Genomic DNA, 114351 nt, shown 5'->3' on the forward strand with positions numbered 1-114351 from the left:
TATATATATATATATATATATATATATAAGCCACATTTAATTTAATGCATCTTTTGACCCATTTACTTTTACTTTTTCCTTTTTAAGATATTTCGATTGCATTAATTGATCTTTAGTTATTTATATTATATATCTCTTTCCAATCAATTATTTGTGGTTTTGTTATTGGTCAATTCTTGTGTTCTATTTATGTATTGCATTTAATTATATGAGTCAATGAAAATAAAACTAAAATAAAAATGTGATTCTAATTATTGTCCCCAATCTTGCTTGTTCAATTTCGTCGTTTTTGTTGTTTCATATTAAACTAAACTCAAGAACAGCATTTAAGAATGCATACTCATCAACACACTTTAATTTCTAAGGCTCAATTGCCATATTAATCTCTATACATTCTTTAATCTTAATTAGTTTAATGTTTATGTTTCTATATTTTACAGAACTTTAATTAACATGATTATAACTTATCAAAAATAGCTTCTGTATTATTGAAAAGAAACAAAAAATGCTACCCTTGAAGATGTGGGGAACAAACTTCATTTTCATTTTAAGATATTTTGTTTTAATCACACTTAGAATTTAAAAATCACATTAATTAAAAAACAAATTAGGCCTAAAACCTAAAGTAATTATTTCTATATATACCCTTCCAAGTCTTTCTAAGTGGAATCCTGATCTAAATTAATAATTTCACTTTTGTACAATTTGCTTCTTCTACTTTTAAGATGCAGGAACAAATTCATGTTAAGATATTTTGGATCATTTTTGTCATTAAAATTTTAAAAAGTAATTCATTTTGATTCATATAATGAAGTAAAAATAAAACTAGTGGACCAACAAAAATCATTTTTAAAAATTCAAAAACCAAAATGAACCAAATTGAAAGTATAGAGACCAAAATGAACATTTATTTGGTCTTTATATTTAACAATTTGTAACGATTGATTATGTTAGGTAAAAACTATTATTAAGATTTAATAAAAGCTTTGGTATATTTCTAAATTATAAAAACTGACACTTTAATTTATTTTGAATAGATTTCTTTTTACGAAAAACATTCATTAAATTATCGTACAATATCAAAGTTTTAGGTTACAAATTTGAAAATATAGGAACTAATAAAATTTAAACATTAATTTATTGATACTTCTACAAGAGTTTAATAATTAGGGACTAAACACATTTTTAATTAATTGCTACGAGGACTAGAATATGGATGTGAACCAAAATGTGATAGTATCAATTACTTCAAGAAACTATATAGTTTAACCCAATTATATATATACATCATGTGTCCAAACCCCAATAATTAACTCAACTTCCACTATCCATGAGAGCCAATATATTTACCCCAATCCAATTGATTGAGTGTGGGCAATGTTTTTCTTTATAGGTATAGGTTATTATTGAACTTTGGTTATTGATTATGAAATAATTGCCTAAATCTCATCATTTCAAATTTTGTAACTCAAGTGATTACTTATTTGTTGCTATTATTTAATTAGGAATTAACTCAAGTGATTATATATGCAAAGGAAAATATAGCATGGCGTTGAGCATAAAAATATGTATCCGAAGTGTCATTAGCAAATAAATAGAAAATAATAATATAAAGTTAGAGATTTCGAATAAATATTGTCTTCTTCCCTTATTTCATGGCTAATTAAGAAAAAATAGTGTTAGGCCATGAATGGGGAGGAGCAAGACTCATGAAGAAAACAAAGACAATGGAAACTATATATATATTATAACACATTTTCTCAACTTTCATATTTTATAGGATAAAAAAAGCTTAATTTATGTAGTCAATTAAGTGCCCTTTTAAAAATATATGGTAAAAGTGGACATTTTGTAACTATTTTATAAGATATGGTTTTTTCTTTTCTTACAAGTCTTTATTGGATTTAGTCTATTAAGGAAATGCAACAAACTAAGCATTATTTGCAACGTCCCAAAGTTGCATCTCTTCAAGAGACGACATTCAAGTGACGACGTAATAATACCATTTTATTGTAGTTGTTATTCTGCCTAACCTATATTTGTTGCATTTTTTAAAGAGAAACAACCTAATAAAACAATATACGTAATTTGACCATTTAACTCCAATTTTAATCTTTGCTATTGTCCTAGCTAGCTTCCACCTATCGACATTTTCAATTTGCCTCACTCTTTCAAAAAGATATTGTTATGAGTAGTTTATTTATTGATGTAATTTTTGTTGAGTTTGACAAGATGTGGATTGTCCCACCTCGGTTATTTTGTAGGAAGGTAGGAACGTGGGCAACTCTAAGATTATAAAAGGAGCTCACGTTTCTTGTCTACAAATATCTCAGTTAGAAGCAAGTTTTAGGGTGCGCCTTTTATTCTCTAGTTAAAGAGGGGGTAAAAGGTAAGAGTGATGAAAAGCTTTGAGAGATTGTTTTTGTAACTGGGATCAAAAAAGATAAATTTATTCTTTGTGATTATATTGTAGCAATTTTTCACATAGTGAATTTTTAATTGTTATGTTATTTTTCGGTTTATTCAACTGTAATATTTTGTTTGATATCTTTTTCATTTTGGGATTGCTACTCATTTTTTTTCCAACGAGTGCTATTTTTCTTTATGGATTAGATTATTTAAAGAAAATTAAAAAACTCATTTAGGGTTGTAAAAATTGTTTATTGTGCAAGAAAAGTGGTTTGTTTTTTTAAAAAATACAATAGGTCAATAGGTGCATCCGGACATCTCCACAAAGTGGACATCCCCTTAGCACCATCAACATCCACACTTCATTAATATGAGAAAATTAAGGTAATAAAAGAGAAGCAAAGAACGTTGGAGAAACAAAAGTTCAAAAGGCTAGAGTAAAGCCCTGAACAATACAAAACACTAGAAAGCATTTAGATTAATAGTAACTAGCACCATAGCTTGAGAACAACAACGATCTACTTGCCAAAAAACCCGAAAGCACACAAATATACTCCCAGAGATCAATGATATATTTGTTCTTTTCTTTGAATATACGATTGTTTCTCTCCAACCAAACAGACCATAACACGAATGAAATGGTGTTGAATTTGATGATGCCTTTTTTGTTTTTCAATTTAGGACCAAAGGGAAGAAACACCTTGGTGTTGATAAGTCCACCTAAGAAAAATTTCAAGCTTGGCCTATAGCACCTTGATTGTTGTATAACTTATCAAAATGTGATCAAGGTCTTCAGAGCTTCTCGGTGGCATAAATAACACCAATTTGGGTTTTGATGAAAAGCCTGGACTTTTCTCTGTAGAACGTCAGTTGTATTTATGCATATGTGAATGAGAGACCAAATGAAGAATATACATTTATTGGTTATCTTAGATTTTCAGAGTTGTTTAAAATACCAACTTTGATATTTGTTACATTTCTCGTATTAATGCTAAGGATAGTTTTTTTAACCGAAGCTATGAAGATGTTGTCATTTTTATTCAATTTCCAAGTGGAAAGATTATACCCTCTGTTTTCATTAGGGTGGATAAGAGTTAGTTTAATATCCTCCCACTATTGTATTTTCAAGTTGCGTAAAGGACTTCTAGGATGAAAGTCCCAGTTCGAGGTGATAGAGTTCCAAACATCTTTCACAAAACCATTAGTAGAAAGAGCAAATAATCTTGGTCTGTAAGATGATAAAGGAGTAACCTCACTCCAACTTCCTTTCCAAAATGAAGAGCGTGCAGATGGACGATTGTCAAAGTTTGGGCATGGTGGAGGGCCGTCAGACACTTGAGCGTCGTTGGCGACCGTATGGAATTTTTGGTGAAGTGTCGTCTCGAGTTTTCGGTGAAGTACCGTGAGCTTTGGTGAAGTGCGCGAAGAAGATGAAGAAATCGCGTGGAATGGGAGAAAGGATGAGGAAAAAAATTAGGGGGGAAAATTAGGGATTTTTAGAAATTGGGGAATAAAGGGAATTATTTTTTTCTGTGGGGGAGGGGAAAGAGGGAAAAAAAAAAATTTAATTCGGAGAAAAATTGAAAATTAAAAAAAAAATTATTTTTAAAAATGGAGAAAAAATATATTACTTGACATTTAAAAAATGTTAATTAATTAAAATTAATCTTGATGTTTTTAATTGGTCAAGTATTTAAAACAAAACATAACAAATTATGCATTTTTGTTACTTTTGGTGATTCTTGACGTTTTTTTTTTCTACTTAACAGTTTTAAGATTATCAAGATTGTAGACGTCAAGTATTGTCAATTTTGAAGTAGTGTATCTACGAGTTTTAGAACATAAAACCCAACGTTGCATGCATATGATGACTTATCTGGATGGAGTACAAATAAACATTTCATTAGTGCAATAAGTGTGAGCTCCTTAAACACGAGAGTATTTCATGGTGTAAGTAGAATGTTAGCTTTTATTCACTTCTAGGATTGAAACTTCCATATATTATAATTTAAACAGTAAATTTAAAGTTGGATTTATTTATTGATTGTTATTATTAGCGTAATTAAATTATTTTTAAAAAATACTATTCTCCATATTCTTTTCTTACGTGTATTTCTGTTTAGTTATACTTAGGTAAGGTTTGTACTCATTCTGTTAATTAAATTCTCAACAAAGTAGAGATTCATTCCATAAAAAGAACCGTTATAATATATAATATATAGTTTTAAGTAAAGAAGAAAAGAAAAGAAACAATGTTATTACTTGATTGACAAGAGGAGTTTGGCGATATAGGACACAAGTTGATGCATACATGTGTCTACGGACTTAGTTTGCTACCAAACTTTATTAAATTCAAAGAAAAAGGACTTCCATTCTACCTTTCAATAGCTACGTACTCTTTATGATATTACCATGCAATAATATGTTTGACATTTTGGCTCAATGTTATACTATTTTTATTTATAAACTTCTTGTTTCTCTTTTAGTTGTATTGTTTGTGGCATTATTAAGTGAATAACATTAATAAAAAAACATTATTCAACGAAAAAAAATATTTAAATTGGGTAAAAAAGCTACTTTCTACCGAATTTAACAAATGTAATATATTTGTGAGTTCAAATCTTGTCTACTATAATTATTTTTACGAAATAGTTTTTATTTCAAATATAAATAGATTTTATTCCAAATATCAATAATTTTCTTTCCTCATATATCAATATTTCAAAATAGATTTTATTCAAAACATCAATAATTTTATTTTCTCAAATATCAACAATTTTCTATCTTCAAATATCAAATTTCTTTCTAAATTTCATTAATTTTCTAAAATAAAGATATCAAATTTCTTTCTAAATTTCAATTATTTCCTAAAAGGAAGATAATTTTAATTTTTGTTCCTAAATTTCAATGGCTCCCTAAAAGAAAAGAAAGATAACTTGATTTCCTAAAAAGAGATAATTTTTTTAAAAAGAGAGAAAAATTTATCTAAGATAAAACCTCGCTTGTTTCCTAACTCTCATTTGTTATCTAACATTTTTTTTAAAAGAAAATGCAACAAAGTCGGTGATTCAAACTTTCACTCTCTCAATTATATTCTATGAAAAATGTATTATTCTTTCTTCTTTTCTTTTCTTTTTTTGGTGCAAATTTTAAAGTCACATATTTACATCACAGAAAATCATCTGAAAATTATCGGTCTTTCTTTATTGTTACAAACGTAGTGAATTTTATTGGAGCATTAGTGAAACATCGAAATAATTTTTAGTGTGTTTATTATATAGTCCCCGGTACTCCCCTATGTCAAATTTCTAGATCCGCCACAATCTACAAGAGAGGAAATGGATCACAGAGAGTTTAACTTTACACTAATTTTATGGCATGTGGTCTAAATCTATTAATTCAAGCAATCTATGGAACTAGATAAATGGAGAATTGATTGAGTTATATATAAATAGTAATGCAAGGAGTTGTAGTATAGCAATGCTTGAGTTATATAAATATAGTAGTTAAGGATCCATTTCATTATATAACCATTCAATTTTTGTTTTTTTCTTTCTTTAAGATTTATTTCCATCGTAGGTTTCTACACTTATTTATTCAAATTTATATTAAAATTTTAAAAATCAAGCCAAACCTTGTTGTTTTTTAAAATTAAACAAACAAACAAAAATATAGTTTTTTTCTAAAAATATGTTTCTGTTTTTTTAGAATTTGATTAGAGATTTAAGTTTTTATTTTCTTAATAAATGTGAAAATCATAATTAGAAAATTGTAAGGAAACCAACCTAAATTTCCAAAAAAAATAATTGTTAACAAACAGATCTAAAGAGTAGGCCCTTATTTTATCCTTTGCTTTCTAACAATATTTTTAAAATTTAAGGAAAAATTTACAAATTGAAAATAGTAGATGAGATCCAATAGTTATCATAGAGTAGTCCAAATAATTATTTAGCCTTTTCAAACAACATGACATTATAATATTATCACTTTGTTTAGTACACATACCATATGACCAAATTTACCAAACACATCAATTGATTTCTCATAACCCAACCCATCTATCCTCATGAGTGATGGTTTTATTTAATTTTCTTGACTCATTTTTTTAAGTACTTTGTTAGGATATTTGACTTACAATTTCTTTATTTCTACTGTGAGAGTTCCTTATTCTCTTGAGAGATTCGTGGAGATTTAGTCTTTTTCAGGCATATGGTGATTTAGCTGTTTCATTGGATTTTATATGTGATTAAACATGTGGTGTCTTCATTTATGTATAACTTACGAATCCTTTCTTGATGTGTCGAGGATATTAAAGCTTGTGTCTTGTCATGTGTGGTGTCTCTAGTCGAATAGTTGGTGTGTGCTTTTGCAAGAAGTATCTTAGTATTTTTGTTGTGTAGTTGTATCACAAGTTATAGACTATGTGGACTACATAAGAACACGAAAATTACTAGAAGTTGGGGAGCCTGACTGACTAATAAATTCAGGAGAATCACACCTAAGAGGAACCTATTGTTCTATGTATTGTAGTGCACAGTCAAGGAGTAATTAATTCAGGAAAGTTTTCTTAATAATTCTTGGTTGACTCAATCGTCTTTAAACAAAATATCTAGAGGATGTTATTGTTGATAAACTTTGTACTTATAAACTATTCTGAATTTAATATATGATTTCCTAACTAGGACTAAAAGTTTTTGAGATGCAAGTAAACATTCTGCATCAAACTAGGTTACCAAATTGACTGTATTTTTTTATTCTCCCCTTATTGTTACTTATGCCATGCTATTATTAGCATTAGTAAGATGTAGGTACCCTAATTAATCTTGTAATTGTTTTTTCATATTCGTCATTAATTAACACATGTTAGGCCCATTGGATTTAATATCGACAATTTCACAATCATATATGAATATTTTGTGCTCAACAAATATAATATCATATATATAGTTGTAGACAAATGGTTGAGGGCTCTTTTAAACTCTAACTAGTGGTATTGAAAGAATATTATTGATGAATTTAAAAGTAAATAAATGGATTAAGTTTTGAGAAGTATTTTACACAAAATAGTATGTTTTATTTGAGTGAGGGATCATTTGGGACAAATAAGCCACATCAAATGAGGTATGACACAAAGATCTTACTACGGAAGGGACAATGCAATCAAACCTTCCTTTTATTCAATCAACTAATTACCACATGATAACATTGGATCATAACCACCCTTTAGTTATGCTTTTAGGTTTTTGTTTTCCTTTTAACAAAAAAAAAACTGTATGTTTATTTTTTCACTAAAACTACTTTTTTACTTCCAAAACATGGCACTAATTTTTTAAAACACTTTTAAAATGTATACAACCAAAATAAAGAAATCAACAGCTACAACTAGTGTTTTATATGCATAATAATAATTTTTAAATCAAATAATTAAAACCAACAAAAGTTGGTGATTTTAGTTAAATGGTAATGACATGACATTCATTCTTAGAGGTTGTACATTCAACTTCCTGAGTCGTACTTAATCGTTGTTATACTAGAAAATAGTGATAGATTTAACATGATATGGCACAGAACAAGAGAAGAATAATGTAGTATTTTGAAAACATAAAGAAATAGATGTGAATAAAAATTAAATTTGAGGAAAGGGAATACCTTATAGCATCTCTAACTAATGTGAAGTTGATCCCATGAGTTGTGTTCTTTAGTGGTTGGATTAAAGTTGTAGAACAAAAAAATTTTGAGTTTACATGACCTACATTTGGTTTGCTTACTTCAGCCTTTTGGACAAAATAGCTTTCATTTTGAAAATGACTACGAAAGCTTAACTTAAGACTAAAAATCAGCATCCTTTTCTCTATTTTATTTGGTTTCAGTTTTTGTTTAAGACCCTCCTAAATGAATTTCCAAAAAAAGTTAATAAATAAAAACTATACAAAAACCTTACTAACCTTAATTAAAATGTTTTAGGATCTTGAATGTATGACATTTCATGATAGTATTTCTTTGGGTTCACCCTTTTAGATTAAATCATTTTTTTTAGATCGGATGGTCGTTTGAGTGTTATGAGCGCTCTAATACCAAATTATATAAACATGAGACTATTTCATATATCTCAAAACCAATTGAACAATGGAAGAAGAAATTAGTCTTTCTACTTTGGGGTCCTCAACATCCTCTCCTAAAATGATATCTCTTTGAGTTTATTAGTTTTGGGTCGGGTTCTAATTTTAAATTCGTTTCAAACCGCATACCTATTTGAAGTTTTATGGTATCATTGAATCAAATCCAACATGCTTATCTATTTAAGATGGAATTCTCAACAACACGTCAGATTTTCATTTCACCATTTCTGTGATCAAATTCTTTATGAAACTTAAATAAGCATTCAATACAAGGACAGTGAACTTAAATAGCCTCACCTTGAAGGAACATGTTGAGAAGACGGAAGAAGCAACTCGAGTATATATAGACTATTTCTTTTGTTGCCAATTAATTAATTTTGAGACAATTTCCATTTTTGTATAACAGTAATTACGACGACGGTCCAACACTTCAAATTTGTTTGACAGCTAAATACTTTTAGATGGCCATGCACAATTTTTTATACTTAATTACAGTGTGTGTCTAAGTTGTCCTACACTCTCACTTGTATGCAATATATATATATAAAGCTTTTTGAGGGAATAAACTAAAGTACATATATTAAATAAATATAAAGAAGAAAAATGGAAAAAAATAGATTGAGAAAAAGTCAAAGAGACCCATCTCCCATTTTATATTTTATATTCACAAGACAACTTGGAATACAATTCTTCTCCTATTGGACTCCACATTAATGCAACCTCTGCATGGCTAATTAATCATCTCAATAAAGTTTTTTTCTTTTTCTTTCGAATATATATTACTTGCTTCTTTATTTTTATTTTCAAATTATATTAACAATATAGTTCTCTTATAAAATTTCTTTATTTTTGTTTGCTACTTTCCATCCACGTTTAAGAAACAAAATTCACATATACCAAAAGAAAATAATTTCAAATATAGAAAAATAGGATGAATAAATACCTACTAAATTTATCATGATTTATCTAGAAAATTTTACTTGCTAAACCAATTCCTAAATTTTAAAATTTTAGTTTTTCTTTTTTAAAAAAGATAATGATGTCATTGTAAAAAATTGAGAATGTATAAATTATATGTTTAGTTGATGATAATCTTAATCTTACAGTATTAAGTAATTAATTCCTTGTCTTGTGTTTTTGTTTTGTTTATCTTCAGATCAGATTCTATTGCTCAACACATGTGACCATGTTTTGGTCTTACACACACAATACTTTTACCAAATTAATTAATTATAAACTTTCATGATTGTTGTTTAATTATTGTTTCGTCTTCCTACTGATTTTGCTTCTTCTTTTTTATTATTTCTTTTATGTATTTAATATTGGTTCTACTGCATATATTTGTATTTTCGAAGGGAAATGTGATGTAAATTTCCTATTAAACTGAGAAAAATGGACAATGTTATGTCATCTAAAACAAGAAAAGAGAGAAAATAGGGTTTGAGATAATTTGTTTTTGAAGAATATTTCCTCTCGTTTTCCACGAATATTGGGATGCCTAAAGATTACATATATACACTTATAATCCCTTGATTCGAGGGATAAAATAAATGAATAAAGAATAAAGAAAATACATTTGAATTGTGTGAGGACAGATGGCAATTTTCAATTGGCACAACCTTGCTTTAAATAATTTACCCATTGAATCATCTTCCACCTTCGCATGAGTTGATGATGTTCTATGTCCTAAAACTCGTAGATTATAAATATAATTTATTGACTGTTATTAATAATAAAGTGTTATTATTATAATTTCAATAAATGTTATTGATTATATTATTAGTTTTGTCTTAATAACCCAAATCCAATAAACTAATATCTTAAATTGTTTTATTGAGTCTTGAACAGTATGTAAAGAAGTACAGGAATCAATGTTCAAGATCAGTTTAAATGATATATAGTATAGGGATAAGGTTGAGTACATTATAGTATATAAGGATCAACCTTATCTTGGTAACACTATGGATACAACTCACTTTGTATTTGATACAAACACAATTATCAAATGTGTTCGTGTAGTTGGCATGCGAGTGAGAGTATCCTATACAATGAATTTGCATAAGACCTGACTGCAAAATAGTAACCACTAGATGTAACTTCGTTAACTAGTTAGGTTTCTATTTCATTAGGATGATCTAGATATAACTTAGTCTCAATCCTAAGTGTACTATGAACCTTTGTTCACGAGGGATTGTCTTTTGATTTGTACAGGTGAAAGTGGTCAGATCACCGACTCAATAAGCTTATCATTTTGGGGACAAGATCAAGGGGGAGCTAGGAACATAATTACACAAGATAGAATTCACCCATTCTCTACGTTAGGGTAAGTAGATGAGTGTTCCCTTAAATGGTGTTTTCATGACTTAAACAAAGGATTTTACCCTCTCTATGACACGAGAGGGATTTCTGTTTATTGGTAGAACCATAAACAGGTTGTTCATTAAAGGAGCACTAGTATTTAAGTATTAGTGAAAACCTAGGAGTAAAACGATAATTTAATCTAGTCGGTGTGTTACAAACACTAGTGAAGGACTAACTTACTGTTATTGGTCTATATTCGTGGACACATAAATATATCTACAGTGAGAATAGTTCAGTTGTTGAGTCTTTAGTGGAGTGTACACATAGTTAATGAATATTGATTAATGTGGTTAATGAGTTTAGCCAATTAATCTCACATCGTTGTAGCTTCTGATCTGTAGGTCACTTTCTTAGCTTATAAAAGGTAGTAAGATTTATTTATATTGGTTGTAATTTAAAATGTTCAAATTTATTTTAGGAATTAATTTAATGTATAGTGATACATTATAATATAAAGTTTATCAAACTTTATTATTTAAATTTAATTTTGAATATAATTCAAAATTAATTCATGAGAGATCAAATATTTGAATGAGATCAAATATTAATTTAATGTGAATTGGATTCTTATTAAAATTATTGATTATTAGATAAAGTTATCTTTGAACATGATTCAAATTTAAATTAAATATAAGATATTTAATTTAGCTATTAATTAATTTGAGAATTAATTAGTAGTTTAGTTTTATTTTATTTTATTGAATCTGATTTAATTAAACTAATATAAAACTATAAGATATAGGGAGATATTCATTAAATCTTATTTAATGAAATATTAATTAATTATTAACTAATAGATTAGTGGTTAATTAATTAGTTGATTTGAAATTTCTATTAATTTAATATTTTTTAAATTAATAGAATCTCATGATTCTCTTCCACTACCTTTCCTATTATACGAAGGAAAAAAAATTATAAATATCTAGAAGAAAATAGTTTTTTTTAACGATTCAATCAACAAAAATAAATAAATAATTTTGCTTTTCTGCAAAAGAATTTCTCAAAAAAAATCTCTAAACTTTTTTTTCATTCCAATTGATTTTTACAAACTGATAGGAAGGTACATGTGGGTGTCCCAATTTGAAGATTTACTTTGTATATTCAGAAACATAAATAAGTAAGTTTTTCTTTCTCCAATCCATAATTAGAAAGCATGTTTGATCTTTAAGTTATAATAAGAAAATTTGTTTATATATTATTTTGTCAATGTAATTACATTTTGTGATTTCCAAATTAAATTAAAGAATGATTCTGTAAAATCTTCCGCTGTCATATATTTTTATCCCTTTTAGACGTATGGCTAGTTTGTCACTTTTACTTTCTTCTCTAACAATGTAGGCTACTATATTTCCAACACTAAAGTATGTAAGTGGTCAAAAAGGAATAAAAGGAAGGAAAGTAGTCCATAGTATTTTTCATTCCACCTCTCCAAAGTTATTCCTCTATATATATAGTCATCAATTATACAGGTCTCTCAAACTCCCTAAACCGTCTACAAAATCATATAATGATCATTAGGATGTCGTTGATATGTGCAAGTGTACGCATTCAGTAATAATATGATTTACAATAGCTTTGATCGAGCATCACTCTTGAGAGATTAAATTTGATTGATATGGTAAATATAGAATTTGGAAAGGAGTAGAATCGTCCAAAAAATCATTCTTCCCTAGCTTGACCCCTTTTTAATACAGCAGCATACTATCTTGCAGTTTGAATATTTATTTTTCAAATATTTTTATTTTCTTGTGTTTCTTTATTTTTCAATATTTAAATTATTTTCCAAGAAGATTAAATGAAATATTTAAGAGTGTATAGGATATTTTGACCAGATTGTTATGAAATATTGTGACCCATTAGGCTGTGGTATAATTGGACCTATTTAACTGGCCTAGTAAGGTAGAAAGCTCTTTTATATTTTCTCCTCCCCTTCTCTTATTTTTCTTTTTTTCTTTTTTCGAGACTTAGGTTCTGCTTGGATCTTGTCTTTCTTTTTTGTCACATTTTTCTCTTGCTTTCAAATATCAGTTTGGTATTTTTTTACTCCAGAAATCTTGGATTTTGATACATCTAAAATCTAGAATGTTGGCCTCATTTGTGGGATTGGGTTGTTGATTTATTGATGTCATGTTTTTACTTTAAAAAAATGATAAATGATTAGTAGAAGAAGAAATATATTGGAATGGAAATTGGATTTCAGCTCGGGTAAGGGATTACTTTTGAAATTGGGTAAAGACTATTATATTATTGTATGTTTTACTTGAATGTCTTGAATTTAAATGTGTGTTTGGATTACATTTTCAAGTGTTTAATTTAGAAAAGTAAGTTATTTTGAAAAAAAAAATTATTTAGAAGACACTCAAAAATAGAGTTTTAAGTGTATTTTAAATAAGTTTTAGAAAAAATAGTTCAAAACAAATATTAGTTTATGAAAAAATATTCTTTTCTTAATTCAATTCAAACGAATTCAAAATGTCATTTATCAAAACTCTTCTAAGAAATAAGATGTGAATTGTATATGCTATAGCTATGTTTTGTGGAAGTCATGTATACCATTGTCATGTTAAAGACTGTTGGTCTAATGTTAATACTCAACAAGATAGATGGACAAGGTAAACTACTTCAACAATATATAAATAACAATATTTACATTTCAAATGAAAAAAGCTCTTTATAAGATACAAGTATCTTATGAATTGTTGGAGAGCGTGAGTATTAAAAGACAAATAAAAATGAGATCGTAAAGCATGAAAACGTGAGTAACTGAAAAAGGAACATAAATGAGATCGTGAAGCATAAAAACAATGAGAAAAATGATTGAATTGACTAGAAAATCAGAATGAATTTTGTATTACAAATCGAGCTCAAAACGCTCAATTCAAACATGAGTTTTGGATTACATTACACTACAAACTACCATACATCCCTGAATGTGAAGGAAGTAGAGCGCACCTTAGCTACAGACTGAGCAGCTTGACTCAAAAGTGATGGGAAGTCATCCAAAACATATGGCTGCACCAATGCATAATTTAGTTACAATTGGAATAAAATTACAAATAAAATATATTAGTAAGAAAAAGACTCCCTACAGCTCGATCTTCTCCAATTATATCTTCTGGTGTCTTTCTTTGCATACTGCAATGGAGCCTCTGATATAGATGCAGAATGGTTCTCCCCCAAAATCTACAGCTTCAAAATTATAGGGCTAAACATCAATGCACAAACAAAAGAAAGCCAAAAGCTTGAGTCTTAAGCTGTTGATTCATGAGTCCAACATGGAGGCGTTGTGGGCCCCTGTCACACTTTTTCCTTCCACTTGAGTGAAATGAATTAGAACTTAGAAAATGAAATTTTGTGAGGTTAGTTGTGGAGTAATTGTACTCAAACATTAATTCCAAGTAAACTACGCTTTGTCTGTTAGGCTTTCCAGATGCAACTCCTACATTTTCCTGGAAAACCATGAAAGGATTAAAGGAACCAAGGAGAAAATGAAAAAGCTTTCAAGGTGCCAATAACAGACTTCAACTTTATGCTCATTTCCTCGTTTTTGTTATCAAAATGGGGGAGTTATATAATCCACAACCCGAAAGTGCTGCAATTTGTCTCAATATGCTAATAAGGAGTCAACTCCTCTTAAATGATGTGAGATACTCCGTTCGTCCTTTATCGTGCTATTTTGTAACTTCATCTTGCCTCTTTACATAACTGTAGCAAATAGGAGTTTTCTTTTTCCTTTCTCTTTATAATAAACAAATTTCATTGATGTACTGATGCATGAAATCTACAAAAGAAGAGCAAAAAGACCAATCCAAAGGAGCTACAAAAGATTTCTCCAATTGGTTAAAAGAGAAGAAAGAGAATAAGAGCTATAGAAGGTTGTGCATTTGCACCAAGTGAAAGCAAGGAATGCAGTGTGTTCAAATAGCCTATCAAAGGTGATTCCCTTATCGTTTGAAGAAGCGGTTGTCACGTTCATTCCAAATGCCCCATAAGAAGGCCCTAATAAGGTGAATCCACATAATTCTTTTACCATCAGTGAAAGGTTGACCGGTTAGGGTATAAGTGAGGAGATTAATGATCTCATTGAGAAGGGCAGTCAGTCACCCAAAGGAGAGTAATTTCCTTCCAAAGTCTAGCAGCATAATTGCAGGTGATGAACAAATAGTCAGGTGTATCAGATTCTGCCGTGCATAAGGACAGCAGTTAAGTGAGAGAGCAATGTAGTAAGGTAAGCGCCGCTGAACTTTGTGACGTGTATTAAGAGCCCTTTGACTAATCTCCCAAAGGAAAATAGGAGTTTTCAGTGAAGAATATATACATACAGAAACTAAAATGACACGACTTAAATACTCCTCTTCACAATGGGGAAAATTTTGAACAAAATATGAATTGCTTCATCAGTTGTAATTACAAATCTAAGTTATACCAGACCGTTGACAAGTTCTTGGAAACCAATGCAATTTCGAGTCTTACGAAGAACAAACTCTCTCTTTATTTTGATGCAAGTGCTTGGCTAAGTTTTCCCTTAGATTGTTCCCTAATGGATCTAACTGTTTACAACAATGCTCCTGATATCCCAAATCATGATGACCAGATAAAGCAACATCTGGTTGTAACTCATCTCCATTGTCAATTATAATGTTTTGAAGTAAACAGCATACCAGTATAATGCTTGGCAGCTTCCGCTTATCGGGTCTCCACATCACCTTGTTGAGGATTCTCCAGCTGCCCTTCAACTGAGAGAATGCCCTCACAGCAAGCAATTTTGCAGCTCCTTGCACAGCATTGAAGTTGAAATTCAACGGCGATAGGTTATCATTTTCGTAAGGAGTAATCAACCAAGGAAGAAGAGGATAACCAACTCCACCAACTAAGTATTCTCTGATCTCTGACCCTCCAGAGAACTTCTTTACATTCCCATTCAAACGTTCACCGGCATCGCATAGTTTGAAAATTCGTGAACACTTTAATAACCTACTAGTCGTCATGGCCCCAGGCCAACCAGTTACAATATCAATAAATCTCATCTGGTGATCAACAATTCCCTGCAAGAACATACTGTAATTATTGTTGGTATCACACCAATCATCTGATGTTTGTACAGCTGGAAGTGTCATAATGATGTGTGTTGCATCTATGGCTCCACAACAATTAGGCAAACCAAAGAAAGCTTCAAACTGTGATTTGATTTCCTCCAATCTAGAGGAACTCGGCCACTGAAGATGGTGCTTCGCACGTTGCTCCAAAGCTTCGACAAATCTCCAAGTAACCTGAGAGACTGTGGACTGGCCAACTCCAAAGGCAGCTCCCACAGAAACTTGCGATTCACCCGATGCCAATCTTCGCATAGCAATTGCAACCTGCTTCTCTACACTAAGAAGTCTCCCTTCAATATTGATAAGCCCAGACGGTGGCCTTGAAATGAGATCCTCTCGTACGAGGGAACAAATGTAGTCGAAAGTTTTTTTCGACGTTCGAAAGAAATACTTGAATCCAGCTGCTTCATCATTACGTCCAGGAGAACCTACATTTAGAAAGATATTTGAAAATGACTCAGCCATCAAAGTTAGACTGAAAATTTGTAATGAGCAACAGTTCATAAATTCCCAACTCTTCAACCATAGCACCCTAAACCTGAATCATTCTCAGCATTCCAATGAATACAACAAAAATCCTATTAAATTCACAGAACTGATCTAAATGGCTAAGATTTTCAAACTTCCTCCCTCTACGAAACCTCTCTCACTACTTCCACAGCTACTAAAAAGAAAAGGGCAGAAAATACTCAACATTTCAAAATGATCCAGGCAAACGAAATATGAAGTTCAGGTCAAAAGAAAAAGAAACAAAAATGAAGTAGAAATGTTATGATTGGAGAGTGACCTGAGAGGGAACAGTTCTTGTGCCAGAAAATTTCCCACCAATCAGGGTCTGATGCTCTGGGCTCCATGGGAACAACGCTCAAATTTTTACGTTTCTTCAGTTTCTTGGAATCCTTGTTGCGCTTCTTCGATTTCTTTGTAGGCGCCATTTCTGATTGAACAAGGAATGAAACGTCCAACGCCCGGACTCTTGTGTGTTCCGTTCGTGGGTTCGTTAGCACCGCCCGTCCTGCTCCCAGATTCGTGATTTGCTCGTGAAATCTGTTTCAGGTTCGAGTTTTGCATTTGCTCTTCGAAATCAGAGACCCCCGCCGGTTCGGCCGGTCCAATAAAAGCGGTTTGTTCCATTAATTGTCCAATAATAGTTTTCTGTAGAGTGTAGTCTATGTTAAATTGATACCTAAATATGGCATTTTCTTATATCTCTTCTAAGTCCTAAGTAACTTTGGGATATGATGGTTTGGTAAACAAGAGGGTAAAAATTCCAAAATAATTTTTTTCAATGAAAGCTATAAAATTTGTCAACATGAGTTTAGCTCAACTGACACTTGTATACCAAACAATTGTAAGTATTATTCAGTTTATTAAAAATTTAAGATATATATGTTTGTTCCTCACGTAACCATTATCTCGCCAGGTTGACAAAACAAACATTTTGTACCGTACTTCTAGAGTGGGGTTTCTGCGAATTATTTTATTTGTTGGATTCTTTTTTTATCAGTGGTACATGCAGTAACTATTTTCTTTAAGGTGAGGAAGAACAACATATTTTACTTTCCTCTCTTAAAATGTGCTTCTTCAAACCGAAAAAAGGCGGTATTATTTGAATTAATTGAAAAGATAAAACTTGAAATTGAAAAAAAAAAGTTACAGAAAGAAAAAAATTCATCAGAAGATTCAAGTTGACCAAAGTCAAATGATGACTTTTGACTAAGTTAGGGGAGAAATTGTTAGCTTAGTAGAATTTTCCCAAAATAAGTGAAGTTATGAGTGAGCTTCTTGTTTTGCATTTAGTGTCTTCACCTGAAAAGATATCAATAATCACACTTCAATTAAATGTTAATTATTTATGGAACTCACATTTGCATGATTTTGAACATTTATAGATGAAGCTTAATTTGATTAAAACTTCTACGAGGAGTGTCGGTTTTTGCTGAATTCTTACACTTGTTTACCAAATCACACTAAAATCAATCACATAAACGATCCCACATTCTCGTTCTAAGGTCGAAGAATTGTTGGAAAGACACTGGTTGTGGTTTACAACATATTTATAGAAAATTCGAGCAACAAAAGCATTGTTCTCTCTTTTTCTCCAAATAACAAGCGTGTCTTAATTTTGAAAATTTATACACATGCATGATCGTGTTTTACTTTGATCGGCTTCCACTACTATGTTTATTTATCCTTCATTATCATTTTTTATTTTTTGCAATAACGTTTGCTATTTTCTTTTTAAACAACAATAATTTACACCTCAAACACATATTATTATAACTCAAACTTTTAAATAATTTACATTTCAACCTCAAACATAATAAATGATTTCATGCACCAGATGTCCCTAAATTGGAATTTTAATAACAATGATGTGATAATTCTCAAAATCACAAAATAATTATGCAATAGTTTTGTTTTATTATTATTTTGTAATAAATAAATAATATAATTAGGATTTGTAAATCAAAGTTCCGTTGTCGTCCAGCGGTTAGGATATCTGGCTTTTACCCAGGAGACCCGGGTTCGATTCCCGGCAACGGAATTTCTTTTCTTTTTTTTTACTGATGAGTCGCTTTGGGTGGCCAATTCTTTTCGTGAATCATTTTTTTGTTCAAATAACAATTGCTTTTTCAATTGTAAGATCAAAATATCATTAATCTAACATTAATAAATTATCCATTTATAAGTTACTATTTTTAGATATATATTTGAAAGTAAATTTGTTTTTAACGAAAGGATTAGCATTACGCTGCTGAGAAGAGAAGGTTGGTGAATAGAAGTTGATGCAAACACGTTTATGATATACTTTACTACCAAACTTTTTTAAAAGAAAATTTCTCGAAAATAAATTATTTATCCTCATAAAATAAAGAAAAATTATTATGATACACATCTCTTCGTATTACTCACATTAAAAACGGTTAAAATATTAAAAAAGAAAAAAAATTATCACATAACTAGAAAGTTATGATATATGATGCACAAAGATAGTTGCTATCTAAAATGCAACTGAGATGGAAAGTTCAATTAATAAATGATTGGCTTATAATATATTGACAAATATTTATTAACAAGATGGATAATAGAGTTGTTTTGTATTGATTTCAGAATATGAAATTGGACCAATATTAGTAAATTTATGAATTTTTTGGAATCATTAATTGTAAATTGTTTTTGAATAATAATAAAACCTCCATCAACAATTTTTTTTGCAATGAAGTGTTGTTCTTACCTACCGTACTTACTCCATGCTTTTCTTTCTTTCTTTCTTTCTTTTTTTCCTTCCAATGGAGTCCATGCAATAATTATGTTGACATTTTGGCTTTTATGTTCTCTATGGATGGTGATGGTTAGAGTAAAGTTAAATTCTCTACAATCTATTTCCTCTCATATAGATAGTCAAAATAGTAGTTTTAAAAACACGTTTTTTTGTTTTACTTTTGACTCATAATTCAAATAATATTTCTTTAAATATGAAAACTATAGTAAACAAATTGAAAGGAAACAAGCATATAAATTTAAAAAATAAACTTTATCAAAAACCGATGACAGTTGTTTCACAAATTTAGTTAAGTTCAACGTTATAGATTATAAATGATTTATTAAGTTAAACTATGTGTGAATAGCACTCCAAACATGCTATCTTATAGTGCCTCTAATCCCTCTCGTTTATGACGTTTAAAGTGCTTATATGACCATATTTGTAGGATCTCGAGAAAATCATGTAGTTTGCAATGCATTAATGGCAATTCAGTGTTATTTTGGAGCAATTAAGAACTAAAAAGAACAATTAAGCTTCGAGGGAGATCATCATAAAGTTTCCCCAGGAGGCTTGACATCGCAACGCTGTATGCAGCATCATTTTAGTAGGCATAGTGCTGCAACACTCCAGAATTTGACAGAAATATGATCACACGTGCACGCTTACTTGACGCTACAACACAATAATACAATCTAAGTGATTTATAAAGCACTAGGCTCGGTTTTGGCCATTTTTGGCCAAAACCCATGAGATTTCTTTCTTATATGCATTGTAATGAAAATTTTGGCCTTAAGTTTCATAGTTTGATGATGGGTTGAAGGCCTATAGGTCAATTTTGAGGTTCTTTGAGCATTTTTCTAAGGATTTTATGCGATTTTGATGAATGCTATCAGGTATTTCTGATTTCCTCTTATTTTCTATTCTTGATTGAATGTCTAGTATGAGTGTATACTAAGTAGATTAAATTGACAACTTAATCACATCTACTTGTATGTTAGTTTGCTCACGCTATGCATATTAAAGTTATCCATAATTGTAACAATAACATGCTTAATTTGAACAACAATAGGTTTTAGTTGTAGTTATGGTTTGACTTTAATGCTTCTTTTATCACTCAATAATAAAGGTCATGAAACATACATAAGGAATGAAAATATGCATGGTAGGTTAGATTTAACCAATTTAAACTTGATGTTATAATCAACTCATGACCTTAATGCGATTAACCAAGTAAATAGGTTTTCATGCATGATGTTTTGGAATGCCTTGAATTGGTTATATCATTATGAACAATCAAGTATGGAGTCTTGTTGTATAATTAATTATGATTATTTATAATTTTGATCATTGGGCTTAGATACGTGCATTATATATACTTTTTGATCTAGTGGTGTTGTTTTGTACTCTGAAACATTTTCTCTAATAAATTCTTTCTTTTATACTTCAAAGGTATAGCTAACACTCTATTAATGAATCATTTATACTTGTGTTTATGTTTATGTTTCTTTTATTTCCTTACTTAACTTTGTAACACAATGATACTTAGTTTAAGAATATACATCTATGTTGGTTTTCTACAGGAAGTTTGTCTTGCTTTTCCATACAATTGATTAGACTTGATAATGGTTTTCTACAGGAAGTTTGTCTCGCTTTTCCATACAATTGATTAGACTTGATAATTGAAAATTAAGTAACTCATGAACTCAGTAACTCATGAACTCAATTCACATGATAAATCAATGAACTAATCCATTGATAGCCCAACGGTCTCTTAATCAGCAAAGACAATCTTATGCATTACTTTTTGTCTCCTGCTCAATATATCTAACTTTATGCATTTTAAATCCCTACATTTAGATTTTATGGCAACCAAAACCCAAGACTTCTGGTTTTCTTTCCTAAAACATGTTTTACTTAGAGAGACTAAGGCTTCCTGGTGGTTCAACTCAATCTTGTCATTAAGAGTACTTCTTAGTTCAAAGTTCTTGATTGAAAATTATAAATTCTATTTGCATGATTGAAGACTGTGAGGTATCATATACCATGAGTTTGTAGCAGACTGCACGTGTAATAATGGTTCAAGTCGTTGACTCAATTTGTTTTCATTTCGAAGACTTGACCAAAAAGGAAGGTAGGAACATAATTTCACAAGATGGAATTCACTCTTTTCCACGTAGAGATAGAAGATGAGTAGTTCCCTTAAGTGTTGATTTCGAGACTTGAACAATGGAGTCTCATTCACATTGACCGAAGAGGGCCTTGATTTATAATTCGACCATAAACAAATTGTTCATCAGACAACCAATGTACTTAAGAAAATAGAGGTAATTACAAGAGTAAAATGGGCATTTGATCTAGATGTAATTACGAATCAATCACTAAGGATTAACTTACCTGAAATGATTATATTCATGAACATAACATGTCCAACAAATAATTTATATTAAAACCAAAGCATTTAATTAATTAACTAATAAGTAATTCATTAATCAAAACTCCGTTAAGGCAGGGGAGTGGAAAGATAGACAGTTGCTCTCTCTCTATTGTATTGATTTTAACAAAAGCTCTCTTTTCTGAGAGAGGTTCTCTGCAAAATAAAAATCATTCCTTCCCTTTTCTCTTCCCAAAGGCCCCTCCCACAAAGTGTACTTTTGCCTATAAGCATAGCCAAGGAGGAGGTTTTGGAACCGTTCTCCACAAAGTGTGTCAAACCATTCAATAATATACTAACCATTTTTTTAACAAATTTTTACTGATTGTACTTTCACAAATGGAATTGATAGATTTGAATCCCTTCAAGTCCACATGCTAAATGAAGAACTATTGTGAAATTTTAATACAGTAAAGGCAGACAAATTGAGAATTTAAAGAGATTACAAGACAAGTTCAAGTTATCTAAAGGATTATGAATAACCTATTTGGAACGACATGAGATACATGTTCCTATTGATTTCTTTGGTAAGGAATTTAAGCAACATAAACAGCAATGACACTCAAGACAACGTAGAAATGATAAAATTAACAAGAAACAACTATGAAAATTCATAATGGCCACAATTTCAAGCCCTTGTCTAAATTGAGACCAAATATTTTGAACTGACCTTTAATGTAATGCTGGTGGAGGTGTTGATTGCAGAGAGAATTGGAACGTAACGATTACAACCAGGCAGCCTACTGCCATCTACTTTGAGAAAGCTGAAAGCAAATTTCTTTAATGGATCTATGAAAGAAATAAACATATGCAGGAACCCTGTATAATTAAGGAATGGAGAAAGGGCAACACTCAAAAGTAGTTTCATCTAAACTACAATACTTTGTTTCCTAAATCACCTTTTGTATAATAAATTTTATAAATATATTTTAAACTCGTTGGATTATTACTGAATAAATGAGAACCTCTGCCAAATGGCTAAATCATATATACTGCATGCATTCTCCAAAGCAGACTGAAAATAAGTCTAGAATCCATAATCAGTCAATTCAGAATCAAGACCCAACTTGTTTAGGACCATTATGGCTAAGCATACACTAAATGAGAGGAACGCACAATAGAATCCAAATATAAGATGTCAAGGGTAGATGTCAGTAGTCCCCACGATCAGATAGGTGATCCAATTTTCCTTTTTTTTTTTTTTTTTTTTACTTTATTTATTTTTTCACTGGTAGCCCCCCTTTACCTTTGGACTAAATACTACAAACAAAAGCCAGCATGATGCATTTGCTTCCCTGATAGAAATTGCTTGCTCCATTTACCATAGGAAAAGGTCCCACTGGACAAGTTACAAGCAATAAGGCCTGGCAATTCTCATCCAATCCTTCCCCTGTTAACATTAAAGTCAGATCAGTAAAACTATAATAATTGAGATCAAAAGAACGTTTGGTAGTATACAACTATTCAAATTATTTTGATAGAAACAACTTTCTTTGAGAACAAAAATTGAAAGAAACAACTATTCCAATAGAATTTGAATCTGGTTGCAGCAAGATGTATATAACGCAACAGTAGTCAAGCTTATACAAATTTATAAATTCAATAACAATAACTACATCATCAAATACAACATGTTACATGTATGTCTAGCTTACGGACAAAATCTTAACCAAAGTCCATTTCTTTCTTGTTCCAGAGGATGTACGTACCTTTTTATCCCATAGTTTTCTTAGTACAAGACCCATGCATAATATAGTGAAAAACTATACTATGGTTTTAAATTTGATTGTTTGTCAAGTGGTCATTATTGTTCTGTTCCTTGATTATTTGTTGTCAACTTTTGTGGGGTGTTTGACCCCCCAACTTGCTTTGGGTGGAGTGAGCTATTATAAGCCACTCAATATTTTGGCCTCTCATTATAATAGTTGAAGTTCTCAATTATTATAACTCACAGTTAGTTACAATAAAACTATTTCAAAACCCCACCATCTATGGTATGTTTACTATTTTGTAGCCATCCTCTCTCCTCAGTTGTAACCCAAACTAAAACAGTCTACAGAGTATTATACTTACAAATAATTATAGCACACAGACTATCAATAATGAATTTATTCTATATTTTGGTCATCTTGGGTTTCTGTCACTAATGGAATGCATATGATGCAAAGGCATCTTTCGGGATTGGCTTGAAATGAGATCAAGGCTGTGGGTAGTAGAGGATGAGGGATAGACTTTATTGTCAATTGAAAGTTATCAAGACATAAAGACAATTCCTCAATTTATAGAGAATTGAACAGCAAACTAATCCTAATCCTAATTAATCAAAGAAAACTAATCCTAATCCTAATAAACCAAGGAAACTAATCATAATCTAGTCAACCAAGGAAACTAATCTTCATCCTAATCAACTAAGGATTTGACCAAAGTACCCTAATTTACCTTAATCTTACTACATCAGCAAGGGCGTGGGGGCAGGAGCAAGACAAAGAAAGAGAGAACAAGTCATGTTTTTTTTTTCTTCTAACCTACAAGTTTCAAACACCAAATATTGTGAAGCCATGTATTTAAAAGTTATCAAGACACAAAGCCATGTTTTCTTCTTTTGATGGGGGCTAATGTACATGCAAATTGACCTATATACCTTGGAATGATTACTGAGAAGGAAAATACACCCTCTACTTGATAACATAAGGAAATTTAAAAATTGAATTCTAGGTAACAGAGAAAGATGAGATAACACCTTCCACTCATGATCTCTTCCCCTTCTCGGATCTTCTCATGTTCTCTTTCGTTTCAGTGACTTGATGCTCTTAACAATATAGTTGATGACCTCCTTCAAAGTAGCTTTCCTGTCTTCCTTAAAGTTCCATAGCTCAGGCACAGAATATCGACCACTTGGATTATATTCATTCATTTCTTTAAGGGCAGTAACGACCGCATTGTATATCTCACCACCCCATTCCTGCTTGAGACCTTTCAGTTTCTCATCGTCCTCATCAATATTCTCCTGTCATGCATCATATGTTTTATAATATACGTTTTAATTAGCCAATCCAGAAGATGGAATGAAAATACTACTTTAGTCTAAACAACTATGTGAAACATCAATAAAACATTTTAGCGGCTATAATACCCACCAAGACTACTCAAATAATCAGAAGAGGTTTCTTACAATGAAGCATAGAGAAGGACACGATGCATGTTATCAACAAACTGGATTTTACAAGAAACAAAGTTTGGTGGGAGAAGATGTTTTTGAGGAAATAAAAGGTGTTTCAAAATTTTTCTCTAAGTGAAGATTGGATATGTTTTTTTATAAAACAGAAACAGAATTTTTCATTGTTAAACCATCAATTCACCCAAAAGCTTAAGCTAGTGGTTGAAGGCAAATTTAATTATATATCACCAACAGATACAATGAAAAGAGCAAATCTCAAATTACAAAGAGACACAAACCAAATAAACCACTAAGGATTAGGAGATGCACCCTGATCTCAACTAGGTTAACACAAACCTTAGCACCATCATCATATTCAATACAAAACAAGATTTCAGAAATTAAAATACATCTAAAATGCTTGATTAGATAGAAGAAATAAAAGTAATCCAATTGAGGCAAATATCCTGAGTAGAGTAATTTTCAAAGAGTTTGGACTGCAAACTCCAAGAAGTAGCTAGAAGACAAACTGAACCCCATCTGTCTGACCAATCCTTGAAATTATCATGGAAAACTCTCTGATAGTGCTCAATCCAAATCTTAGAAACCAAAACTTTAACTGCATTTGACCATAAAATCTGAGCTCTAGAAGATAAAGAAGGACCAACCAAAAGATGAGAAATATTGTCCTTAGAAACCCAGGTTTTCGGAAAATGTATGGATGGATCAAGTGTTAATTGGCATTTAAATTTCCTTAGTTATATGGGATGATGGAAGGAAGTTCCAATCAGTAAATGAACCATGTGATTAAAGAACGAGTTGGAATTCCACAACCAAAAAGATATTTTTATATAGAAACCACATTCATTGAGAAAAAAATGAAAGAATAGAAGCACAAAATACAAAAACCAAGCCCACAAAAAGAGAAACTCCTGTACAAGAAGAGACTCCAACTAAGCAAAAGAATGCCTATGGAGTAGTTACAAAAGGTTTATGAAATCGAAGCCTAAAAAAAAACATGATAGTGAACCAGAGACCAAATCTCACACGGTCCCACTTCCACCCCATAAGGCACATACCGCAGCATACCATAAAAAACGACCCTTCTCCCCCCTAGCGAATTAAGGAGGAACTCCTCGATCATACTCCTAAAAACATTCTGATGAGCCAAAGAGAAACCAAACGTCTGAAAAAACAGCTCCCAATCAGAACTAGCATACTCACATTGCCAAAAGATATGATCCAGATCTTCCTCCATCTTTCGGTAAAGAATACAACAGAAGAACTCAACAAGCGAAGGTTACTTCCTCGCCAACCAATCTGTCGTATTAGCATGACCGTGAAGAACTTTCCAAGTAAAGAACATCACTTTCCTAGGAACCTTAATCCTCCATAGAACCAAAAAGACTGACGCTCCTACGGAAAAATGATGAACCAAACTATGAGAGAAAGATTAACACGAAAACCCCTCTAAAAAGGGAGGCTTCAAGTCAAAACATGAATACATGACTTGTTAGTCATCCCAAATGAGGTCATCAAACAGCAGCAAGAAGATTGAGGACTAAACTTTTAAGATGTTGAAGAATAGTTCTGTAGAGAAGGTCAAACCAATGAGTACAAGAAACAGAGTATGAGCCGTTATTGGATTATCAAGAATCTTGAGTAGATCAACAATCTTTGAACTGTTACAAGACTGTTTGAGTTCAATGAATGGACAGAAATAGCTAGCACACTAAAATTATACTTTGAATCTAATGTCATTATCAATCCTTTGTCTGCGGAAAGTGTTGTAATCCATTTGAATCAAGGTGAGTTGGACGATCTAGTTGAATACCCGAGGAAATGGCAAGATAGTCGTCAGTGTTGAAGGTTTATGGCGGGTGGATCTCGATTAAAAACTTACCTTTAGACTAGAGCAGGCAAACCTTTGAAGCTATTGGGTCTTATTCGTTCAGACTAGTATCTATTGCAAATGAAACATTGAATGTTGTTAATGTTGCTGAAGCAAAAATTCAAGTTCAGAAAAGTTTATGTGGTTTTATGTTGTCTACTATAGAAATTTCATATGAAAAAAGAGGTAACATTTTTCTGAATTTTGGAGATATTGAATGTTTGGACCCCGACGAAAGTTCAAGGTGCTTTATTTATAGAAGATTTCTCCAACCCAATTGACTTGGCTCGTCTAAAGCAAGTTTTCAACAATGAAGATTTAGATTCTTCAGGTTCAAATTTAGAATGGACTTGTCAAGCTACCCCTTGCAACCTAGAAATTTCTTCAAGAAATCCATTTACGTCTTTTTCTATGATGCTTCAAAAAGAAAACCAAATACAGATCCCACTGAAAACTAAAAACAGAGACTCCCCGACAACTTTTTTCCCACCGACGATTATCGAGAGGAAACGATCAGACTCATATTTTTTGGAAGAGAGAGGTTATAGCGGCACTTGGAGCTCTTGGAAGTAGTCCAAGGGTCGCACATCCACTTGGTGCAAAAAGCCTTATTCAAATTTCATCAATTGTATGCCCTTAGAAGAAATCCCAAAAGTTGCGTGATATTAAAGAGCCACAATTAAATAGAAAAGAAAAAGAACTTCAAACTGAAAGGAAAAATGCGAAGGAAGTCCAAGAGAAGCTTTTAGAAAGGAAAGAGAATATTACGGTTGACCCTTCTTTATTGCCCATTGGTTATCCAAGTTTTGGTACAGCTGGGAAGGCAAGTCAATTGAAGTGTTTGTCGCTTTTTCTTCCTCCCTTAGCAAGTCACTTTCCTCTGCTTCGTCAAAGCCTTTTGCTACCATTTCCTTGCCGGTTCTATGCCCACTTAAAGGCCCTCCGGAAAAGCTCCAATTTCCAACTGTTCCTCCCCTGCTCTTTCTTCTCCTTCCCTTTCATCCTAGGCCAAATCTGGATCAAAGGCTAAGTCTAAAAGACATCCAAAATCAACGATTCTCCCACATCCCTTCAAGATTTCCCAAAGCATTTTGCTAAAAGGAAAAGGGTAACGGAGGCCTAAAAAATTTACAAAGAAAAAATTGATTTTAGATCAAAATTCTGACTTTTTAGAGGCAAATTGGCCCTAATTCAAGCCCCTTCTCAGATCCTCAGAGTTCCATCGTCATTTTAAATACTTGTTTTCTCTCTGAATAATTAAAAGGTAAAAATTTTTAGAGGTTCTCCCAGCCAAACTCCAATCTCTTCATCGAAAAAGAAGAGTGCATCAGATTGTGACTCTTCTTCTAGTGTGAGCAGCGAGAAAGCCGAACATTTTCCAAAGACAACAGAGAAGGACGACCAGTCAATTAAGGATCCTTTAGAATCTGATCTTAATACCATGTTTCAAACAGAGGAGGATTTAGTTACTGAGAAGCAGGCCTCTTTATTTCCCTCACAAGCCAAGCACTGTGAAATTTCAGATCACTTGAAGTCAATCTTGAGAAATGTGGAATTATTTTGGTTTCAGTACATAATTTAGACTTTATTTTGTTTTTTCAGCCAATTATTTTTTAAGTCTGTTTTAGTGGATCACGAGAGGTTTGACGGATGCTTCTACTATTTTGGCCCTCTAAAGTTCTGAAATATTCTGGTTCTAGACACTCACTCACTCAAGATTTAAAGACGACTTAGGAGGCATATTTTTTCAACAATTCTCAGTGGGCATAAGAGAGGTTTCCATTTGGAAATTTTTTTTAAAGTTTATCACTTTTTTGTGGTTGAAAGATTCTAGCAAAGCTTCCCAGTCACTGAATCATTTCTTTTTCTAATCAAACTTGAAACTGCATGGTTGTTTGCTCTCCCTTTGTGTTTCCTCCCCATCCATTTTGAAGTTTTTAGTCTTCAATTTTCAGCAGATTTTGGGCTTCTTGTTGAAAGACTTTTAAGTTTGCTATGTTCTCAATTTTCTGTTGTTTGCGCACAATTTTGATGTTTTGATCAGTTCGTCTGTACTTTTGTTTGTGATCGTTGTTTTCACTCTTAATATAATTCTTCTGTACTTTGAGCATTAAGAAAGAAAAGAAAAAAAGATTGGGTCTCCAGACTCTCACATCCCTTCTCCCATGCCTAAAAAAGGGACCTCCAAGTAAAACTAATGTAAACAAGAATGAGGTTAATTGAGTAATTAGATAATATTCTAAGTTAATTCCCTTTTTACTCCCACTTGTAAATTCTTGTAAAACTCTATAAATAGGTGTTTTTGCTCTTGTATGAAACACATTGTCATCCTAATAAAAGATCCACAATCTTGACTTTCAGAAGATTACTCCTAGAAGCTACTTAGGCTACATAAAAAACAAGAAGAGAGGCCACATGTAATGCTTCCCTATTGGAAAGAGAACAATGGAAACCAAACAAAAAGAAACACAAGCTCTCAAACCATACATGGAAACCACAACTAGAAAGATCTTAAAAGAAAGGGAGGAAAGTAAGTTGAAGTTGTTGGAAACGGTCAAGTGGCAAAGTGCTAAGAGATGACGATGATTGTAAGGTTTTGTAATGCCCCAAGCCCAGGATTTCGACTAGGATTTAGAATTCAGATTCGGAAACTCATGGCCCTAACATTCCCTTGCGTCCCCTACGACCTGCCAACATCGTATTTACTTCTTTTAAATGCTTATTAGTGTGAAAGTTGTCACACGAACCAACACTAGTCCTTTCAGCATGTTTTGTCCTCACTCACGCATCTTAGGAAAATTCCTAAAAGGCCACCCAACTAAAATTATTCCAGTAGTGACTTTCAATTCTTTTAACCCATTATTAACCTTACTTTCATGTCCTCATAATCCCTCTCATTCAGATATGATATCAGTTTATTCATGTCCCCTCCTAAACTCGAGACGTTACAGATTTACTTAGATGTTGGGATCAAATGGTTCCTTTTCAATCAAATCCTTCTCTCATATATGTTCAAGGGTGAAATAGCTTTTGATGCGGTAGAAATAAGGTATTATGGTCAAATCCTTAATTTATTAGGATTGAAATTAGTTTCTTTTATTATTTAGAATTAGGATTTAGTCTCTTATATTATTTAGGATTAGGATTAAGTGTCTTTTTATTAATTAGGATCAGGATTAAGATTAGTTTACTTTTTCTATCAATAGAGTAGTTATCTTCTCGTATTCACAACTTCAAAAACATTAATAAAATTCTCTCATTTGGTTTACATCAACTTTGGATGGTCATTTGTGCACTGGCATTTGAAAGAAAGCTGCCCTGAAAAAGTAAAAGTGTTTGATTGGACAAGTTGTCTCCAAAGTCCTTTCTGCAATTCAGGTCATCAATGTTTTCTTAGTCATCAATTTTATTCATTTATGGTGTAAAAAAATTAATTATTGGTTCAACAGAAAGATGTGGCATTGTTTTCTACAAGTGGCAAGTTTGTGGGAAGTTTGGATCCAACATCCATCTACTAAATTGAAATATTGGCCTCAATCTGAAATGAGTAGACATAGGGTAATATGGTCATTAGAAAGGTAGTTTGTTAAAAGCATGTCAAGAGACTACTTTCTATTACTGGTGTGATCACAAGTTAAGGGAAGGAGCCAAGTTGTGGTGATTTAGTCTTGAATACACTTGAAAAAGGAAGTGGATCTAACAACCTCAAGTTACTTGGGACAAGGAGTTTTTTCTTTTTTTGGTTCAACTTCAACATGTGGTGGAGGGATTCAAACCTCTGAAAGTATACATTTCATGTCAATTGAGCTATGTTTACTTTGGCTTGGGAGTATGTTACTATCTTTTCTTCTGGTTCTTTCAAGACAATTTCCCAGGCCTATAATAGCACTCTAACCAGTTTTCAGCCACTACTAAAGAGATATAGGTCACTACTTCAAACATTTGGAATCTTAGCTTTCCATAAGGACCAAAAGGATGATGAGAAAGAAAAATTCAAGTACCTGGGAATCCCCATCGATAGTAACAACTTTAAATGGATGCCAATTTGGATCCGTCAAATTATCCTGCCACAAGGAGCATAAAGTGGAGGCTTGCACCATTGCCTCATCAGGAGAAAATTTATGTTTGCAAGTGTTCTGGAACGGTTTGATGTCAATATCTCCCATTCTCTTTATTCCAATATTAACACGAGCATTTGATGATTGATCTTGCAATCCCTGTACAGCAAAATAATTGGTTAATGAGAAAAGAGTATATGACCATAATTATAATTCCTAAATCTTCTCTTCCTATTGGGAATAAGTTGGAGAACCAAGAGAGAATCATAAGTAATAAAGGATTTTTCTTCCTAGACGTCCATGGAAATGTAGTAAAGTTTAGGTTGCACAAATTAGAGAATAGGAAAGAACATTACACTTATTAATTCTTTACGAGCCTCTTGTAACTCATCATTGCTTTCACGCTCCTTGGTAACAAGAGTTCGATTCAACTCCTGCAAATCATTCAAATCCTCAACCTTTTGATCTAAATCATCACCCATTTCTTTCATCTTTTGTTGCACTCCTTCATCATCTTGATCCTCAAGATGCTTCATAACCTGTAGTTTTCCTTTCAATTCTTGAATTTCCATTTCCAGCTTCTGCTTGGCATCCAGCTGCTTTTCCAGCTGAAGAATTTTGCTTAAAGCCTCTTCTTTCTCTCTCTGAATAAATAAAAGTTATAAAATCATTGTTTCTTAATGCGGGAAAAAATAATGCAGACAGTTAGTGCATACCAAATGTACTAAAATCACTAACAATGAGTGAATCCAAAACTTCAAGATATAAATGGCCCAAATGAAATACTAACAATAAACAAACCTTCTGTTCTTCAACAAGACGTAAGACATTTTCATCAGCCCTTCTCTGTTCCATAGAAGCCAATTGAAGCGAATTGTTCCTCATATCATTCTAGGACAAGGAAAAAAATGAAAATGATTAAAACCATGACACCTTTAATCATAGAACAGACATGAGTTAAGCTCCGTTATGATTATTAGACCCCACATCTTAAATGCGAGAGAACATCGTATGACATACACAGTAAACAACAATAGACCTCAACTTAGCAAAACGGATGATAAGAGAACATGTAAACAGCATAAAAGGCAAGTCATTTCTTAATTGTCTGGAAGTTATGAACACAGGATGCATCATATCACCTTTTTCTTCTCTTCATCAAGTTTTTGTCTCTCAAGTTCAGTCAATGCTTCACGTTTGTTCAATTGCTTGCTCCAGGAATCAAGTTTCTTTTTCTTTGCCTCCAATTCTTGGTGCAAGTTTTCTTGTTCTTCTAATATTCTTTGAACATTATTTCGTGCAAGTCTTTGTGTCTTTCTAGTTTCTGAGCAGAATAAGACATATCATAAACATCTATAGCACATTAGTTATGCAATATAAGTATACACTTGGTGACTATTTTATAGATCTCTTTGCCCTGGGGAGATTATAAACATTGAGCAAATATGTTCATCATCTTTCAGGGTGGTTTAGAGATGATCCATTTCAAAATGAGCTCTTAATTATGGAACCAAATATGTGTTCATGTTATCATTTGCATATCAGTGTTATGAATATAAATAGTACATTCGACCAAAATATAAAAGCAAATAAGCTCCACATTCATGCATATATGCTCCCGCACACAAACAAAAGAGAACAACCTTCAACAAAAGCATGATGAAGCTGGTCTTTCTCTGCAAGCATCCTACTCAAAGACATTGTCTTCTCATTGTACTCGCAGTGTAGTTCCTCCAGGTTTTCATTTTTCAAATCAATTTTATGTGTCAGATTCTCCACAACAGTATTTCTACTTTGAGTTGCTTCATTCACGATGTCTGAGACAGTCCTCAATTTCCCTCTTTGTCGAAGAAACTCTCCTATAGGCTCATTTGAATTATAATCATCAGCCCGTGCACACCAACCATAAATATCCAAGCTTGAACCAGTCTTGGTTTTCCAATTCCTTTTGCTATGATCGTTGGTCTCAAACAACTTTTCGAAGTCCGTTGCATTCACAAAACCATTCCAATCATTGTTGAATTCAACTATGGCCTGAGCTTTCGGTTCATTATCATTCCAAAAAATATACACATCTAAAGGTCTGTATTTAGCAAACTTTTTTATCCAATACGCTGAATCGCAGACTGTATTTCTGTCCTCCCCTGCCTCTATATTGACTATAACACCCATCCATGGCCATACATAAAGCTCCTGTTCAGAATCCTGACTGATAGGAGTTGGTGGAGTTGGACGCTGTGTCTGGTCTGCTTCAGAAGCAAGCTCATTCTCCAGATATTTGGCTAAAGCAAGATGGTTAGCCTTTTGTTTAGCATTCCTGTTCTTAGAGCCTTTACTGACTCCAGAAGCATGCTGGAGTAAATCCTTATATTTGTAGTCCTGCTTCTTCTTGCCCATACAGAACGGGCATCTAAGAATTCCATTGGCTGTTTTTACAACAAGCTTTCCAGTTCTGAGTTGTTCATATGGTTTCTCAGCGTAGTCATTGATCTCTGAGTCACTAAAATCTGACTCTTCTTCACTGCTGTACTCCATCTAAACAAGCAAATCAAAAACGCCAGAGTTATAATACATCATTAGATATTGAACATTCAAGGAAACAAAGCCACATATCATGCAATGTCCATCTAATTTTCAAATCTCCAGCAACAAAATTTGATAAGAGAATGAAAAGGAAAACCCTAACCGCCGTCGCGCACAATACCTCCCGTGAATCTGTAAGTTAGTAGGTTCGTGTTGTTGGCGAAGGCTGGAGAAGAACGCTCGAGATCTCTCCGAAAACACTCGATTTTGCCTCCAGTTTGCTCGAAGAACCGTCGCAGGTTGGTTTTCGTTGTTGAAGCCTTCAGTTCAGTCCACTCCGATCATCTGTCAACGAGGATTTGATTTCTCAATGACTTCATAGTCGGTCTGGTCTGGTTTACTCTCTCCGGTTCGGTCGGTCCACAAAGCTCCCTTGGGTTCAGTCCGTAATACATATATATATTCTATTTATATCTTAAAAAACAAAAAGCTCCGAAAAGGTAAGAATAATATTCAACCAAACCATTCTCATTATCTTCAACAACATAAAAAAGCCAACTAGAAAAAGTAAGAAGTCTAACAATGAGACACAAACAAAAAAAATACATAATTAGTTATAGAGTGAGTCACAATATTACAACCTCTAAAAGCATACCTCAGCTCCCAAACATTAAAATAACTCAATAAAGAAGTCACCTCATCATATATAACACAATGGAGAGAAGGAGAAGAAAAGAGATAGAACTTTAACTACATCAATGGCGTCAAACTCCAAATAAAAACTCACAAGCCATAACTCCCCAACTAATTGTATATCATATAACAAAAGCAAAAACTCCATCAGCTTCAGCCACAGAAGAGCTCTTCTAGAATATAGTACCAACTCTAACATCACCATCCATATTTCTCACAATCGCCCCAAGGCAAGCTGGAGGCTGGGTGTGAAAATTTCAAAGGTCACAACTTCAAAAAAATTGCATAGAAATTGCCAAATTTTGGAGGGACTTGAACCACATACGCTGGAGGTTTTTAACACATCTAGATGCAAAAATTGAGTTAAATTTATGTTGGTTTTTAACTCCAAGTCAATAATGATTCCGTTCGAAGTATTTCAATTGCTCAGCTTCCAATTTTTCTTGCTAAACTTCAGTTAGAGTGTGTTTGACACGCCAACATGAGATGAGTTGAGTTGGAGTATAGCAGTGAATAATCCTATTGACATTTGGAAGTCTATTGATTTAAAAAGTGTCAACATTTGAATCCTATTGTTTGATTATAAAGTTGAAGTCTTTCAACAAATCATGGAAAATCAAGCGATGGGTGATCATATAAGAAAATAAATTTTTATTCTACGAATAGCATTAAGCCCACCAAATGACAATGGATATCCATTCAAAGTTCAAGATAAAACAATTTCGCATTCGATTATGCTTTGCAATGACAATTAACAAAGCACAAGGACAAATAATTCTTAATGTTGGAATATATATTTCCTGAAATTGTGTTTTCTCATGGACAACTTTATGTTGCACTATCTAAAGAAATTTCAATGAAAACAACAAAAGTTTGGATCAAGATCATAGGTGACAATAAGTTACCTTCAAATTGTACAAAAAAATATTTTTTGATATATGCAAGTCTTACATTCAAATTCTTATATTTTAATCTAATTGTTGTAACTTTTGTATGTGTACATCTAATTCTATTAAATTTTAAATTTTCTACTTTTAAATTTAGCACAACTTAAGCATGTACATGCAATGTTTAATATAGTCTAAAGCTACACATTGTACGTGTCATGCACGTGTCTTTTACTAGTATGTATGTATATATATATAAACACACATGGATATGTATATTTAATTGGAAGAAATTAAAATTTTGGTGGAAAAGTACCATTAATTATATATATTTGTATATAATTAGTGGAAAAATATATTTAATAAGGAATGAGAGGTTTTGTAGGGGTTCAAAAAATCGGTAAACCCGACCAATCCGGATTACCCATCCCAAACCGTAAATGTTGAGCTGAGTTATATAATTGAAGAGAAAAAAAGTTGAGTCGAGTAGCCAGATTGGCAAGTAAGAGGTCAGGTTGACAAGGCCCAACCTGATTATGTATATAATTGTAACACTCGAGATTAAGAAGGAGACATGAATGAATCGGTATCACAACTGGATGAGAGAGATCTTGAGGACATGAAAGTAATGTTAATAAAGACTTAAAAGAATTAAAAGTTAATATATATACTAACAATGTACACCTTCCTTTTCGGCGACTTGATCATAGAAACTCCAAAGTTAAGTATACTTAGCTTGTTGCAATTCTATGTTTGATGACCTTATGGGAATATTCATATGATGCATGTGAGTGAGGACAAAGCTTGCTAAAATGACTCGTGTTGGTTTGTGTAGAAAATTTTGACTCTAATAAACTTTTAAGAATAGTAAGGATGATGTTATCAGGTCGCAGGGGATGCAGGAAAATGTCGGAGATCCGAATTCCAAATTTCAAATCTTGGGCCTGGAGTGTTACAATAATATATATATATATATGTTGTATACATGTATACACATGTATAAATATACATATTGTAATGATTCAACTCTTTTACAATGCTATGGTCATTACTATTAAAATAAGTAAATATTTTATTATCTAAAATGAAAGAGAAAACTCAAATTTCAAATGAATAATTTCAAATACTCATTTATAAATCATAATTTAGAAAAATGAAAATAAATGCTATAAAATTTAATTCTAGTTTGGGCCCTATCTAACTTTTAAAGAAAAATAACATAGACTAATTCATGAGTTCGATAAATTCGAATGAAAATACTAAAAATCAAAATATTGTAAACATAAACTGGAAGCATAAAAAATTTTCTATTGCAAGTCATAAACTCTTCTTGTCATTCACCAACTTTCCTCTACCTCTATCTTTGCTCGAAAAATTAACCATAAAAAGAGTATGTACAAACATATACTCAGTATGAGACCCACTACTAGTCCCAATAGGTGTTTGTTAACTTTTAATTAGAGTCTTGTAAGGAGATACCCACAACTATCGTGCTCTCAAGCATATGCAAACTAGAGATTTCTTAGAAACTCATTTGGTCTATCAATGAATCCAAAGGAACACCTAAGACATCGAGCTGTAAGTGACCCCGTCGAATCACTTATAAAACATTGCATGACAGACTGGTGGTTCTGTTGAACTCACATAATCATAAATCTGTGAAAGATTGTGATCCTGAGAGACATCCATGTAGGTACGATCATAATAGCCAAAGTTAACAGAACACCACAATTTATAGTACGTAGCATATCATAAATATCATAACATGACATGAATATCAATCATACAGTCCTTAGTCATATGATAAATATATCATGCTTCATAATATATCAATCATCAGCATGTTATGCACATTAGCTACATCAATGCATAACGAAAAATACATGTAAGCTCTTAATTTCATTTTCAAGGTCTAGTAGTAGAATCTCTTACCTGAGAGATTAATTAACAAATAATCCCTAGCAGACAGTTAAAGTTTCCAATGAACCAATTCTCCAAAGAACCAATCCTAAACAACAAGGAAAATCAATAACTAAATTAATAAATTTTACACTTGATTATTGATCCAAAAATCATCTCAAATCAACTTACCCAAAATTGAGGTTGAAACCAATTCAACCTTGAGTAGGAAAACTTCACAACTCAAAACCTCAAACTAAAATTTAGTCGAACCTTCAAGCAAAAATAATCCAACATTAACTTATTTCAAGGAAAAAATTACCACTTGATAGGTAAAAACCAAAACCCACCAATAATTGACTACAAGGCACAAATGGCTGCAAGAAAGGGCAAGAAGCTAATTGATGGCTTGGTTTGAAGGGCAGGAGAACAAATATGGCTCAGCTCGCAACTAGAAGAGGATAAAGAGCGCATGCAACTCAAGAATAGAGGAAGCAGAGGTGGCTCGGTGAGGAACACGTTTAGCTCCAACTAAGAAGAACCAGCACGGACGAGGGACATCAGCTTCACGATCAACCAGTGGAGAGAAATCCAGTGAAGCTTGATAGACGACGTGCAACTTGGTCCATGAACGAAGATGAAGCGAACAAAAACGAATTGCTTTCCGGACAAAAACAAAAACGAACAAAAATAAATTTTTGATTTCAACTTAGTTTTCACCGGACCTCTCAATTTCTTCTCCACGGCTCTCTGTTTTAGTTTCGACTTCAACTCCGGTGAATGCTTCTCCACTCCTTCCCGATTTCAACTTTTTTTTCACCGGACCTCTCCATTCCTTCTCCACTCCTCTCCGTTGGCAGTGTCGTATCGATTCTCTTTGAAGTCAAGTGAGTAATAAGATCTGAGTTTTTTTTATTATTATTAATCATTCTTGTTTAAGTTGTCTGTTAATATATATGAGATTTTTGTTGGGCACATTTTAGATATACCATTAAATTTGTAGAAAAGAAATGCATATGTCCTACATGCACACATACATAGAGAGCTGTGGGAACATGAATTCTGTTTTTAGGAAGAAGAACCATATAATTAATAAAAATATTGGACGAAGAACCATGTCCTTTGCAATGTACTATAATAATAGATAATTGGGTTAATAATCTATTATATTTGTGCATGCTACAAATATATCTATATATATATATACATACCTTGGAGTTTAGAACATGAATTCTAGCATATTTGGTGTCCCATCTAAACTCAGGAAAGCTACCAGTAGAACAATGTTGAAAGACATTATCATTTTTAGAGTTAATCATATTATTATAATCAAAAGTTGCATTGTTGTTCTCTACTTTGTTGATGTTTTTAGTGATATAGTTCCAATAAAATACAATCTTTGTTGCCTTGTATAACCAAACAGCTCCACATATTAATGTGTCCTATGTCGAACTAGTTTATTTAGAATTCATTTGTTAGAGAGAATTTGAAAACAAATGATTCAATGAGTTTTGTTCCTAAACATAAGAATTGTAGGCTTTCCTCCTACTACTAACCATTTAGTAAGGTGTTACAATATATGTTTAGGAGTGCAAGCAAATTGATTTAGTAAGCCTCTTATGAACTTGTCAACCCCTCATTAGCAATCTCATTTTAGTAAAGGTGTTACAATATATGTTTATTGGATAATGTTTTATCTCGCATCTATCTCACAAGTATCAAAATTTCAATAGGAGTTTCAAAATGAGATTGCTACCCTTCCTAAACCATTTAGAATGGTTCTATGTATGTTTATTGAGCCATAATATTTTATCTCACACGTATCTTGCATGTATCTCGCACCAACCAAATTTTCACTAGAAGTTTCAAAATGAGATTGCTACCCTTTCTAAACTGTTTAGAATGCATGTTTAGCTAGTTTATTGGGCTTTAAGGGTTTAGGATTAGCAAGTTTATTAGACGTAGCAAGTTTATTAGCCCTTAATTTTTTATCTCGCACGTACCAAAATTTCAGTAGAAGTTTCAAAATGAGAGTGCTACCATTCCTAAACTGTTTAGAATGGTCCTATGTATGTTTATTGAGCCATAATGTTTTATCTCGCACCTATCTTGCATGCATTTTGCACCTACCAAAATTTCAGTAGGAGTTTCAAAATGAGATTGCTACCCTTTCTAAACTGTTTAGAAAGCATGTTTAGCTAGTTTATTAGGCTTTAAGGGTTTAAGGTTAGCAAATTTATTAGACTTAGCAAGTTTATTAGCCTTTAATTTTTTATCTCGCACGTACCAAAATTTCAATAGAAGTTTCAAAATGAGATTGATACCCATCCTAAACTGTTTAGAATGGTCATATGCATGGTACTATGCATGTTTAGCTAGTTTATTGGGCTTTAATATTTTATCTCGCACTTATCCAAATTACAATGCATCCATGTTTAGTAAGTCTCTTATGCAATTATATTTTATTTGTTTCTTTTTGTTTAGGCTTCAGTATGACTTCGACATCAACTGACGGACCCATGTACAAGATTGATCATTCTCATCATTTTCAGGCTTTAGTAAACAATTTATCTCATTTAGAAAATACTACACGTAATATTAAGGCTAAATTGAAACCAGATCAATTAACCTTATTTAGAAATACAAAGTTTGGCCACTTTTTGGATCTTAATATCGTCTTTAATGGGCCACTCAACCACTACTTATTGTTAAGGGAGGTGGAAGATGAAGGGAAAGATCATATCAGTTTCATGATAGGGGGAGTTGTGTGTACTTTTGGTAGGAGAGAGTTTAACATCATAACGGGTCTATGGAGTTCTCCAACAGAGTCTATTCAATTGGTTGGGAATAGTAGGTTGTTGGACAAGTTCTTCGAAGATAAAAAGTCTATTTATGTAAGTAACTTAGAGGACACATCTATGGAATACGAGGGGGATGACGATGACATAGTTAATTTAGTTTTAGTGTACTTTATAGAGCTGTCATTGTTAGAAAAAGATAGGCGGACCAAAGTGGACCGAACTTTATTTAGGATTACAGATGATTAGACCACATTTAACAATTATGATTGGGGAGGGTTGGTTTTTGGACGCACAATTTCTGCCTTAAAACGAGCCTTGGACATACAACATGCCAAGGGAAAGAATAAGTAAGCTAAGACAAAATATACTATCATGGAATTTCCGCATGCATTACAGGTATGTTACTTCCTACTTCAAACTTATGCACATATTTATATATACATATATCTCAGAACACTTGCTAAACTTGTTTTGTTGAATATGGAATAGGTTTGGGCATATGAGTCTATACCAACCATCACTGAATGTGGTGTAAATAAAGTAAACAACGATGTCATACCACGAATGCTAAGGTGGGTATGCGAACTATCTCAGAAGTCTTCTGTCCTACAGAGCCAGATGTTTGACTCGCCAATGGTAAGTAGCAACCCAATAGTAACTAACTTACCGAATGCACGACTTTGTTCCTTTTTATTTGGCTTAACTACATTTGTTTTTCCACTTTGTAGTTCATAATTAATGCGGTAATTGAGATGACGCCTAAAGATGAGCATTTAAGAATATCTTCAGGCGAACTTTTTGACAAACCCCATCCATCTAACATCGTTCCTGAGAAGAATGGTGGTTCAAAATGAGCCATAGAAGTTGGTAATGATGACGATGACTGCAAAAAGAGTAAAACGAGTAAGTAAAAGAAGTGGAAGTCTAAGATGAAAGAAGTTGTTCGGAAACTCAAAAATCGAGTAGCGGTTCTTGAGAATGAATGTGGAAGCCTAAAATTGACGATGTCGACTATATTGAAACACATTGAACTTCAAAGAAAGGTTAGGAAGTAAAGTTGTTGTTTAACATTTCCAAAATTATCCTTACCAATACATATTGACATTTCCAAAGGGTGAAGAAGGAGACTGCACGGGGTTTGAAGGTCATGATGCCCAGACCCAAGATGTTGACACACTCGGTACCCCTTCTTGGTTGAGGATGCCAAAGGAGGATGACTCAAGTAATGGGGTGAAATACGTTGAACTTCAAAAAAAAGTTAGGAATCAAAGTTGTGTAATGAGGTAAAAATTATCCTTACTAATACTTTATTTTGACATAGCTAATCTTGATGCTTAGTTTATATCATTATCCTTACTAATGCATTTTGACCTTCTAGAGAGTGTCAAAGGAGACCAGAAGAAGGATGACACAATCGACGTGTTGGAGAAGAAGGTTCATATTGGTTTGGAGGAGCCAATAGACGTCGTTGACGGTGAGGTTGAAGTTGAGGAAACTGGAGAAAAAAGTCTTACCCATTTTGATTCAGACGTCATGGAAATAGAACTCTTATCCACTCAACGACCACACGTTCGGCCCGTACGTAGCAAGCGTGCAAGTGTTTACTTGTCAACCCCTTCACAACTTTAATTAAACGGTAGACGAAATCAACCACCACCACCTCTCAGTCTCAACCATCCATTTATGATCCTATGCACAAAATACCTGACGTTGATTTAGATCGACTCAGAGCTTGGATTACATACAAACGTACGAAAGATGAGGTGCGTGAAACTTTTCACGGGAAAAAATCAAAGGAATTTTTCAGAGACTTGTTCATGTGTCGTCGGTGGTTTGCGGATGAGGTAAGGGCTTTTATTATTATTTATGTTATTATAATGTTTTCTTTATAGGTTTAGAGTTCCAATCCCTACAATTTCTTTCTCAAACCAATATGAAGAGTGAGAAATTTCACTTTTAGGAAGGCATAACCCAACCAAACCAACCAATGACTAGGAATCAACTTGGTTAAGATTCATTACGTTATCTTGTTGATTGGGTTGATTGTATATATTTTTTTAAAACAACTAATTTCGTACAAATTCAAGTATACTCTATTTGGCATTGAATTTGTACTTAGTAAAACCATGTTTGTTTTTTAAAATCAAACCTATCAATACTACTTCTACCTTCAATCTTATTTCTTTGTTATCCATATTCTACGCTTGGTTTTAACTAAAAATAGTAGCTTTTATAAAGTTAGTTTGATTCGAGAACCGAAAAAGTATTCAATGTTTTCTTTTGTTTCTATTAGCATTTGGATGCACTCTTTCTTCTCATTCGCTTCAAGATTAGGACAACCATGATACCTTCTGCTCAAAACTTCACAACTGTAGACACACTCTTCATGGTTTGTATTCGCAACCATACTTTATGTTATGAATTTGCTTTTGATATTTGTCTTATTGTCTTATTGTATTTCGGTCTGACATAAATACATATACATGTGTATTTTTTTTCTTTGCAGCAACTATTAGTTGTGAAGTGGCCTGAATACCAAGAATGTATTAAAGAGAATCGGACGTTTGACTGCAAGGAGGAGTATCAGTTGGTTGACTATGTTGTCGGATCAAAACAAGACTTTCAAGATCCTTGGGCAAATGTTGATTACATTTACTCTCCATTCAATATCCATGCCAATCATTTGGTTCTATTATGCTTGGACTTGGTAAGTTGTCAAGTCAAGGTATGGGATTTGCTTCTGTCGCTTACGAGTGTCGAAAATATGAGAAACATATTAATGCCAATTCGAGAGATGGTGCTAAATTTGCTAGATACTACTGGATTCTTTGCTAGGAGAGGTGGATCATCAACACACAAGGAACCTTGGCCACTTGTCATTGTTGACTCCATTCCACTGCAACGCAACAATAGTGATTGTGGTGTATTTACCATTAAGTATTTCGTAATACGAAGCTTCTGGTTTAGATGTAGCTATATTATGTCAAAAAAACATGTCCTACTTTAGAAAACAATTGACATTTCAATTATGGACCAACACTCCTATGTATTGACTTTTAGTTGCAAAATTTGAAGGAATTGTATATTGTATATGTTGCGAACTATGTACATAAATCGATTGATGTAATGGGATGAGTACCATTATTATTTTATGGTCTGAAATTTTTATTTTATTTTTGGAAAAATTTTCAAGTGTGCAGTATGTACAATCCCATAAACATAATTTGAGATGTGGTTATCTTGCATTTTGATAATATGAAGACTACACAAATGATTTGTTTTTGTAGGGGCTATTGCTGTGGATTCTGGAAGCAAAGCTTTAGAGATTTTGGGTTTGGTTAGAGAAAGAAATGGAACCGGCCATAATTAATTTAGCTTTAGAGCTACTGCTTTAGAGCTTTTGTTTGTTCTTTTTAGGCGTTGTTTGATAATTAATTTAGCTTTTGATATTGCATTGCAGAAGATTGAAGTTAATTTAGCTGAATTTTGGTTGAATCTGAACTGAGTTGGAATCTTATTGCAGATTTCCAAACAGTGGATGTTGGAATTGTCTTTCAACTTCACGCTAAATGGATAACATAACATTTAATTATATGGAAAATTGGAATTCCATCCATTTGATATGAATGATTCTTTTGACAAGCTAGGTTATTACTAGTTAGCTTTCCTTTGTCCTCTAGTGATATTTGCAGCGATGAAGCATAATTATTAAGGTTCATTTTGTAGCTGTATGAATTCTGGTGATATTTGCAGTGATGAAGCACAATTTTGTCTACATGTACATAGTTGATGAAAATATGTAAAAGCCTCCAACCAAATAGTAATCTCTTTTGTCTTTCTTTTGTCTTCCAATTGAAGTAATCTCTTTTAATTTCTTCAATGAAAAGTACCTTCCCTATGTGTGAGAGAGAGGGAGATGCATAGAGGAACAAAAATCACATGATTGAATGCCTAATTAGGCAAGAATCACAAAAAGCTCTAGAATAAAACAAATTTAGAATGTCTTTCACAAAGATGAGGAACAAAAAAACTCTCATTATAGTTATAACTATGCAACAAACCATCTTATTGCAACAACCTGGGATATTGCCACTGCTTTGCATCATAATATACACAACAAACCATCCCTGCATATTTTATCTTTAGCTTCAACCTTACTCAAGACTTCTTCAGCTTCAAACTAGCAAGTGCATGTTTCAATATGTTGGTATTGCTATAACTTCTATTTTCTTACAAGAATCTTAAGGCAAATTTTTGAAAATGAGTGAAAAAGAAAATATGAAGCTATGAAAACCAAACTCTTAAATCGAAAGCTAGTATGACCTTCAAAAGAAACCATGAACATATGCATACCAATCAACACATTTTTTAAGAGAAAAAACATTCATTTTTTTCCTAATGAATAATCACGTTTTCATTGAGAAAAAAATGAAAGAACTTATGGACATAAAAAAAAGGAGGAAGCTACCTAAAAGAAAGTCCTTCAATCAAGCAAAATAAAGCTAAAAATATTAACAGTATTATTGACAGAATCACACAAAGAAGCATAGAACTTGGCAAGGGCATGGATACCTCAAACAAACAAACAAACTACTTGTAGAAACCATGAAGAATGAACTTTTTTTTTTTATAGAAACCATGAAGAATGAACTTTTGACGCCTTCCTTTAGGGTGCTCCCTTTTGCAGTGCAGTTAATAATCTTAGCTTACCAAAATGGAAGCTCTGTTGAATCATTTTCTTTCACATTGAATTTCATACCTATCTTCTCCATTTGTTGATGCATTTTATAAACTATGATTAAAGCTTCTGTTTTTAAGGGAGAAAAAATGAAAGAAAAAACACAAAACACAACCGACCCCAGAAACTAAAAACAAAACAAAACCCAGTTTCTATAACAATCAAAACATTGTTTTAATATAACAAAACAAATGAAAACTGAAGAAGAAGATGAAGAAGAGAATGTCAATTAGATAGCAAAGAGAAAGGGAAACTTACAGAATTAAAGTAAGTTGAAAGGACATGCAATTACACTGAGATAAAACCAAATACCATATAAAATGGTTGTTACACGCAAAGTAATACAAACATCGTGAAAAAAATACAATAAGTAAATATTCTATAAAATGTTCACATTGATTTTGATAACCAAAACCAAAAGGTGGTAATCAAAACCAAACTATATCTCGAGAATAAAAAAATGCAAAGTAAGATAAATAAAAAGAGAAGGAAGGTCTTCAAATTAGATTTGTCAGAAAGATGACTTTAGTGATCTTACAAACAACTCAGGATAAAAAAACATGATTAAAACAAAAAAAAAACATACATATAACACAACATGATTCAGATTGAAAAAAAAATTGAAACAAATCACAGTGCGTGAGATGTTCTGGAGTAAATGATCAACTACAGCGGAGTAAAAGCGAAAAGTTGACAAACTTTTGAGAGAGGAGAAAAACTGCAAACGAGATTTTTTCCCTTTACGTTTTCTACGTTGAAGAGAGGTTGGAAGAGGAGAGACAAGTGTGAAGTAAAATTAAATAAGGGTATTTTGGACATTTCACACCAAATTTATTTTAAATATCAACTTTTTAAAAATCAATCCTAAAACTCCTTTTTTTTTTTTTTTACCCTTTCCCTTCTTTGTTTGTGAAGAAGAAAATGGTAGAAAGGGGAGGGACGGAGGGGAGCACGATTGAGAAATAAAGAGACGAGGTCAATTTTGACATTTCACAAAATTATTTACCCAAGACTATATACTTTTCTTAATTATCCTAAACCCCACTGTGACTGTCTACTTTTGGCAATTCCCCACGGTTTTTCTTCTAAATCCAATTTCTCGTTCAGCCACCCCTCCCTCCTATTACCGGCCACCAACAGCCCCAGCAAGCTACAATCCGGCAAAATCTCCGCCTATCTCTTCCTCTCAGACTATCACCCCTTCGAAATCAGAGTTCTTATCTCTTTTCCCCCCGCAGAAACACAGTGGTTAAGCCGCTAACCTGCGCCGTTGGTGAGATCGCGCTCCTGCCGCCCCCATTTTTCAGATCTCCAAGGTTCTATTTGCTCTTTATTTTGTTTCCTTTGGTTATATTCTCTTCACTGACTGTGAATTGTTGATTTCTTCTTCACCATTGTCAACTGTCGTACGCGTAAATTAAAAAAAGAGCATAATTTCTATGGGACATATTTAATTTTTTTTTTTTTTTGAATTTGAAAATTGTGAAATGAAAATTTTAATGCGCTGATTACAAATTGCCCATCATTTTTTCTTGGTTCGAAATGCGTTTATTTAGAATTCTTCCAGGATCAGGGGTTGCATATAGAAATATACGTTTGAGAGTGATTTTGGCATGTCAGTCGTTTTTTCTATTACTTAAAGTCCTAATCCTATTCAATTCTTATTTTCAGAGATTTTTTTTTAATGTTAGTCATGGCAAAGTGCTGAATCTCTTTAGTTACCGCCTATTTAAAGCTCAACTTTCATAGAATCTTGGATCACACACATCTTTTTAGAATACTTCAGTTCTTTATTTTAAAATACATGGGATTTATTGTAGGATTCAAATTGTAACTAAGGAAAAACGTTACAAACTTGTGGATTTGAATAAAAAAGAAAAGGTATAATTCGATTTTTAGCTATTCATCATTATCTAATTGGATCAGGGAAGGGAGAGATGAATCAGCTAAATTGCATGCTTATTTTGGTATTAGTCCTATTTAGCTTTATTTTAACTACTAAGTTTTAGCTATTCATTATTATCTAACTTGATCGGTCAAAGGGAAATATGAATAAGAAACGGATAGATGAGGAATAGTAATCTTCTTAGACATTACTGGTTTTGACATAAAGGGGTTTTACCCAATGATCTCATATACAATGGCTTACAAGGTTTTCATGGATCCTTACTACTTAGAATGAAGAGAGTGGCCGCAAATGTTTACTGGCTTTTCAATTGGTTTCAACTTTCAACACTTTGCCAATAATAGCTCAACTAGCACACAAGCGTGTTAGTGACTATGATGTCTGTGGTTCGAACACTTCTATCCTCGCAATTTTCTTTCCATTATTCTCGGTAAAAAACCTCAGTTGGTTCGATGGTTAACCAAGAGGCTAATCCGTTGATTCTTTAGAGAAAATTTATGTTTGTTTTATAACCCCTAGTGCTGTGGAGCAGAAGCATCATTCTTGATCACTTGCATTCATGTTTCCTTTACAATACTTGACTTGAAGGTCACCTTTGTTCAAGTAAATTTTGATAAGAAAATCGAGAAATCTTGCTTATCGTAGGCTTGACCGGATATTATAGGAGATTTGTGAAGGGCTATGGTGAGATTGTTGCCCCTTTGACTAAATTATTACAAAAGAACTTCTTCCAATGGAATGAAGAAGCCACTGTAGCCTTTGACAATTTGAAATTAGCAATGACAACGATACCCGTGTTAGCATTACCTGATTGGTCTTTGCCTTTTATTATTGAAACCAATGCATGGATTGGTTTAGGGGCTATGTTATCCCAGAATGGTCATCCCATAGCTTTTTTTAGTAAGAAACTATCTCCTCGAGCCCAAACAAAATCTATATATGAGAGGGAGCTTATGGCGGTAGTACTATTTGTGCAAAAGTGGAGACATTATCTCCTAGGGAAGAAATTTACTATCATTTAAGACCAGAGAGCATTAAAGTTCCTTTTAGAACAAAGAGAGAGGTGCAACCCCACTCCCAAAAATGGCTGACCAAACTCCTCGGATATGATTTTGAAATCCTTTACCAATCGGGATCGCAAAATAAAGCGGCTGATGTCCTCTCTAGGATCGAACAACCACTGGAATTGTGAATATGGAGGTTGTTGAGAATGAGGTAAAACAAGATGAAGATCTCAAAAAAATCATAAAGGAGTTGAAACAAAAACCCGAGGAGACAAGTAAATTTCAGTGGGAAAATGGGAAGCTACTGTATAAGAAAAGGGTAGTGTTGTCAAAAACATCCTCACTAATACCTACTCTGTTGCGTATGTTTCATGATTCTGTTTTAGGAGGCCACTCAGGGTTTCTAAGGACATATAAAAGAATGAGTGGAGAACTACACTGGAAAGGCATGAAGGCTGATGTAAAAAAATATGTTGAGCAGTGTGAGGCTTGTCAAAGGAATAAGTACGAAGCAACCAAACCAGCGGGGGTGTTCCAGCCGATTCCGATTTCGATTCCAGAGAGAATTTTGGAAGATTGGTCCATGGACTTTATTTAAGGGCTACCTAAGGCTGGATGGATGAATGTGATAATGGTGGTAGTTGATAGACTAAGCAAATATTCCTATTTCATCACTATGAAACATCCATTTACCGCTAAACATGTGGCTGAAGTGTTTATTGATAGGGTAGTGAGCAAACATGGTATACCAAAATCCATTATCTCCGACAGGGACAAGATATTTCTTAGCAACTTCTGAAAGGAACTATTTGCTACCATGGGCACAATTTTGAAAAGGAGTACAACTTTCCACCAACAAACAGATAGGCAGACATAGAGGGTAAACCGATGTGTTGAGACATATTTGAGATGCTTCTATAATGAGCAGCCTCACAAGTGGGACACGTTTATTCCATGGGCTGAATTGTGGTACACCACAACCTTTCATGCTTCAACAAAAACCAATCCCATCCAGATTGTCTATGGCAGATCACTCCCTCTCTATTGTCCTATGGGTAGAGAAAGACACCTAATAATGAGGTTGAATACATGCTGAAGGAAAGGGACTTAGCACTGAATATGCTGAAGGAAAATCTAAATGTAGCCCATAATCGAATGAAAAAAATGGCAGACACTAAGAGAAGAGAGCTCAAATTCAAGGTAGGAGATGAGGTGTACCTAAAACTAAGACCATACCGACAGCGTTCCTTAGCTCGAAAGAGGTGTGAAAAATTGGCACCTAAGTTCTATGGACCCTATAAGATGAACCAACAGTTTCCCACTTCCCACCTTGAGGACAAGGTGAATCTGGAGCCGAGGTATTGTAAGGCCCCCAATTATTCACACATATATGAGGAATGGTAGAAAGTTAAATACACCAGCTATTAATGATGAGGGAATGATTGGAGAGGGGATCGTGCAGGGCAAGGCCCACTGAGAAGAAAGATAGGGAGGGCTATAAATTATTGTTGATAAGGGGTGGTAAGCTAGGTTATTTTGCATCTTTATGGTGTAAAGGCTGCTGTACCCGAAAAGGGTCTCCATCTGTTAGAAGGAGGCTAGCATGTTTTTTCTTGCTGTGTTTTTTTGTTTATTTCTATATTGTGACTGTGTAATCATCTTTTGGCTTATATATAAATAAAAATCCTCAAAGTATCGCCTCTGTTTAGCCATTGTTGGGTTATTTTTATTGGTAGCCTAACATATTACTTTTGATGTAGCATTTAAGTTTTGTTTGAATATATATCTTTGTTCCCTATAAAAAAAGTTATGGATCTTAAAGTGCTTGTAAATGATAAGTTGTTGAACATAATAAAAATTTTAGGGGAAAAGCAGTATTATTTTTAATAGATATAAAATATTTTTGAATCTAATCTTTGAGTCATGTAATTTCTCCAAAAAAAAAAAAAAAAACTTTAAACCATGCAATAATGCTTTATCAAGAAAGGCGTTTGAGCTGCTTTCATTAGGACAATACTTTATTGAAGAACCAATTAGTGTAAAGGGTTAACCAAGATGTATGTATAAAGTATCTGAAGTGCAAGATGTCTGTTTTAATGTCAAATGAAAATGTCTTTCATTTGTTGACAATGTGTAAGGGTTCATTTTGTATTTTTCATGAATGCTACAGGTGTTTGTTATATTTAATATTTTGATCCTTTTTTTTTAACAATGCATCATTAATTTTTCGAGTCATATTACATCTGGCAAATTAAAGAGGGTATGAGTAATGATGTTAAGTTACTAAGCGTATCAAATGCCTTTTATTCTATTGACAGTATGTACCAATCACTATTACTTGCGTTTTCAGAGGGCAGAAGATGAATACTTGATATGTGCTTCCAGATAACTGTGTCATGAAACTGAATAACAAGCTTACAATGTTATTTTGTGGATGCAATAGAAAGTAGGATAAGGTAAAGTGAAAACCAAAGATAACTGTCATAGCCAGGATTTCTATCCAGAATATAGACGTCAGTCAGAAGAGCTTACAAGGAGGAAGCAGGAGCAGAAATGGAAATCGAAGATGTTCCAATGGACGAAAAAGCGAAAAGAATGAGGGATCTGCTATCTAGCTTCTACTCCCCCGATGCTTCAATGTCTGGCTCACCCACGGGCTCATCTAATAGATATGCCTCTCCTTTAGAAGCGATTAACACCACCTCATTTAATCCTGATCAGTATATGAACATTCTGGTACGCCTTAAGCTCAATCTCTCTTTCTTTTTATTTCTTTATTTATATTAATTAAATTGCTCTTACTCAGTAGCTTAAGCTTTTGGATTAATTTGGTGATTTAAAATGATATGAGAGAGCAGGTGGTCTAGGAAGGTCCTATGTTCAAACCCTTGCATTGTTGTTTCCTTCCCCATTAAAATTGATTTCCACTTGTTGAGTCTTTCACATATTTCAAGCCCAAAAGTGAGAGAGGGTGCTAGTGATATATAATTAAATTTGCCTTTACCCACTAGCTTAAGCTTTTGGGTTGAATTGGTAATTTAAGACTATTATTCTTTTTAAATTTTTTATCTTTTATATTTTTTTGAACAAGAAACAAGCTTGTTCAATAAGATAATGATATTTCATGATATATGGAGAGTAGCTTGATTGTCACACCACAACTCAGTTGAAATTGTACTATTAAAACCCAACTCAATCAAGAGTTGATGTAACCACATTATTTCACATACTGATTGTGCCATTGCTCTTTATTTTAACTCGACACTTGATCATGAAACTACGTTTTGCTTCTTAAGACTTCCATGAAACCAAATTGACTCCAACAACAAAAAAAAAAAGAATACCCAGAAGTCGATCTTTTGTCTTCTTTCGATCTTGCCCAATCAACGATCTTTATATAAGATCCGATGTTGAATGCAACCTTAAGGCAACATAGAATTTGTTGTATTGCATTGTGCCATTGTGGGTGAGGTCATAAATTGACTCACAATCTTACCGAATAAGCTATGTCTGGACGTATTACTGTAAGGCAATTCAATTTCCCAACCATTCTTCTATATCTCTTTGGATCCTTAAACGGTTCTCCATCTTTTAAAAGTTGTAGACCAGGCATCATTTGAGTACTGCATGGTTTGGCTCCTAATGTTCTTGGTTCAGATGGCAAATCAAGCACATATTTTCTCAGTGACATAAAATACCCTTCTTGCTTCTCATTACCTCAAGCCCAAAAAATACTTTATAAGGAAAAAGACTTCCTTCGACAATGTTTGGACTGCTCTTTTCAATTCTGAGACTTTTGGAGCTTGTTCATTCAAGGCTCAAGAGAAGCATTACTAGGGTCATCATTCTTTCAAGTCTTCATTCACTGAAGCAAATCCAGATCTTTTGGAAGTTTTCAGCTCTCTAGTCCAAGCTACTGGTTGCAATACCAGATGATGTACATTTAACTCTCCAGAAAAGTGTGAGCGAAATACAAGTAAGGTGCAATATGGGATTGCTAATCCAGAGGAAGATGGCAGCCTTGAAGATCAATACCCAGATGTTGAATCAGTCCCAAGTGTCAGTAGTGAGAAATTAGAAGAGATTAAAGCAGGGGAAGAGGTTGAAGATTCTGAGATTTTGGAGAACATAATCAGCGATGTCCGTGAATTGTTTGTGGAGGAAAGTGTAGAAGAAGAACAACCTTCTCTCCAGAAATTCAGAGAAGAAATCTCACAGCACTTGCATGACATCATCGAAGCTTGCGGTATTTCTTTCCTTTGAGTTCTTTAAACTTTATCTTCTGCATTGAAAGTAGTCTTGGATGTGACAGTGCTTCGAAAATACTTTTGGAATAAAAGGGAGCTAGGAGTTTAATTAAAAAAAAAATTGAAAAATTAGTGGTAAGGAAGCAAATTAAGCTGACATCCCTGGTTATGGTTTTGCTACAAGTACCAAAAAAGTGCAGTTTTGATCCAGATTCTTCAAATCCTTGTGGAGTTCTCTTGTAATTTTGATGATTATGAACCATCTGTAGTAAAGATTTCTGGATAACTAATGATTATGGTCTGTATGATCATAGAGTAATTGTGTAAATGGTTGGAACTTATTTCTTTAGCAGAGTTTATTTTGGAGCCTTGATCTTTTGAAAGTAATTTTGTGTAGCAAACCAATTTCCAGCTGACAGTATGCCATGTGAAAGAAGAAGTTGATTAGATGTATAGCAGAAAGTAGTTTGCTGGGTTTTTCAGTTTCAAGAAAACTCGAAAGTTGAAGAAGTGAGTGAGCTCCAAATTCTTAAGGGGCTTTAGTCACACCGGAAAGAAAGGGTTATAATCAACCAAAGTTAGTGGTCATTGGCTCCTGTTGGAAATTTTTTAAGTTCATTCATTCCTCTGTATTAAAGCTGAAAAAATCTATGGGATTACAGAAGTCTACGTCGAATCGTTAATCTAATTTGGAAAATGGATTTTGATCACAGTTTGTCTCCTTCAATCTACACTTTTGCTCCGCCGCTAGTGTCTCTTCAGAGAACCTAGTTTTGATTGTTTATTCTTAAATTGTTTGCATCGTTATCAGAATTTTGTTTGGGAAGATACTATAATTTTTTTTTATCGAGCAAGCCTCTCAGCATAAGACCTCAATGGAGTCATCACCTCATAGCCTCCTTGTGGTGTTCCTTTTCCAAGGATCTCGAGATGTCTCAGTGCGAGTTGATGGGTGTCTGATATAGTCTTTTAGTCTTTTTATTTGTATTTGTATTTCTTTGTACTTCTTTTGGTTTTGTTTTGCCTTTGGACATTACTCCTTTGTTTTGGTTTTTCGCTTGTTTGGATATGACGAGGGTGCTATGGGGGATCAAAGTTTTCATCAATCATAGCTTCTCTAATCCTCAAACAATCAAGAGAGTTATTAAAATAATCTTGTAAGTTAAGGGCTTTGGGGGGAATATTATGGTTTAGGAATTCATAATCTTCAAAATGAAGATATATATTTTCCCTCTTTAGATCAGTGATTTCAATCGTGGAAGGCACAAAACCACAAAAATTCTTCTTAACTTGAATATGAGCTTCACTAACATTAATTAAATTTAGAGTTTCGGAGGCTATATATCTAAGAGACCTCCAAAATGATCCCCAATGACCTCAAAGGTACTTCTACACCAATAATCCAAGGGAAGGTTTTTAATTTTGAGCCAACCGCCGTAGCCTTGTTGAACGAGTCGTCGACTGTGTTTAAAGTTATCCCATCTTTCGAATTTGAGATGAAAATTCCCCATGCTTGCCATTTTCCTTTCTCATGGATGAGATCTAAAATTGATCCTTGGTCAATGCTAATGAGAACATTCTCATCATATAAAGGATTTATAACAATTTTTGATTGGAAAAAAGCTTCCAACCTCTTACGGATCAGTTTCCAGTCATCTGAGGCAAATAACTTTGTTATATTCCATACATTTTCAAAATTGACTTTCACAACTTCATGATTCTTAATCAACCAATGCTTCTGTTTCGAAGGGGGAAGATGGACTGACTTTTGAACCTTCCTTTTTTTACTAGGAGTCTGGTTAGTTACCTTAAATTTAGGTCTTGGAACAGGGGATCTGGAAAGACTTGATTTTACCATTTCAACATAACTTAGTTTCCCATTCAAATTCGGAGGAGGAATCTTGAGGGAATTATTAGAGAACCATCTAGCATAATGTGAGACCTCCAATTATACACACATATGTTAGAAAGGGCAAAAAGGGGAATTCATTAGCTAATAATGAGAGAGAATGATTGAGGGAAAGAGATCGTGCAGAGTGGGCCCCACTGGGGAGAATTTTAGGTAGGCTATAAATAGTGGTTGATGGGGAGAGAGTAGCTAGGTTTTATTTTGTCATCTGTAGGATGGTAGGCTGTTGTAGCCGTAAGGGGCATCCTTCTTATAAAAGGTGCTGGTAGGTTTTTCTGGGCTATTTCTTTTCTTTATTATCTTTCATACTGTTGCTTGTAACATTTTGGCTTATATATAAATCAAGAAGATCAGAGTACTGCCTTTGTTGGGTGTTTTATTTGATATTCTGGTCGGAAGCCTGACACATATTTCAGTTTTTCGACAAACTTATCCAGCATTGAGCAAAACAACTTCCAGCCTTGCTTCTCACTACCTAAGCACACTCTCATATTGAAGAGACCCCCTAAATATGGCCAGCGATCACAGCTCAGTATCCAACCAACTTTGCTTGAAACTTTGAAATTCTCCATCTGCCTCTGTCGATCTCTCCAAATTTCCTAAAGTGTCTACCTACTGGAAAACTGACAAGTTCAGTTAATGCTGACCAGATCCATCTAAGTTGGCAAACAGTTAAAGAGATGCTTCTGCTGGCTTCTACATCTTCAATAAAGGAACGATCTCCTTGCCAAACGCAATAGTGTGACTGGTCAATTTTATAGCTAACCACCTCCATGGTGATCTCTGAAACTTAATGGAGAGGACTGCTGAAAAAACATGGCTGCCGGAGAGGGGAGATCGGAAGGAGTGGGGTGAAGAGAGGAGAGAGGGAAGAAAGAGAACTTCCCTTTTTTTTAGGCCCCATGTTTAGAATTCAATGATGGGACTTTCAATTCCATTTGCTTTTGCCTTATTATTTTTAATACACAAGACTGTTTCCTTTTCAAAAAAAAAAAAAAAAAAAGAAAAAACGAAACTGGTGAATATTTTCCTTGAAAATATTGGAAAAACCTGCTGTTCAGATAAACATTAAAGGAAGGAAGGAAAGATGTGATCTAATGATCGTGACAAAAATCTAATATGATCCTGCTTCCAAGCTTAACAATAACCAAAATAAATGTACATAGTTACATACAATATGAATATGTTCTCAAATTTTATATAAAGAAGTCCAATACAACATAGATTTTCTAATCATTTTTAGTGTGGCATGCTATGTAGGTACAAAAGTCGAATTTGGAGGGGCTCCTTCAAAGACATGTCGAAATGGCTGCTGAGATTAAGAATCTTGACACGGATCTCCAAATGCTGGTTTATGAAAATTACAATAAATTCATCAGTGCAACTGATACAATTAAAAGGTTAATTGTTTTTTTCTTCTTCTTTCCAGAGTTATCAAGCTGATTTCCTTTTGTGATTTTCTGTTTACAAGTTTGTTGATGGCAACCATTTCTCTAGCTTATGTTTTTTTCTTTTGAGAAGGAAACAAGTCTCTTTTTCATATAAATGTAAAATGAAAAAGTCTAATGCTGTAAGTACATGAGGATTATACAAAAACTGTAAAGCATATAACATAAAGCATAACTAGGATCAGCAGGCACACAAGGTTAATCCCCTTAGCGCCCTCATCATATTCTTCAAAACATAACATCTATAATCTGCTGAGGCTTATAAATTCAGCCATTACAAATAGGACAAATAGACCATAGATCACTAGCCTTACAAATGATACAACAAAGAGCTTACAGAAGGCCTAAGACAAGTGCAAAAAGAGATTTAACTCAAAACAAAAACTTTAAGCTGAGAAGATAAAAGACATTCCAATTTGAGTAGATTTCTTGAATGCTGTAGCTTTAGAAAGGCTTGGAGAAGGAACACCACGAGGAAGCGTTCTTACGGGCAACTTCAAAAGCGATCCAAACAAACAAAGGATTTATAATGGAACACCCATTGATTTCTCTCAAACCATAATTCTGCCAAAAGCGACTTTACCGCATGCACCAAAGTGAACGAGGGGTTTTTTAAAATGCACCCCAACTAAAAGTTGCTGGATGTTTCCTTGAAGGTCAACACCAAGCACCCAAGATAGGTTAAATCCCAAGTACTTTGTTTTATCATTCCCCAAGATAGGTTAAACCATAATCCCTCATGGTGTTCCCTCTCCAAGTCTGTTCCACAATTTAAGTACCAAGCTCTCAAAAGGCTTGGAGAAGGAACACCACGAGGGAATTCTCTAGCTTATGTTGTTAGTACATGAACAAAATTAGGCTAATGTTGTTAGTATATGAACAAAATTAGGCTTATGGAAGACTTGGTGGGATTTGTTGATCCTCTCTTATACGTACTTTATTTTGTGATTTGGAAGGATCATTAACCTAAGAAAATTCGAAGTTTTCTTTGGGAGCTAAGTCTTTGTGCTATTGATATGGCTGATTAGTTACAACGGTGTATGCCCTATATTCATCTTTCTTCTTCTTGATTTTGGCAAACTATCTTGGAGGCTTTTGGTTGCTTCATCACTTTTCGTAACATTAGTTTGGACATTCTAACTCAGTTTTGGTGGGGCATCCTTTTGTGGTACCAAAGAAAGTTCTATGGTTGGCCAACCCTAATTCATGCACTTTTGTTGCTGCTTCAGTGAAAAAATAGTCAGTCTTTTCGGAGATGCTTCCTCCTCCTTTGGTTCTTTTTGGGATAGGCAGTTATGTGCTTTCTTTTGGTGTAAATCACATATTTTTATTCATTGTAGCCTAGCTTATTTAATCTTCAATTGGAGACCCTCTCTTTGAATGCACCAATTGGTGTCAGAGTTCATTCTCCTATAAATCATTTATCAATTTGACTTAACTGGAACTAGTAAAACTAGATTCCTAGTCTCAGATGATATTCTCCACTTGTCTTATGCTCATTTTCTGGTTCTATGTGAAATGACCTATATATATATTTATTTTAAAAATATTTTTTAAAGCTTCTAGAAAGTCCTTCCACTCATGCCCTTAGTATGCTGCCCATTTCTGGATGACAAACTTTTTTCCTCTTGATTAGAAATCTATGAGTCTCTAATTAACCTAGATACCTCTCCATTTATTTTATACTACTTTCTTTTCTTTTTACTTTGTTTTTCCCTTACAATATCTGTTATTTTTCATATTTAGTGAAGCATATTCAAATTCTTTACTTAATATGCATATAAAATTTTGTTTTCCTAGGATGAACAATAATATCGTGGGGATGGAGACAAACATGGAACAACTCCTTGAAAAAGTATGGGATATTCTTTTTAAATGGGTGCATACAGAATGTCCACTTTTCTTTAGCAGTATATCTGGAATATCATTTATGTACAAATTCTTGCAGATACTGTCAGTACAATCTAGAAGTGATGGAGTTAATACTTCCCTTTTTGAAAAAAGAGAGCACATTGAGAAACTGCATCGAACACGAAACCTTCTTCGTAAAGTTCAGGTATTCAAAGTATAGGGCATATGTTGGTAGATTCTACTACCTCGGTTATTTTTTCATGCATTGACCCTTAACTCTTTTATTCCCTCTATTTTGTCATTGACATGCTAGAGCATAACTTAGAATGTTGCAATTTAAAAGGTATTGATGACATCTAATGCTGGGGCCTCTTCTTGGCTTTCTATGAAGCTAAGCAAATATGGAAACGGGGATTACAAAACCTGTTTATTTTATACTTTATTGTGATGGTATTGTTGTGGTTTTGAGAAATCAAGAAACTTTAGATGTAAGTTACTATTTATATAAAAGTGGTTATGTATCTTCTTCCATGTTTTAGGAGTCAGGATTCTTTTTAATATTTATTTTCTTATTCTTTTATGTGAGGATGGTATATGGCTGTACATGGGATCTTATTATCATCCTTTTCTCTGGCAATGATTCATGAACAGTTCATATATGATCTACCCGCTAGACTTGGAAAGTGCATCAAAACAGAAGCCTATGCTGATGCAGTCAGATTCTACACTGGAGCCATGCCAATTTTTAAGGTGCCTTTGGCCATTGCCCCACCCCAAAGAAATGGGTGTATAGATCATAAAGCAGGATTCCATTTTTTTGAATGTGGAATAATTCTACAATCTTCTTGGTATAAGTCTAAAATTATCTTCCTTATCTGTTTGTTAGGCATATGGAGACTCCTCATTTCAAGATTGCAAGCGAGCATCAGAAGAAGCGATAGCAGTAGTTTTAAAAAATTTGCAGGTATATTAACATGCATGGTTTTTTTGTTTTGTTATTTTGTCTTCTGAGTTCCTGCAGTGGTTTGGTGATGTCCACTTAAAGTGCTTGTAAGTCCTTAGTGTGGGTTTTAGTGCGATATTTTTGGGTTTTTTTCTTTCTTTCTTTTGTGGTTTCTCAGGCTCTTTAACACCCTGGTGGTTTGTTTTTGGTCCGGTGGTTAGATAGCATTCCCTTCAAGTGGTTAGATAGTTGTTTTTGTGCTTATGCTCTGTCTTTGCTGTTGACTAAACCAAAAGCAGGGCGTCGTTAACCTCACTCCGACAGTCAAAAGAAATTTATGAACTTGAATCCTACTACTACTATAAAGACGTAGCAATAGTGGTAAGTTTGGGGTCGAACCACAGGGAACACTATTGATGATGCTAAATCAAGTCAATTGTTTAATTAGAACATGGATGAGGGTTTTAAGGTGGATATGAACTACATTGAGTAAAATAAAGACAAAAGATGAAAATGTGGAGTGTAATGATAAATTGGAAGGTCTAGCTATGGAAGGGATTCGTATATACATTTGATCATTGTCATTGTAGACTAAGCTTGTCTTAAATTTATATGTTAATGACTTAGAGCGCTCTAACTAGCCTCTACAAGGACGGACAACTAATAGAGAATGTGCTAAGCAAGCGTCATAAATATTAATTAAAGCCTAAATCCAAATTAAACTTCATACTCTAAATTGAAAATTCTGTTGGGTTCTAAGCGATCATATAGAACTTAGGAGTACAAGCATTATGATTAAAGATTCCATTGATTGGCTAATTACTTTGGACCACCTAATTAACTAACCAAATTTCCTTGAACTATGTTAGAACATGCGTAACTAAGGCCTTAGAAACGCTATAAGGCCTAGCACACAAGTTCTAACATTTTGCTACATGGATGATTTCAAACATTGACAAACTACTAAAAGCTACTCTCTCTTTTTATCTATTAATAAATAGACCCGTTTCCTTTTCAAAAAAAAAAAAAAAAAAAAAAAATACAAGGAATGTGCGAGCCTAACATCAAATAGCGAAGATACAAATTCAAGGACGGGGCCAATTGACTCAAGAAAGTATATCTAAATAGACATAAGTTCAAGGAATACATGGTTCAATATCAAAGCCTCAATATATAAAATCTCACAAAAATACATAGGTTTGCTTTCAAGCTAGATCACAAATATACCTCAATAATTGATGGACAAATACATGAGGAAGCTCCAAGATGTAGTTACAAACCCAAAGAAAATAAAAATCCTAAGCTAAAAATTAAAATGATGGGAAAGAAGGTAACGGAGGCTGGTGGTTGCAAACTTCCATTTTTCTCTCTACATTCTCTCCATATTTTGCCCTAAAAAAGGAGGGCATTATATTTAGAAATAGGCGAAGCACAGTTGAGCGCAAGGCTACACAATTCTTTTGCAGCTTACTTCCCATTTTCACCCTCCGTTGCTATTAAGTGCTATGTTTTCTTCGAATTGCACCCGAACCGTCCCGATGGTCTCTTTTGCTCATTTTCTTGTCAAAACACTCAAATAAACATTAAATTCCTAAGAACTAACATGATTTAGGAAGAAATGTAATGCTCTTTGGAAGAAAATTATTTGTAGCATCCACGGTAAAGAGCCTTTTGATTGGTTCACAATGGGAAAGTCTGGAAATAGTTTAAGGAGCCCATGGATTAGTATCTCAAAAGTGTGGAGGTCGGTGGAATCTCTAGCATTAACGAAACTTGGTAATGGTAGTAGAACAAGTTTTTGTTTAGACATCTGGGTTGGAACCTCTCCTCTCAAAGGCCTTTTTTCCCTACTTTATAAAATAGCCTTACTTCCCCAAGGCTCGGTTGTCGATCATTGGGATTTTGCTACCCTCTCTTGGTCCCTACCATTTAGAAGAAGTTTAAAAGATGTTGAAATTGTCGAATTTGAATCATTACTCTCCCTTCTCTCAGAGGAACAAGTTCTTGATTTAGAAGATCACAAGGTTTGGTCTATTGACCCTCATGGCTGTTTTACAGTTAAATCTCTCTCGTCCCATTTGCATTCAGTTTGCCCAATTGGTAATTGTTTATTTAAAGCATTATGGAAGTCCTCTAGCCCCTGGAGAGTTAATATTCTGATTTGGGTGATAGTTTCTAGGAACCTCAACAATGCTGATATACTTCAAAAGAAGGCCCCCAACAAGTGCTTTCTTCCCTCAGTTTGCCCCCTCTGTTTGAAAGCTAATGAAACTTCAATCTGTTCTTATTTTTCCCTTTCGCCTCTTTTTGCTGGAACAGAATTTTCTCCATCTTCAACATTGTTTGGGTTTTTGATGGCTCTCTTCGCTCCTTGATTCTCCAACTTCTAGAGGGTCCTTTGTTCTCCAAGAAGCCAAGACTATTATTGTTAAATTTGCTAAAAGCTATCCTTTCCAAATTGTGGTTTAAAAGAAATCAGAGGATATTCCATGACAAAGAAAAGCTGTGTTCAGAAGTCCTTTCTGCAGAAAGAAGTGCAGCAGCTTGGGTTTCCTTAAACAAGGAGTTTGAGGCTTACTCTATTCAAGATATTATCTCAACTGGGCAGTTTTCCTATCCCATCCAGCCTCTTAATTTTCGTCCAGCATTGTTCCCAGCCTCATTTTTGTATCTCTCAGCAGCTGTATTTTTGTTTCTGTCTGTACATCATCTTTTTAGTCTTCTTTCCTAGTCTTGGCCTATGTTAATTGCTGGACTTTCAAATTTTGTACTTTCTAATTTTATTTTCTTTGCTTAGTTCATGCTTAGTTATGGGATATGATGTTTTGGTGCTAAGGGGGTGTCAACTTAGTTGAGATGTCTGGGTGCACCTTCTGATTATCATTAATAAAGAAGTTTGTCTCCTTTTTTAAAAAAATGTAAGGCTCTGTTGGAGAGCCATTAACTGTCTTTTTTATTTTCTTTTTGGTTGTCTTGGGCTTTCCTCCTTAGGTTTTTGTTCTTCTTTTGGGTCTCTTGTCCCCTGCTGTTTGGTTCTCTTATCATTCTCGTTTATATCCTTTGACAATGATCACATGGAGGCTCAATGGATCCTACCCACACCTGATGGTCCTTTTAACCGAGCTCCCCATTTGATTGCATTGGTTCCATGCTTTAGAGGGGGGTCTTTATCAGCATGACTTCTGTTCATCAAGCCTTTGCTTATTTTGATGTAGTTTTTAGAGTGGCAGTTCTATTTTTTATGGATCTTTCTTCCCTGTTTTATGGTGTGGCTGCGGCTCTACTGGGTTTTATGGTGTTTGATCTTGATCCTCTTGATGTGTTCTTTGACATTTTCTGGTTGATGTGCTTTGGTCTGATTGTGGTGCTGCTTTTGTTTTTTGTTCAATCTCCTTGTATTGTTTGTACACAACCTTTTTGTCGACTGACTTTGTCTTCTCATTGCACTTTTTGAAAATTTTATTATGAAATTGTTTGTCATCCAAAAAAGGAAAAAATCTGGAATGACCTACATATTAGAACCCTTATGATTAATCTAATCAGGAGGTTTAGTATTACAAAGAAAGCAAGTCGTGGTCTTATCTTCCAAATTCAATATTTATTTTTTTCCATAACTTTCTCCCAGTGAAAGAGACACTTAAAAAAAAAAGGAAAGCCCTCTTAGCCAAATGGTAGTGTAAGTCCATAACAAAGTCCTCTTAGCCAAATGGTAGTGGCACTTCTTCGTTGAGCCTAATTCCCTTGGGTTTAGGATTATTGTGAGTAAACATGACATCCATCCTTTTGATTGGATGACTAGAGGGGTTAAAGGAACTTAGTGAAGTCTTTGGAAAGACATATTGAAGAGCTTCTTGATTTTGTTCCTTGTGTTCAGTGGGAAGTGGATGGTGGATGGTGGGGGATGGAAGAGAGATGTTTTTGGGTAGATCATCAGATGGGAGAGAGACCCTACAATGGATTATTTTTCTGATTGTATCATGTGTATTCTTTGGAAAAATCATTTGGTGCCAGATTTTCTTGTGTGGTCTGGGGGCTCTTGTACGCTTTCCTTTGGGTTTCGTCGTGCTTTTTCCAATAGGGAAATGATGGATGTGATGGCATTTCTTTCTCTTCTTAAAAGCCATTCCTTTCGTCTTGGGAGGAGAGATGTGAGAGTTTGGAGCCCTAATCCTTTGGACAGGTTCTCGTATAAGTCCTTCTTTTAGTTTGGTTAACCCTTCCCCTTCGGGTGAGTCAATCATCCCTAGAAAGGTGAGATTTTTTACTTGGGAGGTTCTTTACAACCATATTAGTATGTTGAATAGGCTTTCAGGGAATATGTTGTTGTTGGTTGGGCCTTTCTGCTTTGTTCTTTGTTAGAAGGCCGAGGAAGATTTGAATCATATTCTTTGGCATTGTGAGTTGGCGAGCTTTGTTTGAGATGCTTTTTTCTAGATGTTCGACAAATCTTTTGTTTTACTAGTTCAAATGGGCTTCACTTATACTAAACAAAACATTGGAGGCCCATCATTCTATAGGTGAAGTGGGTGGTGAGTTCCAAAATTGGGAGGGAAGAAAAACGTGCTTGGAGGTGGGTCTCGTGAATGAAACCGATGGCAATATGATTTTGGGCTTTATTATGGGTTTGAACCGTTGGAAGCTCATGGCTGTTTTTAAGGAGGGCAAAGGTGTGGCCCAAGATAACTGGAGTTTGGCAGAACAATTTGATTATGGGCCTAGTCCACTAGAGAAGAAGAGGTTGAAAATTAAACACTTGGTGTTGGTGATATGCAAAGGGTTAACTATGACAATGTGTTTGGGAAAAGGAAAATTCAAGAACATTGGGCTGTTTTGTGGGCTGAAGGAAGATGATTCTGGGCCATGGGCTGAAGTCAATACAACTTATTGGAGCCAAGAGTTAGGGAAATTTCTTTTACAACATTGGAGAGCATACTGCGGGGGATTGTTAGTAAATAAATAAAAAAAGGCCCAACTTTATGATCATGGTTGTAACCACACCTTGAGGACAATGTGTTTTGAAGGGCGAGGTAATGTTAGATACCAAGATTAGTATAGGGTTAGGGGTATACAGGTAATTAGATATTTAGGCAGTCACTAAGATTAGTGGTTAGAAATAAGAGGTTGGTGGGGGGGGGGGGGGGGGTGTTGAGTACCTGTCTTGAGTAGTATTCTCAAGAGAGGGGTCCCAAGTATCATAAACTTGGATAATATTGTAATTCTCCATTAATTCTCAATTTATGAAATATATTGATTCTTGTTAGGAAGTATCCTAACACATTCTTGCCAACAAAAGGAAGTATATTCTTGATCTGCTAAGAGAGTCAGGTTTACTTGGTTGCAAAGTAGTAGAAACTCCCATTGAGTAGAATCTGACAGTGGAGGCTGCAACTAAGAATGAGATATAGGGAAGAGAAAAGTACCAGAGACTTGTGAGGAGACTTGTATCTTTCTCACACACGTCCTGACATTGCTTTTCAGTTAGTATGGTAAGTCAATTTATGAATGCTTCTGGGCCAGTTCACTTTGATGCAGTTTATAGAATCCTGACATTGCTTTTCAGTTAGTATGGTAAGTCAATTTATGCATGCTTCTGGGCCAGTTCACTTTGATGCAGTTTATAGAATCCTAAGATATTTGAAAGGTACTCCAGAAAAACACATATTGTTTCAAAGACACGACCATCACAATGTTGAAGTTTATACTCATGCTGATTGGGAAGGTAGCATGAGTAATAGAAGATCCACTTCTTGATACTGCTTCTTTGTTGGAGGAAATCTTGTAACTTGAAGAAGTAAAAACTAGAATGTGGTTGCAAGAAGTAGTGCAAAAGCAGAATTTAGAGTTTAAGCCATGGTATCAGTCCTTCATGATAAACAAAACATATGGACGTCGATAAACATTTTATAAACGAAAATATCGATTCGGGAATAATATGCATACCTTCTTCCAACAACCGAACAAATTGCAGGTGCGTTAACTAAACGCCTTCCAAAGTGGCAATTCAACAAATTGATTGACAAGCTGGCAATGGCTGATATCTTCAAACCCGCTTGAGGGGAAGTGTTGATTATTTCATTTTGTATTATATTTATTGTATTGGTTGTATTATGTTTGCCAAATTTATTTCTTCTTTGCAATGGGTTCTTCTATTTAAGAAAACCCGTCTCTTTTTGTGAAAAATACAAGAAATATATTATTTTGGTAGTAACTATAACCTTGGTTTGATTTTTTGGATTGAAGCCCCTTTTGTAATTATTTTTGGACTCCTTCCTATTATTTTGGTTTGACCTGGCTTTTTTTTTTTTGAAACGGAGACAAAAACCTCTTTATTAATAAAAACTCTAAGTACAAGAGATTTATACAAAGAGAAAAATAGAGAAGAAAAAGAAAGGGGAAACCTATAGGATGAGGAGGCGCACCTTGACATCTCAACTAGGTTGACACGTCCATAGCGCAACCCAGACATCTCAACTAGGTTGACACGTCCATAGCGCCAATCATCATATCCTAAGAAAGAAAACATCAAAGCACCACAAAAACCAACGAGCAACCTAATAACAATCAGCCTATTATAAGGGACCAGAAAAAACTGTAAAAAATGAACAGAAAATTAAAAAAAAACCCCAAAATACAATACGATCTCAAAATAAAAATAAACGAGGTCAAGCCTTCAAAGCTTCAAAACTTTGGTCAGAAAAAACTGCAACAGAGAAAATGAACCAGCAATGGTTAGGCTTGATTAAGAAAGACATTCCAGTTAAGGTAAATATCTTGAATGGAATAATTAGCAAACTCCTTTTTCAATGAACACCAAGCAGCAGCACTAAGATCTACTGCACCAAGTCTGGTGTTCATCCAGATTATGGCTCTCTTTGTAAAAATAAAGTAAAAGAAATATAATAAGGCCAATTCTTGATAGATTCTGTAATTATGTACAGCTCATCCCTTTAATGGTGCCTTAGACACAAGAAACTCCTTTTTAAGTATTGCCTAGCGTTAGTCATTGGAAGGTTCTGGTCCACTAGTTTCCTCTTTGGGAGAGGGCCTTCTCATCCCTGCCATGTGGTTATTCTTTTGTTACAAGTTTATGATTAATTCCATCCTTCTATTGTTTCCCATAAAATTATAGTTATAATTTTGCTGAATGTTTTGGAAGTGTTATTTACCTATCATAATAGTCTACATTATGCTCTAATGTGTTTTCAGGAAAAGCTATTCTCAGACTCTGAATCCATACAGACGAGAGCGGAGGCTGCAGTCCTTCTTAAGCAGCTAGATTTCCCGGTTTGTACTTCTCTTAATTGCAAAATTGTTACCCTGATAATAGAACAAAATTGTACACAACATACAATAATTAGTGAATAGAAATTTTTGCAAGGATGTATGTTGGAATATCAAAAGCTGATATCTTGATCTTTAACACCTATTTTGGGCAATGGGCATTCTGTAGCACTTGTGGCGAGTGAAGCATGTATAAGATGTAGAAAAATTATTACTTCTGATAGCTCAAGTGCAATCAACATTTTTCTAAACATGCAACAAGATGAAAGTTTGCCAATGTATTGATAGGTGGACAGCTTAAAGGTAAAGTTGCTAGAAAAGTTGGAACAATCGACATTGGATCTTCAGCTTAATGCTGAAAACTTGACTACTGCATTAGTAAATGCCTCATCAAAAGATGGAAATTCTTCCGAGTTAGTTTATGGTGCTTCACACGAGGTAAGCTTACTTCTGGTTGTGGCAGGTAACTGCTGTATTTTTCAATTTTCTTGGAGTCATCATTTGAGAGGCTGAATTGAAGAACCGTTGAATAAAGCTTCAGTAAACAAAATAATGAAATTTATCCTCTATTTATTCAATAAATAGATTTGCTCGGTCCGTTGGTAGTCATGGAGAATACCTTGTCCTTTGTTTTGCTTTCATTTTCTGAAATTTATTATTGAATGTTTCTTCATCATAATAAATAAATATGTCAATTATTATTATCACTATTTTAAATTTAAATATATGGCAAGTAACAACTTGGGTTTTATGCATTGGAATCGTTCTTTCTAATTCTTGAAATGAGGGCAATCACTTTCAGAGGTTGTCAACCATATTACTAACAATGAATTTCTCTTACTTTCTCTTCATTAGGCATCTGTTCGGGAGTTTACAGAGGCAGTCCGAGCTTATCGTGTAATATTTGCAGATTCAGATAGGCAACTGATAAAACTTGCTCAGGATTTGGTTACAAAGTACTTGATTGTTCCTGTTGTTTGTTTTAGATATTTAAATATAAGTTCTATTTTTATTGGTTGATACCTAGCAGACGTTTGGCTTCACGGATCATTTTGATCATGACGGAATTTTCATCTTTTTTCTTCTACAGGCATTTTGATTCCACTGAGCAATTTATCAAGAAACAGATTTGTGCTGCAGATCTTCTCCTTGTTTTTGGTAAGGTGTATGAGTTAGCGCCTATATCTCTTGAAATTGTTAGTTTCCAACTTATCCATTTATACATATTTATTGATTTATTTTGCTTTCCTGAAATGCTATCCAAGTTTTGACAAATTGCATTCATGTTTATTTATTGGATTGTAATTCATAAGCTTTTTTCTCCATTAGGTGCTGGCTTCATATGTTTACTGTTGTTGATCTTCATTAAAATATCCTAGGTCACTAGTCTAGTTTCATTTGGTTTTCAAAATATCTGGCCATTTTGCGTGGCAATCCTCTCATCTAGAGAATTTGCATTATATGATCGGACTGCCTTCAGAAGAAAAGTTTTCTTCTGCTGCATCTTTATGTTGTACTTGCAGAAGACCTACTGACTTCAGACACTGGTTGTATATGAACAGCTGGAATTACACATGTTTGGGCAAGAGACTATGGAAATTTTGTTGAAAGTTTCTTGCTGGAGATTCTGAAATTGTTTTCAATTGCAGGAATTATATGGACAGATGTGCTTTTATTTGGAGAAGTATTGAATGATGCCGGTCTGCTTGATTATTCCTTGAAGGTCTTATTTTCCATAATGCTTGCGTTAGCAATAAATTTGATCCAGACTCCGCTCCCCTCCCTTCTCTTATTTTTTTAGCCTTTCCCTATCAATTATGTTTGCATTACTTTTTTCACAAGGATAGATTTATGAACAAGGGACAAAAAAGGCTGTTTAAGCTTGAATTTTCGACTCTTCATTTGTAATATTGCAGGCTGCCCAGGTTGCTGTCAAACAGTATGTCACATTCACATTCTCCCGTCTTCTGCAAGACATCTCAGGTTTTCTACTCCCACTATCATCTCCCCCACAACCACTAAGCAAAATATGAAAAGAAAAAAACATAGAGAATTAAAGGTCTTGTGTTTGTAATTTGTACAAGTATGGACATTGTTGTGCAAACGGTTGAAGATTGTTCGTTGTTTGATTTACTTGAGATCATGCACAGGCAAACGACAATCTTCAAAATTTTTTCAAGCAGCAGAACTCTGTTCTTTGAGCTCTAAAAGTTGAGTTAAATTCTATTTGAATTGACAGATGCACTCACACAGGTTCACACTAGGAAAAAAGAGGGCGTTCAAGAGTACTCCTTGCAGCTTGAGCTGGAGGCCAGCAAGAAGGCAGTGCTTCAGGGCAGCATGGATGTTTTACTAGTAATATATGAAAATTGTTTGAATTCTGATTCTCTTTAGTTGAAAAGTCCCTGATGATCTTTGAACTTGGGTTCTCTTGTAGAAACTACCAATGATCATATATATCACTTTTGAAGACTAATATTAGTTCTGTTTTTTTTTTTTTTTTGAAAAAATAAACATTTCATTGATAGAATGAAATAATGGGCTGAGCCTCACACACCCAAAGGTGATTATAGGAAAAATTTCCAATGAACGACAAGATAAGAAAGACTTAAAAGCTTAAAAGAGTGCTTATATTTACAGCAGAACAAAGCAGTAGAAATAATTACATCCGTAAAAAGCTCAAAATTGGAGTCTGAAGAAAGTGTCATGAAAGAGGAGCTTATTGAGTTCCCCCAAAAGAGTCCAAATAAAAGGCCGAGTGATGACCATCCATAATGTTTTCTTATGTCCATGGAAAGAATGACCAACCAACAGAGAAGACAGGTTATCAAACATGTTATGAGAGAAAACCTGACCAGCCAAAATCCTGAAGGATAAAATACCAAAAACATTCTGCAAAATTGCAATGAAGAAACAGATGAGCAGCAGATTCTGAATGAGAATGAAACATATGACACAAAGAGGGAGCGAGGGCTATGTAGGGCATATTACGTTGAAGGCGATCAGCAGTTTTAATGGCACTAAGGCTGAGTTCCCACAAGAAAATTTTAATCAGAGTAGAGTAAATATCCATATTCTTCTTGTTATCATAGCCCACCAAGTCATCCATGAGAGATTTAACAGAGAAGGAAGAAGTGGAATCAATAGTCCAAATCCAAGAATCATCAGTATTACGAAAGCGAACCGAAAATAAAAGCTGAGACAATGAAGCCTCATTCAAGAACTTCTAGGTCATTAAGATTACTACGCAGGCGCATATCCCAGCCCTCCACTTCCTCAATTCATGCATCAGCAACTCAGCAACTCTAATATCGGGGAAGTAAGCCAGGAAAAATAAACTAGGGACGTTCGAAGAGAGAGCACCACAACTGAGCCAACGTTCCTTCCAAAAGAAATGGGTGTGCCACTGCCAAGATGTTAGCAAGCACGCTTGACCACCAGATCAATGGATTGACAAATAAAACACCAAGGAGATTTGAAAGGTCTTTGAATAACCCTCGGCCAAACACATGAATTGGCATAGTATTTAGACACAATAAGATGTCTCCATAAAGCATTCTGCTCATGTAAAAACCGCCAAGTCCATTTTGGAAGGAGAGCATGGTTACAAGGCTAAAGATTGCCGATGCCAAGGCGGCCAATCAGATGATCACGTTGAATTGTTTCCCATTGACATTATGCAAACCATCAGAATGTTGAGCACCTTCCCAAAAATATTCACGAATCAACTTTTCAATCACTTTGATAATGTTGGATGGAGCATAATAAAGGATAAATAATAAGTGGGGAAGTTAGAGAGAGTAGCTTGAATCAGAGTATGACAACTCCCTTTAGACATATAAGCGTATTTCCAATTATGGAGTTTATGTTGCATCCGTTCAATAATGGGAATCCAGAAAGCATTCAACATAGAATTTCCACCTAAAGGCAATCCAAGGGTAGGCCAATGACAATGCTTGCACCCAAAAGAAGGAAGCCAACGAGTCTATGATAGAGGCATCCAAATTAATTCCAAGGAGCTCACTCTTGGAAAGGTTAATAGACAAAACAAAAGCAGCTTCGAAGATATAAATCACTTTGTAAAAATGTTGGAAAGCAAGTCGCGAAGGAAAAGATCCAAATGGTAAATGGCTCAGGATAAAATCTGAATTAACAATCAGGTGGGCTGCAAGGAGACCCTTAGATAAACTATGCTCCATGAGACGACTAAGACAATCAGCCACCAGAATAAATAAAAACGGGACTAAGAGGATTGCCGTTTGACACCATGGGAAGGCATAATCTTACCCCTAGGCTGGCCATTAATAATAATGGAGAAATTAGCACTGGAGATGCAACCATGAATCCAAGACCTCCATAAGTGACCGAAACTTGACATCAAGGAAATTCCAGTCTACTGTATGGAAAGCTTTTTTCGAGTCAAGTTTGAGAGCCATGCTTCAATCATCAATCAATTCATTGGCCATAATAGAAGCATCCAGAATCTGTCAGTTCTCAACAAAAGCCAGCTGGTTTGGCACAATAGTATCGGGAAGGACCCTTTTGAGACAATCTGATAAAACACGAGCAATGATTTTGTAGGCACATGAAATAAGACTAATGGGCCGATAATTGTTTCTGGCATCAACTTTTTTGGGGATAAGACACAAAAAAGTCTCATTCAAAGTAGCATTAATGATACCATTCGAGTAGAAATCAGAAATCATGTTCATGATGTTAAGCTTCAAAGTAGAACAGAAAAACTTATAAAATTCAGCAGCAAAACTATAGGGACCTGGAGACTTACTTGAACCCAATGAGGAAACAACAATGTAGACTTCCTCTTCAGTGAAACTGTGTTCCAGGGCAGCAGATTGTTCAGCACTGATAGGGCTCCAGTTAACATTCACCGGAATAAAATGCTGGTCATTTTTCTTAGTGAGTAATTTTGAATAAAACTCATAGAACTTAGATTCGATTCAATGTCATTAATGGTCAAGAAGCTATAGGCACCCCAAGAAAGAATTTCAGAAATCGAACTTTTACATTTACAGGCAGTCACGTTAGGATGGACGAATCTGGGATTTTCATTACCCACAGTTAACCATTTAAGTTTACAACGTTGCTGCTAATGAATATGTTCTTAAGCAGTTAAATTCTCAATTTGTTCTCTAATCTCATGCTGGGAGGTAAGTTTCTCATTTGTAAGATGACTAAGATCCATCAAGTTGTCCAGATTAGGGAGGTTAGGTACAAGATTTGTTAATTGAGAAGATATCGATTGCTGTGTATTGGCCCAAGAGCGGATAAAAGACTTGAGTTGTTTGAGCTTCATCATTAAAATGTGTCCGGGATGGCCAGCCACACGGGTATTAGACCACCAAGATTCCACAACATGCCGAAGATTATTGACCTAGAGCCATGAATTTTTAAAATGAAAAGAATAAGGGCCCCATTCAATGTTACCCGACACGAGCCAGAGAATAGTAATCAGAGGTAACGTGGTCTAATTTGTCAAATGCAACCTGTCAAAATAGCAAGGAGTATTGGGATTGACTTTCACCGGACCATATGAAATGGCTATTATTCATAGGAATGTCTTTCAACTTGTAGTCATTGATCCATTGGTTGAAAGAACGCATACCAGGAGAGATGGAATGGTCATGGTGCGGGTTACAATAAAACCACCACCAAGGATCCAAGAGTCAGTGCCCACACCAGCCAAATCATAAATCTCTTGCCATTAATCAACATGGTAACCATGAACGGAAGGTCCATATACTGTCAAAATCCACAGTGAAAAACTGTCAGCCAAAATAGTGTGAATGGAGTCAGTATCTACCCTGTATAATCTCCTGAACAGTGAAATCTGGTGCACTCCATAGGACAATAATGCCTCCAGATGAGTCAATAGCGTCCAGTGCTGCTCAACCAATAAAATAGGAGCTCCATATGGATTTAATCATAAGTGAGTCAATGTCATCTAGATTTGTTTCCTGCAAAAGAAAAAAATCTGGGTTGTGTTTAATTAAACGCGTAATCAAGGCTCTCATTTTCCACGAGCCAATACCTTGAACGTTCCAAGAGATAATCTTCATTGATCACCATCATCACCCTCCGATATGGCAAGAGTTGCCGATTTGTTGTTGTGAATTAAGCTGTGAAGATTTTGAAGTTCCCTTTAGCACGCTTGCTGGTAGTAAAGGTTGAATTTTTTATTTTTTAGTGGGGGTAAGGGGATGACCATAATGAAAAGCCCATGTGATGCTTATAATGCAGCCAATCCTTGCAAATTTAAAAATTGAAACGGAGATGGGAGTATGTTGAGAGGATTCAAAGAAGATGATGGGTGAGGGTTGGGTGGGTGGTGGACCAGCCTGTGTAGATCCTCGGGAATGGGAGGAAGGATTGAAAGTTGTTGCTGGGCTTTAGATGGACCACCTCCAAAAATGGCCGCATCAAGAGATTGGGTTTCAAATTCTGGAGTGAGGCTGGTGAAGTAGGCTTCAAAATTAGATTTAAAGTGGGCCGGGATGTTTGTATCAGTGATATGCTTGGAACTTTCTTTTAAATTTGTGGGCCCATCAGGGAAGGTAGTGGCAGAGAGAGGGTTGAGTGAATGAAGGGGAGGGAGAATTTGTAGGAGCCAAAATTAATATGGATAAGGTCAATGATTGGAGGTTGTATGAGTAGATAGGCTGGAAGAAATTTTCCACAAAATTGGGGGTAGCTTTGGAAAGTTCGTGTGAGGTTAGAGGATTTGAGGGAGTTGGTGGCAATATTTTCTACACTAAATCAGGGATTGCATTTGTATAAGGTGGAGGAGGTGTAGGATCAATGGAACTGGATGTATTATTGGTTTCATTTACCTCTGACTTTCCTTTGTTGTTTCGCTCCATTAACTCCAGGTTATTAATTGCAAATTTTTAACCGGTGATGGTTGGTATTGTGGTGGCTGGACTGTGGTCGGTGGTCGGTGGATACGGAGTTACCGGCTGAACTGAGGTGATGACGGGACAGTGGTTGGCGGAGGTGGAGGCCACCAGCTGAACTAAATTTATCTTAGATTTTCTGCTTATTTTCCCATTGGACACGCCCTTAATATCAACAGTCCACTCCATACCACATAATTCCGGTGGCAAAACTAATTTATTTTGAATGAAATCATGGGTGTTTGGTTTTATCTTGATACGAGCAGCCGTTAGGACTATTACACGGTTCGTCTGATCAGAGGCACTAATGAAACCACTGCATTGGTCTCCAGTATAAGGAAAAATCTCATCTTTCCACGTTGGTGGAGGAAGGTTAATAGTATCAATCCAGCCACCAAAGGATGCAGCAAAGGAAGGCTGAAAGGATGATATGTGTGAGGCATTCATAAATTTGATTTGATGCTGACCTAAATTGTATAGCACAGTGTGTGTTTGCAGCTTCTTTGCAACCATGGGGTCATACACACGAGGAGGGCTTTGTCATCAAGGAAGGGGTTGATCGTCCAACGGATTGCCAAGGTAGTTTACAGGTCGGAGCAAATAGTTGGCCAAGAAAGTTCTAGATTATGGTGTTGAACCACCACCATGGAGTTCCAATCTAGATGTGTTGGGCCAGGAAAAGTGGATTGGTGTCTCTGTAGGCAGGACGATGATGGACGGCCTTTTGAGGAAGGATTTGTGGATTGAAGGATAGTTTTGTAGCTGGAAGGTCGGGTTTGTAGGGTGGTGGGGGCAGTCTTGTGAATAAGTGTGGGAAAAAGGAGAACCAGCCCTGTTTTTGGTCGTCAGATGTTATGAACAGCTTGGTCCATTGGCCAGTGTGATAGAGATGGGTTAATTCTGTGAAAGAGCCATTTTTATTGTGTAGCTTTTCTAGCCGAAGAGTAGCATTGTCATCCACCAATTTTTTGGAAAAATTGTGGTTGCAGGGATTTTGGAACAGGGAGTTGAAAGATGTGGTTAGCCAGGCCAATGCTTTGCAAGATAAATGGAGAGTCTGTATTGATGATTTTCCCTGCTCAGTGATCATGATAGATTGGTTGTTTGTTGATTTATCACATTTAAGAGTGAAAATCTTTTGGTCAATGTGGATGGAATGGCAAACCCGGCAGTTGCCATGGTGGGGGGACAGTTATGGAAAGTCAGAGTCAAGAGGGGATGGGAGGAGAGGAGAGAGGAGAGAGCATTTTTTTTTCTTTCACTAATATTAATTTTGTTTGCATCGTGTGAAAGCTGGGACACTTTTATTCTCTTTTCTTGAAGAAATTATCTATGATCTTACTCATCATTTTTGAAGTACTAGTATGAATTTTGTTTGCATTATGTGAAAACCATTCTATATCCTATTAAATGTAAAGGCCTTAGAGTTTATTGCATTTAGGTTGGTATCTTTTTATTGATCTAGTAATTGCATCTACAGTTCTGAACTATTATTCAATTACTTGTATAATTATTTATTTTTTCCTCGGGGGAACTCCTCTTGTCCATAATTTGAAACGTTTTAAGCTAAGCAAAATTGTGAAGTTTATTTTTCCACCTTGATTTCTCTCTCCCCTGGTCGTAGTTTCTCTACTTGTTTGGTTTATTTATTACTAATTATTATTTTTTTGCAGGAGTTCCGCCAGCTTCTTGAAGATCAGTCGGGGCTAATCATTAACCAGAGGGATTCAATTGTTGATTGGGTTCAAGAAGGATTTCAGGATTTCTTCAGGGCACTTGTTGACCGGTTCATGTTGCTTTCAGGAAAAAATAATTCTTATACTCAAAGTCAAGCTTTAACTGAGGCAACCCAAGCTGAAAAAGTTATTGCTGGGCTTGTCTTGGTGCTTGCACAAATTTCAGTTTTTATTGAACAAACTGCCATACCTAGAATCACTGAGGCAAGGCATCATTGATTTTTTTTTAATTCACTTATAGCAATTTGGATATAATCATAATCCTATTCTCAATAAGGCAATAAAGTGTTTAAGCATCACTAAAGAATGAAGCCTTTATGCATCTCATTTAGGTGTTTTTGTACCTGTGCATTCTGTGGATTCACATGGATATTTTAATGTTTATTTCGTCTTCATTTCAGGAAATAGCAGCTTCCTTTTCTGGTGGTGGTATTAGGGGTTATGAATATGGTCCTGCCTTTGTACCTGCAGAAATTTGCCGAATGTTTCGAGCTGCTGGTGAAAAGTTTTTACACCTTGTATGGCTCAAATTTCTGTCATTCCTATTATGGTGTTAGAAATATTTTAAGCTTGCATTGCGTTATTTATATAATGATGATTATTATAGTAACAGTAGTATTAAAAAATAATTTGAAGCTTCCTATTGAATAATGACTCGGTTCTTATTTCATTTTCTTTTTATGTTTCTCTTTGAATCTTTGTCACTGCAAAATCTCGTGATGGTTGATATTTGCATTTTCATCTTCTTTAAGCATGCTGCTAATTGTTTTTCTTTGAACAGACAGAATATCTTAATAGCAATATTTGCACTTGTTTATATAAAGTCAGTATCAATGTTCTCTGATAGTAGGAGCACAGGATATTTTTGGCTTAATCTACAAACTTAGGTCAGTTGTGCAGTTGAGCCAATTTTGAGCCTAGAATGAAATGTGCACTTTGACCTTTTTCTTGAGTTAGCATCAGTGGAAATTGTTGAAATGACCTTGTTGTGCATGCTTGCTGGACTCTTGACTCTAATTATCACTCTCGCTACTGTACATCTTGGTTTTCCATCCTTACTCTTTCACTTTCGCTCCTCACCCTTGATGTTCTAGCCACTCTTGCATGAAAAGAGCTAAGGGTGGGAGCAAAAGAAAATTGAGAGTGAGTGGAAAAACCTAAACTTTAAGGGCAAGAGCAAGACCCCAACCTGCATGCACAATATTCCGTTTCTATGATTTCACGAAGGTAAAAAATTATACTAAAAATTCGGTCCGATTTCATTTGCACCTTCCAAAACGAGCCATCCATATGAAAACTTCCCACAAAAATTCCATTTATGGAACATATATAGTTTTTTCTAAAAGAATCTTATTGTAATATGCTTAGCTGCAATTCAGTATAACTGTCGTAACTGCCACATTGTATTAAATGCATTTACTTGATGGATCACAATTACTTATTTTTGTCATCTCAGTATATAAACATGCGAAGTCAGAGGATATCAGTTCTTTTGACTAAGAGGTTCAGAACGCCAAATTGGGTTAAGGTAAGTTTTAGTAATTACACCCGTGGGACAAGAATATATTTTACACTTGGTACTATAGTATGTTTTCTTTTTTAAAATTGTATTATTATTCATTTCTCTCTTCTCCTTTATTATCTTCTCCACAGTACAAGGAACCTAGAGAGGTTCACATGTTTGTTGATTTATTCCTTCAAGAGGTTAGTGCTATTGTTTATCCATGGCATTTGTTAATGCTAAAATTTCACGTTATTGGTATGGCTTTGGAAGCCTACAGACTTCATCAATTTGTTTGTTTGGGAACATTATTTGTGATCCTGAATCTGGCCTTTTTTGGATCAGTTGGAGGCCGTTGGAAGTGAAGTTAAGCAGATTTTGCCAGAAGGGACTCGTAAGCATCGTCGGACTGACAGCAATGGAAGCACGACGTCATCACGAAGCAATCCTCTTCGAGAGGAGAAGTTGAATAGGTCAAATACGCAAAGGGCTCGAAGCCAGCTGTTAGAAACCCATCTAGCAAAGTTATTTAAGCAAAAGATAGAGATTTTTACTAGAGTAGAGTTTACTCAGGTACCATGTTAAATCTTTTCTAGCAATACCTGAATCCAAAGTCAGACAACTTATTGAGTGTTCATGTAATTGCAGGGATCGGTTGTAACAACTATAGTGAAACTTTCCCTTAAAACTTTGCAAGAATTTGTCCGACTCCAGACTTTTAACCGAAGTGGGTTCCAACAAATTCAATTAGATATGCAGTTCCTGAGGACTCCTCTAAAGGAAATCGCAGACGATGAAGCAGCTATCGACTTTTTGCTTGACGAAGTAACTCTTATTTCTAGACATTCTACTCTTGAAATTTTATTTCCTCAGTTAACTTTCTCCGTTTGCACTTGGTTACTATTTTCAATCACTTTTGAGCTTCAGTACATTTTAAATGTGGCCACAAGAAACAACTGGACCTACAAATGTATTCTTGTGCAGGTGATAGTCGCAGCATCAGAGCGTTGTCTTGACTCCATTCCTTTGGAGCCTCCCATCTTAGACAAACTTATACAAGCAAAATTGGCAAAGGCAAAAGATCAGAATCCAATGACTCCATGAACATGCGAAAATGGAGAGTTAAGAATTGTTACAGACCTGCATCATCATCGCCTACTGGTATTTCCATAAACTTAGCAACTGATCTGACTATGAAAATATAAGATTCACAACCGTGTTGCGTTATCAAGTTGTGGGCTACTGGTTCATTCTTTATCAGTAGACAAACGGTTTTTGTCGGTTACACATTTAGAAAAATGGTATGCTTGTGTTGGCATTAAGAAGAACAGATGACACAAGCTCACTAGTATTGCGGGAATGTCAAATTTGATGAGTTCATTGTTTCAGGGCTTTTAGAGGTTTTCATATAATTGGCACAAAAGTCTCTTGTTCGACTGATTGATGGCATTCGATATTGTTGTAACCTTTTTATCCATTAAGAATTTATGCACCATATTTTCTTGTACTATATGTGACTAACAAATTCCTTACTCTCCTCTTTGGAGTTGCTGCTTTACTTAAGAATAAAATGTATGCGTTTAGTTGTGTTCATGAAAGAAGAAAAATACAAATCAAATATTAATACAATGGTAATATAGTGAAAATGATAAATATATATTATATATACCATTTTTTATTTTTAGTTTAACAACATTTTCATTTTTTCATCGTTTAACTTAACTAGAAGACTTAAAACTTATTTGAATTGACTTTAAAAAAATATTTTTTTAAAAAAATTCATTTTTATTTAAATTCTTTTAATAAAAGTGGTTTAAAATACATTGCACGCGCATCATAGAAAGACAACCAAAATTATGGGTAAATGTAACTCTACTTAACTTTCACTTTTGTATGACATTTTTGGTTATGCTTACTTTTGAAACCTATTAGACCATTTTTAATGTTGCTTAACTAGAACCTTCGTAAACCTCATCCGATTACGTGACTTGTTATATTTTGTGAATGATTTATAATATTCCTAATTAGAAAATTCATGTTAATGCAACCATAATCAAAATTGTTATTATCGAAGGTTAAAAGTTCTCATTTTTACATTATTGTCATGAAAATCATTTAAGTGAAGAAATTGAATTAGAGGTACAATAAATTAAAATTTTGATACATGATAAATTTAGCATGTACAATTCACAAAAAAAAAAAAAAAAAAAAAAAAAAAAAAAAAAAAAAAAAAAACACTCTAACACATGAACTAAACCTAGGATTTCAAAACCAACACCCCAAACACAGACATAAGTAATCCAAATTTCAAAATCATGCACGTCGAACATTGACATTTGTAATTTCCAAGCATTATAACCCTATCAAATAAGTCCATAGGCATTTGATTTTGAACCTGCATGTCAAATGGCCCCCAAGTTTTCAAAAATAGATATAAAAGGTTACTCAACCAATAGATTTATTTAATTTTAGTATAAAACTAATTAAGTATATATGATTTTTTCCAAGTCATCTTGGTACATCATAAATTATTAGTTAGGAGCTCTGTTAAACCTATTCTTTAAAACTTACGAACTAAAGTGACTAAGTTGAAACTTTAGGGTCCGTTTGGTAACGTTTCTGTTTCATGTTCTCTGTTTCTTGTTTTTTGTTTCTTGAAATATGATAAGATTATTCGTAGAAAAATATTAGAAAAGAGAGGTAAAACTTGCTCACCTAATAAACTATAGAAATATTTCCGAAGTAAGTTTCCAAGTTAAACGCCCAAATAACAAACAAAACCTTATTTCACATTACTTCATTGAAATCATCATTGAAAATACTGAGAAAAACTAAAGTGGTAAAAAAGTGGAGAGTTAAACTTGCGACAAGGAAAACTTAACATATGATATATATGCTAGAATATGTACTTGTCTTGTAAGAAACATAATTAGAAAGAAATGTAATATACATGAAACATAAATTAAAAATGTACAAAAGAATTAAAGAATAATAAATCTTAACATGTTCTTTAAGATTGCAGGGATGGAGGAGGTTCTTTTGGAAGTGGTTCGGGTGGATTCATCCTCGCTTGCACTGTCGTATCAAAATGCATCAAAGGACTTGTCAAGCTTAACGAAACCTGAGGCGTTGGAATTGCAACACACACTAACATATGTTGATATTTCAATAAAGCGTTGAAATGTGTATTGCATCTTTTTGCCAAGACTTTTACTAGACCAATTAGTCTTTCCATTCGTCCGCTTAGAGCCTCATTCTGTTTGTGAACTCCAAGAAGTTCATTTTGGAGCTCTCCATTTCGTGTTATTAGCTCTGCTATTTTCTCATCTTGTTGACTCAATTGTGCCTTGGTAGACGCAGTTGCATTTTCCATGATAGAAATTAGATAAGCACTGCGAAAACCAAATCAAAATTCTACCATAATTGCACTTAATTAACGAGAAATTATAAACCATAAATAATATGAAATTAGGGTTTTGATAATACTTACATTTGAAGCTTCAATTTTTTATTCGAACTATTATTAAGGTTGACCTACTATCCTTCAGACTCAGAACCGGGTTGTGGGACCTGTTGGATGAAAGAACTAAGAGAGAGAGAGATTGGAAATAGAAAAAAAAATGGATTTGTGTGAGATTAGACTTTTAGGGTTTGTGAGGTATTTTGCTTGTTTTAAAATTAGCATCCAAAAAAAATATTCAAATTCCAAAAGTTTTTTCAGCAAATAACGAAAGCTCATATTTGTAGCGAAAACTCATGCAAAATTGCATGTAACAAATTTATTATGGCCAACATCTCTAGTGGACTTTTTGTTTTCATCAAATGGAAACTTCTAGTCCAATAGAGTTAGTGGGATTATCCAACAAAATGTTGGATTTTCCCACTAACTTTGGTCAAAGGGCAAAACAGTCATTTGGTCAAAAGTAAAAGTTTGACTTTTTCAAACATAAAGTCAACATTTTGACTTTTTACTATTTTGCCCATCTCGACTAATTTTAGCTTCCGAGCAAGAATCCACATACATTTTCTCAAAATTCAAATCATATTTGAATATATTGTCGGTCAAAGTTTGACTTTTCAAATCAAAAGTTAACATTTAAAAGTTTGATTATTTCCATCATTTTCGAGCTTTCGAGTACTAATCCATATTCACATCTTTAATATTTAAATTTCATTTAAACATAAAGCTCTATTTCTATTCTGATAACCAACGGCTATATCACATATACTTATCGATTTCTCTCTCCTCACCTAATTTGAAAAATTCGACTTATTCCATCATATTGTTATAAGTTTGTTCCATATGAGCTAGCAGGGGAACCTAATAGACCTATAAATCATGGGCTCCAATGATCGGAGATTAACTAGTTAAACTGTTTTAGACCTATCTAATCAACATTCGTTAACTACGGGTCATTCCACTAACGTCTCATACTTGCACTCTCCTCACTATAGATATATTTGTGTTCATTTGATATAACCATGATCAGTAAGTTAATTCTTCAGCGGTTGTTCGTAATCTCGACTGGGTCGAATTACCATTTTACTCCGAGACTACATCTTGTTCCTTAAGTTCCACTGATCCACTATTGAACAATTGGTTTAATGTTCAACCTATAAACTGAATCCCTTTCGAGCCAATGAGAGGGTGGGGCCCCTTGTTCAAGACCTGGATACAATACATAAGGGAACAATCTATTTACTGACTCTAGTGAGGCCAAAAGTGAATTCCATCTTGCACCTTATGTTATGAGCCATCCACTCGGTCTTATCACTAACATGAGAGCCTTATTGGACCAACATTGATGAGCTACCTTCACCTATGCAGGCCTAAGGATGATCTCATGTTAACATGACTTCATAGTTAGCTTAGGATTAAGATTAAGTTGTTATGATTTATGTCCTAAAACTCGTAGATTGTAAATATAATTCATTGACCGTTATTAGTAAAGTGTGATTATTATAATAAATGCTATTGATTATATTATTAGTTTTGTCTTAATAGCTCAAATCCAATAAATTAACATCCTAAGTTGTTTGATGAATCTTGAACAGTATGTAGACACATACAAATATCAATATTCAAGATCAACTTAAAGGGTCTATAGTAAGGGATAAGGTTGGGTACCTTATATATCCTTGTAACACTATGGATACAACTCACTTTGTATTTGATACAAACGTAATGATCCAACGCGTTCGTGCATTTGGACAAGCAATAGAAAAATTTGTGCTCAACGAGGACCTGATAGTTGCACAATAAAAAAGTACATAGTAAGTATCTTCTATAAAGTGATCATGACCTATGAATTGTCACGTAGAAGTAACCACCACAAAAATAATAGTCATGTTTCCATTCAAGATTTGCAAGGGTGTGATCTGACTACTCGTCCTGCTGCAATTGATAACTATGTGTTGCATACTTTACATTTGTTGATTGCTAATGCTCACAAGCAACCTTCTAATTGTTCTGGACCTGCTTCGTAGTTTATTTGTCAGCCTACATCATATTTGGTATATGTGTCAACTAATATACTTTTATATATTCAGTATATCAATTAATTAGTGAAAAAATCGATATATCAAATTTCTTTCAACAAGTGCTAAATGTATTTATCTTTATTTATTTATAGTATATTATTATCTACTTATAATTCTTCCATCTATATGGTTAATTGATAACCATATTTTGAAAGTATTTGTTTAATTTTGAATGAATTTTGATCTACTATTGATTTACGTGAAAAAAATGAATTTAAGAAGTATATTAAACATGCATGCTCATGATACATCAAATATTATACTTGAAAAATTATACTAATATAATATACCAATATATAATACTTGGTAGTCTCTGAATGAATGATAATATATACTATTGATGTACTTGAAATGCATTTTGAATTGATACTAAAATACACATGTCCGAATTAATAATTGAAAATCAAGTATATATATGTTTTCCAAATTACTGATATATATATGTTTTCTCTCTTTAAATCAAGTATATCAATCAATTGAAAATTGAGAAATATGAAATATCTACCTTATCTATTTGATATACAAAATTGAACTTAACTTATATGTCATCACAATCATACCCAAATTATATTATATTAAAAAAAATAGAACAAATTAAATGATATACTTTATATTTGGTTTATGAAAAAAAAATAATGCAATTAATTAAGAAAACAAAATAAGACGTTAAAGCCTAAACCAAACTATCAAAACAAAACTAATATAAGGAACATAACTCCATATTAAAAAAAAAAAAAAAAACTTTCATCATAACACAGATAAAAATACATTTGTACATAAAATAAATCCTTGCAAAATAAGATTAAGACACGTTAATATGTCTCATCGAAGAAAAATCGAAAAAAAATATACAAATAGAAGTTCGGGGAGGAATTTTTTATTAATTGAAATAAACAGAGTTTTACATTTTGACACATAATTATCCCCACTTATGAACCAAAACATCTCTATTAACCGGGTTGTCTTTCAAATAAACTCCATCATCTTTAGCTGTCCAAATACAATTAGACTTATAACATCTATAAAATAGCCAAATCGTTTTTCTCTCAACCCAAAATGCTTCGAATGACACAGACTCTGCATTTGGCTTCTGCAAGTAACACCAAAACAATGTTGTGTCCCAAAAGTTTATCTTAAAACTCCAATTGAATTCTGCTCCAACGCTAAGATTTATTTTCCCTAAATCATCATCTTTGGATTGACAATGAATAAACAAGTTTTGGTTATTGCTTAGGCCATTGACAATATGGATGTGCCATCTCTCCAGCCCGATACCCTTGGTTGGCTTAACTATAGCCAATGACAACACAAACAAGAAATAAAATACCAAAGAGTGTTTTTTCATAGATCTCATAGCCTCCATTTACTTGAGATATTGCACTTGGGAAAGCACTTTGGTTTATGGTTATGAACAAGGATGTAGAGTGCAAAGACCATTTATAAAAGTTCTTTGAATGATGTGGCAGTATAAATGCTGTCCGTTTGAGTTAAATTTTTTTGAGTTATAAATTAATAAGTTACTTAATTAAGGTTCTAATTATTATTTAATTCCTTGTATTTAGTCATTGGTCTTTAGTCTTGAAACGATTGATCTATAAAAACTGCATTTTATTCAGATATAACATCACAAAGCAAGCTGTTTAAGAAGGTTTGAGACTTATTTTTGGTAATGAAATAATATAAAACGAAAAGTGGCATTTGGTGGATTTGTGAAAAAATACTATACATTGGATGATTTTCCAAATTACTGGGACAAAGCCGAGAAATTTGAGATTTTTTTGTAGGAAATTTTTAAAAATAGTAGATTTTACAAAATATTTACAACCTATAACAAATTCTATCACTTGATAGTCATTGATATGATAGGATGATAGTAATAGAATCCAAAATTTGCTATAGTTTGTAGATATTTTAATTTATTTTGCTATTTTTAAAAATGCTCATTTTTTATTCTATTTTTCTTATTTTTCTTATTTATTTATATATTATGTGTTAGAGCATTTTTAAAAAATAGAAAAATAAATTAAAATATTTACAAGCTATAGCAAAATTTTGGATTCTATCAACGATAGAAACTGATACACTTCTATCACTAGATATCAATGCCATCAATAGAAGCTTATCAATGGCTATCAATATCTACTATCGATAAAACTTGAAAATTTTGCTATATGTTGTAAGTATTTTGTCAAATTTGTTATTTTTGAAAATCTCTCTTATATTTTCTTGGTTTTTGTATTCCAGTTGTGCCTTATTTTTACAACACATTATGATAAACACGAGCTCCAGTCGTCTCCTCTGTCGAAGGTAGGTCCTAAAGGTATGTCGATTTTCTCTACTTGTTATAATTAAAAAAAATAAAATTTGTTTTGCATGTTTGATATATTTTAAATCAAAGAATTTTCAAAAATAGCAAATTTTATAAAATACATACAACCTATAGCAAATTCTATTATTGATTGTCATTGATATGCTACGGTGATAGAAGAGACTATCATTGCTATGTTTAAAAATGTCTCTTTTAAATTTCTATTATTTTATACTAATAGTAATAATTATTTATCAAGAATGCTTGATACACTAAAATGTCATCAAGAATATAATTATTAAAAATCAATTATTCAATATTTTTAATGTGCTCCTGCAGTAGCAATATTAAGAGAAATATTTTGAAGAATATTATGTCATTATCTTAATTTCTTCTTGTGATTTAAATGAGATAACTAGTTATTGATTGAAAAATCATAAACATCAATCGACTAAAGAACCAACATTTCTTTGAAGTGAATGTTGTAAATTTTAGTAGTGGTGTGGATGAAAATAATCAATCTTGACCAACTTAAATAATCTTATCCCTGAAGTGAATGTTGTGGATTTGAATGATGTAATCAAGGTTATAACCACAATAAAATGAAAAGTAATTATTTTTCATGGTTGATCATTATAATCATCCAAATCTCAATAGAACCACATGAAATGTTGATCACAAAAGAAAACACTACTAGAAAAATGGGCTTTCTTGACGGTTGTTGTTTTCCTTTCTTGACGTTTCTTTCAATATTTGTACCTTAAAGGTTTAGATCCATTAATAGTCTCAATACCAATCTAACGTACCTAATACCATTTTATGTTTCGAAGGTTAGAGAAGTACACCCAAGCAAACTTTAGTGTTAAAGGAAAGTCCATTTTCAACCTTTACCATTCAGCTCAAGGACCCAAGTATCATGGGTAATTCAATTTTTAACGCTTAAACTTAACGGGCATTCGAAAATCTTCAAGAAATCAAACTAAAGCAAATAATTTTACCCCAAATCTTAGAAAAGTGTGAGATAGTCGGGTGGGTGTAAGACTCTCCTTCGCTATCTTATTGTCCAATGTGATGTGGGATGACTAATTAATAGTCTGGCCAGTAAACTGATTCTTAACCAAAATTTTGAATTGCTTAGCCATGTTTTGGAGAAAACAAAATGAAACAAAAATATAATTAGCCACTAATAAATCCTCGTTCCTCACTTTGCACTCCTCACAATACTCACTACTCGATGCAAGATATACTCGATACCTGATGTTCCTCACAACACCCTAAACATGGTACTCAACCCTTGTAGACTCGTTACATGACATCATATACTCGACACTAGTGCTTGATACTATTGGGTGTTCATAAATATAATCCTATGGTCGGTGTTTGTTAAAATTAAATCCTTGTTCTTTGTACTAAAAGGGAAGGCAACAAAATGAAATGTAGATTGTGTTTCAAACTCCACAATGAAAAAAAAATGATATGAATATGCTTCAACTAAGATCGAGTATCGAGCATCCTCTAACATGCATGTGTTTTACAATGATTGTTACCTTTTGCAAGTATCAAAGACATCAAGAAGTATGATGAATCAAAAGAAAATGATGAGTCAAAGTTGAGGAGGAAAGAATCAGAGAACAAATCAATTTCCTAAACAAGAAGATGAAATGTTAAGAGACACAAAAGTGAACTTTTTGTTTAAGTATTCAAATTTTTAAACCAAATGAATAAAGGATCGAGTAGCGAGCAACAGGGTAACGTGCATCGAGTAGTTAAAAATGTGTGTATATCCTTTTTGTTACCTTGTGGAACGAGGGAACGTGTGTCGAGCATCGAAAATCGAGTAGATGTGAAGTAGTGACTTCACGGTGCTAACACAATCAAAAGGACATATTTCGTTGAGTAATGAAAAGAGGGCATTTTTTTTAAGCCCCCACAAGGGGTCATCTGTAAAAAAAAAAAAAAATCATAGCTTCCATATTCTCCATTCATATCAATTTGCAGTCCTAATTAAAAAATACCACTTTCTATGTATGTAATGTTGTTAATTGGAGTGGTGATGCCTTCACACCATCATTAACAGGATTCAAAGTTAAAAGAATCAATTGATTTTGTGCTCATGGTAATGTGATTAGGTTTACAAATATTATGAAAATATTACTTAAGAAGCATCACTTACCAAATCGTTTAGAATCAAGAGCTGATAGCTAAGCATTACTTATAGGACTATATTAAACAATAATTTTAGTCTTCTACTATTCAATAAAATCTTCCATAAAATCTTCCTAAATAGTCTTTAAGATAGCGTCAATATGTCATTTGTAGTTTACACTAAATTAATTTATTGTTTATAAAAAATTATACATAACTGATACCAAAAGGTGCACTGCAAATGGTAAAAAACTAGTGTGTGTAATTTATGTATGTATATTCATGTAGTGGGTTAATATTTGATAAAATAAGTTATTTAATTTTTGTATAACGAAATTCAATACCGTAAAATTTCAATGAATAACACGTAGTCTTAGTACGTAATAGACATACAAGTGGATCATAATCAAGTAATAGTTTTAAAGTTTTGTAGTATATATATAAAATGTTGGATGTCTTATCGGGTAAAACTATGAACTCAACTCATTTTTTTAAAAGCTATTTTAATTGATTATAGAATATTTTAACTTAATTTTTTTTCCAAATTAAACCATGCATACACATCTTTCGTATGTGTTGCTACCTATCTTATATATATCATATACTCATATAGTTAAAATAGAACACACATACGCAACATCGAATTATATGGTTATACACACAACATATCCACAAATGCATGCAATTGTGAATGTATTTAACCAAACTTTTTCTACGAGCCGCTAAAGCATTTCATCACTCCATATGAAATATACAAATAAGTGATAGAGAATTCTTATATTTATATATATATATATATTCTTGTACCCTGTATATATCTCTCATTGCTTATTCTTGAAATTCAGTTTTCAAACACAGCAGAGAAAGAAGGTGATCTCACAATGGCTCCACTATAATTGGATACTTGTTCTTAGGCATCCTCACTAGAGTTGGCTGCACTGAATCGTTCCCTTCTTCCAAAGATGTCCATCTGTTCATTATCACTCAAAAATTTGGTAATCCAATCTCTATTTACAGCTCCCTAAACTTTAAGACGATTGAGAAGATGAAAAATTACTCGTACTAATGAGAAGACGCCAATATCTATTCGATTCCTAATATATTTATGTTAATCTCAGCATTCAAAGAAACCAAACTAAATTGCCAAACCAAATCGGATTTTTACGTATGGAATTTAGATCAGATGGTAGATGTAGAAACTTGACCTGTATTTGCAGACAAGGTGATGGATGAAGACTGAAATTTCTAGCTTCGCCAAGTTGATTCCAGGACACATTCTTGGTCCACTCCCAAATCCAAGAAAGCTGAAAGGCTTCAATGGTGCCTGCAGTTCAATTCAAAGTTACATCTTCATGCATCAACTCAGCCCAAGTAATTAATTAAGAACTCAAACACAGATTTTTTTTTTTCTTTTTTCGTTATCTCTAACCGTCTTGGTCAGCCTTTTGCACATTTTGACGTTAGGATACCAACCTACTCGATTCTACAGTATTTGAGTGTAAAAAAAACTCGTGGAATATTAAATTTTTGGTAAGTAGCCTAGCCACAGTGAGTTGAACTCATGCTCTCTCAACTCCTTTTATGAAATTCATACAATTATTTATCGCTCGGCTAATCCATGATATTTAACTTCCTTCTCATTAATGAATACCTCGAATCTTGATGGATCGAACTTTTGGGGTTCTGGAAAAACTCTAGCATCATGGTGAATGGAAACAACATCCAAGTTTACTGACCACCCTTTCTTGATCTGGTATCCTGCAAAGCACAGACCCCGATAATTAGATTGCCCATATTAATTGAGTAACCATTTGGTTTTTAAGAACTATGGCTATTTCTACATAATAATTTGCATCTTTTCCTTTCTTGAATTGTAAGAATTGAATTCTTAGTTAAATTTATAAAACAGAAACAAGTTTTTAAAAACTAAGTTATTGATCTTTTCATGACTGATTGTATCTTCATATATTGTGAATGACCATGGATATTTTATTTTATGTTCTATAGGTATTTGTAAAAGACATAAAAAATGTTGTCGAACTGTTCAATTTATGGAATTATCAATCGTAATCTTCTCTATGATTAAAATTTTAATTTATTAATTTATACACAAGAATCTTGGTGACTTGCTAATTGAGAAATATACCTCCAATTTCAAAGTCCAAAGCAGCTTTTCTTGAATACCATGGTAAAATTGTTGCTCTCCTCAAAGTTTCACTGAGTACCTGAACTTCATTTACAGCCCCCAAAGAAACTCATTTCTCTTATATTATCAGTAATTTTTGGTATTGAAGTTTAGTTCATATTTAACATTCAATTAATTTTATACATACTTTGGCAGTATAAGGCAAGTTGTTGACATCACTCCATGTGAGATTCTCTCCCTTTCTCTTTTCTTGAATTTCTTGGTGTTCAATCTGCAAATTCAAAATCAGTAAACAAATAAAAGCAAGTGGCTTTAATTACTCCTTTGCGAATCAGGAAGATGTTTTACTCTCAATTGTTCCAACACATTGGGGTTTTCTCCAAGAAATTTGATAACCCAAGTGAGAGCTGCAGTTGTTGTATCATGGCCAGCAATTAGTAGAGTTAGTATGTTATCCTTCAATTGTGCATCAGTTAGTTTCTCTTCATCGTTCTCTCCTCCTGGTTTGTTGTGTTTGATTATTAGTGAATCCAAGAAATCCTGTCTGCAAACTTCTCCGCTCCGTCGCTTTGCAATGATCAAATCTAGCATCTCGAACATTCGTTTCCGTGCCTGAACACAACTCAAAAGATTCAACCAACTTTCACGCCTTGTGCATTTGAATAATGGAATAATCATATTCATGGATTCTATAATCTACCAACTTCAGCTTAAGTTCTTGGATTTTGTGATGATTTAATATGGTACGAGGACATCGGATTTTATAATGGTAAGATCTTTTCTAATATTGATGGTTACTTGTCATGGAGTGTTTTTCACTTGGGCCCCCTAATTTGCCTTATCCCACTCATTGTTTGAGCTTCCAATTATAACGGGTCGAAGTTTTCAATTACTATAACTCACACTTAGCTACAGTAAAGCTATTTAAAAACCTTCATTGTCTATGGTGTTTAGTATTTTGTAATCATCTTTTATCCTCATTTATACCCATATTAAAATCTTCAGCAGCCTAAGAACAAACTATTGAATTCTAGACTAAAATAGTCTTTACCTCAAACACAAGATTAATAATAACTACCAACTAAGTGTCCCAAAAGCCCATTCAATATTATTACCTTCATACCGCGATAGAAAGCAGTTCCAGGGATGTTAAGAGGCAAAGATGAAAAACAAGAAGAGATTATCTTGAAATTGTCTCTAAACTTCTCTTGCTCCTCTCCTTCAGGCTCCAAGCTCATGATCATGTTACCAATAACTTTAAGAGTGAACTACAAAAAACACAAAAAGGTTATTATATGTGATATCATATCATCACCTAAACCTGCTAACATGATCATTTTGAAGTGAGGAGCTCAACTGTAGAAGCCTCATCGAGAACAAAAATTTTTCTTCCAGACCATTCATCTAGAGTTTCAATGGCCAAATTGTTGATGAACTGAAAGTATTTCCTTAAGCCATCAAGTGAGAGAGGTTCTCCAATCAGCCGTCGCAGCCTCTTGTGGGCTTCGCCATTGGTCTGAAGCAAGCTGCTCTGACCGAGAACTTGCTTGCCGGTGTAGAACAGGTTTAAGCTCACCATACCATCCTTCCCCGTTAGCAAAATCTTGGCAGCGTCGCTCCCCGTCATGAACACCATCAGTCTCCCTAGCACACTGGTCTTGAAAACCTTTCCAAACCTAAGAATATGTTTGAGTATGTATGATTTGAGAATAAGTGCTAAAAAGTAGTTTAATTATAAGCATTAAGGCCATGTTAACCATTTCTCACTTGGAAATGATATGAGAAAAAAGTACTTCATAACAATTTTAAGAAACTGTTCAATTTTAAAATTCCTTCAAATCCTTTTGATGCTTAGTTCTATACTACTAATATATTTCTTTTTTATTGTATGGTCAGCTACTCGAGTAAAAAATAGTACACTACAACTGCTTTTTCATATTGCCTTCTAAAATGCTATCGGACTTTTTTCCCAAGCATTTTGGAATCATGGGTGGTAAATAGACTTGAGTAATTTTAATTAGGCTGGGTCGGAGACCTTGTTCGGATCTTTCTACTAACTCAAGCATTTTCAGGTTGGTCCAAAAAACTACGTAACCCAACCTGTATACACTATTTAGAAACAAATAGTTGAAGAAGATGAGAAGTTTGGTACCTCTTCTGTCTTTTGATCATGAAACTGCAAATACCAGCAGGGCTACTAAACTCTGATATAAAAGAAAAGCTTTCGCCAACAATTGGCCATCCCAAATTCCCAGGAATCTCCTCCATTGCCTTTGGCCAACCCCATGAACGAACAAACAAGAAAGCTAATAACACAAACAACACAATAATCAACATCAGCAGAACATTTAGAGCCATTATGAAAATTTACTAACAATCTAGCTCTCTTTCTAAATTCAGTTTTGATTCATAACATAATCTCCTGTTACCGTTTAAAACTGCAGAGAATGGCTTTGTAAATGACGTTAAAAGTATCTTTAGTTTTTGATAGTGATTGGAATAAACTTTGCTACCGACGAAAACTTTGTACTCATTCATATAACGCAACAAAAACTTGTCTGAGCTTTGGATTATTACTATTATATGTTATGAATTGGAGGAACTAGGAAGGCTGTATTGCATCCAAATTAAGTTTTGATTTCCTTGGTAGCTGCCGGATGAAGAATCTTGTTCTTCCAATGAAGGACCCTTGAACTAGATGCCAAATTTATAGGGTGGGTTCAGCCGACTTTGGATTTTGTGGCTTCATTTGGAAATTTATAGCACAAAAGTACAAAGCATTTCTTAGTGATAGGGAAGGGGAGGTCAATGTCAATTTCGAGATGCAATGTTGGATTTTCATACTACTAAGTTTGTGCCTGTTTGATCTCTTTATTCTCAATTTTTTTTCTAATAGGTTAGTGACTTATTCTTAACCATTTGCATACCTACTAATCATAAAATTGGAAGTTTAGAGTTTCATTGGACATAAAAGATCAAATTTATACCTAATTGATCGAAGAAAGCAAATTATAAGTTTGGTCTCTAAACTGTGAGGGTTTTATATTTGAACACCTGTTGAACACAAAATTAGATAAAACCCTCAAAGTTTAACCAATCAATTAAGAAAACATGGGTTTTGGATCCTTTTAGGTACATAACTCACATTACCTTCCAAGTCATCCATATAAACAAACAGTAAGGAGAAGAAAATATATCCCAAACATGAATCGTTCAATCTCTTAACTTGAGCAACCTTTATTTAGAGTACAAACCAAATTCTATCATCATTTATTTCATATGGAAATAACTAACCATAGTTAAACGACCAACCAATAAATCTACTCTTCAAACAGAAACATCAACATTACACTTAAGTACAAAATACCACAAAGAAAGGGGCAAAGGTAGAACTGGCTGTGTACAATCATATGAAGATGCTACCTTTGTGTATCCAAAGACAGTTACAATGATCATCCAGTTATAAGTCGAAGTTATTTTATTAAACAACACCTAATATGCATATAAGATATATATATATATGTATAAGAATAATGTACAAGAAAATGATTGTAAAAAACCATTAACCTCGTTTGCTAGATAATATTTATATGTACAGACATCTTCTAAGGCTTTGTTTCGCCGTCGGGACTTCGACTGAGAAGCTGAGAGGAGTTTGTCCATTTCGGGTCTGATTGCTGCTGGTTGGTAGCCAACATGGGTGGTGGCTGCTGTTGACCCTGCTGAGCATGGGAGCTACTAAAATGGTGTACAGGTGGTCGGGATGAAGTATATTGCGGAGGTCGGTTGAAAGGATTTCCATTGATTGATGCAACTTGGCCTGCGGCAATTCTAAGTCGTTGAACTTCTTCCTTCAAAGCTTCACTCAGAGCTGTGGAGCATGAAAAAGACTCATGGGTAAATCCTTGTGTATGTGAAATGAACCTACCCTCTTAACTGACAGAAAAGAGAGAAAAAACAAAAATACAGGGAACAGCACAGCCTAGAAGAAGAAAAGAGCTAAAGGATAAACTCTAAAAACATAAATATTGTCCTTTCTATTGCTGGTTAGTACTCTTTTATGCTACAAAGTGCTTTTATAGAAGTGAAAGTTGAGATAGAAAGGCAGTTGCACATGCTTGCATACCATCTCGAAGTTGTGCTTGTTGCTCCATAGCCTGTAACCGAAGTTTGAGTTCCTTATTTTCCACAGTTAATCCACTAGTATCTCTCTGCATAACATGAAATTTATTACATGAGAGCTTTCTTTTTTAAAAGAAACAATAATTTTTATTGATAGACAAAATTTACCAAAAGGAAAGAGAAAACTTCCAAAAATCCGAAGTGGATTACAAAAAAAATTATACAGTATAGCTAAAGCATATCAGTTAAGAGTTGAAAACAAAAATTGCAACATTAAGCCTCCTATATAATTGAGAATCTAAAACATTTAGTGTTAATGATCAGTACATCACAGTCGAAGGAAAGAGTTTAGTTGGATAAAAAATGGAACCTATGAAAGACGGGAAGGCACAAGGTTGCAAATATTGAATAACTGGAGTTTATAGTGGGAATGAGAGAAATTGAACACAAAAGGAAAACAGTACAGGTAATAATGGATGGTCTCAAGGTTTCGTTTTGGATAACAAAAATTTGGAACGCATATTAGGCAAACGCAGAAACTAAGCAAAGAAGATAGCAGGCTTTGAAGATTTCAAAATGTAGCATGAAGACATAACAAGACGGCATCACATGATGGATGCCATTGATCCAGCACTTGTATCTTATATAGTTAATTAAAAGAAACCAGAATTTCCTTTTCCGTTTCTGTGAGCATTATGCGGATTTTTATCATATGACAGCAAGTCTTGTGTTCGTATCCTATCAAGACCGTTTTCTCCTCAATTAACATCAATGGTATTAGGGCTTCGTGAATCAAATTATCATCCAAGGGGAAAGTGTTAAAAAAAAGTATAAAAGATTCTATATACACATCCTATCCACCTTACTTTAAAATTTATATTGGAAATTAATTCAAAATTCAATGGGGTGGAATCATGACTTCTAATCCTTGCAACTCAAGCATTTAAGTACAAGAAGCTTCCTTCATTAGTTAATTTAAATCTACTTCTACAGTAACACAACATCTCGGGAAACCTATCTAATTTTCCAAACCTATCTTGATGATTTAACATAATCCAACTCCATGAATAGATGTCTCAACTTTATAGCATTTTATCAGTCCCTTTCTTCAACTTTTGAACAGACGTAGCATGCACAAAACTTCATCGCATTTTAGCATTTTAGTATTTTATCGGTCCCTTAGCTCACCACAAACTCACTTCTAGCTTGAATTTTCTCTCTCCAAGAAATCTAGTCAAGTCGAGGAGCCAATATTGATCTAACTTCTTAACATTTCATAGCCAAGGCAAATGGATTTCAGAAGAACAGAAGCAGCTTAAGGTGTCAGTTCAACAAAACTTCCAGTTCGCGATGAATGCAATTGAATCCATACCTGTAGAATCGTCACCTGCGCAGACAGAGTGGTAGCTTCGGACTGCAGAGTCTGAACCTTTCTCTCCAGTTCATTCGTGTATCGTATCTTCCTCTCTTTCGAACGAGCCGCAGATTGTCTGTTCGCAAGAATCCTACATTCCAAAATTCAGTTCATCAATTTCAAATTCAGTTAAAATTAGTTCCAATTCAGTCAAAGACAGAAAAACGAGTGGATGTTGACCTTTTAGCTCTTTTCGGGTCAATTAGGGCAAGCTCCGCAAGTCTCTCCGGGTCCATCGCCTTCTTCACTCCATCAATTACTAGGGTTGAATCAGCCTCAAACGACGACGAAGAACCATCCATGGATAAGCTATGTCGATGACGAACTGGCCGTTGTTCACTCACCGGAGTCTTCTTCCCCAAAGAATCGATTTCCCCACTATCACCACCAAGGTCCAAATTCTTGAAGAAATCAGAGTCCATAGACAAGCTCCGTAAGTGACCACCAAAAGGTCCAGAGGCAATCGGCTCGGGCTTAGGGCGAACGGCGTCATCAGAAAATTTGGCACTAGAGGAATTAACGGCGATGGGAGTGGCGGCAGTAGGGGGAGAAGAAGGAGAAGAGAGCATGGAGAGGTCGAGCTCTGAAGGGTCAAAGAAGAGAAGTTCATCAAGGTTTGGGAAGCGAAAGGAAGTGTCGGAGTGGGAGCGGCGGTGGTGGGAAGCACGATGAGGATTTTCCGGCATATGTTCGATGTCCATCGCCACCGGATGCGGTGGCTTCGACGACGAGAAATTAGGGTCCATCAGCATAATCTTTGCAGTGGAATTATGATCGCCGTGGTGGGGGAGGTGGAACTCAAAGTTGCAACGATCAAGAGATTTATCAACAACACCGAAATAACAATGGATACAAAATTTATATAATTAAAAAGATTAAAGGAGAAATGAGAAATTAATTATGTTACTGTTTTTGGTTTGTTGTGAAATGTGTTATTGAAAGAGAAAGATTTGAAGTTGAGAACGTGAAGAAACTTGTGAAGATCGATGTTGGAAAAATGAAAAATCAACAAACAAACAAGAAAAGGGGAAAGAAAGTATGGGAAATTGAAATCAAAATTGGGGAATTGATGAGTGGGATTTTTTCTTTCTTATTGAAAAATTAGAGTATTGTGCATTAAGCGTACCTAGCCCAAAAGTCATTCAATCTTCCCATCACAATTTCTACTTTAATTTATTTTAAATGTCCTAAATTCATTTAAATTTTACTCCCAAATTTGTAGGCCATAACCATACTTAATTTGTAACAATATTTTCTTTTTAAGATATCTAAAAATACTGTTTCTTGAAAATTGTCAAAAATTTAAAAAATGCCTCATTTTTGTTTTGTAAGACTTTTATGGAGAAATGTCGTAAATTTATAAATTTGTAAAATGTTTCGATAATGCTCCTACGTCAATTCATTAATTTAGATTTTAGCATAATTTGGACTCGGAAGAATTTGAATCTAAAATCTCAATTCTATGGGTTAGTTGAATATTTATAATTAGTTAATAGTTATTTTCTTTTTTAGTTTAAAAAACAAAGAGAACATACTCACGAATTTTTTTAAAAAAATTATGAATTAAATTTGAATTTGAATTTGAATTTTTTTAAAATAATAACTAAAACATACTCAAAGAAATTGAAATATGCAGTTCGGTGCAGTTTTAGCTTCACACCGAACGTTGATCAACAACCCTATACGGTAGTATAAAAAAACTTTCATAATAGCTTCATTTATTGTTAACCACCCTACCAAATAATCAACGAAAGTGTATGTACTACCATATAGCATTAGAAATATTCTCCTCCATCTTTCATTTCCTTTTTATCATTTACTCCGAAATATGACTTTATATACTTCATCTTTTTCTTTCTCTCAACTTTAATATCATCTCAGTCATCTTCATTTATTCTTTCTTATTCCAGTTGTTCGAAGAACTCGTTTTAAGAGTGTGTTTGGACTCGAAAAAAAGTAATTTTTAAAAAGTTTGTAGTGTTTTGGGAATTCTCCAAAATATACTTTTATTAAATTAGATTTAAAATCAATTCATTTTCAATAAATTACTCCCAACTAGATTTTGAAATGATTGATTGGCAATTTATTTACTTTTTTAGATTATAATGATTACTACAATACCCCTCATACTAACCCTCATGTCCTAGTCGATCTCTCTTCTCTCTTTTTTTCATTTTGCCCAAGAATTGAAATCTTGCCTCCATAACTTAGCTTTGAGGTTAGATTTTGTTTTAATGTGAGATTAGATCTAAGATTTTTGGTCATCTTCTCGAATGATTTGTAATTATTGGGAATCTATTCATGGATGTGGCTTTTAGTGTTTTCTCCTCTGTTTGGGATTTATACATGCAAAACATTTGAGGTTATATTTGAGAATCTTTTGAAGGGCTATCTAGGTTTAGGAAGATGTGAGGTGTGAGATATGTAAAGGGAAGTTGAAGTAGAAAGAAGAAGAAGAAAGTGGAATAAAATAAATGCAAATATGTTTCTTTAATTTAAATATCAATCCATCTTAGTGGAGTTAAATTTTTCTTCTAACTTTAGTCTAAGGCCAAAATGGTCATCTGACCATTCAAGTTAAAGTAACTTTGACTTTTTCAACGCAAAAGTCAATATTTTGAATTTTTACCATTTTTCCATCTTGAATAATTTTAACCTCTCGAGCATGAATCCAAATTCATTTTTATAAAACTTAAATCACACTTGAATATAAAATCGGTCAAAGTTTGACTTTTCAAAGTCAAAAGTAAGTATTTTGACTTCTTACAACTTTGATCATTTCCGTCAATTCCAAGCTTCTGAATTTGTCCACATTCATGTTTTTAATATTAAATCATATTTAAGTACAAATCTCTATATTAAACTGATAACCAATGGCTATATCACATATATTCGTCGATTTTTCTCTTTTTACCTAATTCAAACAATTCGACTTATTTCAACCTATTGTCCTAAGTTAAGTCCATATGTGCTAGCAGGGATACCTAATAGACATATAGATTGTGGACTCCAACAATCTAAGACTAACTAGCCAAACCATTTTAGATCGAGGTAATTGACATTCGTTAATTAACGGATCACTATACTAAATTCTCGTATTTGCACTCTCCTCACTATAGATAAACTTGTGTCCATATGATATAACCATGATTAGTAAGTTAATCATTCACAAGTTGTTTGTAACCTCGATTGGGTTAAGACATCGGTTTACCCCTAAGACTGCATCTTGCTTCTTAAGTTCCATCGCAATTTCATTATTGAACAATTGGTGTTAGATTCAACCTATAAACCAAATCACTCTCATTGGCCTGAGAGGATGGGCTCCCTTGTTCAAGACTTGGATTTAGTCCTTAAAGGAACAACCTATCTACTAACCTTAAAGCAGGTAGGAGCGAATTCCGTTTTACAACCTATGTCTCTAGCTATCCACTCGGTCTTACCCCTGAAATGGGAGGCTTATTGGGCCAACGTTGATGAGCTAACCTCACCTGTATAGATCTAAGGATTAAGATTAAGTTACCTAGGTCATTAATAATCGAAATAGTCAGTTTTATACAATCAACGATGTTATAACTTAAAATTACTTTTTAATAGTTCCAATCTTATGTAAACTCTTTACATAGGATGCCCCAACTTCCATGTAAACTCTTTAAATTTATTTCAGAACACATATTTATTTTTTTAAGTATTTTTTTTCTTGTTCTTGACCAAAACTAGTATATTAATTATTTATGTTTCTTTTTATTTACTTTATTATGATACGTTTTCCTTAAATTTAGTATTTTCTTTTATTTTAAATTAAAAAGTCTACATCTACTTAATAGTAATGACCTCAACTTAGTCTAAAAGTTGGGTCGTTACAAAGTGCTCCTCGAGTCTCTCAACTAATTTAGAAACATAACAATAAGTTATCCTAAACTTTAAAGGTTAGTTCTAATCTTCAATCTTAATCAATTTCTCCAAATACATACTTGAGTAGATAGAGGCCGGAGCATGCATCGACACGGTTAGATACAACATAAGGTACAAATCATAGTGGCTATGATCCCATTCTAAGTTTTCATTGTCAAATGACTCCTCTCATTTAGGCTTATGAAAATCATAATCTTAATTACTAGAAAATCATCGAGCTCCACTGCAATCTTGGACATGTTTGCTCAGGATGGCCTACGAAGGTGCAAATCCCACACACATTTGGGCTCGTTGCATCTCCTTGCAACTATTTACCTAGCCAAAAAAGTTAACTCCAAAGCCTGACAGTGAAGGTCACTAACCTCGTCAGTAGAAAGAGATGATCCACGAGATAGTCTCTAACCTTATTAATGATATCCTCTCATGCTTAAAACACTAGCACAAAAAGAAAGTAAATCAAAGCAAAAATAATACTTTAGCTAAAAAATAACTCAGAAAAATTAGTTGGCATCCCCGACAACGGCGCCAACTTGATGGAGCCTTTTTCAATTGCCAATAAAATAAAATTTATGTGAAATTAATCAATACTACTTATACTACTAAGTTGTATAAGTGGCAAGACTAAGTCGATCTGATTTGAGATTCAAATAAATAAAGTGTAAGAAAAATAAAGATTCAAATGTAATCAATTAAAATATTGTAGTTCAGATGAATGAAATCACCCAAAGAACTATCAAAGCATGGCTTTTAACTCCTTTCATATGCCTAGTCCAATTGACTTTTTTTTCTTGCTTAAATATTTTATTAGAACTCTAAATTGGTCCCTTTTAACTCCATTTTTTACATAATGCTCGATTGTACTTCTTTGATGCACGAAACCTATAATCAAATAAACACATAAAATATAAGAACAACCTTGAATTAAGTGGAGTTAGATAGCACATTTTTTGTGTTATCAATTTGCTAAAGTGATAGATGATTGTAAGAGTTAAATGACAAAAACCAAATATTCATATGCTCAAGATGCTCTTTTGAGCATCACGAAGCTTCCTTTAAAGAAAAGTGATGAGACACTAAACCACATTGTTTTATCTCATCAAATTAGATCATTTTTCTCTTCAAACATTCAAGCTTACTTCATTTGCTCAAAATCAACCAATCATACAATAATGTCGTGAAATTCACTTTTAAACCTCAAAACTACCATAAAACAAGTCGTAACAATAATATTTGCTATCGATTATTTCATTTTGATATCTCTAGATTAATTTGAGAAAAAATCTCTATCCTTGAGGCTAAAACACTTTTTTTGAGTTCAACATGTACTTCAGCTATGCATATAAATAATTCTGTAGTTAAATATTTAATAGACGATCCTCCTAATTTTAATAAATTGTTCATCTAAAAATATCTTGATCTCTACTAATTAAGACTGTATTTGGATTGATTCAAAAAGTATTTAAGATAAATCGAGATGTTTAGTATTGGTTTAAAATAAATTTTAAAAATGAGATTATGAATATAATCATTTTAGAGAAAACACATTCAACCAAATTTTATAATAAATTTTTTTATTTGGTGTTTAACGAGTAATACTCCCAAATATCTATTTTTCTTCTTCTATATTTTTTTTTTATTAATTTTTACTATCTATTTTTTACTTCGTCGTTCTTTTTGCTTTTATTTTTTTATTCTTAAATACTTTAAAAAAATTTCAATGTGTGTTCATATACATTTAAATATAAGGGTTTGCAAATGTTCCTCTCTCAGCAGAATCTATTTCGCCTTAACATTTGTGAAAGAAATCATGAGAACGTCAATGAAGAACACGATCGTTCGGTTCGTGAAATGAAGATAAATGAAGAACGTGATAAAAAATTGTATATCTTTTTGTCTAGTTGATATTATATTGTCTTGAAAAAATTATTTATCTCATTTATATGGAGTATTTTTAAAAATAGCAAAATAAATTAAAATATCAAAATTTTGGATTGTATCACTAATAGCCTTCTATCACTATAACATATCAATGACTATCAGCGATAGAATTAGCTATAGGTTGTAAATATTTTATAAAATCTACCATTTTTAAAAATTCTTCTATTTATATTTTGTTGTTGAAAATCATTTTTTTTTAATTTTTATTTGTATGGTTATGTATTTACATTTCAAGATATTTGTGCTTCTAAATTTGAATTGTCTAAAAAGTAAAATAATATAGAAAAATAAAATTAATGTTTAGTTTCAAGTAACAAAAAAATTAATAACTTCAAATTACCGTGCGATTATTTTAAAATATATTTATTAAAAAAAGATACAAAATGTGTGTATTTTTGTATGAAATTCGTTTATAATGTTTAACAGTCTTTTATGATAATTTAACCTAAGTATAAATGACATTGTTAGTATAAGACAAAACAAACACACTTTTGTATATAAATATTTATAAATAGGTCAAACCAAACATACCAAACATGTAAATGTTTAGATTTTAAACTTTTTACAAAAGAGATTTTTAAAAAAGTGTATTCGTCAATCAAAACGGAGGACGAGATGAAAAAGAATTTCAATTTCACATTTCCACAAAAATTGATGTCTTCTCTCTATTGGCCAAATATATTATGTCACAAAATGAACTATTCTTAGCCTTTCCAATCATATTTGAGTGGTTTCCATTAGATCTAAAGTTCCTCATTAGTTATGAAAAGAAATTTTCAATTTATTAGTTTAAAATGTATTTTCATCACAACTTTTTAACCTTTCTATCATATAAAAAAAAAAAAGAAAAAGAAAAAGAAAAAATTATAGCAAACTAAACCAAATAATAAAATCAAACCAAAAAGTTGATTTTTACTTCAACGAAGTTCAATTCTTTTTTAACATGTAAACTAAATCCAAATCAAAGTTGAATTGAATTGTTTATATCAAACAAAACTGTTTTCATTAAATATAAAAATGAAAATTTTAGCAAAATAAAAAAATTATATTGGGTGAATGAAATCATAAAGAGAGCTAACATAATATTTCATTTGGTCATTGATAGTCCCACGATATGTGTTGAGCAGCAAAGGTAATAAGAAATGAGGATGGAAAATGATATTGTTTGGATGAGATTGAGATTCAGTCAAAAGTATGGGCTTTCAATAAATCTTTACCATTACTTTTCTATCATCCAAATGAAAGGAGAGATTGAGAGACCTTACATCACGTGTCAATGCACAAACAAAAGATGAAAATGGGCCTAATAATTTTTGGAGGCCCAAAAGGTTCTTGGGATAGAAAAGTTTTTTTTTTCTTTTTGGTAATTGTAACGATGGTTATTTCATGAATAATAATTAAGGATATGACAACATTAAAAAAAATTGCAAATATAGGAAAACTATCACTGATAAACTTGTATCACTACTAGACTCGTATGATCTATCGGTGATAGACCAATTTTTACAACATGATCTATCAGTGATAGACTCTATTATTGATAGAATTTGACAAATTTTGTTATATTTGCAACTTTTTAAAATATTGCTATATACTTAATTATTTTGAATTTAATTGTTAAATTTGCAACTATCCCAAAACTTAATTAGAAAAGTTCCTAGTTTTACTCATCTCTTTCACAGTTAGAAGAAAATCTAAAAACAACAAGTTTGGAATATATTTAGTGTTTATTTAAAAAATAAACTATTTTAGACCAAATTTGGGTATTTAAATATATTTTAAATAGTTATTTTCAAACGTATTTAAGTAAAAATAAACCTTTCAAAAAAACACTTTTTTCTCTAATCAATCTTGGAGGATCCTAAGTTTGTGACATACCAACAATTTGAAAGTATGAGATTTGTTTTGGTCCAAATTTTTAAAAAATATAATTATATTAAAATCTTTCTCAAACTTAAGTTCTAGTTAAGAATAAAAAGTGATAAACTCATAAATAGTGTGAGATTCTCATCCTCAAACAAAAAGTGATAACTTTATTGAAAATTATTCAACAGGAGGGTTTTCACGTTTGTTTAGAAGAGAATTAACATGTTTAAGAGTGATTTGTATACGATTAAGATAACAATTTTTCTTTTAAAATATTCTCCATTATTGAAAAGGAATAGCTAATTATATACAAAATAAAACGCACCTCCATCCATGTAGTATGAGAGGTCTAAAAAGTTAACAACTTAAATTCGTTCATATTATTTAGTATATATGAAAAATGATATAGATATTAATGTGAATATATTATAGGTGATGTTACGTGGTTAAATGAAATATCAATTCTCTTAACACATTTTGTTGATACATATTTGACAATCTCCTATGATTAATTAATATCACAAACCCGAATAATTGTTGATAGATAAGACCAAAAGTAGTTGAGCTGATAAGGGATTCCTAGAGTGGGACTTTAGGACATTGTATTTGTCTACACAAAAATATTTTTTAGGGTTTTGGTATAAGACACATGTTATGTCTTTTTCTTTTATTAACTAAAAACATGAAACTAATTCTGTATTAAATTTATTTGGTACTACACATGTATATGTTCCATAGTTTTTCCTTATGGACTTTTGTGAAAAATGTTTTGAATAGCATCCTGCAATTGTAATTTGTTGGGTCTACAGGGGCTAAATCGAGGATAATTAATAAAAAAAAGCTCAAAACTCGCTCGTGTGTGTGTGTGTATATATATATATATACACCTATACACATATTGTACATAATGTGTATATAGATTATGTATATGTGTGTATCTGCATGAAAAAATAAGTCACAATTAATTACTTGATGTCTTAAGTGAACGCTCAAGTTAATAGATGAAGTAATAGCATGACTAATAGTATGAAAAGACATAATAGAACTCTAAACCCAGTTTGATGACACGGCGACCTTTAGTCCGACTGAAAAGATCATTTAGAAAGATTGAAGAGATCAATCTCAAGCTTACCAACTTACTAAGAAAGGAGGTTGAAATCCAATTCAACCTTGGTTGGGAGAAGTTTAATGCTCAAATTTTCAATTAAAATTAACCAAACCTTGGAGCAAAAATATCCCATCTTAAAATCCATAACTCAATCAGTTTGAGACAAAATAAATAAACACTGGGAGTACCAAACCAAACCAAAAGTAAGCAAAACTCACTAAGAAGTGGCTCAAAACAGAGGACGACTCGACAAGAGCAGTCGGCTCGGTGAAGGGGACATGGCTCAGACTAACACGGCTTGGACGCGTGGCTCACGAAAAGAAGACCGACTCGATTTGCATCCTTGACCGTAAAATGCGACGATGGTCGATGGCGCTGTGTGAAGGGAGGCTACGTAGCCTACATGTGGCTGCAAAGGCGGGAACGGTCGATGTCGTGAGCTTCCATACGAAAATAGACGGTCGGCAAACGAAGGAGAATCAGACGGAGGAGGAGAGCTTCAACTTCGCTTCGGCTTTGGTGCGATGGACGAAGAGAGGGCAACGCGACTGAGACCCACGCATTGCTCTCGGTGGAGAGAGGTTGACAGAGATGGCAATGGTGTCGTTGGCGACAATGATGTGACCAAAGAATCTTGGTATGTACTTTTAAGTTTTAATGGACATTTTCCATTTGGCCTATTAATTAATTAGCACCCTGTTGTACAGTTTTAATTATTTGGCACTCATTTGGCCTCTTGTGTCAATTACTTATTCGAATTATTTGCATCATATATTAATACATTAATCAACATGCTATATATAATTATTTGACATTCATTTGGCTATTGTGTTATTTATTTTCATCTTGCATTAAGTCTACTTTAATTACCGAACACCCCATCACAGTTAAATATTTGCATTTGTATTAATTAATTACCATCATTTTAATTATTTGACATCCTCGGTTAATTATTACTCTAGTCGGTGCTGATTAATTATTAATTATCGCGCATGGTGTTGCATTAATTAATTTTCTTACATCATATTTGCATTAATCACTCATCTTGCATATTTTTACATATTGCTTATATTATGTCTGTATTTATTTTATTTGTATTATTTTATCACAAACATATTCTGTTAAAGTATTTCTCAAATTTCACAATGTTTTGTCATTATTATTATTTATTTTTCAATTTAAATATAAAAATGTAAATTGAAGAAAAAGTATTATTTCATTTTTTAATGGATTTTATAATTTTAATTTCATGAATACATGAAATTTCTCCATTTGAAATTTAATTAATATATTGTTTTTAAATAAATACATTTCATTTTTTAAATGAGACTGAGTAATGTTTTCTATGAATTTATTAATTCTTAGATACATGAAATTTCTCATTAGACACCTATGATAGAGATTAAAATATCAAAGTTTGGTATCTTAATATTCTTGAGGTGAATAAAAAAATCTTTTGAAACAAAGATAAACTTCACTTTTCTAATGGCTCCTATGCCACCCATAATTATTAATTCATGTTTGGGTTTTATTTTCTTCGATGTGAATTGATAAACATGAGACATTTAAATAAAACCTAAATAAAAAACTTTATTTTGTGAACGTCTGTAATTTAGTTTAAAAGATAAAATTTGGTAACCATTTTATGGGTGTTTTAGTATGCTAACACCTTCCCTACACACAACACACTCCCGAACCTAAATTTCATGTATTTACGTAGACCTTTTTTTTCTTTGGGTGACCGATCACACTTTAATATGGTTGGTGGCGACTCCAAAAGTATTTATTTATTAAAATTAAATAAAGGATGGAGGTCGGTCGCTCCGCATAGCGATCACGTTGTGACAGGTAATCATTCAGCTGGCATGGAAAAACTAAGTAGAGAGGTTTATAAATAAAGAAATTCAAACCATTTTGAAGTTGATTTTACCCTGAACTTGTTTAAGAAGAAACTGGGGGTGCATCTAAGAATTTCAAGATACAAAACGAAGTCACTTTTGGCAAGGATTCTGAAAAATGAAGGGGAGACTCTTGGCTGAGGAAGCCAGGTTAAGAAGCTATTTGATTGTGTCTATGAGTGGTTCTTCTTACAAATACTTTCCAAAATTAAAAAAAAAATACTTAAAAATATTTGAATCTTTAAAAATATTTTTATTGAAACTACAATCTTGACAATTTCCTCGTGCTTTCGAATCCTTAAGGTGTTTGTGCGTCATATCAATAAATCGAAAGACTAGAATGAGACAATAATCTACTTAAGGATTGTAGTGTGTGAACTTTCAAAGGAGATAAAAATTTCAAAAATCATTATTCTCATACTTGTGGAGTGTTAAATAACTAAAATTAAATATCCTTGTACCATGTATGATAGGATCCCTTATTCTTGTTGTGTGATCTTGAATAAGTATCTCATACTTGCTACGTGATCTGGTATTGGATGCCCTTTGCTTGTTGTGTGATCTATCATTGGAAGACATGTTAGGAGTAAGGAAATTGATGGTATATGTTGTCGCGTTGAGAATTCTCGGCATGACTATAACTTACCAAAGGAGTGTGGGAAACGCTTGAGCCAAGGAAATGGTACAAAGACGAAATTGAATATTAAACAAAAACTTAGTGTGCAAGAAGCATACGACATGATAAATGTTTCTCCGATTAGGCAAATCCGACTTGATGAAATCAATTGATAAAAGATCCCACTCACTAGGCATTTTCATCTAACCTTTCAAGCCTTTTTATTTATCCCCCAGGTAGCGAAAGACCTCTGATGTTGAACTTGCAGTTTTGATCGCGTATCGTTCCTCCTTAATCACTTTATTTTGGTAGTGGTCAGTGTCTACTCACACATAGCATGAAGTAGTTAGGCGATCAGAGTTCAAGTCTTGTTGAGTTATGTTTACTAGTTTTGTGACAAATGTTGTAAAAGTACTGGATGTACCTATATTCTAATCATCTATAAAATTTTCAACGTTTTTTAAAGTTTACACTCGGCGTTAAGCTTCTTTGTATTTGTCTTTTAATCTTGCTTACTAGGTGTTCGATGCATTACTTCGCGATGAATGTCTCATAGAATGTCTAGGCTATCGCGTCTCCATTCCATTGCATAGAATCCTTTATTCTACCCCTCAACAAGCTAATCATCTTTACTATTATCCTTTCACCCCAAACATTGTAGCCACAAAAAATTTAAAGTTGGTGTGTATATCTAATCAACCTGTATGGTCAAATATGAAACTATGTTACTCCTTTTCCATTTTCATACCTATTTTTGTCTCTTTTCATATCACTTTTCAGAAAGATTCGACAAATTTTTTAATAGTATCGAGATAATTGGGCAGGATAATTAAAGAGAAATTGGGTTCAATCATGGTTTTGCATGTATCCCACTGAGGTTCAATCCAACTAGAAAAAGATTAAAAATTCAAAGAGCTTTAGATAGAAGGCCAACCCTAAAAAGGAAAAATACTTTGGTCTTTTTTACACAAAAGCGTTTGGATGGGAAACTACTCAAGTTTTTCTTAATCTTTTGGTTTTGAGCATTTCTCTAAACAGTTCTTGATTTCCATGGATGAACTACAGAAAGTTGGTTGAAATGATTAAATATCTCAAATTTTAGAAAAAGATCTATACAAGATCACATTGATATTATTGATATTTTGAGTGAACAGAAAGTAAATTAAAGTGGTAAGAGTTTAAATTCGTGTGCCCAAAACAAAAAATATTGTATGGAAACAAAATTAATGAGAAAAACGATCAGTTGTTCCTAACAATATTATCTCATTTAAGAAGTACAAATATTGATATATTAAACTGAACACGGCATGACACGAACATATATCAACACATCAATTTTTAAAAGATAAGGCATAACATGTTAGAGACGTTATGTTTTGTCCAACGAAAAATTTTATGTACGCGTATTGTTTTCTAATGTGCATATGAAAAAGCATATACATTTTGATGAAAAAACAACATAAAATTTTGTGAATTTTTAATGATATGTTGGTTGAGAGAAAAAAAATGGTTTGAACCTTAAAAAGCTTAATTGAGCTAAAAACCATTGTTTTTCTTTTTTTTTTTTTTCTTTTTAAATAAAAAAGTGTGCCTTCCAAGTATTCCATCCCGTCTTCACTTATTCAGTGTGTTTAAAGTTTTAAAAAATAATAATAAAACGAAAAGACACACTATAAGATATTTGTCCATTCTCGATGACCAAGATTATTGAGAAAAGTCAAGAAAGCATCGGAAAAAGTTTTCTTGACGTGTTTTTTTACTGTCGGTAGAGTCGTTAGAATAGCATTGTGACAAAAGTCATATCTAGATGGAAAAAGATTAGTTGGTTGAGAATAAAATATTCTACAACAAAAGGATTGAGAGACTTTCTTCTAATGCCATAATCTAACCATGGGAGAAGTAACTTCTCCCAATGCCAAAAAAATTGATCTTAGGCATCAGAAAAAATAATCTCTTCTGATAGGACACTATGGGTGTCGAAAAAGATATTATAAAAATAGGATTGTTAAATTGGAAGATGGGGCTTCTGTCAATGTCAACCTATATGAGTGTAGGCAAAAACTCAAAATTGTGTGTCAAGAATATATCAGTGTATGGATGTCTATTTTTTTTCCAAGTATTTATAGATGATCATAGGTACTTTCCAAACTTATCCATGAATTGATAAGGGTGCAACCAAAGATTAGTACACATTGGTCATCCTACCATGCAATTTGTGGTTGAGTGAAGTTTTAATTTGGTGGTACTTTGTTCCATTTGACATGTGCTTGCTTTTAATTAACTTGTGGTTTTTCAAAACTAAAGGTTATACACCTATCGAGTTAATATTTTATAACTTAAAAGTATATACTAATAGTGTATTATCACCACTGGACAACACAACAAATAGAAAGGTTATATTTTGACACCTTACACAGGATACTAAAGATAGACATCTATTTAACACATCTATTTGTGATATTTATAATAAAAATAAATGGTTTTCAAAATCGGTGGAGTTGATGTAAAAAAGAAATAAACAAAAAAGAAACTGCTTTTGTAGCTTTCTAAAATGTAATTAACCTTTGGAAATAAAAGACAAAACTAAGTCAGTTTCTTTAATACAAAAACTAGAGACGTTTCTTTAAACGAATACAGGCACACTTGTGTGAAATGGAAACTCTCCCATTTTTCACACACATTATCTTCAACTCCTACACTCTTTCACTTTACATTCAACACGAATATCTGTGGTGCCTTCCGCTTCAGCATCCTTATTTCATAGCTTTTATGAACTTTAAGCATTTTAATTAAACACTTTGCTAATTTAGAAACTATTGGTCCTTGTGATCTTCCAATAGGGCCATACCCACATGCTTTCATCACAATTTAATGATTATTTCTAATGTAACAAAAACAATAATAATAACTTTTCCAAAAGATTATGATATCATATCGACTATACTTTTAGTATTAATTATTTCTTACATTATGTGTTTGTGAGTGTGTCAAGCTTTGTCTTGAATAAGACTCATCTATAAGAAACACTTGATTGATGATTTATACATTTATTAAGAAATGAACTACCTTTACCAACTTTCCAATATGTGTATATATACAACATAAAAAATAAAAACTTGTTAAAATGTGTCTAGCCACCTTGAATTACCTAAAACATGTATAAAATAAGGAGGCTATATGCTATATGATTGATGAAGTTACTAATTGTTCGCACGAAATTTTCGAAGAAATTTGATTCGTGGAGTCGAACTTAAGTTGATGTTGTAGTTTTGTTGATTTGATGCGATATGGTTCGATCTCTAGAATTTGATCCTTTGATTCTCTCTCAGTTGAACTTCTACGCTCGATTTGGAGGAAGTGGAGCAAGTGATGTTCTTGAAGTTGTAGTCTTGGAAGAAAACTTGTATCTTTAAAGGAGCTTCAATCTTCGAGGGAAGTTGGAATCATGGAAGAGAGCTTGTAGAAGTTTGAGTCTTGGAAGAAATCTTGTATCTTCAAAAGAGCTTCAATCTTCGAGGGTGGTCGACTTCAGGAGTTAGGGAGTCTTCTAGCCCTTGGGTAAATTCTCTCTAAACCTTCTGGAGTAAAAAAATTTCAACCCTTATAAATGATGAGTGGTTATTTGGTTAGTCAAGTCATTGCGTGTAATGCACTAACTGTAGTTCTCTGTATAGCATGCTTTGATTCTAGGCGATGAGTCATGGATACTGATCATAGCATGTGAAATGCTCACTATGTACCTCTTCATCATGTAATACTTAAGTCCTCGTTGAGTACAAGTTTTCCTAATTTTTGCTCAAATGCAAGCGAAACAGTAGGTTTACTTAGATTATCCAGGGTCGAACACTGAAAATTGTTGATAAACATTAGTTCTAGCAAATTACTCCTTAGTTGGGCTTTATAAAAATTAATTACAAATGTATAAAAAAATTAGAACTAGGATTAAAACTAATTATGTACACTTAGAGAATCTGTAAAGGGGAGTGAATGGATGCGAAATGGAATTGTATTCAAACTAACTTGTATGTGAGAAAGAGTGAAAGAAGATTTTTGCATCATTAGACGCTTAAGCAATACAAGAGCTTTGATGCGATTTAACTTACTCAACTAGTTTTTGATGAGAAGGCATGCTCCTCTCAGAATCATTGAACACCACACATAGTCTCCTTTCAAGATCTACATGACTATGTCTGATTAGATGAGATATATCTAGGAGTATTCACTTATAACACTTATAAAACTTTGCGATTAAGAACAACAACCCATCGATGCCTAATGTCCACACTTGTTTACCTTTCAGAATACAAATGTTTGAAGTTATCTCGCTACAGTGGAGTTTATTGCCAAATTCCTCCTTGTGTGTATTAGCCTTATCCTTGTTACTTGTCCTCTCAGGTAGTTGGCAATTGACACTGGCCAAGCGATGAATATAGATTAACTAATGCAATAAGGATTATAAGTTGTACTTCTTATAAAAAACTATCACTAATTTAAACTACTAATATATTTTGACAGATGAAAAGTAAAGAAATGATGGATTGAAAAGTAAAGTAAAGTAATCAGCTGTCAAATCAAGATTAGACATTCTTTGAAATACTAAATCTTCAACATCGAGTTTCTTATCGCGTTGTACCAAAACGCCCTAATTTTTTCGCATCAAAATGCCTACTCCTTGCATCATTACTTTGATGTATATTTTTTCAACGCATCGTCTACCTTCAATGTCAACTTCAAAATGCCTAATCTACTAAAATACCTTCTATTGAACTCAGGCCTCACATATTGTGCTCTTATTCTTTATTAGGATTAGCCGCCTCATTAGAAAACTTCGTGCATTGAATATTTTGAGCTTTGGGTATGTATAAGTCTTAACCTTCATGTATAATATGGAAAATCATTGTACTTGTTGCTGAGACTTTTGGTTTGGTATTCATTGTAGAACTCAAGAATATTTTGATATTAAGATTGTTTTTAGGGGAGCCTAAATATGGTGAATTTGAGGGGATCTCAATCTTAGGGGAAGCTTAAGCATATTGTATTGAGGAGATCTCATACAAAGCTTGAATAAGCATTTTTGTGAAAGTTAAGGGGACTCAAACTTCGGGGGAGCCTAAGTTGAAACTGAAGGAAAAACTATATGTAAGTCACCAAAGAGGGAGTTTATCAAATAAGTACTTTTGTTGTAATTGCTAAAACTTTTTATATATATATTGAAGTCTTGTTCCACCAGGCACACTGCACCTCACACATAGGTGATTTTGCACCAAAGTGGATTATCAAATCTTTGTGTTTTTATTTTTTCCTGTTTGCTTTTGTGACTCCCTCTTGTAGTACATATTGTCAGGAACATCGTGTTTGATATTGTGTCCTTTGTTAGACTCATTTGTGTTGTTTTTCAACTAAGATGGACATTTCATATGCTCATATTTGTTCTCAATGTCTTTGTTTCGATTAATACATATCCCAAAACTCTTTAATTCTCCAAGATTGTTCTATTCTTTACAATTTTTCTAGAAATCATAACGTTGGAAGAAATGAATTTTGGAGGATATATAGGACAACGACATGGAACAATGGAACAATGAGTTAAATTGTAAAGAATAAAAAATTGGTCACATTGTCATATAATAACTTATGGTTATTCATTTTCCTTGATTACAAAAAGTATTTTTTTTCTTTTTTTCTTTTATTCGTTTATTTATTTATTTTGTTAAGCAACTTTTCTAAACCCATTTTAACGACTAGATTGATTTAAAACATGTTCGAGAGAGTTTATCTCATGAACTCCACTCATTCAACGTTCCTTTATTTTAAATATGGTTGAATTTTGACAAAATATTAAAAGTGCAGTTGTCTTACGTTCAACAGAAGTGATGACTTCTAAACAATATAAAAAGTGTTTATGTCATTAATTTTAAATGGTTTTATTTAGAAACACATTAACTAACTCTACACAAATTGGCTTTTTACGTATTCCGCTCTATTTTGAGATATTTCGAGAATGGGAAAAAGAGTGTCAATAATCAAAAGTTAGATAAAGTATTCTAGTAGTTGAGATTGGAAGCAAAGTTATTTTATATGATTGCATAAATTTTTCACTTCATAAATTTACTTACACCATGTTGTGATTTTTCTCCAAATTTAAAGATTTCATACATAAATCCTTTAGTTTCCTAGTGTTATTACTCTCTAATTTTTTATTTTTTATTTTTTGTTATCTTTCAGCTTATTTCTACACTAGTGATGTGAGAGGCTTTTTGCGACAGTTAGATAGGGTTTTAAAGAATTATTTTGGTGAAAAGTAATTAAGAAAATATTAGGAATAATCCTATTTTAATTCATTGCTGCCATTAAATGTCATTTTATTTTAGATAGCAAAATAAATTTAAAATATTTACAAACTATAGCAAAATTTTGGATTCTATCAAGAATAAAAATTGATAGATGATAACGTGTCTAAATACTCGTTATTATAACTCCTTTTATTAGAATAATGCGGTCAAAACGTACCAGAAGATGATCAAAATGTGTAACTTAAATTGTAAATTCATAAGTATTTAGAAATACATCTTATATAAGCATTATGTCTGTTTTACTCGATTACAATATCTAAACACAAGATAAGTAGGAAGGAAGAAAACAATGAATCGTCGAAGACATCACACGCAAAGACCACGCGATGGGAACGCGTCTGGCAAATAACATTTCTAGGCAAAGAATCACGTCATCACACAATGAGGGTTCACTAGAAGACACAAGAATGGTAGTTGGAGTTGATGTGAATTTACGAGGCTGTATTTGCCGCTGAAAATTTCAGAAAAAAAAAAGACATTTTCCGCTGAAAGTTGTCAATAAAAATACATCATTCCCACCAAGAGAAGGCAGGTATGAATGGACCCAAAAGAGGCCTACATATGGCCAGTGGACGCCAGTAGGGGATAAAGACTTGAGAAGGTCAATCCCTAGAGAGAGAGTGGCGGAACGAAATAGTTTTTCTGTCGTCTGTCAAGTTTTCTTCTTTTTCTCTAGTCAGTTGTAAAAGCAAAAGCTTAGAATCTGAGTAGGAAATAATTCATACTTTCGTTGCTCTCTCTCCCCCCTCAACTTATAATATTGTTCCATTCTTCTTTGTCTTCATTTTTGCACTTCCTTATAATATATGTTGTTCATATTGTACAATAGCCAAATGCCTACATTCTTTACGTATATATTGCATATTTATACCTTGTCAATCCACCATTTCTTGACTTCTCACTTGTCAATATGTTATTAGCAGTTTAAGTTGTGATAAGTTCTTGATAAGGAGTCTAGCTTATAAATCTTGTCACATTAGTTGAGTTATATTCATCACTTGATCAATATCAATCGCCAACTACCTAAGAGGGCAAGTAGCAAGGATAAGGCTAATCCGCGCAAGGAGGAGTTTGACAATAAACTCCACCTTTGTGAGAAAACTTCCAACATCTTTTGTATCCCGAAAGAAAAACAAGTGCGGACATTAGGCATTAAGAGTTTGTTCTTAAACAAGAAGTTCTGTAAGTTTTATAAGTCAAATTTCCTCGACATATCTCGCTTGATCAAGCACAGTCATTTGTATCCTGAAAGGTGAACAAGTGTGGCATCTAAACACTTCAAGAGAAGGTCGCCTTAATCATGGACTGATTATGCATGTTTTCTCGCATCAAGACTCTCGCATTGCATAACCGCCTAATAATGCATAGATCTTCCTTCACTTTTTTTTCACATACAAGTTAGTTCGTAAGTCCACTTTACACCCATTTACTTCCCCTTACAGATTCTCTCGAGTGCACAAGTAGTTTTTGTTCATGATTATGATTCTTTCATACTTTATTTAATTAATTCTTTTATATCGCGCTTAAATGCTAAGTATTGCCTAGAACTAATGTCTTGAATCAATTTTCTGTGTTTAACTCTGGATCATCCAAGTAAATCCAAGTGCAAGTAGTAGGAAAACTTATGCTCAACGAGGATTCAATGGTTATCCGATGAAAAGGTACACAGTGAGTAAGTTGTATACAGTGATCATGACTCGTGACCTATCGCATAGTTTAATTTACAATGACAAACCACCACACAAATCCTGCACCAATAGACTTCTATCATGTCTATCAATATCTATTATTGATAGAGTCTAAAAAATTTGTTATATATTGTAAATATATATTTGGTCAAATTTACTATTTTGAACCATTTTTCTTTATTTTATTTTATTTCATTTTGGAAGTAAGATACAATTTAACATTGAAAATTTGAAATGGTGGGTTTTAGTTTAATGGTGTTGGGGAGGTGGAAAATTATGTCAGCAAGAATTGCCATCAGCAAATTGCAAAAGCAGATTTAGGTCGAAGAATCATTTTCATTGCTTTTGTTATTTTGATCTTTTTCCTTTCTAAAAAAATTTCTTTTTGTCCAAAGGGAAAAAGAAATAGGAAGAAGATAGACTTTGCTGTAGCCATATATATATCAACTTTAGTTAGAAAGCTATAATTTTCAAAACAAAAATATATATCTCAACATCAATCTAAATCCAGTTGTTGCATTTTGTATGGGATGATGAATGTTCAAGTAATAGCTTTATGTCATGCTTTAATTGATGTATAAATACAATTAGACCTAAATTTTTCTCTGTCTTAATCAAATTATAAGTTATTCAAACAAGATTTTCTAATGAATCTAGAGTTGAAGACATAGAGTTGATGACATGTTTGAACTTAAAATTGATATTATGCAATGAACTATTGTCATGTTATGCGATGAATAATTTATTTATAACTAAAGTGCCTAAGTACCGTTTATTAAAATAATATAAAATAATGGTGATGGATGAACGATGATGAAGATGTGTAATGTGCGTGAGATGTGATGAGCTTGTGTATGGAAGATGTTCGATGCGATTTTCTCATCATTTATTTGTTTACTCGACGTTTTTCAATGCGTCAAGTAATCTAGTGTCAAGAATAAGAAAAAAGTTTACTTGACAGTTTTTAAACGTCAAATACATTCATACTTAACAGGTAAAAAACGTCCAGTATATGAGATTACTTGACACTTTTTACGCGTCAAGTAATTCAGTGTCAAGAATAAAAGGGTTTTTTGTTTGACAGTTTTTACGCGTCAAGTAAAAGTATACTTGACAACTTATAAAACATCAAGAATTTGTTTATTCTTGACACATTTTGCATGTCAAGACTTTTTTTTTCTTTCAAATGAAAAATTGTACAATTCGACATATTCATATAATTATATTTCACCTGCTTTGAAGTTTATTCATAAGTAGAGCCTTTGAGATCACACAAAGTTGCTAAACTATGCATATTAATTAAACAATTTGATCAACTCAAACTTTCTATCAAAGAACTAATATTTTAACAAATTACATATATCCTTGAACCATACATATATTTAGTCATTACATACTTAATTACAATAGCCCAAACTTCTACGATATGAATATATTTAGTCATTACATACTTAATTACAATAGCCCAAACTTCTACCATATGAATATATTTAGTCATTACATACTTAATTACAATAGCCCAAACTTCTACCATATGAATATATTGTTCTACCTAGCTCTATGTCGAATATGAAAAATCTTAAAGTCTGTAAAATGACTATCAGTAATAGAATTTGCTATGAGTTGGAAGTTTTTCTAAAATCTACTATTTTTAAAAATTCTCGTATTAAAAATCCAAATATTTGTTATGAATTATAGGCATATATTTAGGAGATATTGGAGAAATCTTATCAATCTCGAAAATATCTTAAATTAGTTAATATTTTTCAAAAGTTTGCAAATACACTATATGGTTAGATATTTGGTTTCATTATTTGTATCATACAAATACACAATAAAATACATATGATCCTACATAAAGAGATATAACACACGTATTATACTTCTTGATTACACATGCAAAACCAGGATGATTGGAAATAAAACGTCACATACAAAATAAAACGTCTAATTAAAATAAATATGAATATTAAGGTAATTAAAAAACACAACGTGAAAAATAATTATCCGATACAAGAGGCACAATAAATTATTTTTTTAATAAAAATTAATCAAAATAAGTGTGTAATCATAATTAGCATGATTTTAGTGATGATAAAACTTTGTTTTTAAATTATTATTAACCATACGTACTATGTATTATCTGATAATTTTTTTAAAATAACTTGAAATATAAATAATACGAAATGTTTAATTATGTTTGCCATTAAGAATATGATTGTAATATT

The 114351-nt window shown here is 33.3% G+C and overlaps 5 protein-coding genes, 1 non-coding gene and 1 pseudogene across 9 annotated transcripts; 3 read left to right on the forward strand and 4 right to left on the reverse strand.

Annotated features, from left to right (window-relative positions):
• Positions 1-13685: 13685 nt before the first annotated feature.
• LOC101209608 (protein ANTAGONIST OF LIKE HETEROCHROMATIN PROTEIN 1) lies at positions 13686-17064 on the reverse strand. 2 transcript variants are annotated; one of them, XR_004218521.1, is made up of 3 exons: positions 16773-17064; positions 13979-16413; positions 13686-13901 (listed from the first exon to the last, which is right to left on the reverse strand). XR_004218521.1 is itself a non-coding variant. In XM_011660835.2 (2 exons), exons 1-2 carry the CDS (start codon positions 16918-16920, stop codon positions 15359-15361), a joined length of 1203 nt encoding a protein of 400 aa, XP_011659137.1. In that variant the 5' UTR covers positions 16921-17064; the 3' UTR covers positions 13686-15358. The 2 variants fall into 2 exon arrangements, 1 of the variants encoding a protein (XP_011659137.1); XM_011660835.2 differs by having other exon boundaries at positions 13686-16413.
• Positions 17065-18461: 1397 nt separating this feature from the next.
• On the forward strand, positions 18462-18533 carry TRNAK-UUU. Its single transcript has one exon. It is a non-coding gene; the product is annotated as a tRNA-Lys (tRNA).
• A 4101-nt stretch (positions 18534-22634) lies between these two features.
• LOC101205093 (factor of DNA methylation 1) lies at positions 22635-33692 on the reverse strand. Of its 2 annotated transcripts, none has more exons than XM_004139592.3 (8): positions 33477-33692; positions 32434-33325; positions 31933-32114; positions 31592-31681; positions 31147-31434; positions 30734-30949; positions 24425-24691; positions 22635-23074 (listed from the first exon to the last, which is right to left on the reverse strand). In XM_004139592.3, exons 2-7 carry the CDS (start codon positions 33323-33325, stop codon positions 24461-24463), a joined length of 1899 nt encoding a protein of 632 aa, XP_004139640.1. In that variant the 5' UTR covers positions 33477-33692; the 3' UTR covers positions 22635-23074; positions 24425-24460. The 2 variants fall into 2 exon arrangements, with proteins under 2 accessions (XP_004139640.1, XP_011659138.1); XM_011660836.2 differs by having other exon boundaries at positions 33495-33681.
• Positions 33693-39284: 5592 nt separating this feature from the next.
• LOC116405257 lies at positions 39285-42679 on the forward strand (annotated as a pseudogene).
• Positions 42680-45368: 2689 nt separating this feature from the next.
• On the forward strand, positions 45369-76626 carry LOC101204844 (vacuolar protein sorting-associated protein 51 homolog). 2 transcript variants are annotated; one of them, XM_004139591.3, is made up of 21 exons: positions 45369-45647; positions 49560-49977; positions 54658-54797; positions 56646-56700; positions 56794-56901; positions 57348-57446; positions 57583-57660; positions 64846-64923; positions 65209-65358; positions 65776-65876; positions 66011-66078; positions 66570-66643; positions 66837-66903; positions 67160-67275; positions 73505-73771; positions 73969-74085; positions 75024-75095; positions 75221-75271; positions 75414-75641; positions 75717-75893; positions 76053-76626. In XM_004139591.3, the coding sequence occupies exons 2-21, from the start codon at positions 49795-49797 to the stop codon at positions 76170-76172; spliced, it is 2349 nt and encodes a 782-aa protein (XP_004139639.1). In that variant the 5' UTR covers positions 45369-45647; positions 49560-49794; the 3' UTR covers positions 76173-76626. The 2 variants fall into 2 exon arrangements, with proteins under 2 accessions (XP_004139639.1, XP_011659140.1); XM_011660838.2 differs by having other exon boundaries at positions 49592-49977.
• Positions 76627-85672: 9046 nt separating this feature from the next.
• Positions 85673-89622, reverse strand: LOC101206277 (abscisic acid 8'-hydroxylase 3). Its single transcript, XM_004139597.3, has 9 exons — positions 89361-89622; positions 88566-88884; positions 88324-88476; positions 87557-87820; positions 87396-87479; positions 87209-87287; positions 86714-86820; positions 86268-86386; positions 85673-86032 (listed from the first exon to the last, which is right to left on the reverse strand). The coding sequence occupies exons 1-9, from the start codon at positions 89564-89566 to the stop codon at positions 85939-85941; spliced, it is 1425 nt and encodes a 474-aa protein (XP_004139645.1). The 5' UTR covers positions 89567-89622; the 3' UTR covers positions 85673-85938.
• Positions 89623-90448: 826 nt separating this feature from the next.
• Positions 90449-93794, reverse strand: LOC101207973 (transcription factor VIP1). Its single transcript, XM_004139604.3, has 4 exons — positions 92925-93794; positions 92703-92835; positions 91335-91419; positions 90449-91079 (listed from the first exon to the last, which is right to left on the reverse strand). The coding sequence occupies exons 1-4, from the start codon at positions 93494-93496 to the stop codon at positions 90814-90816; spliced, it is 1056 nt and encodes a 351-aa protein (XP_004139652.1). The 5' UTR covers positions 93497-93794; the 3' UTR covers positions 90449-90813.
• Between the last annotated feature and the right edge of the window lie 20557 nt (positions 93795-114351).

This window comes from Cucumis sativus, chromosome 7 (assembly GCF_000004075.3).
Source record: "Cucumis sativus cultivar 9930 chromosome 7, Cucumber_9930_V3, whole genome shotgun sequence".
NCBI lineage: Eukaryota > Viridiplantae > Streptophyta > Magnoliopsida > Cucurbitales > Cucurbitaceae > Cucumis > Cucumis sativus.

Excerpts from the sequence above, each read along its gene's own strand:
- LOC101206277 (XM_004139597.3), bottom strand. The coding sequence starts at position 89,566 with ATGGCTCTAAATGTTCTGCTGATGTTGATTATTGTGTTGTTTGTGTTA. Across the intron at positions 87,821-88,323 it reads CTTTCTATCGCGGTATGAAG|GCACGGAAACGAATGTTCGA; the intron begins GTAATAATATTG and ends AGTTGTGTTCAG. Across the intron at positions 86,033-86,267 it reads CACCTTGTCTGCAAATACAG|ATGGACATCTTTGGAAGAAG; the intron begins GTCAAGTTTCTA and ends GATAATGAACAG.
- LOC101207973 (XM_004139604.3), bottom strand. The coding sequence starts at position 93,496 with ATGCTGATGGACCCTAATTTCTCGTCGTCGAAGCCACCGCATCCGGTG. Across the intron at positions 92,836-92,924 it reads GACCCGAAAAGAGCTAAAAG|GATTCTTGCGAACAGACAAT; the intron begins GTCAACATCCAC and ends TTTGGAATGTAG. Across the intron at positions 91,420-92,702 it reads CGCAGGTGACGATTCTACAG|AGAGATACTAGTGGATTAAC; the intron begins GTATGGATTCAA and ends CATGTTATGCAG.
- LOC101205093 (XM_004139592.3), bottom strand. The coding sequence starts at position 33,325 with ATGGAGTACAGCAGTGAAGAAGAGTCAGATTTTAGTGACTCAGAGATC. Across the intron at positions 32,115-32,433 it reads TCATCATGCTTTTGTTGAAG|AAACTAGAAAGACACAAAGA; the intron begins GTTGTTCTCTTT and ends TATTCTGCTCAG. Across the intron at positions 31,682-31,932 it reads TTGATGAAGAGAAGAAAAAG|AATGATATGAGGAACAATTC; the intron begins GTGATATGATGC and ends TCCTTGTCCTAG.
- LOC101209608 (XM_011660835.2), bottom strand. The coding sequence starts at position 16,920 with ATGGCGCCTACAAAGAAATCGAAGAAGCGCAACAAGGATTCCAAGAAA. Across the intron at positions 16,414-16,772 it reads CAAGAACTGTTCCCTCTCAG|GTTCTCCTGGACGTAATGAT; the intron begins GTCACTCTCCAA and ends TTCTAAATGTAG.
- LOC101204844 (XM_004139591.3), top strand. The coding sequence starts at position 49,795 with ATGGAAATCGAAGATGTTCCAATGGACGAAAAAGCGAAAAGAATGAGG. Across the intron at positions 57,661-64,845 it reads TAGTTTTAAAAAATTTGCAG|GAAAAGCTATTCTCAGACTC; the intron begins GTATATTAACAT and ends ATGTGTTTTCAG. Across the intron at positions 73,772-73,968 it reads CCATACCTAGAATCACTGAG|GAAATAGCAGCTTCCTTTTC; the intron begins GCAAGGCATCAT and ends TCTTCATTTCAG.